This window comes from Hyperolius riggenbachi, chromosome 4 (assembly GCF_040937935.1).
Source record: "Hyperolius riggenbachi isolate aHypRig1 chromosome 4, aHypRig1.pri, whole genome shotgun sequence".
In the NCBI taxonomy this organism is placed as follows: Eukaryota; Metazoa; Chordata; class Amphibia; order Anura; family Hyperoliidae; genus Hyperolius; species Hyperolius riggenbachi.
The window spans coordinates 68,764,716-68,886,611 of NC_090649.1; the positions used below are offsets into that span (position 1 = coordinate 68,764,716).

The 121,896-nt window shown below is 45.4% G+C and overlaps 2 protein-coding genes across 3 annotated transcripts in view; both read right to left on the reverse strand.

The window, feature by feature from the left end:
• Positions 1–22,676, reverse strand: part of CLIC5 (chloride intracellular channel 5) — a 374,361-nt gene extending 351,685 nt beyond the window's left edge. The window contains exon 1 of one of the 2 annotated variants that reach the window (XM_068280168.1): positions 22,194–22,672. In XM_068280168.1, coding sequence (XP_068136269.1) covers positions 22,194–22,562 — 369 coding nt within the window. In that variant the 5' untranslated portion in view covers positions 22,563–22,672. Of the gene's footprint in view, positions 1–22,193 lie in introns of both variants that reach the window. The other variant, XM_068280167.1, reaches the window with a different exon arrangement.
• A 30,611-nt stretch (positions 22,677–53,287) lies between these two features.
• LOC137570376 (aminopeptidase NAALADL1-like) lies at positions 53,288–121,474 on the reverse strand. Its single transcript, XM_068279051.1, has 19 exons — positions 121,281–121,474; positions 117,185–117,357; positions 114,629–114,750; positions 110,141–110,260; positions 101,191–101,380; positions 98,373–98,466; positions 96,046–96,144; positions 84,724–84,809; positions 83,452–83,571; positions 81,965–82,050; positions 78,572–78,635; positions 75,281–75,348; positions 73,996–74,084; positions 70,837–70,927; positions 65,847–65,928; positions 62,749–62,919; positions 62,310–62,397; positions 56,921–57,013; positions 53,288–55,094 (listed from the first exon to the last, which is right to left on the reverse strand). Exons 1-19 carry the CDS (start codon positions 121,472–121,474, stop codon positions 54,911–54,913), a joined length of 2,214 nt encoding a protein of 737 aa, XP_068135152.1. The 3' UTR covers positions 53,288–54,910.
• Between the last annotated feature and the right edge of the window lie 422 nt (positions 121,475–121,896).

Consider the following 121,896-nt stretch of genomic DNA (forward strand, 5'->3'; position numbering starts at 1 on the left):
AAGCGTTCTGCAGACGCTTGCAGTGTTGCATAATATGCAGGCTGGCTGCCAAAACGCACATAATAAAAGTCTATGGTGCTGCATATGCATTGCATTTTTCATGCATTTTTTCACTGCGTTTTTAATTAAAAAGTAAAGATCTCTGATGTGTTTCCACTTCCTGTTGTCTTCCTAGTGATTTGCATACATTTAAAAAAACCGCATACAAAACGCATATGCGTTTTCCATTAGAGAACAGCAAATGCATTAAAACGCATGAAAAACGCATCTGCGTTAAGCAAACACGCAACGCACCAAAAACGCTGTAAAAAAGCAAAAAAGAAAATCGCAAACGCACCCTCTTAAAATGCTACTTTTTCACGCTATGTCACATGCGAACCCAGCCTCAGCGTTCTAATGGTCGGTGCGCAAAACAAAAGACAGAGAGGAAAAGAAAAGAGATTGGTCTAAACTTATCTCAATATTTTTATATCTTCACATAATCCTATCGTAAATTATAATCCCAGGTAATATATAGCCAAGATAATAACGTACTATTGGCCTAGTTCCAAGCAGGCTGTATACCCAGGATAGCATATTTTTTGTTATTGTCCGTATGAATAAAGTCTCTCTGTATGAATTATGCATCCCAGACACCTGTTTCTCTGGACGGCATATATTATAATCTAGCCTTTCAAGTTTTTGAAGGGGTAATTGGTTACCACGGGGAAAAATATGGGCTTCTGATTATAATTTTGAGACAAGGCTATCACGCTTTCCATTGCCAATCCTCACCGCCATCTCGCTCAGTCCTCAGCTCAGGTGTCGCCATGGCAATGAGGCTATCATGCCCACTTTCCTCCCAATTGAAGCTAATGGAGTGATTGCGATGTTGTTTGTCACTGTGGTGGGGCACTGAATAACTTTATTACTATAATAGAAGCTCCAAGCAAAATTCATTTATTTTCCTGTATGCATTTCAGATTGTGACGCTGCGGACACAGCTGCTCCATCTAAGATCCTTCATGCAGAGATTGAGGTTTGCAATGGTTCATTCTCTGCTAGCTTCTCAGTCTTAAGGACAACCTAAAGTGAGATTATATAAGTCTGCCATATTTATTTCCTTTTAAGCAATACCAGTTGCCTGATTATCCTGTTGATCCTCTACCTCTAATACTTTTAGCCATAGATCCTGAACAAGCATGCAGCAGATCAGGTGTTTCTGACAAGATTATCTGCATGCTTGTTTCTGGTGTGATTCAGACACAAATGCAGCCAAATAGATCAGCAGGACAGCCAGGTAACTGCTATTGTTTAAAAGAAATTAATATAACAGCCTCCATATCCCTCTCACTTTAGTTGTCCTTTAAAGATAATCTGTACTGTCCGATTTGTACAATAAAAAACATACCAATCGAGTCTCTGTGATCTCCTGGATCCATCTTTGCCTTTTCCACCGCTCGCGCCGCGATCCTGGCTTTTAATCGGCAGTTTTAGGCAGTGTTTACAAACAAAAAACATGGCCGCTAACCAGGAAGTGATGTGTATATATATAAATATATACATATATATATATATCACACACATACATACACTAATATGTGTGTATGTATATGTATATATATATATATATATATATATATATATATATATATATATATAAATATATATATATATATATATATATATATAAATATGTGTGTATATATATATAAATATGTATATATATATATATATATGTATAATATATATATATATATATATATAATCATGTTACAGTATACTAAATACTACAAGTTTTTATTACATAGTGAACTATCTGCACTCCAGTCTGGGATTCTCACAGTTTCTCAGCATGTGACAGGCAGCTCCCTCCCTCTCTCAGCCTCACAAACTGCATCACAAACAAGCTGAAACTGAGAGCAGCACACAAAGCTGAGAGGGGGCGTGCAGAGGGCATGCACAACTTGTATTCATTACAACAGAGGCAGCCCATTCCTCCCTGGGCTGACAAAGCTTTACAAAGAAGATTAGTTATATTACAGAGACAATGCAACTAGGAAAGGCTGCAGTAATCCAGACCACATTAGAACAAGTATAGGAACTTATAGGATAGAAGAAATAAGGCTGACCATTTTGTTACAGAGTCTCTTAGTTTATAGTGTACCTGAAGCAAATAAAAATTAAAAAATTAGATACCTAGCATACCTCCTAACATTTTGAGATAAGAAAGAGGGACACTTTAAGACACACCCCCACCACACCCCTCGCCAGGTATATCACAAAGAATTAAAAAGCAAAAGATGTAGTTTTATCATTCTTACCACACTGGTCCTTTCTACCATCATTAGTTTTCCTTCATTTTAGTATTTGAAAATAAGAAATATATCAATTTACATGATAAGTAACATTCAGCCTAGTAAACACATTTTTCCTAAAAGAGGGACAAATGAGGCAGTAAGAGAGACAAAGGGATTGGGTTCCTAAAGAGGGACTGTCCTGAAAAAAGAGTTGGTAGCTATGCCTAGGAAGAGAGAAGCTTCTGGCTTCTGCAGAGGCTTCCTACATCTTACTGGTCCCCACTGCTGTTGTTCATGGACCCCCAAAACATATCCAACAAGAGCTTGTCCAATATGTGAGCAGCTCCATGCTACTTGCACAGGCGCAGTACTGCCACGCTCGTGCATGAAGAGAATGCGGTCGTGATCATAAGGCTAGGTTCAGACGGACATCTGAACAAGCTGTCCGCGGCAGCCCAGCGTCTCATTAGAAATGCGAAAAGCATTTTGTTGGCTTTCTGCGGCGCTTTCTTGTGTGTAGCGTTTTTCACCTCTGCAGGGAGACACGGATGAGTGGCAGTAAACTATCCGGGAAGCAGCCTGTTACTTCCAAGATCGGCTAAGCGTCGAGCGGTAAGCAATCATGCCAATGGCTGTCCATTCAGGTGATATTTAAATGACAAGCAATGCAGCTTTCGTTTTCCTTCGCAGAGCGGTCCATGTAAACCAGCCCTGAAGAGGGTCCCGGGCAGAAGGGGTGGTCTTTAGGAGGAGCAAAAACTCTGCAAGGGCACCAGGGACCACTATCAAGTTGGGTGGAGACCTGAGGGGCCCAGCACAGTGCAGGAGGGGCATAGGGAGAGCAGGGAAGCCTACTGAGGTATCTAACTTAACCATTTCACCTCGAAGGGTTTTTAAAAATAATGAAAATGTATTTTATTTTTCTACGGGAAGGTGTATAATAGGGTATTTGGATGTGGTTTTACTTTTTGGCCACAAGATGGAGATACAGAGTTAGTGTGTTCTAAAAATAGAAACAGAACCAAGTGTTTTTATTTGTTTATATTTGTGTAAATACAGGGACCTAGATACTTGTGCTGGGGGAGGTAAAAAAAAAGGTTACAGGTACTCCTTATAGCATTAGCTTAAAGGAAACTTCAGCCACTTGAAGCTAACATGTCCCACGCAGCATCTCCACTCGCAGCCGCCGGCCCGGGGTCCCCACCGGTGCAAAGGCTGACCTCAATGTCATCCTTACTGCTCCTTCGTGAAGTGCTGCTATCAATCAAGTCCACGTTGTCCACAGCATACTGCGCAGGCGCAGAACTACTGCTCAGTACGCTGGGGACAACGTGGCCTTGATTGACCGGCGCTCACGCAGGCGCAGTAGAGGAGGTCGGCCTCTGCGCCAGCGGGGACCGCGGGACGGCGGCTGCGATCAGACGTGTTACGTGGGACATGTCGGCTGCAAGGGGCTGGAGGAAGCCCCCAGGCAGTAGCGTAGCTAAGGAGCTGTGGGCCCTGATGCAAGTTTTACAATGGGGCCCCCCAAGCACTCTATACATAACAATTGATACGGCGCACCAAAACCTGCCAATGGCAACTACAGTGTCAGAGGTGCAAGAAAGGGATGGGGAACAGCTTGTTAATGATTACCACTATTCAAAGTATCTATAGAACTGCTTATTATGAGCACAGGACCAATAGAGAGCTAATACTACACTTGGGGGAGGGCCTCTTGGGGCCCCTCTGGCCTAAGGGCCCCGATGCGGTCGCTACCTCTGCACCCCCTATTGCTGCCTACGCCCCTGCCCCCAGGAAATATGACATGGGGCAGCAACATTTGCTTGATGCTTGCTTTAAAGCATTCTTTTTCTATCCGACTCTCGAGGAGCTGTTGGAATGGCCCTGGAGGCTGGAGCAAGAGAGGAGCAGCACATCCGCAGCATTGCCGGGGAGAACATGCACAAGTTAGGACTTGTTAGAGTTACAACATCTCCACTCTCCTGTGTAGCGTTTGCCAAAGTTTTGATAATAGAAATGTATTAGTAATGGGCAGACTTGATGTAAACAAACATTGTGGCGATACTGAGAGCTGAGCAGCGCAATGACTTCCTCTTTACTGGCATAGTCTAATGAGATCATGTTTCTACAACTGGTCTCCAAGCAGGGGAGGCGAGGGACATACACATAATAAAAGACATGCCATCAATTGTTTATATCCAATGAAGACAATTTTCGACAGAGACAGCAGTATTATTTTAAAGAGAATCTGTATTGTTAAAATCGAACAAAAGTAAACATACCAGTGCGTTAGGGGACATCTCCTATTACCCTCTGACACAATATCGCCACTCCTCGCCGCATTAAAAGTGGTTAAAAACAGTTTTAAAAAGTTTGTTTATAAACAAACAAAATGGCCACCAAAACAGGAAGTAGGTTGATGTACAGTATGTCCACACATAGAAAATACATCCATACACAAGCAGGCTGTATACAGCCTTCCTTTTGAATCTCAAGAGATCATTTGTGTGTTTCTTTCCCCCTGCAGTTCTCATGCACTGAAGTTTCAGGCTGCTCTTTTCTTCCTGCAAACAGCTTTGCCCTTGTCTGAATTTCCTCAGTATGTGAAAGCCCAGCCAGCTCAGAGGACGATTTATCCAGCTTGTAAAAGATAAGAGAGAAGAGAGAAGCTGCTCTAAACCTAAATAACACACAGGCAGTGTGCATACAGGGGCCTGGAAGGGGGAGTTCATAGCAGAACCACAACACTGAAGAACTTGGCAGCCTTCCAGACACAGGCCGACAAGTCTGACAGGGGAAAGATACATTGATTTATTACAGAGACAGTGATAGTATACAGTGCTGCAGTAAGCCAGAACACATTAGAATAGCTTTTTGAACTTGTAGGATGATAAAAAAACAGGATGCAATTTTTATTACGGAGTCTCTTTAAAGTGGAACTATGGAGAAAGTTTCTCCTCTGCACAGATTAGCCACACCATAAAAACGTCTAGGGACAAAAAACAAGAATTAATAAAAGTTACTGAAAAGGTTAGTAGACTGTGTTTCACTTTGCAGGAAGGCTAATCAGTTAAATTGCCACCAGGGGTGTAACTAGGGGGGAGCAGTTTTGCTGGGGGGGGTCCATGATTTATAGTTCCGCTCCTATTACCACTGCAGGAACTTCCCAGATTATTATTCCCATTGCACCTGATAAGACCGAGCAAATACAGAACAGAGTTTTTTAGTTAAAAATAAACGCTTAACGTAAACCAGACAACTTGCTACTTAAAGATTTGATACTTACCCAGGGCTTATTCCCGCCCCATAAACACGTGTGAGTCCATTGCTGTCCTGCGGTTTGCCGTTCTGCTGCTATCAGCCCGGTTAACTGGCTTACTCAGGTCCAATCTGGGTCTTCTGCGCATGCACGGCGTGGACTTCCCACACACGCGCCGTGGGAAGTCGGTGGGCACGGCTGAACTACGTGCTGGTAGATGACTTGCTATGGCTAGACGGCACCTTGCTACCTTGTTATCAAGCACCATATTTGGCGCCCTGGTCTGCCGGTGGGCAATTCCTGCGATCTAACAAACACATTAGCCAGAACAACAAGGAATTTAGTAACCCGAGCCATGGAATGAGTGTGGTTGTTGTAAGGTCAGCGTTATTCTTACGTGGACTTTGTCCTGACATTTACAAACTATCTGGAAAACTATTTATTGCTTGGCTTCAGTAAAAGCAAAATAAGTGATTGAAGTGCATAACCGCGCCCACGCATGTGCCGCGGGTCCTGACCAACCCTGGAAGCTGAGATACAAACATCTGGATGCTGTATCTATGCGTAGAAATGGGAATGGTTCAGGGGTGTAACAAAAATGCATCAGGCCCCCCAGCAACACCCTGTGGAACGCCCTCACCCCCCAGAGTTGCCTGTATGCACATCCCTTACACACCCACACCCACATAGCAGAGTACTGGTAGCGGAGCATCATACATTTCCTAATACCAGCAACAGGGCAAGTCCTCCCTCCTTTCTGCATCATTGCCGATCATCATGCAGCCTCATTGCTTGCGGTTGATTGCTGAGTGGGTATTTGAGCTGTATAAGTGGTGCACATGAAGTGATAATAAGTCATTCAAATGCAGCCCATGTGGTGTGCGCTGGCTTTATTCTCTGCTGTCCATATTGAATGTATGGCAAGTTACACATTTTTGCTTAGCTGCTTCCAGGGTAAGGCCAAATGCTTTTAACTTAGGTCAGATAGTGTAGGACATCTGCTCCGGAGAATTACCTCAACGTTGGTGCAGATGTCCAGTAAATTGTATTTTGCATGCAAACTATAATGGAAGCTAAACTTTCTCCATAAACCAGTATTGCATTGTTTGGATGCGGGGCATGCAATTTTAGTCCAGGAGGGGCGGTGTACGCCACAGTGATTAACCATTCAACTGTAGTATTAGGTCAGGGATGAGCAGCCTTCTATTTGTTTCCATAATTTTGTAACGACCAGGTTAGCAGCTCCCATTGTGCTTTCCTGTCTTGCATCTGTTTGATTGCTGAGTGTGTATTTGAGCTATTTAAGTGGTGCACATGAGGTGAGAAGTCATTCAAATGCAGCCCATGTGGTGAGCGCTGGCTTTATTCTCTGCTGTCCCAATTGTATACACACACCCACACCCACATAGCAGAGTACTGGTAGCGGAGCATCATACATTTCCTAATACCAGCAACAGGGCAAGTCCCAGGGCCGGATTACCGACCAGGCAACAAAAGCAGTCGCTTGGGGCCCCATTCAGAGTCAAAGGGGCCCCATTAGCACATAAACCAGCCCTTGCCATCCTGTCAGCGGTGGCTGGATGGTATAATAGTTAAAGGGACTCTGAGCAGTGCAGTAACTATGGAAAGATGCATATCATTTTAAAGCTCTCTTTCTCCCCTTTCCAATGATATCCAAACGGCTGCTCTATGCCTTTTAGTTTTCGATATTTTCGCGATTGAAATCGCGGCCACAGGATGACTTTTCTCCAAAGTCAGCGGTGGCTGGATGGTATAATGGTTAAAGGGACTCTGAGCAGTGCAGTAACTATGGAAAGATTCATATCATTTTAAAGCTCTCTTTCTCCTCTTTCCAATGATATATAAACAGCTGCTCTATGCCTTTTAGTTTTCGATATTTTCGCGATCGAAATCGTGGCCACAGGACGACTTTTCTCCAAAGTTGGCAGCTCGATTCAGCACAATGCATTGAAATATAAGGAACCCAGGGGGATATAATTACAAACATCATGCTGGTAGGTGTGAGGATGTAATGAATTAGTTGTGGGTATGCTTAAAAGCATATCCACAGGCACTGCTTGGAGTCCCTTTAAGGGCTCTGCCGCTGACACAGGAGACCAGGGTTCGAATCTCAGCTCTGCCTGTTCAGTAAGCCAGCACCTATTCAGTAGGAGACCGTAGGCAAGTCTCTCTAACACTGCTACTGCCTATAGGCCTAGTAGGCCTAGTGGCTGCAGCTCTGGCGCTTTGAGTCCACCAGGAGAAGAGCGCGATATAAATGTTATTTGTCTTGTCTTGTCAAATGATGCCGTGCGCTGCTGATTGTCTTCAGAGCCAGGCTCTCCTCCTAGGTCCCCCTCCTGCTACTGTGCGCTCTGCCGCTGCCCACTCCACCCTCCCTTCCCACAGAGAACCACAGCTGCAGCAAGAATGATAGCAGCAGATGGCAAACGCTCACTCACCTATCCATGATCCAAGCAATAGAGATCCCGTCATCTGAAACCCATCTGTCTCTTCTACAGTGCAGCCGCTCGCTCTGAACTTCCTGATTCTCAGATCAGACATGAAGTAGGAAGTAGTAATAGTAGTAGTAACAGAGCGGCAGCCCTCTAGAGGAGACAGATGGGCTCCGGATGACGGGACCTCTATTGCTTGGATCGCAATAGGTGAATGTGAGTCATCTGGTGCTGTCATTCTCCCCCGCTGCAGCTGCCTTCTCTGCTGGACTATCGTATTCACTGGGATGGAGGCTGCATGGTGGCTGTTTAGTTTGGGAGGAAATTGGTTGTTCCGTGGTGGGGGTGGTTATGTAATTCTGTCTGGGGAACGGCTTCCGGTTTGGCGGTGTCCAGAGCTTTCTGCTATTGCCAGGCTGGAGATGCAGGAGGAAAGTGCTGCTGCTGTGATATCTGGTGCCCTCTTCACAGGGGTGCCCCAGCCCCTGAGTCCAAATGTCCCAGCCATTCATCTCTCACTCTGCATTTTGCCGCTGCTATTCGCTGCATTGTGCACCCACAGAGGAAAGCGGGCTGTTGCCCATAGCAACCAGTAGCTCGGCTGCCCGGTGTGTGCGACATATTGCTGTGCAGCTGCATCTTCTGATTCTATTACGACATGATGGGGGGCCCAAATCAGTTACTTTGCTTAGGGCCCCATTTAGCCTTAATCCGGCTCTGGCAAGTCCTCCCTCCTTTCTGCATCATTGCCGATCACCATGCAGCCTCATTGCTTGCGGGTCCTGTCATATGCTGTCATATGACGTATCGGGATCTGCAAGGAGGAAGGTATGAGGAGTGAGGATCTCTCCCGCCCTTTGCATTAGGTATTGTATGATGCTCCACTGCTGCTACTCTGCAAATCACAGCAGGAGCAGGCCTTCCTGTGATGTTGTGGGCTATTGTTACACCTGAATGTATCGATACCTCCCAGCTCTCTGAGATAAGAAAGAGGGACACCTTTCCGACACGCCCCTGCCACACCTCCAGACATGCCCTTTCCACGCCCCTCGCCATGCATATCACAAAGAATTCATACCCAAAAGATGTAGTTTTATAATTCAAACCACACTGGTCCTTAATATCATTAGGTTTCCTTAATACAAACATTTGGAAATAAAAATTGCATCAATTTAATGGATGGAGGTAAAGTTTAGAGTCAATTAAACACATTTTTGGGTAGAATATTTATTATTATTATTATTATATTAATATTTATATAGCCCCGACATATTACGCAGCGCTGTACAGAGTATATTGTCTTGTCACTAACTGTCCCTCTCACAATCTAGTCCCTACCATAGTGTGTGTCCTATGTGTAGTGTTTGTATTGTAGTCTAGGGACAATTTAGGGGGCAGCCAATTAACTTATCTGTATGTTTTTGGGATGTGCGAGGAAACCGGAGTGCCCAGAGGAAACCCACACAGACACAGGGAGAACATAGAAACACTTTGCAGATGTTAACCTGGCTGGGATTTGAACCAGGGACCCAGCGCTGCAAGGCGAGAGCGCTAACCACTACGGAGCTGGGAAAAAAGGGCGCATGCCGCTAGTGGACAAAAAGGGCGCCGCCATTCACTCCCATAATAAATAGCGTTTAATGGGCGCCGAGTAGGAAAAAAGGGCGCCGGAGCTAAATAAAGTTTATAAACGGCGCCAGGAGCTAAATAAAGTTTACAAACGGCGCCCGGCGATGTTTAATGATTTATAACTGAACTTGTGGTGATTTACGTTTATAAAATGCACCCGTGCCGAATAACGTTTATGAAAATAATAAACATATTTATCTTATTTAAATAATTAAAACATTATTTAAAGTTTTATCTCTTACTGTTTGTAAAACATTATTATTCACAAAATAAAGCGATCAGTACGTAACGTAAATTGCAAAATTTTTTTTGAATCCACAATTAGTAAAACATTATTATCCACATAATAAAGGGGGGTCTTAGGTTTAGGCACCAACAGGGGGGTCTTAGGTTTAGGCACCAATAGGGGGGTCTAGGGGTTAGGGGTAGGTACAGGGAGGGGTACTTAGGCAACAACAGGGGGGGGTCTTAGGTTTAGGCACTAACAGGGGGGTCTTAGGTTTAGGCACCAACAGGGGGGTTTTAGGTTTAGGCATTAACAGGGGGGTCTTAGGTTTAGGCACCAACAGGGGGGTCCTAGGTTTAGGCACCAAGAGGGGGGTCTAGGGGTTAGGGGTAGGTACAGGGAGGGTTACTTAGGCACCAACAGGGGGGGTCTTAGGTTTAGGCACCAACAGGGGGGTCTTAGGTTTAGGCACCAACAGGGGGGTCTTAGGTTTAGGCACCAACAGGGGGGTCTTAGGTTTAGGCACCAACAGGGGGGTCTTAGGTTTAGGCACCAACAGGGGGGTCTTAGGTTTAGGCACCAACAGGGGGGTCTTAGGTTTAGGCACCAACAGGGGGGTCTTAGGTTTAGGCACCAACAGGGGAGTCTAGGGGTTAGGGATAGGTACAGGTAGGGTTCTGTGTAAGAGTAGGCTTAGGTATAGTTTTAGTAAAATTTTAGTAATAATTACTAATGTATTACAACATTTATTACGAACGTAGTTATATTTATATCATCTTTATAAACAATATTTTCAAATTTTATTATAACAACAAACCATAAATGACGGTTATTCACAATAATATACAATTATAACAATTAAACATATATTATTGGTTTTTTTATAAACGTAATTATAAGTTTAACTTTTGAAACAGGGAAGATTAACGTTTTCACAATTTCCGATTTCATAAACATTATTTAATGATTTATAATTTTGTTAAACATTATTTGTAAACGAAATATAGCACACTATATTTATAAACCCTATTAATGATTAATTATTATTTAGAGTTTACACCCCGCGCCCTTTTTGTCCAGGCGCCCTTTTTGTACGTACGCAACCACTACACCACTGTGCACATGTACACAGATCTGTACATGGGTCCTCAAAGAGGGACAAATGAGGAAGAAAGAGTGATTTGGTTCTAAAAGAGGGACTGTCCCTCCAAAAGAGGGACAGTTGGGAGGAGCTATGTGTATCTCCTAAATCAGCCTGTCTCAACCTTTTTACCCTGCAGGAACCCCTGCAAATAATTTTGGGATCTCGATGAACCCCTGCATGTATTTTGCAGGAGACATGGTCTTTAAAAAGAAGTGTGACTGTTTATATAACTACCCCCTAATACAGTGTCTCCTTATTCTAGTGCTTTTTATTAATGTGCTCATTATTCTGACCCCCAGTCTAGTGCTTCTTTTTTACAGTACCCACTATTATAATGTGCTCTATTATAAGTCACCCACAATCGGGGGAAATGTCAAGGAACCCCTGGAGAGTCCTCAAGGAACCCTGGTTGAGAACGCCTGTCCTAAATACTAATCCTTTCTTCTTCATGATTTGTAGGGCAGAATACCTTATTCAGGTTGTGAGTACCAGGATCATTTGCCCAATATGATAATGAACAGGGCCGGATTTGTACTCTTTACCGCCCTAGGCCACTGTCACCAGCCCCCCACCTTCAGTAAAGGTAGCGAGATGACCCCTCCCCCCTTTCCCTCTAGTATAGGTAGCCAGATTACTCCTCCCCCCTTTCCCTCCAGTATAGGTAGCCAGATGACTCCTCCCCCTTTCCCTCCAGTATAGGTGGCCAGAGGACTCCCTTAATCCCTCCCCCTCCCCCCCCTTTCAGTATAGGTAGCCAGCTCGCCCTCACACCGCAGCAGCCATCAGTGTCACTCATTTATCTGCTCATCTCCAGTGCACAAGCTTCCTCTTCCTTTCCATCTCCAATGCTGCCGAAGGCCATAGCCGCCGGCCACAATGCAAACATGCACAGAGAGCAAGATGGCTACTGCACAGGCGGCTAGCAGCAGAGTACTGCTGTCAGGCGCTCACCTGATCTCCCTGCATTGCAGCATTTGCAATCTTGCAAATGCTGGACCAGTTTAGCCTGCTGCTTTGGTGCCTTTCCTTCTGCGGTGCCCTAGGCCCTGGCCTAAATCCGGCCCTGATAATGAAATTTCATTTCTTGTGACCAAAGGAGAAACTGATATTCTTGGCTAGATGTTTATCTATCAGGCCTTTCTATCTATCACCATATCACTAGATAATACAATCAAAGTAAGTGGGCCGTGTGCAATTAACCTTTTCACCTGAGATTTCTCCTAGGAGATAATTTTTCATCTTCGATTTAGAATACCTTTTAAGGACTTTGCAGTGGAAAAAGTACTGTACCAAAAAGTAAGTGATAAAATACTATCAAAGATATTTTGAGTATTTTTTTGTTTGCTGGGGGTTTGAAGGGCATTTTATTGACAAGTTTAAAAATATCACCTAGGAGAAAACTCAGGAGATAAAGTTAATTGCATATGGACCAAAGTGTTTTGTCACTACCTTTTCCCTGACCCATCTTCCAGGCAGGTTGTTCTCTGTCATTTACCCTTGCGGTTGGTTGGTTGGTTGGTTGGTTGGTTGGTTACGGTATGTTATTTCTACATACTGTATACTTACCTTATTTATGGAGTAAATTAAAATGCATGTATAGATCTTTACTCTTTTGCAGTACTTTACTTTGAAACATCTTTTCTAGTTACCTGTTTCATTTTTCTTTTGGGTTTTAGTCAATACAATTTTTTTCTGCTAAAAAATAAACAAAAAACAGTAAATGTGTTCTCCAAATTGGTCCTGACTCCTGTGGTCATGCTAAGTGTTGTCCATCATTGCACATCACCAGGCGGTCCTGAGAAAGACTGCTGATTTGTTAGTGGACATCACTGAAGGCCACACACGATAGAGTGTGCTCAGCCGAAACCGGTCGGTGTCCATTTCTGCCGAGAATCTAGTGTGAGTATGGCCACCCTGATGCAGAGCACCAGATCACCCATCCATGTTATTCCTTCTTATCCCTGGCGGGAGAAGCTGCTCCTTTGTTCGTTGTATTTTTGACTTCCTCCCTCCCAGGGCTGGTGCTTCCATACAGAACCGGGACAAGGTCCCCCAGCACCAAAGATAGAGACACCAAAGTGCGCCCCTCCATCCCTCCCACCCCAGCCGTCACACACTGGTTGCTATGAGTCTAAGAGGGACCCCAGGGCCCCCCAATGCCTTAATCTATAGTTATCTGGCTTGCAGTCACTGCCAGGTATCCCCTTTTCTTATTTCTCTCTGCATCAAACACAATAGGGGAATGATAGCTGAGTGAGTTGTGCGCTGCTCCTACACTGCGCCCTGAGGCTGGAGCCTCTATCGCCTCTGCCTCGGCCCGGCCCTGCTTCCATAGGGGCAACCTGGGCCCCCAAGCAGTGATAGACCTTCCCAGGTCTCCCCCCATGAGTTGGGGGGGCTGCAGATGACTTGTGTGGCCAAATTTGCCAGAAATAAAAATGCACCAACCCTAATGCTGCTTATAATCCGCCCCCCCTGCAGGTTCATTTTGCCCCGGGCTCCATTGTTACAGTAGAACTGGTCCAACTCCCCCCTCTGCAGCAACAGAATGTGTTGTAAATACCTGTATAGCACTTGGCCTGATCCCGGCATGTGTGCAGCTTACTAATCACACAGTAGCCACAGATTATCTGGCCCACTTTCTCTGTTGCTAAGATGTTTGAGCATTATCATACATTATCAGTTGGACGTTTGTACTGCAGCTCGGTAAAGTCTTAATGTTTTACAATTAGCCTGTGTGTTTCTGCAGGCCAACTACTCCATTCTGAGCAGGATCATCCACCAGGCAACCTAGGCAGCTGCCTGGGGCCTAGTGGGTGTCAAGGGGCCCTATGAGCCACCCTCTCTGATCTCGCTCCATTTTAGCTTACCATAGAGACCACAGGGGGCCCCAAATCCACTCCCTTGCCTAGGGCCCCATTACATCATAATCCATCTCTGACTTTATTAAACATAACCCACATTTGAGCCATGTCAGACATAGTGGCGTAAGCTGCATGAGCGCCATCAGCACGTTTCAATGGGTTCAGAAAACAGGCACTGACCAATCAGCAGTGGAGTTAGGCAGGGAACACACTTGCCACAACGATACCATGGCCATTGTTTAGTCTTTCGAATGGTTTGTCCCCCCCCCCCCCGCCGCGTTACAATCGATCAAAATTTGCTGTCTGGTCTTGTCTAATCATAATTTCAAATTAAGATCGATACGGCATGTTGTGCTATAGATTTCCATCAGTTAATCAGAGTTATCAAATCTCCTGGGGAAAATTGATACAGGGCCGGTTCTAGATTGTTTGCTGCTTGAGGCAGACTTGTGAGGATGCGCCTCGCCCCCCACCCTGATTTGGAATGATCGCACAGCACCCGGCAATTTACTCTGCTTCATTTATTGTTCTCACATGACATGCTGCAGCTCAACACAATAGCACTCTGGCTGGCTGTGACAAACAAACAACTCCTCCTCAGCCACTCCATTCCTCCTCAGTCAGGACAGCAGTGCCACCTCCTCCCTTCTGCTGTGCAAGTCAAATGAAACACTGCTGCTCTCCTGCCTCCCCCCTCCTCACTCACTGTCAGACTCCTCACACAGCACAACAAGCTGCTTTTCCCCAATGATAACCTCTTCTCCTCGCTCACTCTCCTCGTTTCTCCTCCTTCTCTGACTGCATGCTGTTAGTGTAAACACAGTACAAACATGCTGTCCCTGTAATCTCTGTGCCTGATGTAAATGTTTCACCTTGCTTCATGAGAGAACCAGCCTTGAATGCCTATGTGGCTGCTTTAGTCACTGAATTGGAGATGCTTTTCCTATGCTTGCCAAAACAGATTGGAATGGTGGTGAGATGTTAGTCCACTAATGGCATATGTCACAAATACTCCTTCTCCAAAGTTTTACACAAAATTTTGAATGAATGAAACTATGGTATACTCAGGACAAGATTTCCAGAAAGGCCACGAAGGCCAAGACCTTGGGCGGCAGCAGTCTAAGGGGGCACCTGGGCATGGAAAAGAGGGGTTGCTACATATGAAAGAGGAGGATGAAATGGGGGGCACATGAAAAAGGGAAACTGATGCCCAAGGGAGCTGTTCATGAAAGAGAGGGGCTGCTGTACATGGATGATACACATGGAAGAGGGGGCTGCACATGGAATGGGAGGGGCCTGCAGCACATGGATGATACACATGGAAGAGGGGGCTGCACATGGAATGGGAGGGGGCTGCTGTACATGGATGATACACATGGAAGAGGGGGCTGCACATGGAATGGGAGGGGGGCTGCTGTACATGGATGATACACATGGAAGAGGGGGCTGCACATGGAATGGGAGGGGGGCTGCAGTACATGGATGATACACATGGAAGAGGGGACTGCACATGGAATGGGAGGAGCTACAGTACATGGATGATACACATGGAAGAGGGGGCTGCACATGGATTGGGAGGGGCTGCTGTACATGGATGATACACATGGAAGAGGGGACTGCACATGGAATGGGAGGAGCTACAGTACATGGATGATACACATGGAAGAGGGGGCTGCACATGGAATGGGAGGGGGCTGCTGCACATGGATGATACACATGGAAGAGGGGGCTACACATGGAATGGGAGGGGGGCTGCATACATGGATGATACACATGGAAGAGGAGGCTGCACATGGATTGGGAGGGGGCTGCTGCACATGGATGATACACATGGAAGAGGAGGCTGCACATGGATTGGGAGGGGGCTGCTGCACATGGATGATACACATGGAAGAGGAGGCTGCACAAGGAGTGGGAGAGGGGTTGCTGTACATGGATAATACACATAATAGAGGGGGCTGCTGCACATGGAGTATACACATGGAAGAGGGGGCTGCACATGGAATGGGAGGGGTTTCTGTACATGGAAGGGGACCCACAACATATTTGGACTAGGGGCACACAAAGTATAAATCCGGCCTTGGGTCTAGGGGTAAGCCCGGATTTACCTCACAGGAGCCTATAGGCACAGATGTCCTGGAACCCTAAACTTCATCCTCCATGAACCTACAAACACCTGCCGAACTGCACTGTAAGTGTGCTGGCTGTCCCAGCTGTCACTTCTCCCTTACTTCCCTTGCCCATTATAGGTAGCTGCAGGTGCCCCTTAGTATTAGGTAGAGGTACCTTCAATATTATGTAGCTAGAGATGCCCCCAAGTATTAGGTAGCTAGAGGAACCTCAGTATTAATTATCTAGAGGTGTCCCTGAGTGAAGGGAGATCCCGCCATTGGAATGCCGAGAGCAGGGTGAGTATTGTAACCCCTCATTTACAGTCTCATCAGGACTCTGCATAGGGAAGGAGAGAGAGAGGCACTCAGGGAGAGTAGTGAGCTGCCTTTCCATCATCAGGCGCCTGTAGCCACATGCCTACACTGCCTTATGGTCAATCCAGCTCAGGGGTACCCTACAAATGGGATTTAATAGGTAATATATAAAAAAATAGTAAGGAAAATCAAGCCTAATCAAAGTCACAACCCACAACAGAGTCAAGTGTCAAAAAAAAATACAATCTATACCTTGAATTAAAAATGTGCGTATATAAAGCTAAGTTTGCAGTGGGGCGCAGAATCACACTGCAATAGTACGTCTATGCAACGTATCCCCAATATCCCAATGCAGTGCATGCAGTGCATTACCTCATAACACACATCCTTAGCATTTAATTGACTGTATGCTTCAATGTATGTAACTCCTCGCTTGCATAATGTGCGATGTGACGTTTCACTTCCATTGTGTTTCTGTTTTTACAGGGAAAGCAACACAGCTTCCACTGTGAACTCAGCGTAACCATCAACATAGTTAATTAAGCAGCATGTTTGCATCAAATGCCTCATATTACATATACTGTGAGAAAGATCCCGGTAAAGTGGGTATTCTGCACCACTGCAAGTTTCATCAGACCCCCTAGAGATGTACACATTTCACAATGAACTGTCTTCAGTTCACTCAACTCAAAGGTACATACCCAAACACAAAATGGTTGTTGCCTGAAGGGATCGGGACTCTATCCCTCAAGCGCAGGGGCGTAACAATAGACCCTGCAAAGTATGCAGCTGAGGGGGGCGCAGAAGCTGCAGGGGGCCCCATGGGGGGATCATTTTCTTTTTCCTTGTCCTGAGAGACTGACAACTAAGGGCACAATTGTTCTAAAGACTGCATCTGCTCAGTAGATTTGTAGACAGTCCCTATTCAGTTTGCAGCAGGGTCTTCTGTACAATGCCCTGCCCCCTGCCTCTCCACCCCTTCCCAATAATAAGCTGAGGCTGGGAGCACACTCATCTGTCGGTTTTCTGTATGCGTTTTCTCTTTACACCATGTGTGTCTGTATGTGTGAAAACATGCACGCTTTAACACATAAGCTAATGTAATTGATAGAGAAATGTGTGCAGTGCTTCACTGCTGTCTGTTTTTATCTGCATGGGAAAAAAAAGTGTGCACTAGCCAGTTGAATAACATTGGTTCTCAGTTTACCTGTGCAGAAAGCGAGGGGGGCCCATCCAAATTTTTGCAGGGAGGCCCAGTGATTTCTAGTGATGCCCCTGCTCAAGCGACAGTTTGGGTACTGAGTACTGTACAGACCAGAACAATGCGTCTGTTGCTATGGGGATGGGAGGAGAGATGACGATGCAGCTCATGATGAAGCAGCTTCCGGGGGAGGGGTTAGGAGGGAAACAATGCGCTCAGGAGTGGCTGTTGTGTGAAGAACCGGTGGACTATTACAAGAATAAGGGAAGGAGCAATGAGAACAAATGGGAATGAGACAGCTGAGAGAGCAAAGTGGGAATAGAGACAGCTTAAAAGTGGAGGAGGAGAGAGAGAGCAAGAGAAACAGTAAAATGATAAAGGAGGAAAGAGAGAGAGAGTGAGAGCTAACCTGTGCAGGAAAGGTAGGCTAGTAAAATAAATGATCTTCCATTAGGGCTCTTCTTTTACACTATGAGCCGATCCGAGCGTTTTGATGGATCGCTCCTAGGAGGCGGTAAGCAGGGTAACGTGAAAGTCTATTTGACTTTCATGTTACCTTCCACATTAGACAAAGTGTTCCAGAGCGTTACATTGTAACAATTCTGGGAGCTTTTAATTGTTCAGCACTGGCGTTTTCCCTTCGGGTGAATTAGAACTAGTGTTGCTGATCAGCGCTGAATTGCAACTTCTCAACATCACACCATAGGTCATAACGCATGCACAAAATTTCTGAGGCCTCTTTCAGACCGGAGGCTGAACTGCACACTTGCCAAGCAGCTCAGTCTCCCAGTTGCCGCCCGAGAGTGCAATGTAGATACAATTTAATTGTGGCGGTAGTGACACCACGCGTGTCAAGCACTGATGCACAGTGGCGTAACAAGGCAGCAGAGGACCGTGACTTGTCGAGTCTGAGCGTGGCTCGGGGGGAGGGGGGGCCAGTACTGAGCACTAACAAGTGCCCGGCCAGTGCAGGTGAGCAGCTGACAGGTGGTGACTGCACCGCCTGTCAGCTGCTCGTGTGAAAGGGGCCTGAGTGTATGTATAATCCTATTAAATGTAAACAAGCATCTGATAACTAACTCAGAAGAATTTCCTGAACTCACACCATAAGGGCAAAGTACGCATGTAGGAATGCTTGGAAGTGTGTTCATTCATGCTTATATTTAAAGCTAACTGAGCATTGGATTTAAAAAAAAAAAAAGAGAATCAATGGTGTATGCTGTTGGGGGGAAGCACCATTACTTACCTATGGGTGCTGCTCCTCTGGCCCCCGGCCCGTACAACAACATGCACCACCTTCTTCACCTGACCATCAGCTTCTGCCAGCATTTGAACTTCTTGGCGGGGTCATGCGTGCATGCTGAGAAGCATGCTGGGAGATGTAGTCCCTGGATGCGAGTACAGAGCTGGTAATTAAAAATGCAGTCAGAAGCTGTCGGTCAGGAGAAGAAGATGGACATTGTGTATGGGCCGGGGGCCAGGGGAACAGCACCCGTAGGTAGGTATTGGTGCTCCCTACACCTGTAACGGCACACGCCATTGTGAACGTAATAGAATAGACCCTTCCCAGTCCTCGGCCCATCCCAACACCATTCCCTGTTGAAGTTCTGCGACTTGCTGTGTCTTTGGTACTCCTTGGGAAGTCTTCAGAAGTACTTTATACCCCTGAATGTTACCGAAGATAGGTGCATGTGTACTATGCACGTGTAAGCTACAAGCCAGGACTCATGCGTGTGCAGTACCATAGACCCTTCCCAGTCCTTTCTGTCCCACAGGGCTGGGCCGAGGGAGAGACAAGAGAGGCTCCAGCCTCAGGGCGCAGGGTAGGAGGGGCGCACAAGTCACTCAGCTACCATTCCCCTATTGTGTTTGAAGCAGAGAGAAATAAGAAAAGGGGATACATGGCAGTGACTGCAAGCCAGATAACTAGAGGTTAAGGTGTTGGGGGCCCTGGGCCACCTCATAGTCTAATAGCAATCAGTGTGTGACGGCTGGAGTGGGAGGGATGGTGGGGCACACTTTGGTGTCTCAGCCTTGGGTGCTGGAGGACCTTGTCCTGGCTCTGCTGTCCCAACACCATTCCCCATGAAAGTTCTGGGACCTGCTGGGTCTTTGGTACTCCTTGGGTTGGGTAGTCTTCAGAAGTATTTTGCGTCCCTGAATGCTTCCAAAGGTGATGGGGGAATCTGTACTGAGCATGTGCAAGTCTTTATTGGAGCTATGCTGGTAATGATCACCTCTATATGTGCTTTGGTGGTTTTTACCATTAATAGACTTGTCCTCCTCTCCAGCATACACAACTCTGACACTGCAGCTGTCTCCTCCCCAGCCTACACCTCTCTGACACTACAGCTGTCCCTTCCCCTGCTTACACCTCTCTAACACTGCAGCTGTCCCCTCCCCTGCTTACACCTCTCTGACACTACAGCTGTCCCCTCCCCAGCCTACACCTCTCTGACACTGCAGCTGTCCCCTCCCCAGCTTACACCTCTCTGACACTGCAGCTGTTCCCTCCCCAGCTTACACCTCTCTGATACTGCAGTTGTCCCCTCCTCAGCCTACACCTCTCTGACACTGCAGCTGTCCCCTCCTCAGCCCACACCTCTCTGACACTGCAGCTGTCCCCTCCCCAGCCTACACCTCTCTGACACTGCAGCTGTCCCCTCCCCTGCTTACACCTCTCTGACACTGCAGCTGTCCCCTCCTCAGCCTACACCTATCTGACACTGCAGCTGTCCCCTCCCCATCCTACACCTCTCTGACACTGCAGCTGTCCCCTCCCCTGCTTACACCTCTCTGACACTGCAGCTGTCCCCTCCTCAGCCTACACCTATCTGACACTGCAGCTGTCCCCACCCCCAGCCCACACCTCTCTGACACTGCAGCTGTCCCCTCCCCAGCTTACACCTCTCTGACACTACAGCTGTCCCCTCCCCAGCTTACACCTCTCTGACACTGCAGCTGTCCTCTCCCCAGCCTACATCTCTCTGACATTGCAGCTGTCCCCTCCCCAGCTTACACCTCTCTGACACTGCGGCTGTCCCCTCCCCAGCTTACACCTCTCTGGCACTACAGCTGTCCCCTCCCCAGCTTACACCTCTCTGACACTGCAGCTGTCCCCTCCCCAGCCTACACCTCTCTGACATTGCAGCTGTCCCCTCCCCAGCTTACACCTCTCTGACATTGCAGCTGTCCCCTCCCCAGCTTACACCTCTCTGACACTGCAGCTGTCCCCTCCCCAGCCTACACCTCTCTGACACTGCAGCTGTCCCCTCCCCTGCTTACACCTCTCTGACACTGCAGCTGTCCCCACCTCAGCCTACACCTATCTGACACTGCAGCTGTCCCCACCCCCAGCCTACACCTCTCTGACATTGCAGCTGTCCCCACCCCAGCTTACACCTCTCTGACACTGCAGCTGTCCCCTCCCCAGCCTACACCTCTCTGACATTGCAGCTGTCCCCTCCCCAGCCTACACCTCTCTGACACTACAGCTGTCCCCTCCCCAGCCTACACCTCTCTGACACTGCAGCTGTCCCCTCCCCAGCTTACACCTCTCTGACACTGCAGCTGTCCCCTCCCCAGCCTACACCTCTCTGACACTGCAGCTGTCCCCTCCCCTGCTTACACCTCTCTGACACTGCAGCTGTCCCCACCTCAGCCTACACCTATCTGACACTGCAGCTGTCCCCACCCCCAGCCTACACCTCTCTGACATTGCAGCTGTCCCCACCCCAGCTTACACCTCTCTGACACTGCAGCTGTCCCCTCCCCCTGCTTACAGATCTCTGACACTGCAACTGTTCTTGGCAGGTTTTGGCACTCCATAACGATTGCTCTGTACAGAGCGCTTGAGGGGGCCCAATGTAAACTTCGCACTGAGGCCCAGAGCTCCTAAGCTACGCTACTGGCTCTATGGTATCCAGAGGCTTTCCTCTACATAGGTATGTATCAGACCTCTAACCTCACTTCAGGTTCCCTTAAAGTGAAATACGCCTCCAAGGAAGGTCCTTTCTATGATTAGGTGTTCCAACAGATCAGATTTTCAATCAGGTTTTTCAGATCATTACCACGTGTACTTTACAATATTTACATGTGGTATAACCACACTTAAAGGATCCAGGGTGTCTATGCCAATTAGGGGCTATATTCAGATTATAATTGGAGACAACAACTGTTAGAAGTAACAATTCCAAGAAACTCAATAGAAATCTCATTGGATCATGCAGAATGATGAGTATTATAATTCACTGCTAGGCACCTAAAGGCTTAATACACACAAGTGCTTGGTGAAGAATTCTCTTCCCTTTGGCCAGTCCTGTGAAGAGCTTCTCTTGGCACTGACCATACATCCCCTATGGTCTTAGATTCCTCCTTCATAGTGGCCAGTTGGTGACCATATACTGGAAGCACTCATCTTGCATTATAATGTTACTGTATATGCTGTTAGATCTGTAACTGCTATTTTGCTGAATGAACAGCTTTCTAATTCTAATAGTTTAGCTTGCACACAGAAGCTGTTAAAAGTAATTTAAAGTGCATTTTACTCTGGGAGAAATGTACATTTTTTTACATATGCATTTTAAATGTTACAATGTTTTCACAATAGTGGTCCTTTAAGATCAATTGCTCATTTAGATTGCTCCATATATGACCACCAAAAGTCTTGAGTAGAGTAAAGTTCATGTGAACAGAGTTTTACTCACCCTAACATAAAGGGAGATGTCAGCCTCTGGCACTCCTTGGTCCACCTCATCTCCATTGTAGTTGGTTTGCTCAGTAGGGCCCAGAACGCGGGTATGCAGACCTTGTGGTGCCACAAACTCTCTGGGAGATGTGGGCGAGAAGGGTGATCTTGCCGGATAGGGAGATGTCGGAGTGGTGGACCTGGGCGATGAGGACTCGCTGTAGTGAATTTGATTTCCTTCGATGATGAGGCTCAGATCAGGTTTATTTAGAGGGTTCTCCGAGCTCAGATCCATGCTGTCAGGGCTGCTGGGGACTGAGGGGACCTTCTGCTTTTCCACCCAGGACTGGGGCATCGAAGACTCGTAGATGTTCTCGGCTTCCTGCATGGTTGACGTAGGACAGTGTTGGAAATAACTGGGCTATAAAGCGCAGTGATGAATTTGTTCTTTCTCTACAATGACAAGTTTCAGGTGTAATTCACAAAGGGAGGGGCCCAGAAAGATGCCACGGATGGTTCAGTCTACCATGAAGCATAAGATGGGATCCTGCAATCATTGACCAGCAGCTGCCTCTCCTCATGAGCCGAACAGATCAATGTGCAGAGAGAGAGCAGAGAGAGATGACTATAGACTGTGCCCGAGGGAGGGGCGGCCTGCTGAGCTCAGGAGAAGCTGGGCACAGCCAGCGCTCTCATACACTCAGCAGCAGGACAATGCACACTATCCCATGTTGTAACTGTTGCTAGGTGCCTGTATGTCTTCATTACATTGCTCAAGATTGTTTGCCAACTTATAAAATAAAGCTGGACCTGCTGGAACCCTCAGCTTCAATAACATCCAGAGCAAGGTGAATCCATGCAGCCAGTCACTGCATGCAGTGCATCGTTATAAGTCACTGTAGGCTTGTGCTACCATTTCTGCCCATTGTGCATGGCTCCCAACTTTCTGAGATGAGAAAGAGGGACACATAAGCCACGCCCCATGCCCCATCCCTAATGATGCCCCCAACCACCCCTATGCATGCTTACCATAAAGATTTCATAGTAAAAAATGTTTTATTTTATAATTCAAACCACACTGGTTCTTTCTATCCTGGCTTATTCTTCCTTCACATTAACAATTAAAAATAAGAAATATATCAATTTAATGGATGGTAATGAAGTTTAGACTCAATTAACCACTTTGCATCGAGACCTTGTTTCACACTTATGGACCAGAGCAGTTTTGCCGTTTTAGCTATGCTCTTATATAATCAGCAATAACTTTATCCCTACTTATGACACCTAAATGAAATATGTAATGTTTTTTTCAAGACTAACTAGGCTTTCAATGTATGGCATTTTTTCCCTCAAACTATTTTGTTTTCCATGCATTTTAATGGGAAAAAGAGGGGGAAAACCCAGAAAAAAAACACATTATTTCTCAGTTTTACCAATTACAGTTTGAAATTAAAAAGCGCTATTGTAGATAAAAACACAAATTTTGTTTGGCTATTTCTAAACATAAATTATGTTCCTGTCACAATTTATGGTGAAGATATTTGATTCTGAAATAATGCTGCAGTGTGCATTTTTCACTATGAACTGAGAAAATAAAAGTAATTTTACTGGTAAAAATGAATCTTATTGGCTCAGGGAACATAAAGTTCCTTTCACCAATTAGTGCTGCAGGAGATAGTGCTGGAAGTTTGCACAGGAGCAAGCCCAATCGTGCACAGCTGTGCTTCAGGTACAAGAGGTATATCTACAGTATGTTTTCGTGGCTTAGATGAAGTCACAGAGGACGTAGATATACTGTAGTGGTGGAAAAAGTGGTTAAACAAACACATTTTCAATAGAAAAAAATATATATATTAACATGGATCTGTACATGAGTCCTGAAAGAGGGACAAATTAGGAAGAAAGAGGGTCAGAGGGACTGGGCTTCCAAAGAGGGAGGGACAGTTGGGAGCTCTGCCATTGTGACTTAAATTGGAACGTCATCCTAATCAGTAGCCGATACCTCCCTTTCCCATGAGAAATCTTTACTTTTTCTTGAATAGATCATTGGGGGTTCTTTATGGCTGATATTTTGGTGAAACCCCTCCCACAGAGTGATGTCATGACCCTGGTCCTGACAGTTTTCTGTCTGTGAACCTTGTTGCATTGTGGGAAATAACAGCTGTTTCCAACTGCCAAGCAAGCAGTATCTCCCTCTGTGCATAGAACTCTCAGGAAAGGAACATTCCGTACAGATCACCTGGAAGGATGTCACCACCAGTGTTACATTTCAGAAGGTAAATAAGGGAGAGAAAAGATTTTACAATGGGCAAACACTGACTAATTAAACTACAGGTGAATAGTGTAAAAAGATAAGCAATTTTATTTGTTATGTTATTAAGTATATTATAAGTCAACATTTTTGTAAATATGTTATATCTTTTCATGGGACAAAACTGAAGATAGGACACTTTGATACAATGTAAAGTAGTCAAAGTACAGATTGTATAACAGAGTAAATTTGCTGTCCCATCAAAATAGCTCAACACACAGCCATTAACCTCCTTGGCGGTAATTGCGAGTTACGCTAAGGCTAGTCGTTGGAGGCTCTATGCAGAGTATAGAGCGCCGCAGGCGTTTTTACTCACCTCCCAGGGGATCCAGACGTCGGAAACTGTTCTCCTTCCTGTCCTCCACGGCTCTGAATCCCTCTGGTGAGATCGCCGTCATCGATCTCACTACAGATTTACAGCGCCACCTGGAGGACGGAGGTAAAATTGCAGTGCTGGAGCCAGGGAGGTAAGGGAGAACAGGGGCTACTGCAGGCATTCTGACGGCATGATTTTTTCCTGATTTTAGGGTCTGAAACCTTTTTAAAAGACCGTAAAATCCAGAAATAATAATACCGCCAGGGGGGTTAAAGACTACCAGAGATAGTTTAATAAAAAATGTTATACTTACCCTGGGCTGCCTCCAGCCCCATGAGCAGCGATGCATCCCTTGCTGTCCTCCGTATTCCTGCTATCGGACCCTGTAACCAGGCGCAGTCGCGCCAGTCGGCTCTTCTGCACATGCGTGGCCTCTCTGTGCATGCACAGAAGAGCCGACTGGTGCGACTGAATAGCCTAAAAATTGTAGCACTGCTGTCCCCATTTTTCTTCACACAGTTTCTGGATACAGTGGAAACAGGCCCATTGAAATACATTACTATGCAAATTCGTGTCTAATACACACACATTTGCATATAATGGAAATGGGTCCTTATACAAGCTCATTTCTAAATGTGCACTTTTAGCCGCACTTGTGGACACGCAATCGCGGGGACATCAGAGAGTTCATGGACTGCACCCTCTGATGTTTCCATACATCTGCTGCGATTCACCACTGAATCATAGCGCATGTTTCCTGCATTTTGGGACGACTACGCCTGCGATCCCATTCATTATAATGAATGGAATTGCAAGCGCCGCCTCGGGGAATCACGTGATGAAACGCAAAGTCACATGGCTCCTGCGCTGCAGGTGGAAATGAGCCCTAACTACTTTACATTGTATCAATCTAAGTGTTCACTTTTGTTGCTCGTGGTTTAGACATTAATGGTTACAATGTTATACAATCTGTGCACTGACTACTTTACATTGTATCAAAATGGATGTCTTCAGTGTTGTCCCATCAAAAGATATAATACAGTATTTTAAAAATTGTGATAGTTGTACCTACTTCTACAGCACATTTTTTGTACCTAGAGAACATCTCGGTTCTCATTTCCCTCATCTGCTGATTGTAGCAGCAGCAAAAAATTAATCATTACTGCATTAAACTAAATGGCAAACCGTGATGAAGAGACAAGGCATTCTCCTGAGTCTGTACTGTAGATTCCAAATTAATACAGAGGTGACTATACGGCAATTTACAGATTATATATAATGAGTACAGCCAGGTCAACACTACACTACAGCTTCAACATGGATGGACATGGCAGTTCTGATGTACGATGTTCTGTGTCCATCCACTTCTGTTTTCATATCTGTTGGATGGCAAGGGAGACCATAGTGGGCATGAAGAAGTTGTGTAGGATGAGACTCCATGTTCCACAGCTATTATGGAGACAACGGATACGTTAAAATGGACATGTCTGTATGGATTACATAGGCCACATAGGAACCATCAACATGATCATTTATCATTATCTGTTGGTCTGCAATTGTGGAAAATGGTCAGATTTTGGGTTAGTATGAACCCAAGTGAAGGGCTCCCCTCCGTGAATCCCTCCACTGGCTTCCTATCCAGTCCAGAATCAGATTCAAGATACTGTGTCTGACCTACAAATCTGTCCACAAATCCTGTCCAACCTACATTTCTGATCTTACTCAGAGATACACACCAAGCCGCTCACTCCGCTTCTCCAATGAACTTCGCCTGACCGTCCCCCGCATCACCCAGTCCCATGCACACCTCCAGGACTTCTCAAGAGCTGTTCCAACACTACGGAACTCCGTACCTCCACCCATTAGGGCAGCCCCCTCCTTCAAAACCTTCAAGAAGGCCCTCAAAACTCATCTTTTCACTCTGGCCTACCACCTCACACAATTGCTCTAAACCCACAGCTGAACTCTGGTTCCCTACCTCTCGTGTCCGTACCTCTCCCTCTAGATTGTAAGCCTTTGGGCAGGGTCCTTCTCCTTTTGTGTCCTACCTGATCTTGCGCCTCCATTTCTGAGCACCCATGCTATGCATCTGAGTGAACCTAACTTGCCTAATCTCCATGCTCCATCCAGTGACTGACTAAGCATTACCGTGTACTCATACTGTGCTGTGTGATCTGGTTTTTCTTGTATTCAGGTATTGTCATATTGCTGTATGTCACCCCTAAATATTGTCTGTAACCTAAACTAATGTCCAGCGCTGCGTAGTATGTTGGCGCTTTATAAATACAATAAATAATAATAATAATAATAATAATAATTTGTTACAATATATTCATGTATTTATAATACATTAATTATTTTTAAATAGTTGTCCTGATTTTTCACTTCTTGTAACAATGTATTGAGAAATCTCGCTATTGAACTTCGGGTTGGGCATATGATATAGTAAGACTCCTCCCCTTTATTTTTCGTAGGAGGTCTTAGCTTTTGATTTTTATACTTCCTGTTACAGTTTATGTGACTGTAATCGTAAAATTAGCCTGACAAACGTATGATGACAATATTTTATTTGGGAAATAAAGGTGCATTTTTTTTAATTTTGCGTCCGTTGCTAATTACCTTTCATGTCTACTCCCTACCTCTCCCTCTCGATTTGAAGCCTTTGGGCAGGGTCCTCCTCCTTTTGTGTCCTACCTGATCATGCACCTCCATTACTGTGAACCCATGCTATGCATATGAGTGAACCTAACTTGCCTAATCTCCATGCTACCCTCCAGTGACTGACTAAGCATTACCTTGTACTCATACTGTGCTGCATGATCTGGTTTTCTTGTATTCAGGTATTGTCATATTGCTGTATGTCACCCCTAAATATTGTCTGTAACCTAAACTAATGTCCAGCGCTGCGTAATATGTTGGCGCTTTATAAATACAATAAATAATAATAATAATAATAAAGGGCTGATTCAGGTGGCTGAGGAGCACCACTTATCCGTCCAGCAACTGGTGGTCTACCACAATATTTCTCAACACCATTAGAGCATGTAACCCCTTATGCATGACAGGCATTCCTGTTGCAGGCATCTCATGTTCCTCTTGACACCTATATATGTGTTGGTAGGACTCCATAATAGTGTAAGAATGATGTTCAAATAATCGGTAAGGCACTTCATTAACTGAAATACTTATTTATGATTTATCAGTCTTTTAAGCCAAATGCTTGACTGTGACAAGTTCAAAACCTCCATGAGCACAGCTTAAAGAGAAACCGTGACCACGAATTGAACTTCATCCCAATCAGTAGCTGATACCCCCTTTCCCATGACAAATCTATTCCTTTTCACAAAAGGATCATCAGGGGCTCTGTATGGCTGATATTGTGGTGAAAACCCTCCCACAGTGCGATGTCAGCACCATGGTCCTGACAGTTTCCAGTCTGTGAACCTCATTGCACTGTGGGAAATAACAGCTGTTTACAGCTGGGTCCAACTGCCAAAAAAAACATGCAGCATCTCCTTCCAGTGACGTCACCTGCCAGCAGTAAAAATGTCACCACGTGGTAAATGTCAGACTGCAAATCGGGGAGAGGAAATATTTTATAATGGGCAAACACTGAGTAAAACATTTATACATAATTATTGTAAAAATGAAGCCCTTTTTTAATTACATTATTTTCACTGGAGTTCCTCTTTAACCTCCCTGGCGATCAATTAAATTCGCCAGGGAGGCTGCGCAGCACTGGTTTTTTTTTTTTTTTTTTTAAATCATGTAGCTAGCCTAGCGCTAGCTACATGATAGCCGCAGAGCAGCGACATCCCCCCACCCTCTCCGATCGCCTCCGGCGACAAAGCCCATCAGGAAATCCCGTTCTGAACGGGATTTCCATGAGGGCTTTCCCCGTCGCCATGGCGATGGGCCCAAGGACGTCACCGACAGAGGGAGGGTGTCCCGAATCACCCTCAGCGCTGCCTGGCACTGGTTGGCCAGGCAGCGCACAGGGTCTCGGGGGGGGGGCACCCTCTAACGCGGCGGGTAGCGGCGAATCAGCGTGGATCGGTGGCGATCGTAAGTAACACGAGCAAAGTGGCAAAGTGCTAGCTGCGTGTATAAAAAAAAATATGCAAATCGGCCCAGCGGGGCCTGAGCAATCCTCCGCAGCGGCTTACCCCGTGTCCAGCACGGGGTTACTGCTAAGGAGGTTAAAGGACATCATAGCTGAAAGACAAAAGTGAAGCATCACTTACCTGGGGCTTCATCCAGCCACTAGCAGTTTACCTGATACCTCCCTTCAGTTTCTACTTTCCTCCAGTGCGCAGCAAGCCCTTCAAAAAGTTCACTGACCACAGCTGTGAGCATGGGCTTCTGTGCATGCGCGGGCAGCTTGTGCTCCTCTCTCAACAATATACAATACAAAAAATTCAAAGCACTGCAGCTCCCGGTCTCTTGGAATACCACTGGAGTGCGCTATGACTTGGCTTGGAAAACACCTTAAATTAATATACTATAAATCCAGCGCCCATCCACAAGGAAATGAGTTCCTATATTGCATAAGTCCAATATAAGAGATATATCCAGCTCATGAAGCCAATATATGTCCACTTCTGCAGACCACCAATAAATTGCTCTATACCCTTTAAGATACCACCGCCATGGTCACCTTTCAGGAAAAAAACTCACTGAGTTGTATTGAACACTGTTAGACACTACCTCAGGGGTCCTGGTGCCTTTAATGTTTCCAGTAGCGTCAGTTTGAATCCCAATTGAACAATTTTTACGCACTCACCCTGGGAGAAATTTAGCCTAGAAAATACCCTGGCAGTCTCTTATGGGCGTCAATGAATACATCGATTATCTAAGGCAAAATCCCCTGAATTTATCCTCAGACAGCTCATCGCCATAAAGATTAGGTGGGAAACTCCAATAGTAATGAGAGCCTCTTGGCAGCACATCATTTAATTCTATTATTACAGAGCAGTGGTCCGATAATACCATGGGCTTGATTCACAAAGCGGTGCTAACCTACTTAGCCCGTCTAAAGTCTTTAGACGTGCTAACCAGGGTGCTAAGTAGGTTAGCACCAGATTTCTCAATCAGATCGCGCACAAAGTTTTGTGCGCAAAGCTTTGCACGCACAAAGTCCTATGTGCGCGCTAAGTCCCATAGGCTTTAATGGGCACTTCGCCTGGAGCGCGAAAAGCTTGTTTAGACGTGCTAAGGGGGTTTTCACAGGCGTGCTAACAGTTAGCACCGCTTTGTGAATCAAGCCCCATATCTGCTATCTTAGCCAATTTCAAGCTGCCAATATAAATCTCATTCACCAAATCGATTCTCAAGAAATATCCATGTGCGTGTGAATAGAATGCAAATTAATGATCAAACCAGTTCAAATAACACCACCAGGGCAGTTTCTACTCTAAATTGCACCCAGGGCAAGGGTGTAAAAATCTCAATGGCATAGTTGGCCAAATCGCTTGCATTCGGGATTCGGCCGGCATTTCCATCCGAATCTATGCGAATCCGCTGAGATTCGGCAGCGTATCCGCAGACACGTGCGGTTCAAGTGGAAACGGGCCCTAAGAGACACCCAAAGGAGTATAAAATTAAGCTAAAAAACAACTAAAATAAAATAAGAAGGGCAGCCAATTGTGTTGGGGGGACATCCTCCGGAACCCCCACAATGGTAAAATTTTGGTGCTCTGCATTCTCTTTAACGTGTACCCAAGCCGAAGCTTGGGCCAAAAAGTAAATACTTACCTAGAAGAGGGAAGCCTCTGGATCCTGTAGAGAAGGCATGTCCCAAGTCCGGCCTAGGGGCCAAATGCAGCCCACTGAGCCTTTTCTGGTGGCCCACAGACCGTAGATGACCTTGTGGTGCCACTCTGCCTTCCCCTTTGCTCGCCTGTAGGTTATCAGCCACCACTGTATCAATAGCTGCCACTGTGCCAGCAGCAGTAACAGCCACAGATTAGCAGCTGCCCCTGTGCTTACTGCACATAGTATATGGGCTATTTCCCGTGGAAATGTTTTGTTTTTTTTGACAAAAGGCACAAAGTGCCTAAGCTAACGTCAATAAACAAAAATTGTGTTTTACCTTGCTAGTTCAGCCCCCTAGCACTCTCAAGAAAGGCAATATGGCCCCTGGCTTAAAAGTTTGGACACCCCTGTTGTAGAGGATCAGTATATTCCTGCAGCCACTGAGGCTTTGTTTACATCTGACGCCAGCGATTTTCCCAGCGCTTACCTGTGTGCTTCGATTCTCTGTAATGCGATTTTCTAAGCGCTTTGTTTTTTCACTTCCTGACGCAAGTCAGGAAATTAACTCTTTAACCCGGAAAAGAATAAATACAATTTATTCTTAAAAGCGCAAATGCAATCGCCGCACAAAGCGATTTTGTGAGCGTTTTGTGTTTTTCCTATACCTTCCATTGTAGCAAAATCACCCTAAAAATGGCGGAGGCTTTGCTGAGCGGATCGGAAACAAACCGCTCAGATGTAAACACTCTCATAAGGAATCGTTACACAAGCACTTTTAGGGTGATTTTGAAAATTTCCGGCGCTTAAAAAAAAAACCAACACAAAACGCCCTAGGTAAAGCCCTCAGGGCCCACTGACACTTAAAAACGATAGCGCAAAAAGGTTTTGCGCAGGTGATTTTACCACAACTAGCGTGGTAAAATCACTGCATTCTCCCGCAATGCAGGGCGATCGCAGTCAGTGCTTGTTTAAGCACTGTACCCCGATCACTCGAGAATTGCGGCAAAATGCTGCAGGCAACACGTTTCATGCTTGCCGTTAATCACGGAACGCCCGCGATCAGTGGCAGTCGCAGCAGTGAGATCACTGCCATGGGGTAACAATTGCGCTAACGCTTTAAAAAGCGCTGGCGCTTCGGTATTTAGCGGGAATGCCCCCCTAAGTGCTCAACCATACAACAGGGTGACCATCACTGCATGAAGCAAAGGGCCTAATCTGTATTTAGTTTGGATTGCAGGAAAAAGTATATTACAATAAAATGAAGAATCATTCCTCCTCCAGATACCCCTGAGGGTGGCGCAAGGTCGAAACCAATAGGGACCCATAGAGTCGGCATTATTACAAACAGAAACATTTGCATTAGCACTTAATGTGCATTTTATGCATGTCTGAACTGTTGTGTCCCTGTTGCGTAGGACCTATGAGTATCAATTGTTCAGAATTTATTTTTTATTTTATAGTATAAAAAACTTTTTCCTGAAATCCAAACGAAATACTGATTAAACTCTTTGTATTATGTGGTGATAGTTACCCTGTTGCATTGTTGAGCATTTGTAACCATGGTTACAGGAATATACTGATCTAGGTACTCTACACCCATATTGAAGTTTCGTTGTTATTTTTTGGGGAGTTTTCATACAAGCTGTACACTGACTCCTTAAGGCGCGTACACACGCCGTATTTTTACAAACGACGGGCCCATCAGACCCGCCCGCGGGGCTGCCGTTCTGCCGACAGTAGCACATGAGTACAGGCTGTCGGCGGACTGATAAGACTGTTTTTGAATGATCCGCTCGGCTCGTCTTATCAGTCTGCGGACAGCTTGTACTCACGTGCAACTGTCGGCAGAACCACCGCCCTGCAGGAGGGTCTGACGGACCCGTCGTTTGTAAAAATAGGGCATGTGTACGCGCCTTTAAAGAGAAACTTCAGCCTAAACAAACACACTGTCATTAAGTTACATTAGTTATGTTAATTAAAATAGGATATATAAAGTTACCCACCCTGTTTTAAAAGAACAGGCAAATGTTTGTGATTTCATGGGGACAGCCATCTTTTTCATGGGACAGCCACCTTTTTGGTTAATAGGAGGTGAAAGGGAGCATGAGACACAATTCCAACTGTCCTGTGTCCTGATCACCCCTCCCAGCTGCACGCGCTAGGCTTCAAATCTCAAATTAGAAAAAAAAAATTGTGGCAAAACAGCAAATGAGAACAACATCAGAAATCCCATCATGCTTTGCACAGCATCAGGGGAAAAATGCTGGGGTGGAGCTTAGCTTCTGTGCAGCTAAAAAAAAGGCTTGGGTAAGAAAAACAAAGTCCTGATGCTGTGAAACTGTTGTTTGTGTTCCAGCCCGCGATAGTGTCCTGCGCTAATAGCACAAGACGCTATAGCTGGCGGGTACACGAACAAAGCTACGCGTAGCCCAGGGCGCACAGGCACAGTTGCCAAGTCGACGGTAACAAAACTGCACCGAGGCGGGAGAACAGAGGATCGTGCGCGACCGTCGTGGGACAGGCTGGCTGCTGGGTGCTTGGGGAAGTCCCAGGTAAGTGAAAGTGCTGTTTTTTTTTTTTTCCGAATATACAGCTCCGCTTTAAAGAAACACCAAGCCTTTTCAGTGCTGCTGAGTAGATTTTTAGTCTGGAGGTTCACTTAAACATTGTATAAAAGTGTCATATCTTCAGCATTGTCCCATGAAAAGATACAAAATATTTACGAAAATGTCAGAGGTGTACTCACAATACTTTGAATACATAATAATAATATTAATAATAATAATAATAATAATAATAATATGATATTAAAGGGTATGTATGCTGGTAAACTATTTGGGAAGTAGGACAAAATGGCAGCGCACATCCAAGTCCAAAAATGTATTCCAACGTCTTAAAAAAATTATATAAATCATCTCACGGCATCAGCTTGGGTAGCAAGGCGGTCCAAAATGTCACAGAGGACGAGAGCCGTTTCGCACCTGTATCAGTTGTGCTTCGTCGGGACGATACAGGTGTGAAATGACTGTCGACCTCTGTCTGCTTCCTGTGCCCCTCACTCTATCTTAGGGGGGTCAAACTCAAATACATATTGCAAAAAGGGTGTGTGCATCAAACACCAAGTGAACCCTTATAAACCTTGTTTTGCAGATGAGGCCTAATTAGCTTATTCATGAGACACTTCTCAAGCAAATCTGCATTCGCTTTCGCATGCCAGGATATGCAGGGTTTTGCCAACTAACTCACCGCAAAATTTTTGCCCTGCGGGGGAGTAGTTTGCGCAGCAATTAGCACTTATCCAGGATCGCCACGTGGAGGCCCCCCCAGGTGCATTATTATGCCAGGCCAAAAGTGCGCAACTTGGGAGCACTACAACAGGGGGGAAGTGAAGCATAGGTCACCCCAAGCCTGGTAAAGCTCAGGGGTGACTCTACAGCTCCACACCCCAATGGGGAAACAGGCTGCAGACAGCCCATGTAAAGAGAGTCGTCCACAACCTGCCTCCAGAGCAAAGGAACTGAAAACATATTGGAAAAAGGGTGTGTGCATCAAACACCAAGTGAACCCTTATATACCTGGTTTTGCAGATAAGGCCTAATTAGCTTATTCTTTTCTCACTGCTCAGAGACCCTTCAGCTGCCTCCCTGGGGGGGAGGTTAAGAAGTGCGGGGTGCCCCCCCCAAGCGCTGCCACTGCCAGGGAGGGCCGCCCACACCCACCTCCCAAAGGATAGGACCTACCTTATTTCGTATTGCGGCCAAGTGCAATTCAAGTGTATTCAAACTCAAATACAAATTGGGCCAAAATTTTACACTGGGACCAAGTCGCGGGCCAACTTCAATGTAAATTGGCCACCCTCCTCCCTTATAAAGTTCCCAGGTCTAATGGTCCCCCTTCAACCCCTATAAAGTTTCCTGGTTTCTAGAAACCCCCACCTATACAGTTCTCTGATGTCTAGACTAGAGCCCCCTCCCCCCCCCCCCCCCCGCCCTATACAGTTCCCTAGTGTTTAGTGCTTTACCCCACCTCCCCATATGGTTTCCCTGGTGTTCTAGGGCTTCATCTCCAATACAGCTTCCCTGGTGGTCTAGAGTGGGTCAAAAATAATGCAAAGTGGGGAGACCACTTGGGGGCCAAAGTTAATGGCTCTGAGAGCCAGATTTGGCCCGCGGGCCGGAGTTTGACATGTATGGTCTATCTATTACTATGCTTTACCTACTACTGTGTTGGTTTAATATATTTGCCCATTCATTAGAGCCTCAAGTGTTCTGTAGTATATAAGGATTGTGTGCCTTTCATTCCTGTACTCCCAGTAGTTGGTTCAGTAATATATCTTTTGTGTCCTGAAGTAAAAATAAAACCTTGGCTGATGATTATCTGGCTCATAACCTCTGTTGGACTTTGAAACGATATTTAACATGTTTAATTATTATTATTATTGTCACAGTGCAACTACAAGGTAGGCATTAACAGCTCCACTCCTCACCCCGGCCTCCTGACTTTGTCCTGTGTCAGTGAGCCAAGCTATAAATACAGAGCAGAGAATTTATACCACCTCTCTGGCTTTTATCACCAATAAACATGGTGTCATAACCAATTAAAGGCATTAATATGTTTTACAGCCCTTTAATGTGTGTAACCTTTTACAGTTAACCCATTGAGCCTGTGGAAGGCTACTTCTCTGAGGAATTTATCTGGCTTCCAGTAATAATTTGATCTCCAAACACTAGAGGGCACTGAAGTGTAATGCCAGCAGCCAGAATGCTTGTTTTGATGTACAGTGGAAAGAACCCCTGAAGGTAGCAGCCTCTATGCCATCTTTTTAGCATTAGGCTCTGATTTACTAAGGCAGGGGTCCCCAACCCCCGGGTCTGCATCCCTGGAGCTGCAGTTTACCAGGGAGCGCGCATGTGTGATCGTTCCCTGCCGGTTTGCGATCGCGGATAGCAGACTCTTTTCTGCCGAAAGGGGAAAGGAATCCCCTTTGTTTACCATTTTACAGTGCTGCAATCTCCTGCAGCGCTGTACGGGGGACACTCGGCTGTCCCTCTACAAGGTTTCTAATGCGTGGCCTCTCATAGGCTGATGCCTATGAGAGGCGGGGATGAATCCCGATCGCCGTCCTATGGTAATTTCGTTGTGTTACACAATGACAATAAAGTGAATTCAATTGAATTGGAGATTTAGGACGGCACAGGGGGGAGGGAGAGGGAGGGAGGGAAAAGCCTCCCTTTATTTTAATAAAAAACAAACAAAAACAAAGATCGCAGCAGCAATCAGAGAGTCCCCACAGAGTGTCCTATTACGGACAATAAACGGAAGGTATGAACGCTGCAGGGGCATGTTGGTATTTGAATAATTATTATATAACCCCAAAATCTTTCTCTTGGACTCCCCTACGCAAATCCCTTCATTGGCTTCCAATTCGCTTCAGAATCGGCTTCAAGATCCTATGTTTGGCATACAAATCCCTACACAAGTCCTGCCCAACCTACATCTCTGACCTGGTCAGCAGATATACACCTGGCCACCCACTTCGCTCCTCCAACAACCTCCTCTTAACCACCCCACGAATTCGCACTCCCATGCACGACTGCAGGACTTCACTAGAGCTGCCCCCATCCTGTGGAACTCTCTCCCACTGCCCATCAGGCTCGCTCCCACCTGCAAAAAAGCACTCAAAACTCACTTCTTCAAGGAGGCCTACATCAACTCAACGCAGCCCTAATCCTTTCTGCCAATAACTTCTTGTTGCACCCCCCCCCCCTTTTCGTGTCACCAACCCCTCCCTGTAGATTGTAAGACTTTGGCAGGGCCCTCTCCCCTTGTGTATCATACTTGACTGTGTGCACTTTACCCAGAATTTGGAACTTGTTACCACTACCACTCCAGTGTATGATCTGGCATTGTACTACTATCTGCATTGTGTTGTGTATCTTATTGCTATTACCTGTATTGTTGTATCTATTGTCTATTACCTGTATTGTTCTGTCACCCCTGTTATCATTGTCTGTAATCCCATCTATTGTACAGCGCTGCGTAATAAGTTGGCGCTATATAAATCCAATAAATAATAATAATAGCGCTGTACATGTGCAGAATTCTTGTACAAGGGCAAAAGCTGTAACTCTAACTCTATATGTTCTCAGGAAGGAGGACCAGCACCGCTCAAATGTATTAATGCTCTTTATTGAAAAATAAAAGGCAGCAGGACAGACTGCTGTTTCGGGATAAACCCTTCTTCAACTGCTCAATGCCATATGTACATGTGATCCCATACACCCTTAAATACCCCAGAGGCGGACCTGATGGAGACCTAGTAGTCTAATATGCAAAACAAGCACAAAGGAAAATGCGCAGACTCACCGGGTTAATGCGGAGCGCCATGCTCCAAGTGTATCAAGCAATCCACGTCTCACCACCCGGAAGCAACCCCATCCTGACCCGCGGCCAATCCCCAAGTGTCAGGAAGCTGCGTCACTGATTGCGTGACCGCGTCACATCCTCCGCATCAACCACTGTCACGCGGCGATGTGATGCGTAAACAACGCCGCAATGCGAGCGTGTAGGTGTAATAAGACGCCACCAAACCGCCGCAACAAGCTCATGCTGACGCCTCCGAACCGCCGCAACAAACGCGTACTAACGCTTAAAAAACGTCAAAAAGTGAAAAGGAAGGCCGCTGCATGATGTGCGCCAAAAGAACGTCACGAAATGACGTTTAAACATCCTGGCGTGTAAGATATCAATCACCAAAAGCGGTAATACTACCGCTACCTGGCGCCTATTAGACGCTACAGTAACGTGTGAAAAAAATGTAAACATTAGATAAAACTGCTAGCATGTCTATAAATCTAAAGCGAGACTGCATGATCTACATTTCTCGGAAAGGTGGGTTGTGCAACATGAAAGCATGTCTGTGCCAACTCACCTGCCCAAGTCAAAAATTGGAGAATGACACTTATACGGGATCAGCCACGGGGCGATGGCGAAGCCTCCCCCGGCGAGAATCAAAGTCTGTTCCGTGGATTAAGGTGAACTCTGCAAAAAATATAATAAATAAAATTTAAAAAAAAGGCAAAGAAAATGTATCCATCAGATCCCTCCCCAGGTAAACATTAAAAGTATACTCGAAAAAGAGACATATAAATATACAGAATAACAATATATTACACTCCAGGTCCCTAGCCAACACTCTAAATACAACTCTAAATGCAAAAGCTAAGGTCATAATCTCTGTTCAACCCCCCACCGCCCAAAGTCCCCAACCTCCTAATCCAAAAAGCCTCTTTCTTGGAGAGGGCCTGTTCTCTACTACCTCCCCTCCACGTCACTGGTACCCCATCTATGGCAGTCACCCTTAACTGGGACACAGAATGCCTACATTAGTGGAAATGGTCAGCCACTGTCAACTCACAATTGGGGTTGCGTATATTAGATTTATGGGATGAAAATCTATCCTTCAATTTTTGTGTGGTCTTGCCAATGTATGCAAGGCCACAGGGGCATTTAAGCATATAGACAACAAACCTGGAGTCGCAGCTGAACCTACCTCTAATTTTAAACGGTGTCCCTAATGACGGATGGAAAAAAGTACTGCCCTTAATCACATGGCCACACATGTGGCAGGAGAGGCAAGGATACATGCCACTGCCCCTGTCATCATGTTGGACTCTCCTCCCCTTATTAATTTTATCTCTGATGGTAGGTGCCCTCTTAAAGGACATGAGAGGAGGATAACGGAACTCAGGAACCGATGGGAGACCATTTTTTAATATATGCCAATGTCTACGAATGGATCGTGTAATAGAATCACTGTATATGCTATATGTGGAAACGAAAGGAATACGGGTTGACTGGAACCTGGGTTTATTGCTAGTATGTGGCACAAATGTACTATCGGGATATCCACGGGCCCTAAACTTAGCTATCATCTCGTTTTTGCGTGTTTCCCTCATTGTAGCATCGCTAACTATAGTAGAGACTCTAGAAAATTGACTGCGAGGTATACTGTCCCTAGTACTTCTGGGGTGGAAACTCCTATAGTGTAAGACCGAATTACGGTCAGTACTTTTGACATATAGGTCTGTGGAGATACAACCATCCACCAAAGAAACCAGAGTGTCAAGAAAAGGGATACTTCTCACATCACTGTGCACAGTCAATTTAATGTACGGGCACAAAAGATGCAAATCAGCTACAAACTCCATAAGGGCCGAACGTGGCCCCCTCCAGATGCAAAAAATATCGTCAATGAATCTCCACCAGCACAAGGCGTGCCGGTGGAACAGGGAATGATTGTAAACAAAGGCCTCTTCGTAGAGAGCCATATATAGATTAGCATAGGAGGGGGCCACATTCGACCCCATCGCCGTCCCACGTCTCTGCATATAGAATTTACCTGCAAAAGAGAAATAGTTGTATCTCAATACCACCTCCAACAACTGGATCATGAAGTGCCTCTGGTCATTGGTAACATCTAACCTAGTCATGATGAACCAGTCTATAGCCTCCACACCTCCATCATGTGGGATGGAGGTGTAGAGGCTCTCAACATCCATGGTAACAAGCAATAGGTCCTCACCGATGAAATCTATAGCATGAAGTTTCTCAAGAAACATAGAGGTGTCACGGATGTACGAAGGTACCGATTGAACAAGAGGCTGCAACAGGCCATCCAGGAAACGGGCAATGGGTACAAAAATAGAACCCACGCCAGACACAATGGGTCTACCTGGAGGCCTGTGCAGCCTCTTGTGAATCTTAGGTAAGATGTACATGGTGGGAGTGCTGGGAGACTCCTCCCGCAAGAATTTAAACAAAGCAGCATCAATTATGCCTTTCTGTAATGCAGAATTTAATATTGCATCAATCTTATCGCGAATCATTAACACCGGATCGCAATCAATGCATTCATAGACATTTCCATCAGATAACTGCCGATAAATCTCCTCCTCATACATTATGGTGTCCATAACAACTACCGCTCCCCCTTTATCCGCTGGGCGGACCACTATGGACATGTTGTCATGCAGGGATCTTAAGGCTTCACGCTCACTGGAGGTGAGGTTGCAATGGACGCCCACCCTGCCACGAGTGAACCCATCCTCTAAAGTCCTAATATCCTCTTGGACACTGGAAATGAAGGAGTCAATCACTGGGTGGCTTGGGGGAATAAACTGGCTCTTATTACGTAAGGTACTATCACGTAGCCTGAAACAACCCTCCAGCGAGGTGGCCGTGGTCGGAAACTGTGGTAAGGTGGCAAAAAACTGTTTAAGCTTAATGAGGCGAAAAAAACGGTAAAGTTCCTGATCAACTTGAAAAAAATCAGGTGAGTTTGTAGGGCAAAAAGACAATCCCAATTGAAGAACCTTTTCTTCCTCTCGTGTTAACACATGGGAGCTGATGTTAACCACCAATGACTCTAATTGTGTCTTGGGCGTAGAATCCTCGGGCTCACTGTGCGGCCTTTCCTGGCCTCTGGGCCTGTACCTGCGCCCCCCTCTCCGGTGTCGTCCCCACGACCTACGCCGACGTTTGGGGACCCCTCTCTTGAGGTAATCACTGAAGCATCTGACACAGGATCGGAATCAGAATTGTTGATAGGTTTACGTGGTTTCTTGCCACGAGGTGGTTTGCCCCCTGGATTGGGTCTCCGTGGGCCTGATTGTCTCTGCCAGGAGTAAACATAGCCCGTAGCATAATCTGTGCAATCACGCAAGTATTTACTTTTTTTCTCAGTTTCCACAACTTTCGTAAAAGCGTCCATCTTGGTATTCAGAGAATCTAGGTAGGTGGCGAGTTGATCAGTAGTGAGCACTTCGCTAAGTCGTCTAATCAAAGATTCAATGGTAGTGTCCAAAGTAGCCAACTCACGATGAATCCTGACTATCGTGTGTAGCATCGCATCGAAAGATGCCTTGTTCCAAATCCGTTCCCAGACACTTGTATACTCAACATCCCGTGGAAACATGAGGGGAGCCACTTGAGATCTCATCGCTCTCGGAATCTTGCGTGCTCTGCAGTATTCACCCAAAGTGTGGGCATGCAGATCCAAATTGATCCTCCTCTTCTTGGTGGTCTCCAACTCACGCTGTATTGTTTTAACATCAGGTGTCTGAAGAAACGTTACATCCTTCCTTAGTAATGCTAAAATGTCACTTGCTTGTTGCTCGTTATAGCCAAAGACATCTGGAGTAGCCATATTGATTTCAAGTTCACAAACTTGAACGGGCCCGTGCTTGCTTCCTGAGGCACCAATATTCCAAGTTCCACAGAAGGGAAGCAGCACCGATATGCCAACAGTTGGAGCGTGCCTGGTCCAAATCACCCCAGTGCCTCCTGGGGAGTGCTCGGTATGTTCTCAGGAAGGAGGACCAGCACCGCTCAAATGTATTAATGCTCTTTATTGAAAAATAAAAGGCAGCAGGACAGACTGCTGTTTCGGGATAAACCCTTCTTCAACTGCTCAATGCCATATGTACATGTGATCCCATACACCCTTAAATACCCCAGAGGCGGACCTGATGGAGACCTAGTAGTCTAATATGCAAAACAAGCACAAAGGAAAATGCGCAGACTCACCGGGTTAAATGCCCCTGTGGCCTTGCATACATTGGCAAGACCACACAAAAATTGAAGGATAGATTTTCATCCCATAAATCTAATATACGCAACCCCAATTGTGAGTTGACAGTGGCTGACCATTTCCACTAATGTAGGCATTCTGTGTCCCAGTTAAGGGTGACTGCCATAGATGGGGTACCAGTGACGTGGAGGGGAGGTAGTAGAGAACAGGCCCTCTCCAAGAAAGAGGCTTTTTGGATTAGGAGGTTGGGGACTTTGGGCGGTGGGGGGTTGAACAGAGATTATGACCTTAGCTTTTGCATTTAGAGTTGTATTTAGAGTGTTGGCTAGGGACCTGGAGTGTAATATATTGTTATTCTGTATATTTATATGTCTCTTTTTCGAGTATACTTTTAATGTTTACCTGGGGAGGGATCTGATGGATACATTTTCTTTGCCTTTTTTTTAAATTTTATTTATTATATTTTTTGCAGAGTTCACCTTAATCCACGGAACAGACTTTGATTCTCGCCGGGGGAGGCTTCGCCATCGCCCCGTGGCTGATCCCGTATAAGTGTCATTCTCCAATTTTTGACTTGGGCAGGTGAGTTGGCACAGACATGCTTTCATGTTGCACAACCCACCTTTCCGAGAAATGTAGATCATGCAGTCTCGCTTTAGATTTATAGACATGCTAGCAGTTTTATCTAATGTTTACATTTTTTTCACACGTTACTGTAGCGTCTAATAGGCGCCAGGTAGCGGTAGTATTACCGCTTTTGGTGATTGATATCTTACACGCCAGGATGTTTAAACGTCATTTCGTGACGTTCTTTTGGCGCACATCATGCAGCGGCCTTCCTTTTCACTTTTTGACGTTTTTTAAGCGTTAGTACGCGTTTGTTGCGGCGGTTCGGAGGCGTCAGCATGAGCTTGTTGCGGCGGTTTGGTGGCGTCTTATTACACCTACACGCTCGCATTGCGGCGTTGTTTACGCGTCACATCGCCGCGTGACAGTGGTTGATGCGGAGGATGTGACGCGGTCACGCAATCAGTGACGCAGCTTCCTGACACTTGGGGATTGGCCGCGGGTCAGGATGGGGTTGCTTCCGGGTGGTGAGACGTGGATTGCTTGATACACTTGGAGCATGGCGCTCCGCATTAACCCGGTGAGTCTGCGCATTTTCCTTTGTGCTTGTTTTGCATATTAGACTACTAGGTCTCCATCAGGTCCGCCTCTGGGGTATTTAAGGGTGTATGGGATCACATGTACATATGGCATTGAGCAGTTGAAGAAGGGTTTATCCCGAAACAGCAGTCTGTCCTGCTGCCTTTTATTTTTCAATAAAGAGCATTAATACATTTGAGCGGTGCTGGTCCTCCTTCCTGAGAACATACCGAGCACTCCCCAGGAGGCACTGGGGTGATTTGGACCAGGCACGCTCCAACTGTTGGCATATCGGTGCTGCTTCCCTTCTGTGGAACTTGGAATATTGGTGCCTCAGGAAGCAAGCACGGGCCCGTTCAAGTTTGTGAACTTGAAATCAATATGGCTACTCCAGATGTCTTTGGCTATAACGAGCAACAAGCAAGTGACATTTTAGCATTACTAAGGAAGGATGTAACGTTTCTTCAGACACCTGATGTTAAAACAATACAGCGTGAGTTGGAGACCACCAAGAAGAGGAGGATCAATTTGGATCTGCATGCCCACACTTTGGGTGAATACTGCAGAGCACGCAAGATTCCGAGAGCGATGAGATCTCAAGTGGCTCCCCTCATGTTTCCACGGGATGTTGAGTATACAAGTGTCTGGGAACGGATTTGGAACAAGGCATCTTTCGATGCGATGCTACACACGATAGTCAGGATTCATCGTGAGTTGGCTACTTTGGACACTACCATTGAATCTTTGATTAGACGACTTAGCGAAGTGCTCACTACTGATCAACTCGCCACCTACCTAGATTCTCTGAATACCAAGATGGACGCTTTTACGAAAGTTGTGGAAACTGAGAAAAAAAGTAAATACTTGCGTGATTGCACAGATTATGCTACGGGCTATGTTTACTCCTGGCAGAGACAATCAGGCCCACGGAGACCCAATCCAGGGGGCAAACCACCTCGTGGCAAGAAACCACGTAAACCTATCAACAATTCTGATTCCGATCCTGTGTCAGATGCTTCAGTGATTACCTCAAGAGAGGGGTCCCCAAACGTCGGCGTAGGTCGTGGGGACGACACCGGAGAGGGGGGCGCAGGTACAGGCCCAGAGGCCAGGAAAGGCCGCACAGTGAGCCCGAGGATTCTACGCCCAAGACACAATTAGAGTCATTGGTGGTTAACATCAGCTCCCATGTGTTAACACGAGAGGAAGAAAAGGTTCTTCAATTGGGATTGTCTTTTTGCCCTACAAACTCACCTGATTTTTTTCAAGTTGATCAGGAACTTTACCGTTTTTTTCGCCTCATTAAGCTTAAACAGTTTTTTGCCACCTTACCACAGTTTCCGACCACGGCCACCTCGCTGGAGGGTTGTTTCAGGCTACGTGATAGTACCTTACGTAATAAGAGCCAGTTTATTCCCCCAAGCCACCCAGTGATTGACTCCTTCATTTCCAGTGTCCAAGAGGATATTAGGACTTTAGAGGATGGGTTCACTCGTGGCAGGGTGGGCGTCCATTGCAACCTCACCTCCAGTGAGCGTGAAGCCTTAAGATCCCTGCATGACAACATGTCCATAGTGGTCCGCCCAGCGGATAAAGGGGGAGCGGTAGTTGTTATGGACACCATAATGTATGAGGAGGAGATTTATCGGCAGTTATCTGATGGAAATGTCTATGAATGCATTGATTGCGATCCGGTGTTAATGATTCGCGATAAGATTGATGCAATATTAAATTCTGCATTACAGAAAGGCATAATTGATGCTGCTTTGTTTAAATTCTTGCGGGAGGAGTCTCCCAGCACTCCCACCATGTACATCTTACCTAAGATTCACAAGAGGCTGCACAGGCCTCCAGGTAGACCCATTGTGTCTGGCGTGGGTTCTATTTTTGTACCCATTGCCCGTTTCCTGGATGGCCTGTTGCAGCCTCTTGTTCAATCGGTACCTTCGTACATCCGTGACACCTCTATGTTTCTTGAGAAACTTCATGCTATAGATTTCATCGGTGAGGACCTATTGCTTGTTACCATGGATGTTGAGAGCCTCTACACCTCCATCCCACATGATGGAGGTGTGGAGGCTATAGACTGGTTCATCATGACTAGGTTAGATGTTACCAATGACCAGAGGCACTTCATGATCCAGTTGTTGGAGGTGGTATTGAGATACAACTATTTCTCTTTTGCAGGTAAATTCTATATGCAGAGACGTGGGACGGCGATGGGGTCGAATGTGGCCCCCTCCTATGCTAATCTATATATGGCTCTCTACGAAGAGGCCTTTGTTTACAATCATTCCCTGTTCCACCGGCACGCCTTGTGCTGGTGGAGATTCATTGACGATATTTTTTGCATCTGGAGGGGGCCACGTTCGGCCCTTATGGAGTTTGTAGCTGATTTGCATCTTTTGTGCCCGTACATTAAATTGACTGTGCACAGTGATGTGAGAAGTATCCCTTTTCTTGACACTCTGGTTTCTTTGGTGGATGGTTGTATCTCCACAGACCTATATGTCAAAAGTACTGACCGTAATTCGGTCTTACACTATAGGAGTTTCCACCCCAGAAGTACTAGGGACAGTATACCTCGCAGTCAATTTTCTAGAGTCTCTACTATAGTTAGCGATGCTACAATGAGGGAAACACGCAAAAACGAGATGATAGCTAAGTTTAGGGCCCGTGGATATCCCGATAGTACATTTGTGCCACATACTAGCAATAAACCCAGGTTCCAGTCAACCCGTATTCCTTTCGTTTCCACATATAGCATATACAGTGATTCTATTACACGATCCATTCGTAGACATTGGCATATATTAAAAAATGGTCTCCCATCGGTTCCTGAGTTCCGTTATCCTCCCCTCATGTCCTTTAAGAGGGCACCTACCATCAGAGATAAAATTAATAAGGGGAGGAGAGTCCAACATGATGACAGGGGCAGTGGCATGTATCCTTGCCTCTCCTGCCACATGTGTGGCCATGTGATTAAGGGCAGTACTTTTTTCCATCCGTCATTAGGGACACCGTTTAAAATTAGAGGTAGGTTCAGCTGCGACTCCAGGTTTGTTGTCTATATGCTTAAATGCCCCTGTGGCCTTGCATACATTGGCAAGACCACACAAAAATTGAAGGATAGATTTTCATCCCATAAATCTAATATACGCAACCCCAATTGTGAGTTGACAGTGGCTGACCATTTCCACAAATGTAGGCATTCTGTGTCCCAGTTAAGGGTGACTGCCATAGATGGGGTACCAGTGACGTGGAGGGGAGGTAGTAGAGAACAGGCCCTCTCCAAGAAAGAGGCTTTTTGGATTAGGAGGTTGGGGACTTTGGGCGGTGGGGGGTTGAACAGAGATTATGACCTTAGCTTTTGCATTTAGAGTTGTATTTAGAGTGTTGGCTAGGGACCTGGAGTGTAATATATTGTTATTCTGTATATTTATATGTCTCTTTTTCGAGTATACTTTTAATGTTTACCTGGGGAGGGATCTGATGGATACATTTTCTTTGCCTTTTTTTTTAAATTTTATTTATTATATTTTTTGCAGAGTTCACCTTAATCCACGGAACAGACTTTGATTCTCGCCGGGGGAGGCTTCGCCATCGCCCCGTGGCTGATCCCGTATAAGTGTCATTCTCCAATTTTTGACTTGGGCAGGTGACTTGGCACAGACATGCTTTCATGTTGCACAACCCACCTTTCCGAGAAATGTAGATCATGCAGTCTCGCTTTAGATTTATAGACATGCTAGCAGTTTTATCTAATGTTTACATTTTTTTCACACGTTACTGTAGCGTCTAATAGGCGCCAGGTAGCGGTAGTATTACCGCTTTTGGTGATTGATATCTTACACGCCAGGATGTTTAAACGTCATTTCGTGACGTTCTTTTGGCGCACATCATGCAGCGGCCTTCCTTTTCACTTTTTGACGTTTTTTAAGCGTTAGTACGCGTTTGTTGCGGCGGTTCGGAGGCGTCAGCATGAGCTTGTTGCGGCGGTTTGGTGGCGTCTTATTACACCTACACGCTCGCATTGCGGCGTTGTTTACGCGTCACATCGCCGCGTGACAGTGGTTGATGCGGAGGATGTGACGCGGTCACGCAATCAGTGACGCAGCTTCCTGACACTTGGGGATTGGCCGCGGGTCAGGATGGGGTTGCTTCCGGGTGGTGAGACGTGGATTGCTTGATACACTTGGAGCATGGCGCTCCGCATTAACCCGGTGAGTCTGCGCATTTTCCTTTGTGCTTGTTTTGCATATTAGACTACTAGGTCTCCATCAGGTCCGCCTCTGGGGTATTTAAGGGTGTATGGGATCACATGTACATATGGCATTGAGCAGTTGAAGAAGGGTTTATCCCGAAACAGCAGTCTGTCCTACTGCCTTTTATTTTTCAATAAAGAGCATTAATACATTTGAGCGGTGCTGGTCCTCCTTCCTGAGAACATACCGAGCACTCCCCAGGAGGCACTGGGGTGATTTGGACCAGGCACGCTCCAACTGTTGGCATATCGGTGCTGCTTCCCTTCTGTGGAACTTGTAACTCTAACTCTAAACGGACAGCAAATACAAACCAGCAGCCAGCTGAACGCCTTGCGTTCTCTACCCGTCTCTAATATACACGCAGTAATGGCAATTTGTGGATGTCTTGTAGAATAACATTATACAGTACAGCACTGGCTGAATTTGCTAAAATGCTCTCAGCTAGACATCTAGTGGTCTAAAAGGGGTGTTGCACTCTGCTATACAGACATTATTATCATTATTATTAATGTCCCTCAGTGGGGCTCACAAGCATAATCTAAGGACAGCTTAAAGGAGAACTGTAGTGAGAGGTATATGGAGGCGGCCATATTTGTTTCCATTTAAGCAATACCAGTTGCCTGGCTATCCTGAAAATCCTCTGCCTCTAATACTTTCAGCCATAGGCCCTGAACAAGCATGCAGCAGATCAGGTGTTTCTGACAATTTTGACAGATCTGACAAGATTAGCTGCATGCTTGTTTCTGGTGTGATTCAGACACTTCTTCAGCCAAATAGACCAGCAGAGCTGCCAGGCAACTGGTATTGCTTAAAAGAAAAGAAATATGGCTGCCTCCATATACCTCTCACTACAGTTCTCCTTTAAAGAAAAGCCAATGAACCTACCAGTATGTTTTTGGTGTGTAAGAGGAACACAGAATGCCTTAAATTATCCCTAAAGTGAGAGGTATATGGAGGCTGTCCTATTGATTTCCTTTTAAACAATACCAGTTGCCTGGCAGTCCTGCTGATCTCTTTGGCAGGAGTAGTGGCTGAATCTCACACTTGAAAGGTCCCATCCACACTTAAGCAGGAGTTGCGTGATTCCCGTTAATCGCAAAACGATAGCGTTTTTTAAAAATGCTTGTGCTATTGTAGCCTATGGCAGTTCTCACTGCCGCGATTGCGAGCGTTTTTAGTGATTATTGCTAATCACAAACACGTTACCTGCAGCGTTTTGCTGGTGATTCTGGAGTGATCACAATTAGCATGTATAGAACCGCTAATCGCGATCGCTCCAGAAAAGTGAATTTGTCCAGTGATTTTTCCGCATTAAATCGTGGAAAACGGTAACGCAAATTGCTAGCTTTTAGCGATTTTAGGTGTGAATGGGCAGAAACAGGCATGTGGCTAATCCAGCCAGCCTTCAGTCAGAAACATCTGATCTGCATGCTTGTTTAGGGTCTATGGTAAAAGTATTGGAGGCAGAGCAGGACAGCCAGGCAATGTGCATTGTTTAGCCTCCTCAGCAATAATCACGAGTTCAGCTCGGGGTGGAAAAAACATGTCAGGAGCGGTATCCCCGAGCTGAACTCATGGTAGCGCATCAGGCGTTTTAACTCACCTCCTGGGGGGATCCCGACGTCAGCCGCCATTCTTCTTCCGCTCCTCCGGGGCTCTGCTTCCCCTGGTGAGATTGCCGTCTGTCATCATGACAACAGCCGGCAATCTCACTATAGGGTTATAGTGCCACCCGGAGGATGAAGGCTTAACTGCAGCGCTGGATCCCAGGGACGTGAGTTAGTGCTGGGCTGCTGCAGATCTCCCTAGCAGCATGATTTTTTTCCAGGTTTTAGGATCTAAAAGCATGCAAAAAAAAATGCACAACTTTTAGACCCTAAAATCCAAAAAGAATCGTAACCCAAGGGTTAAAAGGAAATAAATATGGCAACCTCCATATCCCTCTCAGTTCAGGTGTACCTTGGAGTAAAAAAACAAAACAAAAAAAACCCCCCAAAAAACCTTATACTCACCTAAGATGAGAGGAGGCCTTTGGCTCCTGCAGAGGTTTCTTGTGTCCTCCTGGAGACCACTGCTGCTGCCTGGGCGCTCCTGTAAATCATGACCCCGATCCTCTTCATGCACAAGCGCAGCCATGCTTTACCCGTGCAGGTGTATGGCTGTGCCTGCGCAGTGGCACGGAGCTGCTTGTGGATAAGCCTGTGCAGGCACAGCGATACGCAGGCGCAGTACAGTTGCACTCGTGCATGAGGAGGAGAGTGGCTATATATCATATCTGACGAGCTTTTGTTGATTATGTCCCAGGGGTCTGTGTGCAACAGCGGTGGGGGCCAGGAGGACATGGGAAGGGAGGCCTCTTTTTAGGTGAGTAGATGTTGTTTTATTTTTCCTAAGTGCAGAGTGGCGCTTGGCGGCGGGCGGGACTTACCTTCCGTCTCGCTCCTGCGTCGGAAGTTCTGCTGCTCTGGTCTGGACCAGACCAGAGTAGCGGCAGATCATCCCGCGCCGGCTGCCACTGCGCTACATCTACTGGGGACATATACCTCTGGCTACATCTACTGGGCACATATACATCTGGCTACATCTACTGGGCACATATACATCTGGCTACATCTACTGGGCACATATACATCTGGCTACATCTACTGGGCACATATACCTCTGGCTACATCTACTGGGCACATATACATCTGGCTACATCTACTGGGCACATATACCTCTGGCTACATCTACTGGGGACATATACATCTGGCTACATCTACTGGGCACATATACATCTGGCTACATCTACTGGGCACATATACCTCTGGCTACATCTACTGGGCACATATACATCTGGCTACATCTACTGGGCACATATACATCTGGCTACATCTACTGGGCACATATACATCTGGCTACATCTACTGGGCACATATACCCCCTGGCTACATCTACTGGGCACATATACCTCTGGCTACATCTACTGGGCACATATACATCTGGCTACATCTACTGGGCACATATACATCTGGCTACATCTACTGGGCACATATACATCTGGCTACATCTACTGGGCACATATACATCTGGCTACATCTACTGGGCACATATACCCCCTGGCTACATCTACTGGGCACATATACATCTGGCTACATCTACTGGGCACATATACCCCCTGGCTACATCTACTGGGCACATATACCTCTGGCTACATCTACTGGGGATATATACCTCTGGCTACATCTACTGGGCACATATAACCCTGGCTACATCTACTGGGCACATATAACCCTGGCTACATCTACTGGGCACATATACCTCTGGCTACATCTACTGGGGACATATACCTCTGGCTACATCTACTGGGCACATATACATCTGGCTACATCTACTGGGCACATATACCCCCTGGCTACATCTACTGGGCACATATACCTCTGGCTACATCTACTGGGCACATATACCTCTGGCTACATCTACTGGGGACATATACCTCTGGCTACATCTACTGGGCACATATAACCCTGGCTACATCTACTGGGCACATATACATCTGGCTACATCTACTGGGCACATATACATCTGGCTACATCTGCTGGGCACATATAACCCTGGCTACATCTCCTGGGCACATATAACCCTGGCTACATCTACTGGGCACATATAACCCTGGCTACATCTACTGGGCACATATAACCCTGGCTACATCTACTGGGCACATATACCTCTGGCTACATCTACTGGGTACATATAACCCTGGCTACATCTACTGGGCACATATAACCCTGGCTACATCTACTGGGCACATATAACCCTGGCTACATCTACTGGGCACATATAACCCTGGCTACATCTACTGGGCACATATACCTCTGGCTACATCTACTGGGCACATATACCTCTGGCTACATCTACTGGGCACATATACCTCTGGCTACATCTACTGGGCACATATAACCCTGGCTACATCTACTGGGCACATATACCTCTGGCTACATCTACTGGGTACATATAACCCTGGCTACATCTACTGGGCACATATAACCCTGGCTACATCTACTGGGCACATATAACCCTGGCTACATCTACTGGGCACATATACCTCTGGCTACATCTACTGGGCACATATACCTCTGGCTACATCTACTGGGCACATATACCTCTGGCTACATCTACTGGGCACATATACCCCTGCCTACATATACTGGGCACATATACCCCTGCCTACATATACTGGGCACATATACCTCTGGCTACATCTACTGGGCACATATAACCCTGGCTACATCTACTGGGCACATATAACCCTGGCTACATCTACTGGGCACATATACCTCTGGCTACATCTACTGGGCACATATACCTCTGGCTACATCTACTGGGCACATATACCCCTGCCTACATCTACTGGGCACATATACCTCTGGCTACATCTACTGGGCACATATACATCTGGCTACATCTACTGGGCACATATACATCTGGCTACATCTGCTGGGCACATATAACCCTGGCTACATCTCCTGGGCACATATAACCCTGGCTACATCTACTGGGCACATATAACCCTGGCTACATCTACTGGGCACATATAACCCTGGCTACATCTACTGGGCACATATACCTCTGGCTACATCTACTGGGTACATATAACCCTGGCTACATCTACTGGGCACATATAACCCTGGCTACATCTACTGGGCACATATAACCCTGGCTACATCTACTGGGCACATATAACCCTGGCTACATCTACTGGGCACATATACCTCTGGCTACATCTACTGGGCACATATACCTCTGGCTACATCTACTGGGCACATATACCTCTGGCTACATCTACTGGGCACATATAACCCTGGCTACATCTACTGGGCACATATACCTCTGGCTACATCTACTGGGTACATATAACCCTGGCTACATCTACTGGGCACATATAACCCTGGCTACATCTACTGGGCACATATAACCCTGGCTACATCTACTGGGCACATATACCTCTGGCTACATCTACTGGGCACATATACCTCTGGCTACATCTACTGGGCACATATACCTCTGGCTACATCTACTGGGCACATATACCCCTGCCTACATATACTGGGCACATATACCCCTGCCTACATATACTGGGCACATATACCTCTGGCTACATCTACTGGGCACATATAACCCTGGCTACATCTACTGGGCACATATAACCCTGGCTACATCTACTGGGCACATATACCTCTGGCTACATCTACTGGGCACATATACCTCTGGCTACATCTACTGGGCACATATACCCCTGCCTACATATACTGGGCACATATACCCCTGCCTACATATACTGGGCACATATACCTCTGGCTACATCTACTGGGCACATATAACCCTGGCTACATCTACTGGGCACATATAACCCTGGCTACATCTACTGGGCACATATACCTCTGGCTACATCTACTGGGCACATATACCTCTGGCTACATCTACTGGGCACATATAACCCTGGATACATCTACTGGGCACATATACCTCTGGCTACATCTACTGGGCACATATAACCCTGGCTACATCTACTGGGCACATATACCTCTGGCTACATCTACTGGGCACATATAACCCTGGCTACATCTACTGGGCACATATAACCCTGGCTACATCTACTGGGCACATATAACCCGGGCTACATCTACTGGGCACATATAACCCTGGCTACATATACTGAGCACATATACCCCTGCCTACATATACTGGGGACATATACCTCTGGCTACATATACTGGGCACATATATCTGCTGGCTACATATACTGAGGACACTGGCTGTTTGCCATTATGTGCATTTACTGGTGAAAAGCTGTCTCTTATGTGCATTTACTGGTGAAATGCTGTCTATTATTATGTGCATTTACTGGTGAAAAGCTGTCTCTTATGTTCATTTACTGGTGAAAAGCTGTCTGTTATTACGTGCATTTACTGGTGAAAGGCGGTCTCTCATTATGTGTATTTACTTGCCATGCCCACTTTAGTCGCCGCAAATTTCCTCAAACATGTTGCCCCCTACCCATTTGACTGCCCCCTCATATGTGCCAGTCTAGAACCGGCCCTGTACCCCTGCCTACATATACTGGGCACATATACCCCTGGCTACCTGTTCTGGGGACATCTCTCCCCCTGGCTACCTGTTCTAGGGACATCTATACCCCTGGCCACCTATTCTGGGGACACCTATAGACCTGGGGCTACCTATTTTTGGGGAACCACTGCTGTCAGATTAAATGTATTTTGGGGAACTGCTGCCAGATTATGAGTATGTTGGGGGAATCGCTGCTGCCAGATTACATCTATTTTTTGGGAACCACTGCCATATTATCTGTATTTTGATAGAACCTCTGCCAGATTACGTGGATTTTTGGTGAAATGCTGTAAGATTACATGTATTTTGGGGGAAGGGGGGGGGGGGTTAACACTATGGCAGAGCTCAAACTTCCCTGGCAGACCTTTCACAGCAATATTAAAATCATGTATATTTGGCTCCGGCGCGCAGGGGGTTTTGTCAGTAAAAAAAATCTTTTGTCAGTAAATTTTTAGGTATTTGTCAGTAAAAAATAACGTGAAAGGTTGGCAACACTGGGCGTCATGTCATTGCGGCGTCATGTCTTTAAGAGGCCAGGCACTGCTGGTATGGAAGGTGTTAATAATAATAAAAAGATAAAACAAATTACCAATGTTGTGTAGTGATACTTCTTTTTTATTCATAAACAGATAAAACTAAAATAGCAATGGTGGCATTTGAAAATGTTTGGAAGCTGAAGTAAATCAGTATTTTCCACATACAGTCCTAAAAATGATTTCAGAGAGGTTGAAGTTTTCAGAAATTTACATGCGGAGAGTGCAGCTATAGTGAGGCAGTGAATGATTCAAAAGTTGGAGTAGATCTTAAACTAGGACCTATCAGGAAGCAGAAGGTAGAGAGTAAACACGTGGACAGAGGACTAGACTGAATAGACAGACAATGGGAGTCTTGGATATTAGGAGATGGAAAAGGGGGCCGGGCTACCATAAAAAGGGTGGTTACCCCTTTTATGTGTTCCATCATTAAAGGTTAGATACCTTTGTAAAGGGAAGTGGTGTCCCCAGTATAGGTAGAAAGATGCCCCCCAGTATAGGTAGAAAGGTGCCCCCAGAATAAGTAGAATGGTGTTCCTTTTATAGGTAGAAATGTGCCCCCAGTACAGGTAGAATGGTGTTACTTTTATAGGTAGAAAGGTGCCCACAGTATAGGTAGAAAAGTGCCCAGTAAGGTAGAATGGTGTCCCCAGTATGGGTAATAAGATGCCCCCAGAATAGGTAGAAAGGTGCTCATAGATAGGTAGAATGGTGTCCTCTTTATAGGTAGAAAGGTGGCCCCAGTATAGGTAGAAAGGTGCTTCCAGTATAGGTAGAATGTGCTTCCAGTATAGGTAGGAAGGTGGCCCAAGAATAGGTAGAAAGGTGGCCCCAGTTTAGGTAGAAAGGTTGCCGCAGTATAGGAAGAAAGGTGCCACTGGTATAGGTAGAAAGGTGCCCCAAGTATAGGTAGAAAGGTGCCCCCAGTATATTTAGAAAGATGCCCCCAGCAAATGTAGCCCACTTGTCCCCCCTTTCCCTGTCCCTCAGACCTCCAGACCAGCGAAAGTCAGGCCTTCAGATCTGTGCAGGACCTAAGTGCAGAACAATGCACAGCAACCACACGATTCACTTCAAATACAAAAAGTGACAAGTGATGTCACTTCAGCATCTGAAGTTCTCGGTTGGTGATTGAGCACCACTTTGAATTCATGTCGCTGCGCTGATCTGGAGGTCTGAAGCCAGCAGGGGGGACTGAGGCAGGCCTGGGTGGATAGAGTGGTGCTGCCATAACAACGCCACAATAACGGAAAGTAAATGTATTCAACTGCTTTGGGAGCAGGCATGGCGCCCATGGTCTTGTTGCACCTATGGCATGAGCCATGCATGAACCCTTGAAGATACACCACCGTAAATGTTTTTTTGAAATGAGGAAATGTATGGAAAGCAGCGCTGTAGCTAAGAAACTATGGGCTCCATTTTAAGTTTTACATTGGGCTCCCTCAAGCACCCTATAATTGCCAATTTATGTGGAGCACCAAAAACTGCCAAGGACAGCTTCAGACAGAGGCGTGAGCTGTGAGAGGGTAAAGTCCACTTTCCAAGCATGGAAAAATGAGGATTACCAGCATAGGATGAATTAAGGGCTAATGCAGCAGCTGAAGGAAGACCCCTCTGACACAACTGAGGTGGCAGCTGATTTTGGTAGAAGGCTGTGCATCAGTAAGTGAAGCACCCACAGACATCATCAGATGTTGGTAAGGAGTCCAGGTTCATATTTTAGTGACTGTCTCCAGGGTTGATGCTGCATTCTCCACTGCCTGGATGGCGATGGTTAGATGGTGGTGGACAAGATTCCAGTGCTCTGGCAGGTTGCTGTTCGCGGCTGTGTCATAGGCATCGGCAAGGCCCGGGAAAGTGTTCCAACTAGAGCTCCGTGAGGCCCAAAGAACGTGACTGCAGAAGGAGCACAAGAAAATAGAGTGAGGCACATGTTATCATTGCAATGCCTTCCAAGGGCCAACACTGAATGATTGGTCCTTGTATGTGAAGACCAGCTGTCCTCATAATCAAATCACTATAAAAACCGTGCTTTTATTTATTGTTGGACCTGACTCTGTGTCCTAGAGTTGGCCATTCCATGTGATTCTAGAATACTGATAGACAACAGGAAAAATGTTATTCTGCATTGATATCAAGAGAAAACTTGAACGATACCTTATATTGAACCCCCCAAATGTCTATGTATTCCCATCATAGTCTGGCCTCAAAGGAATTACACAGCAGATCTAACCGCTATCAACCACATGACAAGCATCTCAGAACCTGGTGAGCTCATTGCCCCTCCCCCCTGCTGAAAATAACTTCCAGTGTAAAAGACAGGATAATGGGGTCTAATGGCGGCCACACAACAAACCATTTTTATGTTTGATTTTACCTCAATTCGATTAAAATGATCGATTGTATGAAGAAAAATAAAAAGAAGGGTTTTTCAATTGATAAATTTGATCAAAATTTCAGTTTTTTTTCTATTAAAATCGATTGGAAAAGTTTAAAAAAATCCGATTTTTTCCGGAGAAGAAATTGAAAGGTGTATGTTGGGTTGAATGAAAATCATTCGACCTAATAAATTAGATGTTTAAATTCAAGAAGCTGAAACTTTATTTGTTGTATGTTGCATAGAATTGAATAATCAAGTATTGCTGAATAAAAAGAAAAGTAGAATATTTATTGTATTATTTTTTTTTTCTTATCAGCATTGGCACGATGTGTTCTATTTGGTTTTATTGTGTATCTCATATACATCATTGAGGGCACAGACAACCTCCTAAAAATGTGTATAGCATACATTGCCCCATAGATTGATGTGACAGTGTGGATTATTTGATGGCGGATGTATTTTAAAACATAACTTTCACAAGTATACAAAATAATCGGAAAGTTAAAAAAAAATTGTAAACAATTACACTGTTCATATAATTGTAAAAAATTACAGAATTTTTTTTTGATTGCTTTTGTTGAAAAATATGAAAAAAAATCGAACGTACGTGTGTGGTACATTTAAAAAAAAAATCTGCCTTTTCATTTGAGTGAAAAAAATTTATCAAAATAGAATGGAATAAAAAAAAAAAATAAAAAAAAAATCGGACGGTGTGTTTACACCATTAGGGTAATAAAATGGCTCAGACAGTGGACCAATGGGGAGCCCCAGCTTCAGATTTAAAGATGCTTTGCCTGGGCTCCTATGTGCATAGTAATTACAGTGACAGATACACTGTAATTACACAATGGAACTTGCAGCGAGAGGCGTTCAGTCCGGAGACTGTTAGACTATAACTGTTGTAATAACCATGACAAATAGATAAATAAAATGTGTGGGTTTATCCACAGTACAACGTTTTATTTTAAAAATGGCTAAAAACTGAGAAATAATGATTTTTTTTAATTATTTCTGTTAAAGTGCATTTAGAATAAAACAATTCTTAGTAAAAAGTACCATCCAAAGGAAGCCTAATTGGTGGCAGAAAAAAAACTAGCTATAGATTATTTTGGTGTGATAAGTAGTGATAACGTTTTTGACGAATGAATGGGAGGAGTGCTAAAAGGTGAAAATTGTTCTAGTCCATAAGAGGAACGCCACCTGTAGTGGTCAAGTCAAGTGTTTAAAGAGAAGTTGTGACAAAACAGAAACTGTTCATTTGCTGCATATTACCATCTCTATTGCCAAGTTTGTCATTAAAAGGCTGTAAATATACATAAGCGGTTAAAAAAAACAAACCTACCTGAAATACAGTTTGTCTGGAAAGGCTTTGTGATTGATAAACGCTTTCTCCAGGTGCATCAACTGGTCGTTAATCTGCCGAATCTGTAGAGGCCTAAAAATAATAGCAATATGCAGATTATGAATACGGTTATCATTGTTATTATTATTATTTGTTCTTCATTTCATGCGTTTGGTATTAAAGGGACTCCGAGCACCTCTCATGGGTATGCCTTTAAGACTTCGACCAGTACTGCAAAATACTTAAAGAGGAGCTGTTAGGTATAAGGTCTCAGAGAAAAAAAACACATATCAGTAGCTAAATATTGGCTGTTCTTACATTACATATGCATTTCACTGTCCATGTTTGGATTTCACAGAATTTTTATATAATATTTGCAGAGAATGATGCTCCTGACAGCTCATGGCAGGTTCCATGTTTGTCTGTCTCCTATGAAGCCAAATGTGTCGTCATGTCCTCCCTGCTTACTGATAATTCGACTCAGAAAAAAGACAATACTACTGTGCAGTGGATATTAATTAGCCATGTGGCTAGGAACAATAGCGCTCATGCAGTATACTCTGCCCTGTGATTTTTCAGTGCTGTGAGCTGGGCTGCATTACAAGCTGTTGGAACATGAGCCTGTAACTTCTCACTAGCAGCAGAGGGGAGGACCCAAGGTGGGAAGAAGCAGCCCCAGAATGCTTTGCAGTATGGTATGCGGCCTCTCGGCCTCTTAGGAGGTTGGGTCTAACAGCCTTGCTGTTCAGCACACATCAAAAGTAAGAGAGATTTTTAACTTCAGTATTGCCTTTTTGGCTTCCTTCTAAACTGTTTAACACAGGAGAATAGAGGTTTAAATTATCTCTTGCAGCCTGACAGTTACTCTTTAAAGAAGCATACCTTTCTGAAGCGTGTGCTCTCCTCCCTTAATTTGATGCCTGAATTGCCGTACTACACCAAAAATAGTTTTCGTTAGATTTCAATTTAAAAATCACAGCTGCCATCTTGGCTATGTTATAACTTCCGGGTCACCCCTGTCTTCTCTGTTAGAGAAGTGCATCACTGAATGAAGCAGGAAGAGGAAGTGACACACATGGCCATTGCAAGAGGCTCCTCCAGAGGGGTCATAGCACGACTTTGTTTGAAGTCATCTGTCTTAAAGGCATGCCCATGAGAGGGGCTCGGAGTCCCTTTAAGTATTATTTTTGTAAAAGTTAGTTATTCTTACATTTTTTATATACAAAATATGAAGAATTTATTCTTTACATTTCCAGCTGGTGATTTTACTGGAGTGTTTTGTATGTAACAGAGCGTCTTCTGATGTGGAGTAGAGGAGCTTTCTTGAAAACCAATAATATCTTGCTCCTTAGATACCTCAGATCATCTGCTCTGTTTAGGGCCTACATCAGAGTGTCCTAGTTTGTCCCTTAACCACTTGAAGACCATAAGCTTACACCCCCCTAGTGACCAGGCTATTTTTTACAATTCAACTGCAGCTTTAAGGCCTCCCTGCAGAGCCCTACAACTCAGCACACATGTGATCGCCCCCCTTTTCTGCCCACCAATAGAGATTTCTGTTGGTGGGCTCTGATTGCTGCTGGGGTGTTTGTTTGTTTTATTTTTTTAAATCAATTTGGGCATTTTTATTATTTTATTTCCCTCCCTCCCCCTGGCAGCCAATCCCAGCAATCGGCTCTCATAGACATCAGCCTATGAGAGCCGATCGCTTTCTGTGCCTCCCAGGGGGACCGCCGTGTCACACTGCTATCCCCAGTACAGCGTTGCTGTAGATTGCAGAGCTGTACATTGTAAATAGGCGGCGGTTTGGCCGTTTAACAGTCTCCTATCGGCGATCGCTGCTGGGAGACTGATGTTGGGAATACACCATACGTTTTCACCCCCGATAGATAGTTCCATAGATAATTTCCGACATGTCCGATATTCCTTCCGATTGTTTTTGGCTCGATTTCTGATAGAAGTGAATGGAAAAAGATAAGAACAACGAGCGGAAGATAAGAGAATCGAGCACAGACTCAAGTGGAAAAAACGATCGGGTGGAAAATCAAGTGGAAAAACGTATCATGTGTACCTAGCATGACAGAGCGAAGAATTTCTGTTAGATTTACCTGCCAGGTACATTGGAAAAAATCTATCTGGCAGGTAAAGCTAACAGAAAAGCTAACAGAGTATTGTATGGTGTGTCCCTAGCATCACAGAAACAGACATCTTCAAACTAAGTATTTTTTTTCCTTCAATCCTTTTATTTTACTGCTGGCTATATTGTGTCTGTTTTCTTAGTCATAATATTTTTCTATAATAATCTTGTAATGCACTCTTTTACATTTGTAAATAAATTATTTAAAATCAATTTAAAGCTAATATACCTGCAGGGCCGGTTTAAGCAACAATGGGGCCCCAGGGCAAAATAAACCTGGGGGGCCCCCCAACAGATACCCCTGAACAAAAATCGGCATTAAGGGACCTTTTTTGCAGCTGGTATAGTCAGGGTGTGAAGTCCCAATTGGTCGGAGCTCCACATTCTGGCTATCCCAGCCTGCATGGGGGACAAGGGGTTAAAACGTTTCAGGAGGGGGGACCCCACATAATTTAAAAAAAAAAAAAAATTCCCACACTCTAAACATAAAAAAAAATTGGGAAAATAGGAAAAAATGCCAGGGATCTTCATACAGCCATATTGCGGCTGTATAGCGATCCCTGGCCAAAGCGCTGCGGCTGCGTATGGACCCCCTGGAAACCCTGTCAGGAAATGTATTGCGCTTTCGTTTGATGCATGTAAAATTACACTACCGTTAGGTTTGCTACTAAAAGTGACATTTACAGCATTTAAAAGTATACTTTTTTCCTTCAAAACTTTAAAATCGATTTTCTCAAAAACTATAAGGTCTTTTTGAAAAAATGTTTTTTCCTCTTATTCCTAATGATCTCCTTAACATATCCTGCAAATTTAGGGTTTCTAGCATTTAAGGTGGATTTGCTATTAACCATTAAAGTCGGCAGGTTTTTAAATGTGTATTTTTTTTCCTCTGAAATTTTAAAATCGATTTTCTCAAAAACTATAAGGCCGATTTGAAAAAAAATCTTTTCCTCTTGTAGCCACTGGGGCCCCCTACAAGCTCTGGGGCCCTGGGGCAGCTGCCTCCTTTTCCTCTATGGTAGCGCCGGCCCTGTATACCTGTCCTTGAAGTATACACAGATACCAAACTTACTTTCTGAAGAGACATTACCGTTTAGAGAGATTAGAATGTTACGTAGAGCTAGGTTGTTCTGAAATAACTTTTCCCTACAGGATCTAGTTCCACATTAGCAGTCTTGTGATCTGGTGGCAGATTACCGTTTAAAGTTCATGGTGATTATATAACAATTGTATGTGTACCCTCCCAATCCTTCTGTTTAACCATACCTCAGCTGGCTGGTATATGGATTGTGGTACGGATGTCGGGTCGTGTATGTGCAGTCGGAGTGAGACAGTCAGTCTGGGGGCAGTGCGACACCACCCTATGACGTCTCCCAATTTTTGGCCAACACTACAAAGTATCACAGTACTGTGATCCTTTTTAGTAATGTGTGCATAGACTGTCGTCTGTGCAATATAAGCAACCTTTTGCAAACCATATAGACTGGAGTCTATGCATCCATTCGCCGACAATATAGACTGGGGTCTGTGCAGTATAAGCAACCATACACAGACCAGGCCAAGACACTGGGACAGTGAAAGGGAATACCTATTATTAGTGGTGAGTCGAAATTTCGCATATGCAAAATTTCGCATCGAAATTCATAATTACACATCGTAGTCGTAATGCGAAATTTCAGAGAAAATCATAATTAATTTTGTATGTAATAGTAATATTATATTAAATTTCGTGTAAATTTTTGCAAAATTTTGCATCGTTTCGTGCCGACTTTAGTGGTTAATAGCAAAGCCCCCCATACATGATATTTCTACCAAAATTGCTACATATGTTAAGCAGAATAGTGGGTACAAGTCAAAAAAAAATTTTTTACAAAAAGACTTTGTAGTTTTTGAGAAAATCGATTTTAAAAATGTAAAGAAAAATGGTTTTTAAACTGTCATTTTTCTGAGTTTAAAAACCATTTTTCTTTGCATTTTTAAAATCGATTTTCTCAAAAACTACATAGTCTTTTTGGAAAATTCTCCTTGACATATGTAGCAATTTTGGTGTAAATGGCATGTATGGGGGCACTACTATTCACTGCCAAAGTCGGCACAAAATTATGTGAAAATTACGCGAAATTTTAAGCGAAATTACAATAGACTAAACAAAATCAAATGAATTTAAAAATCGTAATTACGTATAGGCGTAATTGCGAAAATGTACGTGCAACTTGGCATAATCGTAATTAGCTGATTACTATCGTCGCTGTCTATTACATCTAAGTTGAGACAAATGTTTACGACACGTTACATTTATGATGTTTTTGGTTCATACATGATGGCTGCATTCACAAAATAGCTGGCATGATTTAAAGTACTTGTGTACTTAATGTTTATAGACCTGCAAAAAATAAATAAATAAAATCACCACCTCACAACTAACCTACTCCTTGATACCTTCGCTGGTTTTCCCGCCTTGTCAGCTCTCCCGTTCTACCGGCGTGTCTCCTGTATCTGCTGGAATTCTCATCGCTATGGTGCTGACCCGAAAGTAGCGGGAAAGTTCTTCTGGGTCAGCACCATAGCCAGGGCCGGGCCGAGGCGAGAGAGGCTCCATCCACAGGGTGCAGTGTAGGAGGGGGCGCACAACTCACTAAGCCATCATTCCCGGTGTTTGAAGCAGAGAGAAATAAGAAAAGGGGATACATGGCAGTGACTGCAAGCCAGATAACTAGAGATTAAGGTGTTGGGGGAAGGGGGGGGGGGGGGGTTGGGGGCCCTGGGGCGCCTCTTAGTCTAACAGCAATCAGTGTGTGACGGCTGGGGTGAGAGGGATGGTTGGGTGGATTTTGGTGTCTCAGCATTGGGTGCTGGAGGACCTTGTCCCGGCTCTGGGCATAGCAGTGGAGATGCTGGCTGATATGAGAAGACACAACGGCAGAACGGGAGAGCTGACAAGATGGAAAAGACAGCGAAGGGATCCAGGAGCAGGTGAGTTGTGCGGTGGTGCTTTTTTTTTTTTTTTGCAGGTTTAAAATGTTGGTGGTGAAAGGGGGCGTGATCATGAAGGATAACTGCCATTTCTTCCCTGCCCGTACTCAATGTTCTAGTCTGGAACAAGGACCCCTGGGGGCACTGGACTGAGACAATGGTGCTGTGACAATTGTCACAACACCATTCAAACAAGGGCACCTATATTAAACAAACCCCCTTTCAGTTCAGGGGTACTTTAAGGCTGTGGAACTGATTGCAAAATTACGCCATACTTACGTCTTATCTTTCTTCTTTAAATTTTTTATCTTCTCTTCCAAACTGGAAGCTGCATTCTTGTATCTCTCAATAGCGGTTTTCAGCGGTTCTAGAACACAGAGGTGTCTGTTTAATACAGTCAGTATAGGAATAGAGAGACTTTCACATAAACCATTCCAATATGCATCTGTGATAACATGAGCCTCCACCATAACATTTTGCCAGCCTAATATTAGTTTTCATCCTGTTTTCATTATTTTGAGTCTGCACCATTTGGTATGGAAGGACCCCAGTAGGGTTGCCTAAACTACCTAAACTTTTAAATGTGAAAAGAAGAGGTAAAATGTAAGGGTTTTATTTTAAATAACGAGTCACATTGTTGCCATGCATGTTTAAGAGCATAGAGTTATTTAGCTGTATTCCTGTTTGTGCTTTAGCACAGTTACTTAAGCTCACTTACCCAGAGAGATGTTGTGATGAGTGAGGTCGCTCTGAAATCTCTCTGCCTGGGTATAATAACTGTCCAGGGTTTCTCCATAGTCTCTCACTCCCAGCGGCACGATCAGGCTATCCGAGAGCCTCAGCAGCACATTTCCAGCCGTCTGGGCCACTGTCTGATGGCTCTTGAATCCTGCCAAAGAAGACATGTTGGTACCGCATAGTAGTTTGTATTTTCTGCCTAAATATATCAGCAGTAAAGTTATCCTGAACTGAGTAATGTTATTTAAAATAAGCACATGATGTACCGATACCTGCAAAATAATATTACATTCTTACCTTCACCATCAGTTCCTCCCAGAAGCCCACCATTTTCTTCTTACAATGATTCCTTCCAGTTCTGACTACATTTTGTCAGAACTTAAATATACAGTATTGGTTGCTGTCAGTTATATATCAGTTGTTGTCAGTTATATCTGAAAGGACAACTGATGTGCAAGGTAATGTCCATGTTTCCGTATAGCTCAAGTGGGTAACATTATAGTTTAACAGTGTGCTGACAAGTGTGTTATGGGGTAAAGGCCATTTCCAGAATGGAGGACGGAGAATTCCATCGATCACAGTGGGAAAACAGGACGCAGGAGAGGAGAAAGAGAATGCCGTTGTGCACTGAGACGTGACGAGGAGGCGCTTGGCCAGCCAGCTTTCAGGGGGTCGCTACTGCTGGCTGGAGGGTCTTGGAAGGACGGCACAGGATGACTATGTGATGACTTCCTCTAATCAATAAAATGTGATAGTCACAACCGTAGATCACGAGGTAGATAAAGTTTTTGTTTACCTGAATCAGACAATTTATTTAATCGATTGGGAGGTAATGTCACCACTGGCTCCTATTTTAAACTGATTTTTGTGTATTTTATTCTTCTTGGAACCTCCTCCTCAATTATCTGCAATGTATACAGGTAGTCCCTTGTTAATGTACGAGATAGAGACTGTAAGTTTGTTCTTAACCTGAATCTGTTCTTAAGTCGGAACACTGTGCCACCTCTGTCACCTGAACCTCCTTTTTGCCCCCCCCCCCCCCCGACCCTCCAGTGTACACCTGTGTATCATCTCTACCCCTCCGCAGTGGCTGGATGGTGTAATGGTTAAGGGCTCTGCCTCTGACACCGGAGACCAGGGTTTGAATCTCGGCTCTGCCTGTTCAGTAAGCCAGCACCTATTTAGCAGGAGACCTTAGGCAAGTCTCCCTAAACACTGCTACTGCCTATAGAGCGCGTCCTAGTGGCTGCAGCTCTGGCGCTTTGAGTCCGCCAGGAGAAAAGCGCAATATAAGTGTTTGTCTTTGTCTTTTTTTTGTCTCTATACCTGCTTATACAAGTTTAAAAGCCATTTATTCTTTAATTTTTTTTTAAATTGCTTTTCTCAAAAACTACAAGTCCAATTTGAATTTTTTTTTACTTGTTCCCACAGGATAAAAGTTGGGGGTGATACAAAATGTCACCCTACAAGAGGAAACAACACAGAGACAACAGGAGCCCAAATGGTGCAGTATGTCACAGTAGTGGGAAAATGTTGTAAGAGTGAAGGTAGATTACACTCACAAAGGTGGGTTGCAGAAGGGCAACCAACCACTGTCAGCAGGTGGAGATGTACAAACCCCGACTCCACTCGGGTACCAGGCAGAGCTGGTGGTGGCCGCACTCTTGATGAAAATATAACCTCAAGTGACCTGAAAATGGTCCAAGAGGGATGTTTCCCCTACAAAAGGAGGGTGACGGCACAAGATATAAGGGAAAAGAGGTGCCCAGGAGTAATAAAATACTTAATAATAATAAAATAATAATATGAAAGAAGGTGAGGTGGTTTACGTCAAGGAAGACAAACTCACTTAATAGAAGAGTTTTTATTGCACTGGCAACGCGTTTCCTGGGCACTTGCCCACTTCCTCAGGCCAAATTGCAGTACCAAGCAATACTAGTAGCCACAAGTAAGGTGCCTTATCTGTGGCTACTAGTACTGCTTGGCACTGCTATTTGGCCTGAGGAAGTGGGCACGTGGTCACAAAAAGCATTGCCCGTGCAATAAAAACTCTTCTATTAAGTAAGTTTGTCTTCCTTGCCTTCCACCTCACCTTTTTTCATTTTATTTGTTTTTAAAGTATTTTATTACTTCTGGGTGCCTCTTTCCCCTATATCTTGTTCCCACAGAATCCCTGAATCCATGCCGCTTGTATCAGTGGATTGTTCGTAAGTCGGCGTTCTTAAAGAGAACCTGTACTGAGCAAAATTATGTAAAATAAACACATGAGGTAACTTCAAATGAACATTACATAGTTACCTTGCCATCAGTTCCTCTCAGAAGCTCACCATTTTCTTCTTACAGTGATCCCTTCCAGTTCGGACAATATTTTGTCAGAACTGAATATATCAGTTCCTGTCAGTTATATATCAGTTGCTGTCAGTTACAGCTAAGAGGATAACTGATGTGTCCATGTTTCCCTATGGCTCAAGTGGGTGATGTTACAGTTTAACAGTGTGCTGACCAGAAAGCTGTTATGGGTAATGGCCATTTTCAAAATGGAGGACAGAGAATTCCATTGATCACAGTGGCCAAACAGGGTGCAGGAGAGGAAAAATAGATTGAGGAGTAGACTACGCAGGAGGTAAGTATGACTTGTGTATGTTTATTTTGTCTTTTAATTTTCAGTTCAGGTTTTCTTTAAGTATGGGACTACCTGTATTGTCCACCCTTGGTGGAGGGGTGTTACCCTTTACTTCCACATCTATAGAGAGTGGCCTCTTAATCTGAGTGGGGTCGAGTTTATTCTCCCCATCTGTTTTTACATCGGTTGCCTGTGCGGTAAACCACACTTGTGAGTATTATTTCATTAAACGGCAAGCTTCTCAGAGGAACTGACAGCGAGGCAAGTATGTAATTTTCATTTGCAGGTACATCATGTGTTTATTTTAAATAATTTTACTCGGTTAAGGACAAGTTCACTTTAAGTTTCCCTTTAAATTAGCGGGAACTTTATGCACAGCTCAAAGAGATTGCGTGGAGTCACAGTTTGAGAATGTGTGAATGCTGCTGCGATGGACACAGAAGTCTCTCTCTTACCCGGATCGATGTGTCTGGCTGTATAGTCAAAAGTGTCATACGCTGTGTGGTAGGCCGGGTATATGCGAGCCGACGTCACTCTCTGCGGGGAGAAACAAAAACAAAAAAAATAAAAACAAGTTTGAAGTAAAAAACCTGCTGCAGATAGCGTTGACTTCATCATATTCTTAGTGAACACCGCAAGATGCACTACAGTATCATAGCTCCCAACTGTCCCTCTTTTGGAGCCCAGTCCCTCTGTCACTTTTTCCTCCCCGTTTGTCCCTCTTTCAGGACTTTTTCCCTCTTTCTATGTAAATATATATATTTCTTTACTGAAAAATGTGTTTAATTGCCTCTAAACTTTATTCCCATCATTTAAATTGATATATTTCTTTTTTCAAATGTTGATATGAAGGAAAATGAGTCAGGAGAGAAAGGTCCAGTGTGGTTTGAATTATAAAACAGCATATTTTTCTTATGAAATCTTTAAGGTATGTGTGACTATGGGGTGTTCTGGGGCGTGATCAGGGGTGTGGCAGGGGAGTGGCTTAAGTGTCCCTCTTTCTCATCTGAAAATGTTGGGAGGTATGCAGTATGGTTTATAGATCTGTTGCGTAGGCATTGATAAGTGGCAAAACAAAAGTGGATGGCACACCCTACAAAGCGTCCTCGGTGCGATGGTCCTGTCTGTTACACACCAGCCAATTCACTATCGCATCTAGTATGCAACAGGCTTACACCAGAGCTAAGCCGGAAGACGTTGCTCTTTATTCACAAACAGAGCATCAGTGAACAAAGAAAAGGCAGAACCCTTAAGTGCCTGTATAGTGTAGTATTTAAAACAAATGGAAGTTAGAGATAGTAGATTCCTACTCACAAAACTGGGTTGCTAAGAGGCAACCACAGTAACAAGCAGGTGGAGAATTCTGTCTCCACGCAGATCTGTTGAAGATTATGGATGTTGTCAGTCGCTGTCCAATAAAAAAGGACCACTGGACTAATGTCACAGGTGAGAGCCCCGTCTGGGATGGGTGGGAGGAGGCACCCCAACAAAAAGTTATGCCAAAGATATATCCTATAATAATCAATCTTACCTCAAATGAGGGATAGGGTATTGGAAAAAATTTTATTGGACACTTGAAATGGTTGACTCGTTTCGTAGGTCTTTCCCACTTCGTCAGGTCAGGGGCACAGGGCCCCATCCAATTCACTTTTCCTCCCAGGTTTTCGCCTACATATTTTCACACCTTAGCAATAAAATGTCTTTTAAGGCACGAGCAAGCAAGAAGAATAATTTTGACAGGACTTTTTCACCCACCATATTTTCCACATATAAGACACACTTTTTCTCCCCCCGAAAAAATGGGGAGAAAAAGTCCCTGCATCTAAGGCTTCTTGCACACTGCAAGCGATTCAGATTCAGATTCCGCTTTTTAATCAGTTTTTACCTCCGATTCAGATTCCGATTTGCAGTGTGCAAGGGGCAAACATGGAGGACACATGGGGAGACATGGGGACATAGGAGGACCCATGGAAGACACATGGGGCAGATATGGGGGATACAGGAGGACACATGGGGAGACATGGGGACATAGGAGGACCCATGGAAGACACATGGGGCAGATATGGGGAATACAGGAGGAAACATGGGGCAGATATGGGGGATACAGGAGGACACATGGGGGACACAGGAGGAAACATGGAGCCGACATCTGGGATAAAGGACACATGGGGGAGACATGGGGACACAGGAGGCCACATGGAGGAGGAGAACATGTACAAGATGCTCCTGGAACATGGACGCACCAGGTTTAGTATATATTTTTCCCTGGTTTTTGCCCTCTAAACCTAGGTGCATCTTATATTCCGGAGCATTTTATACGGCAGAAAATACGTTGCTTTTTGGTACTTTTTCAATTGCAAAGTGCTGAAAAGTTATTTTAAACAGACGATAAAAATGATCTCCTAGGTTCAAACTTAGGAGAAAAAGTGAATTGGATCGGGCCCACGGTGTCTAAAATGAAATGACACAAGAGGATCACAGTCCAGTGCTCAAAATTATATCTACAAAACAGCGCAAATGGTAAGAGCAAAGTGCATCACTGTCACAGCATTTACTTACTGCCCCCTGAGTTCAGTGGGGACTTATTAGCAATCTCGGGAAGCCAGCCCAGCAGACTTCGGGGATCAGCGGCTTTGGGCAGCAGGGCTGCACCTCGCTAGGCACACGATCTCTCTACATTCATCCTAGCAGTGGGCGTGGCCACAGCACTGGTGCGAAGGTCAGGGTATTTAAACTCTGACCTCTCATCATTCAGTGCTGTTGCTTTGCGCCACACAGCAGTGGTGTAGGTCCACGCCATCCCTAACCTGTTCCCTGGCCTCTAGCCTGTCGGACCGGTCACTTGCCAGCCTGCCCTGTCAGTCAGTGGGGCTGCTCTGTCACATCTGCCTGCCTGTCCAGTCAGCCCTCAGCACTCCTCAGTCTTTCCTGTCACTACCTGTCTGCCCACTCTCCTGTTACCCCAATCTGATCCCTCCAGACAGCCCTGTCTATCCCTTCCAGGATGTGCATTCTACTACTCCGGTACTTATCTAGCATCCCATGCCCAGTACTCCGATACCCATTCAGCTAGTCCCTGTTCACAGGGCCGGATTTCTGGAAAGGCCACAAAGGTGAAGGCCTAGGGCGATACAATTCAGCAGGGCGCAGGACTTGGAGAGATAAGAGGTCACATGTCAAAGTAAATCACTTCTGCTTTGCTCTATTCTGCCTGAATTCCAGCGATCCCTGCATCTCTCACACTGCAGAGTGTGTGTGATGACAGCATCTATTGTCATCTGAGGAACTTGTCCAGTATAATGAGTTGGGACATACAAGCTGCTGTGAGAAGAACAATATATAAGCTCAAGTAGTAGAACTTTTGAGTTCAGATTAGTTTCTTTATGCAGCACGCATTCACGGACAGGAATTATCAGCTCTCCTCTCCCCCTGACTGATGTTTATTACTTGGTCAGAGCTGTTAAAGACCTGAGACCTGTTAGATTTATGGTTTGTTGTTACAGCAACATTCTCTCTGTGCTACAGTTTAACTCTTTCCGGACATGTTTTAGAAGCAGCAAAGCATTGTTCTGTGTTAGCCATCAGTGAAAGCAGGATGTTTTGAAACAGAATGACAACTGTATTACATTTATTTATATTTACAAAACATTGTATGCATCTCCTGCTGACTGTATATATAACTGTATGTGCTAACATCATGTATACAGGAACAAAGTCTGAAGATGGCTCATTAGCCAAAAGGCTCACGGTTTTCTTTTGGTTAGCCAATAAATATTATCATTCTATTACAAAACGTAAAAACTTCCTGCTGACTGATTAAGATCTGTCTTAACTTGCCCCAAGTGCTAAATTGTCACTGTGTAAAGTACACCTGAGCTTATGCTAGATACACATGATGCAATTTTCTGACAGATTTACTGTCAGATCGACTATTTCCAACATGTCCGTTCTGCTATCCGATAGATTTTCTGAATGATTTTTTTCATAGAAATGACCGGAAAATCGATTGAAAAATTGATCGGAAATCAGATCAGACATTGGAAATAATCAATCTGGCAGTAAATCTGTCAGAATTGCATCGTGTGTTCCTAGCATTACACGACATCTATGCCAGCGTGTGTAGTGTCGGATCCTTCTACTTACCTCTTACCTGTTCTGGTTTGGATGGGTTTCTCTCCTTTGCGCTGCACCATCACCTGTTTGTGACTCTGACTGAAGCAAGTCGCACAAAGGACAAAGAAGCAGTGCATGCTCTGTCCTCTCGGGCTTCTTGTTATTATGCACTCCTGTACTGAGGTGCACAGCAACCGAGGCTGGGAGTGTTATGGGTATGTGTACTTGACAAGTGCTGCTCATATATGAGCATCATTTCTGAATTATGCAAGCCCTGAACACTACCGCCTGCTGTGCATCCAGGCTGGAGTGCAAAATTACATGGAGTGGCCAGAGCATGCACTGCTTCTTTGAACAGGGGGGGCAAAGCAGCAAAACAGACAGGAGCCCATGTAACCCAGTGATCACTAGTCAGAGTTGGACAGAATGTGTGTGTGTGTGTGTGTGGGGGGGGGGGGGGGCTGGTTGGTGACAGCCGGCCTAGGGCGCTGGAAAGTACAAATCCGGCCCTGCCTGTTCAGCCTATTCTGTCCAGCCTGTCCCTCCTAGTCGGTCCTGTCCGTTCCGCCCAGTCCGTTTCCGTTCAGCCGTCTCGTCCAGTCCATTCTGTCCTGTCCATATAGGTTGTCCTGTTCTATATAAGTTTTCGTCAGTCAGTTTTGTTTAGTTCCCTTTCCCTATTGGCAAGGAAGCCCCTTCTGTTATTCTTCTCATCTCTGGTGGGGTAGTCCTAGGGGTTATGACCTGATGGGCACCAAGCAAGAAAGTAGTCTGCCATCCATTAGGGGTGACGGCCCATCATCCCTTGCGGGTGTGCTGGTGATGAAGACCTGTGATCGCTTAGACGTCATGCACTGAGACTGCCTGTATCTATCCTTAGTGCAAAGATCAACAGAACCCTGACAGTTATACTTTTACGTTATGTTTTTTGATACTACCCATCATTCAGGTAAGATAGATTATTATAATTATGATACTGTATATTATACATTTTTGTTACGGTGGCTCCTACCAACCATCCTATGTTCGATGGGTGTCATGTTCAGTGAACACTACCTGCAGTGTCTTTTGCCATCTCACCTGTGTCGAATGGTAGTTTCCCTGTGGGAAATAATGTACTTATCACACAGATCTAGATGTGTGAAAGCACACACTACCTGCTTATATCACACAGCTCCACCCGTATGGTCCTTTGGATTTAATCGGCGGGAACCGCATGCTTACTATTTACATGGTACTTGCCAGTTTCCATACCCTGCTGATTTTATTGCGTATCTGAAAGAGCCAGTCAAGAACAATGGAAAGTGCGATAGTATGAAGAAGAGGGTTTACCCTGTCATATGTGTACGCTATGTCCATGCAGGTGATGCCCAGGTAGTGAAGGAACGCAGCATAGTCACTGCCAATGCCCAAAGTACCAATCCTACAAGAAACAAATTAGGGACATGTTAAAATGACAGCAAGCAGTTTGTAAACTGCTATAATAATAAAGCTACAGCAAAAGCTATTCTGAGGTCAGTTTGAGCCCCCGGGTAATTGTCCAGAGCAGAGACGGATTAAGGTGAAATGGGGCCTAGGCAAGTAACAATTTTGGGCCCACCCTTCATGGCCAGCTAGCTTTTTTGGTAAGATTTGGTGGGAGCCTGTATCAACCATGCCCTCAGTCTCTCCGGGCCCTAGGCAACTGCCTAAGTTGCCTTGTGGATGATCGGGCTTCGGCCTAGAGTGACCCTGGACAAGGGTGTCTTTTGAGCATAGGAAGGCTTCTGAAAAACACAGGAGGAACAGAACAAAAAGGTGATGTAGAGGAGTTAAAAAACAAAAAACAAATGTGACCCTGACAATATAAATATAGTACAAGATATACATGAATGGTAAGCTGGAAATTGGTTGTGTTTGAAGGAAAATGTTCAAGATAATTGCCGGTGCAGGTTAGCAGCTCCATTGCTGCACAGTGCACACATTTATTTGGGATCCGGTATTGGCATGTAATGGGAGAAGGTTGAGCCTTACATGCCAGTCCAGCAAATCCATGCCAGGACTTGGGACCAGCAGGAGTAGTCAGCTCACTTGGAGCAATTGCAAAGAAGATTGTGGCCCATATGCATGTAATTTTTTCACCTGAGTTCTCTTCTAGGAGATAATTTTCATCTTCTCTGTAAACCAAATTTTCAGCATTTTACAATGGAAAACGTACCCAAAAGTTGGTGGAAAAGTCCTATCAAATTTATTTTGAGTAATTTCTTGCTTGCTGGTCACTTAAAAGCATTTTATGAGAAGTTGGGAAAATATCACTGAGGAGAAAACTCAGGAGAAAAAGTAAACTGCATATGGGCCTCTATCTGTCAGAAGGCAGGAGGCTGTGCAGCACAGAGACTGCTGAGTGTGATACAGCAGAGAAGCTGCTGAGGTGGTTGGACTCCAGTACTGAGGATCCAGCCCGACTCTTCCCGCCCCCTACTTGGGCCCCCTTCATTGCAAAGATTTATGAAAGATTTATGTGAGTGGGGGGAAGCAGTACAAAACGTAGTACAAACTCACCTTTCGGGCTCCATGCGAGGATGACGTGCCGGCGGGCTGCTCGGTCTCCAGTGCCATTCACTACTTTTTGATTAGTGGAAATAGTGAGCGGCGCCGAAGACAGAGCAACCCAGTGACATGGAAGGTGAGTTTGTACTATGACTGCTTCCCACCACAGACATAAATCTTTGCACTGAAGGAGGGAGCGTGGAGGAGGGCCTGAGGAGAGGGAGGGAGGAGTCAGGCCCTCTTCCCCACAGCTGAGTCCCTTTGTGCCTGCTGCTCCCCCATTCATCACCGCACCACCCTCCCTCACAGCGCGTCATGCGTACACCTGCCTCGCCTGCCCCTAGAAACAGGGCTGACCAAGACCTTAGCTATCTGCATTAAAGCGGACCCAAACCAAACATTTTTTAATTCAAAATATTTAGTTGCACCACTCTGACACATACAAAGATAAATAAACACTCCTTCAAGTCTATGAGCATTTCAGTGATTGCTTTTCACCCTTCTCTTTTCATAGCTAGGGTTATACTGGGGGCAGCCATTTGTAATTCCTCCATTGCCAGACACCATCTACTCCACCAGTTTGCTGGAAAAAATCCCGGCAATTTGAAAGGAAGGGAGGGGTTCCTCCAATAAATGTAAAATATTTTATATTTGTCATCGTGCAGCTGAAAAAAGGCTGCTATTTATTATTATAATTTAGAAAATAGATTTTATTTCTTGTATTTTTAATTTGGGTCCACTTTAACTCAAACACACGCATCCTCGTTCATCCCTGGTCTGCCCATTTCCAGGACGTTTTCTCCTATTTAACTTTTTTTCTCTATTTGTCTAGGACTTGTTTACATCCATGTCTGATCTTCAGTAGGTCTTTGGCCGGTGGGATCATGCTATAAATTATAACTTACTTCTAGTTGGAGAAGCCAATCAGCATAAAACACCATCTGGCCAGTAGTATTTTTTAAGCCGTTAGAGTCTGCATGAAAACTATACTATTCGGTTTCCTGATATCACCTGGGTCCTGACCTAACCACTTTTTTTTAGGATTGATGGTATCTTCCAAACTAAAAAAATGTTTCCTGCCATTTTTGACCCTTCTATGCTTTTTGTCCCTAGGGTTATACAATGATCTGCATATAGAGGAAAAACGGTTTTGCCATCTATTTAGAAAGGGGTCCTTCACAGTGAGAGTGGTTAAAATCTGGAATATCTTACCTCAGTTACCTACTTACCATAAGTAGTTATGGTAAACTCTATGGGCTCGATTCACAAAGCGGTGATAACCCAGTTAAAGACTTTAGGCGTGATAACCATTTTTATCATGCCTAAACTCAGTTTAGGCATGATACGTTTAGGCATGATAAGTTTAGGCAAGTTTAGATAAGTTTAGATCGCGTGCAAAGTCCTGCACGCAAAGCAGCGCCATTAAACTCTATGCAAAGTGCACCAGACTTTGCTAGCGCAAAACTTTTGATCAGCTGTGCACTGCGGTGCTAACCCAGTTGGTGCTTAAACTTATCACGCCTAAAAACTTATCACACCTAAACTTATCATGCCTAAACTTATCACACCTAAACTTATCATGCCTAAACAGAGTTTAGGCGTGATAAAGGGCTTTTTCACCAGGGTGCTAACTGTTAGCACCGCTTTGTGAATCAGGCCCTATATCTGCATTTAAAGAGGGTTTGGATGCTTCCCTGGCATGGAAGGTCACCCACAGCTATAAATATTAGGTAATTCCCGGGAGAGTTGATCCAGAGTCGGGAAGGAATTTTTCCCTTGTAAGGATAATTGGTACAGGCCTTGTAAGGTTTTCCGCCTTCCCCTGGATCAACAGGGATAAGTGCAAGTTTCAGGAAGGTGTTCTTTTTTTCTGGTTGATCTTGATGGATGGATGTCTTTTTCAATCAAACTATGTACCAACTTTTGACCTTCTAACGCCATTGTGCCATATGAAGGACTTACGAGGGGATGAGGCCGTACTGTGAGCTGGTGCGATTGGAGTGGCTCCTCCAGTTGTCATACACTGTGAGAGAGTTTGATGGTGTTTTCACCTGTGTTGAAAATATTATGAAACATGCATTAACAGCGTTGTCTCTTTAATGCAATTCCGTAAAACAAAGAAATAATCAAAAAGTAATAATGGGGTAGGCTGAGTGAGCATTCTGATAAGGAGCCATTTTCTTGAAGTTAAAGGAAACCAGAGACTGCTCAAATCAAAAATTTGATACATACCAGGGGCTTCCTCCAGCTCAATAAGCACCACTGAGTCCCTCGCCAGCCTCCCGTGTGTCTCCGGTCGGCTGCAATCAGCCCCGGTAACTGGCTCAGCCATGCCAGTCGGGCGCTTCTGCGCATGACCTGATCTGCCTACCCTGCTCTTTATATATGCAAGCAGTAAATATTTTGGACTGAGGGGGAAGGGGAGGTGTAGAGATGGGGTTCTAGGCAAGTGAGGATGAGAAGGAGGTTGGGTACAGCACACTATTCTTTTTATAGGTTGTAGCTTCTGGTAGGAACAGCTTTCAATAGTAGCCCCCTGCATTGCAGCAAATGGAATCCTTGCATGGCCACCCACGATACACATTTTTATATTACTTTTACATTTGAGAATTACAACCATTTCTGATGGATTGTAACATTTGAGAAATCTGGCCAATGTATCACACACGTTTCTTTATTTTTTTTTCCCCAATTATGAAAAAAAAAATTGTTAAAACTCTACAAAAATAGCTTGGGTCTATAAATCAAAAAACTTCCAATCTATCCAACACCATTCAATTAACCTAAAATTAATCAGAAAAACATCATCCACTCCCGATCGACTTAAATCAATAAAAACAGAAAATGTGTTGTTTAAAGGAAAACTAAAGTGAGAAAAATATGGAGGCTGACATTTTTATTTCCTGTTAAACAATGCCAGTTGCCTGGCAGTCCGCTGATCTATTTGGCTGCAGTATTGTCTGAGTCAGACCAGGAACAAGCATGCAGCTAATCTTGTCAGATCTGACAATAATGTCAGAAACGCCTGATCTGCTGCATGCTTGTTCAGGGGCGATGGCTAGAAATATAAGAGCCAGAGATCAGCAGGATAGCCAGGCAACTGGTATTGCTTCAAAGGAAATAAATATGGCAGCCTCCATGTCTCTCTCATTACAGTTAAATGGAAAAGAAAAACCTTTTGATTTGTGCCATCTTTTAGCATATTGACATTTTATCTTAATGAACTAAAGTTAGGTCAATAGGTTACCTGCTTGGATGCAGCGAAGACGACATTTTGTGCTGGTGGAGTTCCTAGGACTCTTAAAGTGGCATTAGCTAAACAAAAGAAACATGCATGTTGGAAATCCGCTGCTACTAACCACTGAGGTAAACCAAAAGATAGCTGAATATCTACAGTACAACCGGCCAAAGTATACACACTGTCAATTATAATTGGCCAACCGCTGACCAATTTTTCCACCTCCATGTAGTATGAGGATCAACAAATATTGAATACTATGAGCAGATTGTGTAGGTAAAAGCTCATATTACATGGAGGTCATTTAATTGGTCTGTGATTGGCCAATCATAATAGAAAGTGTGTACCAGACGTAAAGCCTGGTACATATATCCAAATATGATTTGCCAGTGATTGACCAATTGTATTGCTTCTATGCAGGGCCGGATTTGTACTCTTTACCGCCCAAGGCCATTGTCACCAGCCGCCTCCCTTCAGTATAGGTAGCGAGGTGACCTCTCCCCCTTCCCTCTAGTATAGGTAGCCAGATGACTCCTCCCTCCTTTCCCTCCAGTATAGGTAGCCAGATGACCCCCCCCCCCCCCCCATTCCCTCTAGTATAAGGAGCCAGATGACTCCTCTCTCCTTTCCTCCGTCCCTCTCCTTTTCAGTATAGGTAGCCAGCTCGCCTTCACACTGCAGCAGCCATCTGTGTCACTCATTGCTAAGCTCGTCTCCAGTGCAGACGCTTCCTCTTCCCTTCCATCTCCAATGCTGCCCAAGTCCATAGCCGCCGGCCACAATGCAAACGTGCACAGAGAGCAAGATGGCTGCTGCACAGGCAGCTAGCAGCAGAGTACCGAGGTCAGGTGCTCACCTGATCTCCCTGCATTGCAGCGATTGCAAGCTTGCAAATGCTGCACCAGTTTAGCCTGCTGCTTTGGTGCCCTTCCTCCTGTGGTGCCCTAGGCCATGGCCTAGGTGGCCTTGGCCTAAATCCGGCCCTGCTTCTATGTAGTATGGGAACTTACCTACACAATGGGCTTGATTCACAAAAGAGTGCTAACTGTTAGCACGGCCGTTTTCGCGCGAATTGTCGCATTGCGCGCGAACGCGAATTTTCACGCGCAACGATAACGTCTGATGGGGAGTTCAGCTCCATAGAATAGACTGTGTAGGTATGGCTCTCATACTACATGGAAGGGGGTAAAATTGGTCTGACAGCTTTCATTTTCCAAAGACTATGGTCTGATGTGTGTATGTGGCCTTAGTCTAGAAATTTAGGTCTGATTCACTTCATACTCCTATTCACTTATACACGAGTCACGGGCAACACTGAGCACACTGAGTAATGTGTGTACTATTGGTGACATTTCCATTTGCAGCAATTTACCCAGTGCTAAGTGATACTTCTGAAAGTCCTGGCCACAATTAACTAGGAAAGGGGCAGGGGGGAAATACTGGGCTGCGAGAGGAGGAGTGAATAATTGCAGCACTTGGGGGCTTAGAGAAGGTATTGGCTGCAATACTGTATGCAGTGCGGTTATTAACCCTTCCTGAGCCCCAAGTGCAACTATTAACTTTGTTGGGTAGACTTATACTTGAGTCAATAAAAAATTCCAGCTTAAGAGGGTTAAATATTGGAGTCGACTTATACACCAGGTTGACTTGTATTCAAGTATATATGGTAATCACTCAAAGTAAGTTGTTCCTGATTAACTGCAGTTCAATATTAATTTTCTTACCTTATTTATATTATATTTTTGCTCTTTGGGAGCCTAAAAAATGTAACATAAATAAGATGAAAACAGAGGAAAACAGGTGAAAAATCTTTGTAAATCATGCCCTATAGGCTCATAGTATTCAATATCTGTATGGTACAATTGGCCAATCAAAAATGGATGTGTGTATGCAGCCTAAAGCCTGGTATACATTTTCAATTTTGATTGGCCAATGGTTGCCCAATTTTGCAACCTCCATGTAGTATGAGAGCTTACCTACACAATCTGTTCATAGCATTCAAAATCTGTTCACCCTCATACTACGTGGAGGTGGTAATATTGGCCAGTCATTTAGATTAATCAAATTAATTTAGATGCCCGTCTTTGTACCTGTTCTAGTATGTTCATGTCCTTCCTATAGTGTGGTGCCCAAAACTGTATCTCAGGTGTGGCCTCACAAGTGATTTCTACAGATAGAGACGTATACTAGCATCTTGTGATTTTATTTCCCGTTTTATGCATGCTAGAATTGTATTTGCATTAGCTACCACTGCTTGGCATTCAATATCGGTGTTTAAATTGTTATCAACCAGTATTGCCAAGTCCTTCTCCAAGTCTCATGTTATCATTAACATTAGCCAAACTCTTGTGCTAACTTCCTAACCTATTGGCTTGGCATTGCCAGGTCCTAATTAGGAATGAGATTTACAAGCAACCCAATGCCATACCTCCATTACATAAAGCCGGTATGACCTCTAACCTCAAGTCAGCTGGCCATTGGTGTTCACAAATCAGCATGTTTGACTTGAGCACGGAGTTTTGGAACTCTGGCCCTATTGGACATCAGGTCATACTGGGCATTATAGGTAGAGCAGAGGCTTTCAGCGCAGATAGATTTGGGCGCAGCCGGCGCCACCACAGACTGTAATAGGAATTACATCTATAGCGGCGCTCAGTGAGTAACGTCGGCGCTGTCAGAAGACAGAGCTGAAGTTTATTTAAAAACACAATATTTCGTCCGCCAGCAATAGCTGGAAGCCGAATTATTTAATTCCCCACCATCAATGTCGGCCTGGCGGGGGAATAGTAAGCAACATGGCCCGGACTTGTGCAGCAGCAGAATCAGCCATATACCGGCTGCATCCTGCGCCCGAGTCTACCGGCGCCTATTTCAAATGTATGCCATTATGGGATGGGGGTTTACCGCTGATGAACTCATGCCACAGTGAATTCTCTCCCTGGTTCTAGAAAAGACACAGAACATTTTCTCCTTGCGGACACAAAGATGCAGTCACTAGGGTGCACTCAGAAGGAGGAGGAGCCGAGATTCAAACCCTGGTGTCCTGTGTCAGATGCAGAGCCCTTAACCAGTACACTATCCAGCCACTTCTAATAAAACAGTACCTTTAAACCATACTGGGTGCCAAGAAAAAGAGAGAAAGAGCAAGGAAAGGTGGAAAAACAGTGTTGAACAAAGAGAGGCTTGGAAATAGGCCAATCAAATTCACTTTGGGCCATTTTTGGATTGGCCTATTTTCAAGCTACGTACAATCTGCATTACATTTACATACAAGCCATCTCATTGGCCAGTTCTACTTACCGTATACAGAGATGTCCACATTAATGTAGGCTACAGTCCTCTCCCTTAACTTGCTGAAGTAGTCCTAAAATGGAAAATATGAACATTAATGAAAATAGTATAAACAAAACATGCATTTTTCTGTTTACAGGACCACTAGAGCGAAAAGGTAAGCAGTAAAAATCTGACAGAATTGACAGGTTTTAGACTAGTCCATCTCCTCATGGGGGGATTCTCAGGGTTGTCTTTGTTTTCAAAAGCATTTCCAGCACAGCAGTTGCTATTTTGGCAGTCAGACTTAGCAACTGCCATTCAGGAAATGCTTTTTAAAACAAAGAAAACCCTGAGAATCCCCCAGGAGATGGACTAGTCCAAAACCTGTCATATTATCAGAGTGATCAAATCTATGGTACATAGAATCGAGTGGGAAAATCAATGTGTGTATTGGCCTCCTTAAAGCACACCTGAAGTGAGAGGCATATGGAGGCTGCCATATTTATTTCCATTTACACAATGCAGATTGCCAGGCTGTCCTGCTGAGCCTCTGTCTCTCAGAAAACAATCTCTCAGGCAACAATTTTGGGACAAATGCTGTACAGACACATCCCTAGCCTTAAGGTTAGCGATGTGTTCTGTTGCTAGGGAGGGGGGTAGAGTGATGGCGATCGGCTGACCACCGAGCGGGGGATGAAAACGGCATTGCGATCCGTAATGCTCGGGCATCTGGGGTCGTTAACCCATTCGCGTTCCGTCGTTTTCACGTGAGAAATGTTCACCTCCCATTCATTAGCCTATAACTTTATCACTACTTATCACAGTGAACTGATCTATATCTTGTTTTTTCCGCCACCAATTAGGCTTTCTTTGGGGGGTACATTTTGCTAAGAGCCACTTTACTGTAAATGCATTTTAACAGGAAGAATAAGAAAAAAATTGAAAAATTCATTATTTCTCAGTTTTCAGCCATTATAGTTTTAAAATAATACATGCCCCCATAATTAAAATTAACGTATTGTATTTGCCCATATGTCCCGGTTATTACACCGTTAAAATTATGTCCCTATCACAATGTATGGCGACAATATTTTATTTGGAAATAAAGGTGCATTTTTTCCATTTTGCATCTATCACTATTTACAAGTTTAAAATAAAAAAAATATAGAAATATTTCATCTTTACATTGATATTTAAAAAGTTTAGACCCTTAGGTAAATATTTACATGTTTTTTTTTTTTTATTGTAATTTTTTTTTTATTTTTTATATTAAACATTTTATTTGGGTAGTTTTGGGAGGGTGGGAGGTAAACAATAGATTTATAATGTAAATGTGTGTTAATTTTTTTTTTTTTTTACTTTCACTTGTAGTATTACTTTTTGGCCACAAGATGGCGGCCATGAGTTTCTTTACATGACGTCACTCTAAGCGTAACACACGCTTAGAGCGACGCATGGGGGAAGTGACAGCCAGAAAAAGCGAAGCTTCCGAGAGAAGCTGTCGCTTTTTCTGCGGGTGAGAGGAATCAATGATCGGGCACCATAGCCCAATACATTGATTCCCTGGCTACCGAATCCGCGGCCGGGAGTGCGCGTGCACGCGTGCGATCGGCCGCGGGAGCGCGCGGTAGCTCGCATGGTTCCTGGACGTAGATTCTACGTCCAGGAACCAAAATAGGTTAAGGATCCTACAGGACGGATACTTAACGACCCTCAATGTCCAAGCAATATTGTTAGGCGGCCGCTGTACACGCAATGATTGTCAGCTGAAATGGTTGCTATCGGTTATTTCAGTCAACGGTTATCACAAGTGTACGTAGCCTTAGCCATAGACCCTGAACAAGCATCCAGGTCAGTTGTGTCTGACTGAAGTCTGACTGCATTAGCTGCATGCTGGTATCAGGTGTGGGATTCAGACACTACTGATGCCAAATAGATCAGCAGGGCTGATAATAATTGCTGTATAATTGCTGAAAATCCCTTTACATCGAGGCCCATACACACAAACTCGGCTGAGGGGACTGATAATAACCGCCTCTGCCAATAATCCATTGTGTGTATATAGCAGCCCCTGACTGCCGCCTGGCCGGCAATTTGGATCAATTTGGCCGAACCATAGTCAATAGCTTTGTTCTCCCCGCCCGCCGTGTGACATCACATTTGCACTGCTCTGTCGATTAGTGATGATCGATCGTCATCTGTTAATTACGATTACACAAATCTTTGCAATTATGGCCATACGTAATTTTGATTTGGACATTCAACTGATTTTTGTGTAATCCATTCGTAATTTCACGTAATTATGTTGCCGACTTTAGAGGTTAAAGCGGATCCGTGATGAAAAACTAACTATAACAAGTAACTTGTCTATATATCTTATCTAAAGTTTAGATAGTTTACACAGCAAATCTAGCTGCAAACAGCTTTCATAGAAAATGATTATTTCTTCCTGTGATACAATGGCAGCAGCCATGTTGTTTGTAAACATTACACAGAGGCAGGCTTATCTGTATCTTGAGCACTCACCCCCCTTCTCCCTCCTCTCCTCTGCAACTGAAATCAATGGCTAGTAACACCTCCTCCTCCTCCTGCCCAGACTGAGGTCCCATGAGCCCTTGCTACTGTCTGAAAGTGCCTTGGCTCTCTGAAAACATGTGGGCGTGGTTTTAGTTTAAAGGGAATTAGTGTATTAAAACAACAACAAAAAAGTATTTGGCTTGAGGAATGCCCTATAAACAGTAGGAAAGGAACACAATTATGCAATGAGTAAAAGTTCACCTCGGATCCACTTTAATAGCAAGGCCCCCTTACGTGCTATCATCACCAAAATTGCTGCACGTGTTAAGAAGGAACAAGGCAAAACATATATACATTTTTCAAAAAGACCTTGTAGTTGTTGAGAAAATCGATTTTAAAAATGCAAAAGAAAAATGTTTTTTAAATTCAGAAAATTGACAGATCAAAAACTATTTTTTTCCTTAGCATTTCTAAAATTGATTTTCTCAAAAACGACAAGGTCTTTTTGAAAAAAAAAAATTATATATATATATATATATATATATATATATATATATATATATATATATATATATTGCCTAGTTCTCACTATTCCCCTAAACATACATAGCAATGCTGGTGATGGCAGCATGTATAGGGGCTTTGCTGTTCACCGCTAAAACTGGCACAGAATTACGCAAAATTGCAGTTCCTGATTACGTTTGAAAATGAAATCCATTACGATTTTACCCAAAGTTTCATATTAGGATTTTGACGCAGAATTATGGTTATGCTAAATTTGTGCTCATCGCTATCGCTGATGATCTATTCGAGAACAGGTAAACATTTCTCATGGGAAAGGGGGTATCAGCTACTGATTGGGATGAAGTTCAATCCTTGGTTAGAGTTCCTCCTTAACATTACCTCTGCAAATTCAGTTGAGCCAATTAGTCCAAACTCTTCCGCACCCCAGCTGCCAAAAATGATGGATCTGCGAGGACGCCACTTCCCTGCAATAGTAGCATTTATAAGGAAAACAATTACATTTTATTCAGTATGAAATCTGAGAGTTTGCTAAAGTGGAGACCCTGGCAAAGCAGAAATTAGAACCTTTCACTGCTGTTTAAGCTCCAGCCACATGACAATGGGATAGGGGAGGAGATTGCATGCAGCATGACGATTGGATGGGGGAGGAGACTGGGCAGCATGAAGATGGGATGGACAGGAGATTGGACAGCATGACGATGGGATGTGGAGGAGATTGGACAGCATGATGATGAGCTGGGGAGGAGATTGGACAGCAAGACGGTGGGATGGGGAGGAGATTGGACAGCATGATGATGAGATGGGGAGGAGATTGGACTGCAAGACGGTGGGATGGGGAGGAGATTGGACAGCATGATGATGAGATGGGGAGGAGATTGGACTGTACGACGATGGGATGGGGAGGAGATTGGACAGCATGACGATAGAATGGGGAGGAGATTGGACAGCATGATGATGGAATGAGGGGAGGGGGGTTTGGACAGCATGACTATGGAATTGGGGGGGGGTGAGATTGGACAGCATGACGATGGAATGGGGGGGGGGGGAATGGACAGCATGACGATGGAATGGTGGTGGGGGGAATGGACAGCATGATGATGGAATGGGGGGGGGGGGGGAATTGGACAGCATGACGATGGAATGGGGGGGGGGAATTGGACAGCATGACGATGGAATGGGGGGGGGGAGATTGGACAGCATGACAATGGGATTGGGGAAGAGATCGTCATGATGGGATGGAGGAGGAGATGGGACAGCATGATGATGGGATGGGAGAGGGGTTTGGACATATTGAATATATTTACTGCAAAACGTACCAACGTGCAATAGACAAAACCTTACGTTTTGCTAATTAATGCAAAAAAATGTTTCCCGCGCAACAAAAATGGGAACCTGAAACAGTATTTTAAAGCAAACCTGTGAGTTTTGTAAAAGAACAAGTTAGGTACTTACCTCCTGGGGTCCTTCAGAGGCTCCGCACATCCTTCTCCAGACCCCTCGTGGACCCCCTGGAACTGATCTCATACATGAACAACAGGGATATGTGAGGGAGCAGGCTGGCGTTGTACTTTGTTCTCTGGTTGAACTCGATGGACGTATGTCTTTTTCTAACCCAAATGTAACTATGTGAATAAGAGCAGCCGCACTGCGTCTGCACAACTGCACGGACCCGCTCGGGCTTCGGTGGAAAAATCCGAGGCCAATGGGGTCCATGCCACTGCACAGGCACGAGCCGTAGACAAGGGCTTGATGATGGCTTTCAGGGGGTCCCAGCACTGGAACGGCCCAGTAGAAGAGGATGTTGGAAGCTTCTGGACTATCCAGAGGCTGCCATGTTTTGAGGTGATTGAATGGATTGCGATTACCTTCTTTTACTTTAGTTCCCAGAATTCTTGTGATTTCCAGCATAACAGCGGTGCCACTGCTGGGGTCGATCGCTCCATGGACCCAGCTGTCCCTGTGGTTGCCATACATGACGTACCTGTCTGGAGATACAGAGCACAGGAGCTATCCATACAGGGTTCATGCACGATACACTCAGAACATCCAGCAACACAAGTACATCATACATAGTTTAGGAGTGGCATAGAAACATCCAGCAACACCCAATAAGGTGACAGATAATGATAAGATCCTGCAGAGACTTTGTCTATGTCTAATGATACACGGGTCGATTCTGAGCCATTTAGATGGCTCGATAGATAATTTCCGACATATCCGATCTCCGGCCCGATCGTTTCCACGTTGGATTCTGCATGGAGGACAATGGGAAAAGATAAGAAAAATGAATGGAAGATAAGAGAATCGCCTGCAGAATCGAGCGTGGAAAACGATCGGGAGCGGAATCGAGTGGCAAAATCCACGCGTGTATTCCCAGCATAAGTCTTTGTCCTTCCTTTGTCTATACAATACTGAATCCTACCTGGACTAGCCATACGTCTAGCAATTCTGATTCAATTGACAAAACGATCGACTTTATTAAAGAATCGACTTCAGTATGGTTCATCGAAATTTGATCGACTAGTGACCCACACACTACAAATGATGTCCTATGCGATTTAGCCTCACATTCGATCTGATCGATGTTATGTCTCCATGCTCTGAATGCAAAAATCGATTCAGAGCTGAGCCAGGACAAGGTCCTCCAGCACCCAAGGCTGAGACACCAAAGTGCGCCCCCTAAATCCGTTCCACCCAGCTGTCACACACTGATTGCTAGTAGACTAAGAGGCTCCCCAGGGTCCCCAACACCTTAATCTCTAGTTATCTGGCTTGCAGTCACTGCCATGTATCCCCTTTTCTTATTTCTCTCTGCTGCAAACACAATAGGGGAATGATAGCTGAGTGAGTTGTGCGCCCCTACCTACACTGCGCCCTGAGGCTGGAGCCTCAAATTGAATAGAATTGAATAGTCGATCGTACAGCCAAATTGCTACATGTATGGCTATCCTAACAATTATACATGAATATGGTAGAGGAGATGACTGGCACATGTTCTACCTTAACTACCTCAATGAATAATATTATCACTAAGTAACAGATGAACTCTACAGCTGCATATACTGGTGTACAAATATGCTGTTCAGTGATAGCCGGATTCCTTATCTTGCTGTAATGGCTACATATTTATGACTCACCAGGCTCTACAGATCCTCTGATAATGCCCATCACATTGGCGGATTGCTTTATTGTTCGCCAATTGTAAACATTAACCTGGACGTCGCTGAGGAAAAAGATGAAAGCAGTTATGAGGACACTGTTGTTAGAAACATACACACATACGTACATGAATACACACATAGAGACATCATGCACACATCATACCCATGTCCATACACACACATTTATACTTCATAGGACCACGTCCCGTGCACCTCCCGTGTTTGACTAACACCCCCAGGGGAGCTTTATTAAGAAGGGAGGGGGAAGAACTAGTACAACACAAGGGGAACTTTATTGGGGAGGGAGGGGGGGAACCACTAGACACAAGGGAAGCTGTATTGAGGAGGTACAGAGAGGGAAAGCCACTAGACAACGGAGAAGCTTTATTGGGGGAAGGGGGTAGGAAGTGGGGAAACCACTAGACCAGGGAAACTTTATTGGGGAAGAAGGGAAGGGGAAACCACTAGATACCAGAAAAGCTTTATGAGGCAGGGAGGGGGAAACCAGTAGACACTAGGGAAACTTTATTGGGGAAGAAGGGAAGGGGAAACCACTAGATACCAGAAGAGCTTTATGAGGCGGGGGGGGGGGGGGGAACCAGTAGACACTAGGGAAACTTTATTGCGGAGGAAAGTGGGAGGGCACATCATATTGCATGTTTGTCACACTTAAATGTTTCAAATGTTATTATCAACTATAACAAAAAGAAAATATAAAAAAAAATGCAGTTTTATGTGACAATTGTATTTCTTGAGGGAAAAACTGTGTGCAGCATGTATCTGAGCATACCCGTATTTATAATAGATCCTCATTTAATTTGATGTCTATATTAAATCAAATGTATTGTACACACACACACACTTATACCACACCCCCACCACCACACAGACACACACACACACACTTATACAATACACCACTCCACACACACCCCCACCACACACACACCACCACCAATATGCACAACTAGCCAACCCGCGTCGTAGCATACTCCGCATCTATCTATCTAATAGAGTACGTGCCTCAACCTTGAAGCAAGAAGAAGTAGGCTTTCCATGAGAAAATGTATGCGTGCTCAAACACCAAGTTTAACCCTAGCAAGTCTGGCTTTGCAAATCCGGCCTAATTGGCTATTCATGAGGCAATGCTCATGCAAATATGCATTTGCTTTCGCATGCCAAACTATGCAGGGTCAAAAAACCAATACTGCAAAGTGCTCTCTCGCTGCCTGGGAACCACAGCGGTACCCCGGAGTGGGAGGCTAAGTGGTGCAGCCGCCCCCCCCCCAAGTGTGGCCAGCGCTGGGGAGAGCCGTCCGCACCCACCTCCTAATATTAAAAACAGCCACTTACCTTAACGTCCATTGGGTTCAGCTACATGCGCATTAATTTTCTCATGGAAAGCATTTTGTGCAGTTTGTATCCTTTGGAGGCAGGTGGTGGATGGCTTGCTCCGGTGGTGTGAACCCTGGAGTGAGTGCGCCTGTCCTCCCCCCCCCCCCCCCCCCCCTCTGGAGTGCTGTATGTGAGCCAGCCCTGAGCTCTAAAGCTCGGGGTGACCCATGCTTCTCTCCTTTCTCATGTGGTGCCCCAAAATTAATGCGCATGTAGCAGAACGCAATGGACGTTAAGGTAAGTGCCTGTTTTTAATATTGGGAGGTGGGTGCAGACGGCTCTCCCCGGCGCTGGCCACACTTGGGGGGGGGGGGGTCGTCCACGCCACCCAGCCTCCCCCTCCGGGGTGCCGCTGTGGTTTCCAGGCAGTGAGAGAGCCTGGGACCCTGCGGTCCCCCCAGTTGTATAAAAAGGGGGCATTGGGAATCCTCCCCGTGGCACTCCTGGAGGCCTGGAGCACACCAAAAACTGCTAGCAGATCCGCAAAATGCTAGCAGATTTTGAAACGCTTTTTCTTATTTTTCTGTAGCATTTCACCTAGCATTTTGCGGTTTTGTAAAGCGTTTTTGGTGTAGTAGATTTCATATATTGTTACAGTAAAGCTGTTACTGAACAGCTTCTGTAACAAAAACGCCTGCAAAACCGCTCTGAACTGCCGTTTTTCAGAGCGGTTTGCGTTTTTCCTATACTTTACATTGGAGGCAGAAACGCCTCCGCAATCCAAAAAATGCCTCACCTCGGGAGTATGCGTTTCAGCAAAACGCCTCCCGCTCTGGTGTGCAGTGCACCAGCCCACTGAAATACATTACCCAAGCGTATCCGCAGCCGCAAGTGGATCGCAAAACGCTGCCGAACCGCTCTGGTGTGCACTAAGCCGGATAGTGCTAATGTAGCATGTAGCAGGGTGACTGCTTTGTGGTATTGGTTTGTGCATGCATTTGCATGAGCATTGCCTCATGAATAGCCAATTAGGCCAGATTTGCAATGTCAGACTTGCTAGGGTAAGGCCTCTTTTCCATGGACTGTGAATAGGCAGTGAAATGGCTCTCAAACTCTCACAACTGCTCACTGCTGCCTGGTAACTGCTCACTGCTGCCTGGTAACTGCTTGCTGCTGCCTGGTAACTGCTTGCTGCTGCCTGGTAACTGCTCACTGCTACCTGGTAACTGCTTGTTGCTGCCTGGTATCTGCTCACTGCTGCCTGGTAACTGCTTGCTGCTGCCTGGTAACTGCTTGCTGCTGCCTGGTATCTGCTCACTGCTGCCTGGTAACTGCTTGCTGCTGCCTGGTAACTGCTTGTTGCTGCCTGGTATCTGCTCACTGCTGCCTGGTAACTGCTTGCTGAGCACACAGCTCAACAGTCCGTGGAAAAGAGGCCTTAAACTTGGTGTTTGAGCACGCATACATTTTCTCATGCAAAGTACTTCTTCTTCTTGTTTGAAGGTTGAGGCACTTAGTCTATTATATATATAGATTACACCATACCCACCACTACCACACACATACACTTATACCACACCCACCACCACCACCACCACACACACACACACACACACACACACACACACACACACTTACACCATACCCACCACTACCACACACACACACACACACACACACACACACACACACACACACACACACACACACACACACACACACACACTTATGGCACACCCATGGCACACCCATGCACACACACACGTCTGGCACACCCATGCACACACACACTTATACAATACACCACCATCCTCTTGTGAGCGTTGTGATAGTTGTGATGCATCATAGTCGTCACCTTCTTCCTGGTCTGCTTCTGCTGACCATTCGCGCTGAATTGTGGAAGTCCAACGTGCACCGCTCTGGCCCTCGTCAGTGGTGGCATGAAATTCCTGCTCCAACTCCAGCTGTTCCTCCTCCACTTCTTCGTCATAGCTGCTGGGGCCAGCATTTCCTAAAGCAGATGGCCTGATGTTGGTATCATCACGCTGATCGTTTTCTCCTTCAGATTCCCCCAGTTGCATCATGACTAGAGTTGGGCCGAACGGTTCGCCTGCGAACGGTTCCATGCGAACTTCCGTGGTTCGCGTTCGCGTCCCGCAGGCGAATCTTTGCGGAAGTTCGGTTCGCCCCATAATGCACATGGAGGGTCAACTTTGACCCTCTACATCACAGTCAGCAGGCCCAGTGTAGCCAATTAGGCTACACTAGCCCCTGGAGCCCCACCCCCCTTATATAAGGCAGGCAGCGGCGGCCATTACGGTCACTCGCGTGCCTGCATTAGTAAGAGTAGGGCGAGCTGCTGCAGACTGTCTCTCATAGGGAAAGATTAGTTAGGCTTAGCTTGTTCCTGGCTGCATACCTGTTCTGTGAACCCACCACTGCATACCTGTACTGTGAACCCACCACTGCATACCTGTTCAGTGAACCCACCACTGCATACCTGTTCTGTGAACCCACCACTGCATACCTGTACTGTGAACCCACCACTGCATACCTGTTCAGTGAACCCACCACTGCATACCTGTTCAGTGAACCCACCACTGCATACCTGTTCAGTGAACCTGCCACTGCATACCTGTTCTGTGAACCCACCACTGCATACCTGTTCTGTGAAACCACCACTGCATACCTGTTCTGTGAACCCACCACTGCATACCTGTTGTGTTCAGTGAACCTGCCACTGCATACCTGTTCTGTTCAGTGGACCCGCCACTGTATACCTGTTCAGTGAACCCGCCACTGCATACCTGTTGTGTTCAGTGAACCTGCCACTGCATACCTGTTCTGTGAACCCGCCACTGCATACCTGTTCTGTTCAGTGGACCCGCCACTGTATACCTGTTCTGTTCAGTGAACACGCCACTGTATACCTGTTCAGTGAGCCTGCCACTGCATACCTGTTCTGTTCAGTGAACCTGCCACTGCATACCTGTTCTGTGAACCCGCCACTGTATACCTGTACTGTTCAGTGAACCCGCCACTGCATACCTGTTCTGTTCAGTGGACCCGCTACTGTATACCTGTTCTGTTCTGTGAACCCGCCACTGTATACCTGTACTGTTCAGTGAACCCGCCACTGTATACCTGTTCAGTGAACCTGCCACTGCATACCTGTTGTGTTCAGTGAACCTGCCACTGTATACCTGTTCTGTTCAGTGAACCCGCCACTGTATACCTGTTCAGTGAACCCGCCACTGCATACCTGTTGTGTTCAGTGAACCCGCCACTGTATACCTGTTCTGTTCAGTGAACCCGCCACTGTATACCGGTTCTGTTCAGTGGAGCCGCTACTGTATACCGGTTCTGTTCAGTGAACCCGCCACTGCATACCTGTTGTGTTCAGTGAACCCGCCACTGCATACCTGTACTGTTCAGTGAACCCGCCACTGCATACCTGTACTGTTCAGTGAACCCGCCACTGCATTCCTGTTGTGTTCAGTGAACCTGCCACTGTATACCTGTTCTGTTCAGTGGACCCGCTACTGTATACCTGTTCTGTTCTGTGAACCCGCCACTGTATACCTGTACTGTTCAGTGAACCCGCCACTGCATACCTGTTGTGTTCAGTGAACCCGCCACTGTATACCTGTTGTGTTCAGTGAACCTGCCACTGTATACCTGTTCTGTTCAGTGAACCCGCCACTGTATACCTGTTCAGTGAACCCACCACTGCATACCTGTTCTGTTCAGTGAACCCGCCACTGTATACCGGTTCTGTTCAGTGGAGCCGCTACTGTATACCGGTTCTGTTCAGTGAACCCGCCACTGTATACCTGTTCTGTTCAGTGGACCCGCTACTGTATACCTGTTCTGTTCAGTGAACCCGCCACTGCATACCTGTTTTGTTCAGTGAACCTGCCACTGTATACCTGTTCTGTTCAGTGGACCCGCTACTGTATACCTGTTCTGTTCTGTGAACCCGCCACTGTATACCTGTACTGTTCAGTGAACCCGCCACTGCATACCTGTTGTGTTCAGTTAACCTGCCACTGTATACCTGTTCTGTTCAGTGAACCCGCCACTGTATACCTGTTCAGTGAACCCGCCACTGCATACCTGTTCTGTTCAGTGAACCCGCCACTGTATACCTGTTCAGTGAACCCGCCACTGTATACCGGTTCTGTTCAGTGGAGCCGCTACTGTATACCGGTTCTGTTCAGTGAACCCGCCACTGTATACCTGTTCTGTTCAGTGGACCCGCTACTGTATACCTGTTCTGTTCAGTGAACCCGCCACTGCATACCTGTTGTGTTCAGTGAACCTGCCATTGTATACCTGTTCTGTTCAGTGGACCCGCTACTGTATACCTGTTCTGTTCTGTGAACCCGCCACTGTATACCTGTACTGTTCAGTGAACCCGCCACTGCATACCTGTTGTGTTCAGTGAACCTGCCACTGTATACCTGTTCTGTTCAGTGAACCCGCCACTGTATACCTGTTCAGTGAACCCGCCACTGCATACCTGTTCTGTTCAGTGAACCCGCCACTGTATACCTGTTCTGTTCAGTGAACCCACCGCATCAGTGCGCATACCTGTGCAGTTAAGTGAACCCACCTACCTACGTGAGTGCACGCAGTGTGATATACCACTCCGTGCATACCCGATATGGACAAAACAGGTAGAGGAAGAGGTAGTGCCAGAGCCAGAGGAAGGCCACCCGGCAGGTCTGCGCGAGGTCGTGTAAATGAAATTTCGTGTGGACCTGGCCCACAGTACAGTGCTCGGAAGAAGGCACGTCCCATCACCTCCCAAGATTGTCAGGACGTGGTTGAGTATTTAGCGACACAGAACACCTCATCTTGCTCAGCCACCAGCGCTACTACTAGCACCACTTCCGCTGCATTTGACACTTCGCAAGAATTATTTAGTGTTGAAATCACTGATGCACAGCCATTGTTGTTACAGCCAGATGAATTTTCACCAGCTCATATGTCTGAGTTACGCGGCAACACTATGGATGTAACGTGTAAGGAGGATGAAGGACCTACTGATGGTGCATGTTTGGATTTGTCTGAGGCAAGCGAAGCTGGGCAGGATGATTACGATGATGACGATGATAGGGATCCTCTGTATGTTCCCAATAGAGGAGATGAAGAGGGGGACAGTTCAGAGGGGGAGTCAGAGAGTAGGAGGAGGAGAGAAGTTGCTGGAAGAAGCTGGGGCAGCTCTTCGTCAGAAACAGCTGGTGGCAGTGTCCGGCACCATGTATCGCCACCTATGTACAGCCAGCCAACTTGCCCTTCAGCATCAGCTGCTGAGGTCCCCATAGTGCCCACATCCCAGGGTGGCTCAGCGGTGTGGAAATTTTTTAATGTGTGTGCCTCAGATCGGACCAAAGCCATCTGTTCGCTCTGCCAACAAAAATTGAGCCGTGGAAAGGCCAACACTCACGTAGGGACAAGTGCCTTACGAAGGCACCTGGAGAAAAGGCACAAACAGCAATGGGATGGCCACCTGAGCAAAAGCAGCAGCAGCACACAAAAGAAAAGTCACCCTCCTTCTCCTCTTCCTCCTTCAGGTGCATCATCTGCTTCTGCCGCTTTCTCCCTTCCACCTTCACAGGCACCCTCCTCCACTCCGCCTCTGCCCTTGAGCGCTTCCTGCTCCTCTGCCCACAGCAGCAGTCAGGTGTCCGTGAAGGAAATGTTTGAGCGGAAGAAGCCAATTTCGGCCAGTCACCCCCTTGCCCGGCGTCTGACAGCTGGCGTGGCGGAACTGTTAGCTCGCCAGCTGTTACCATACCGGCTGGTGGACTCTGAGGCCTTCCGTAAATTTGTGGCCATCGGAACACCGCAGTGGAAGATGCCAGGCCGCACTTATTTTTCGAGAAAGGCCATACCCCAACTGCACCGTGAAGTTGAGAGGCAAGTGGTGTCATCTCTTGCGAAGAGCGTTAGGTCAAGGGTCCACCTGACCACGGATGCCTGGTCTGCCAAGCACGGGCAGGGCCGCTACATTACGTACACAGCCCATTGGGTCAACCTGGTGGTGAACGATGGCAAGCAGGGCGCAGCGGACCAAATTGTGACACCTCCACGGCTTGCAGGCAGGCCTCCTGCCACCTCCTCTCCTCCTGCTACATGCTCTTCGCTGTCCTCCTCCTCCTTGGCTGAGTGGCAGTTCTCCTCTCCAGCTACACAGCCCCAGCTCCGCAGGGCCTATGCTGCATGCCAGGTACGATGGTGTCACGCCATCTTAGACACGTCTTGTCTCAAAGCGGAGAGTCACACTGGAGCAGCTCTCCTGGCTGCTCTTAAGAAACAGGTGGATGAGTGGCTGACTCCGCACCACCTGGAGATAGGCAACGTGGTGTGCGACAACGGCAGCAATCTGCTTGCCGCTTTGCATATGGGGAAGCTGACACACATACCCTGCATGGCACATGTCATGAATCTAGTTGTTCAAAGATTTGTGGCAAAGTACCCTGGCTTAGCGGATGTCCTGAAGCAGGCCAGGAAGTTCTGTGGGCATTTGAGGCGGTCTTACACAGCCATGGCACGCTTTGCGGAAATTCAGCGGAAAAACAGCATGCCGGTGAGACGCGTCATTTGCGATAGCCCGACTCGCTGGAATTCGACCCTGCTCATGTTCTCCCGCCTGCTAGAACAGAAGAAAGCCGTCACCCACTACCTCTACAACTACAGTAGAATGAAACAGTCTGGGAAGATGGGGATGTTCTGGCCCGACAACTGGACACTGATGAAAAATGCATGCAGGCTCATGCAGCCGTTTGAGGAGGTGACCAACCTGGTGAGCCGCAGTGAGGGCACCATCAGCGACTTAATTCCCTACGCTTACTTCTTGGAGCGTGCTGTGCGTAGAGTGGCGGATGAAGCTGCGAATGAGCGTGACCAGGAACCGTTACGGCAGGAACAGGCATGGGACCAATTTTCATCAGACCCAGCTGTTTCCTCAACACCTGCGGCAGCACAGAGGGGGGAGGAGGAGGAAGAAGAGAAGTCGTGTGCAGAAGATGAGTCAGACTCAGAGGATGATGAGCAAGGTGTTTCTTTGGGGGAGGAGGAGGGGACGGCGGCAGGAGAACACCCGCAGCAGGCGTCGCCGGGGGCTTGTGCTGCTCAACCTTCCCGTGGTATTGTTCGCGGCTGGGGGGAGGAGGTTGACTTACGTGACGTCACTGAGGAAGAGCAAGAGGAGATGGAGGGTACTGGATCCGACTTTGTGCAGATGTCGTCTTTTATGCTGTCCTGCCTGTTGAGGGACCCCCGTATAAAAAACCTCAAGGGGAATGAGCTGTACTGGGTGGCCACACTACTAGACCCTCGGTACAGGCACAAAGTGGCGGACCTGTTACCAACTCACCTGAAGGTGGAAAGGATGCAGCACATGCAGAACCAGCTGTCAACTATGCTTTACAATGCCTTTAAGGGTGACGTGACAGCACAACGCCAGCAAGGTACCACTGCCACTAATCCTCCTCCCGTGTCCACGCAGTCAAAGACAGGACGCTCCAGCGATCTCATGGTGATGTCGGACATGCGGACGTTCTTTAGTCCAACGCCTCGCCGTAGCCCTTCCGGATCCACCCTCCACCAACGCCTGGAACGGCAGGTAGCCGACTACCTGGCCTTAAGTGTGGATGTAGACACTGTTGTGAACAGCGATGAGGAACCCTTGAACTACTGGGTGCGCAGGCTTGACCTGTGGCCAGAGCTGTCCCAATTTGCCATCCAACTTCTCTCCTGCCCTGCCGCAAGCGTCCTGTCAGAAAGGACCTTCAGCGCAGCTGGAGGCATTGTCACTGAGAAGAGAAGTCACCTAGGTCACGACAGTGTTCAGTACCTGACCTTTATCAAAATGAATGAGGCATGGATCCCGGAGGGCTGCTGCTCGCCCCAAGACTAAGTCAGTCCCCGCAGACACAGCATCTCTGCCTGCACGCCGTGTGACTGGCTGCCTGGCCTGCCCCAAGAAGACTAAGTCGCTCCCAGTCCCTCCACACAGCATGTCTGCCTGCAGGCCGCTTGACTACCTTCTCCGCCACCACCAACAGGGTCCGGGACTCCAGGTGGATTGCTGAATTATTTAGGCCGCTGCTAGCAGCGGCCGCTGTAATAATTTTTCTGGTGCGTGTACATGACTGCCTAATTTTTCTGGCTGCACTGCGGGCAGCTGCAACAACAAAAGAAAAGGCATGTACATGCGCCCATTCCCCTTCGTGATCATTACCTTGCCGTGGTGAAGGGGCTTGCGTATCACAATGAAGCAATGACCGGCGCCTAGATGAGTGTCTCGGGGGGCACACAAAAGATAATAAGGTCGTTGCTTCATTGTGGTCAGACCAAATTTGATCAGCTGGACAGTCACTGTTCTGTCATTCAGCTACATCAGCCAGGCGACCATATGGTCTGTAAAGCCACCAAAACCTGCCCTCTCGCCATGGTGCGCACCAGTCCAGCACGGCCGTCACTACACAAACAGCTGTTTGCGGTGCGTTACACGGTGAGTTTGGTGTGTCAGTATGAAGCAGTACCTTAATTACACTACCTGATTGATGTATACACATGCAAGATGTTTTAAAGCACTTTAGGCCTGTCATTTAGCATTCAATGTGATTTCTGCCCTTAAAACGCTGCTTTGCGTCAAATCCAGATTTTTCCCGGGGACTTTTCGCGTGTATCCCACTCCGCCATGCCCCCCTCTAGGTGTTAGACCCCTTGAAACATCTTTTCCATCACTTTTGTGGCCAGCATAATTTTTTTTTTTCAAAGTTCGCATCCCCATTGAAGTCTATTGCGGTTCACGAACTTTAACGCGAACCGAACGTTCCGCGAAAGTTCGCGAACCCGGTTCGCGAACCTAAAATTGGAGGTTCGGCCCAACTCTATACACCACTCCACCCCCACCACACTCACACCACCACCAATATGCACACTTACACCATACCCACCACTAACACACACACACACACACACACACACACACACACACACACACACACACACACACACACACACACACACACACACATACACTTATACCACACCCACCACCACCACCACACACACACACTTATACCACACACACACACATACACACACACACACACACACACACACACTTATACAATACACCACTCCACACACACGCTTATACAATAAACCACTCCACACACACGCTTATACAATAAACCACTCCACACACACACTTATACAATAAACCACTCCACACACACTTATACAATACACCACTTCACACACACACACACACACACACACACACACACACACACACACACACACACACACACACACACACACACACACACACACACACACACACACACCACTCACACACACACTTATACAATACACCACTCCACACACACTTATACAATACACCACTCCACACACACACACACTTATACCACACCCACCTCACATACACTACCACCACTCGACCCCCACCACACTCACACCACCACCAATATGCACACTTACACCATACCCACCACTAACACACACACACACACACACACACACACACATACACTTATACCACACCCACCACCACCACCACACACACACACTTATACCACACACACACACATACACACACACACACACACACACGCACACACACACACACACACACACATATACCACGCGCACACACACACACACACACACACACACACACACACACACACACACATACATACATACATACATACATATGCACGCACGCACACGCACACACACACCACACATACACTACCACCACACACACATATACCACGCGCACGCACGCACGCACGCACGCACGCACGCACGCACACACACACACACACACACACACACACGTTATAAAACACTAGGTACCATTCTCCAGTGAGACTAACATCTCTTACAGCAGGTGACCTATTACCTAACGTATTTTACCTATTACTGTATTTCCCTGCTTGGAATCCAGGTCCTAGTCTGTAAGAGCAGCCCAGAGATCCTTGCCAGTTGCTCGGTGCTTCGTTTCCACCCAGTTCACTGTGAATAAACAGCAGCACATTTTTGTAGTCACTGCAACTTACATTCCATTATCTTCAAATGTCCTGAAAAGTGTGTCCAGTAAAAAAAAAAAAAAGTACAGCAGAGGCCCAGTTATCCAGAACTCAACTAAGAAGAAGTCTCTACCAACCAGAACAAATCTTCAGCGGTACTCACAGTAATGAAGGCCAACTTCTTAGGCTTTTGTGGGCTCTGCTGTGCTTAAAGAGACACTGAAGCGAAAAAAAAAACTATGCTATTATGATTTATATGTGTAGTACATCTAAGAAATAAAACATTAAGATCAGATACATCAGTCTAATTGTTTCCAGTACAGGAAGAAACTCCAGTTGTTATCTCTATACAAAAAAGCCATTATCTCTACGACTTTCAAAAGTCGTGGAGAGGGCTGTTTTCTGACTTTTATTATCTCAACTGTTAGTTAACTATTTACTTTTCCTCTGCTAGAGGAGAGGTCATTAGTTCACAGACTGCTCTGAAAGACTCATTTTGAATGCTGAGTGTTGTGTAATCTGCACATATTAGAGAATGATGCAAAGTTAGAAAAAACACTATATACTTGAAAATAAAAATATGAGAATATTTTCTTTGCTGCTAATCTTCTAGTAATTATTCATAGTACACAACCAATTCATCATATATTTTTTTCGCTTCAGTGTCTCTTTAACTACCTTAGCTTTTCGGACGTAGCTGCTACATCCAAAATGCCACCCTTGCTGCCGTTCGCTTCCACGAGCGCTTCCGCCACCCGCTGCACGTTAGCCTCGAGATCAATGAATGGGAATACAGTTCCCATTCATTGATCTAAGTCCCTGTATGAATTACTGACGCTGTCTATGAGACGGCTCCGTCATTTACAAAGTCCATACTTACACGTCCACGTTTTGCTTCCGTTTTGCATAGTAATACTACGCATACAGAAGATAGGTGCAAGGACATCTTGTGGCCAAATAGTAAAATTACATCTGGAAAATAAAATTTCCAGTAAATTACATTTTTTTTTTACTTTTAAAATTAACACCTTACCTCCTACACTCCCCAATAGTCACACAAAATGTTTTTTGTGAAAGAATAAAAAATCTACAATGAAAAAAACCTAAATAGTTACCTTAGGGCCTGAACTTTTTTTTAATATGCATGTCAAAAAGGTATATTATTGTTATTTTTTAAATTATGGGCTTGTAATAAGTAATGGATGCAAAACTGAAAAAAATGCACCTTTATTTCCAAATAAAATATTGGTGCCATACATTTTGATAGGGACATAATTTAAATCGTGGAATAACCGGAACAAATGGACAAATAAAATATGTGGGTTTTACTTATGGTAGCACGTGTTATTTTAGAACTATGATGTCTGAAACTGAGAAATAATGCATTTTTTCAATTTTTATCTTAATATTCCTGTTAAAATGGATTCATATTAAAATAATTCTTAGCAAAATGTATCACCCAAAGAAAGCTAAAATGGTGGCGGAAACAGCAAGATATAGATCATTTCATTGTGATAAGTAGTGATAAAGTTATTGGCGAATGAATGGGAGGTGAAAGTTGCATAAGGTGAAACAACACTGAAGTGGTTAAAGACTGGATTCCATGGCCCTCACAAGGTTAATATACTTTCAATTACTGTATTTTAATATTTATTGCAGAGTTCATGGTATGTTTACAGGGTCAGGGATTGTACTGTATTAAGTGGGCCTATTCATAACACTCAGTCTTAAGCAACCAGAAAGCAAACTTATCCGGCATCAGCCCATCACCGTGTGCCGGATAACAGGGATGTTGCTGTAGTTGTGGCGATGCCTGGATGACTTGCTTTCAAAGCAATAAACTTCCATAAGTCCTACTGGAAATACCTGTGATGTTATTATACCCAACCCCCCGCCCGCCCTTGCAGTGCCTTCATTGCAACAAATGTTTTTTTCCCCACTGGTTCACTGTACCAATCTCTTGAGCCATTATACCGGAGCTTTCATACTATTAAGGGGTTTCTGCAAATATTTAGGCCACTCCCACACCTTTAACCACCTCCCAATAATAGCAATAATAATAATAAAAAAGAATTGACTCCAGTAACAGTTGGAATAGCATGCCAAAAAAAGTACCTTATTTCTGCTTAAAACTGACATGGAGCATTTTCCCCATCTCTAGTTAGTGCATCAATTGGTACTAAGTATATCTATATAGAGCCATAATAGAATTACCATATTAACGACTTGGCATCTTCAAAACCTATAGGTTGTGCAGGTATGTGGGAAATGCCCTGGATCTCAGACTCCGGGATCCTGTAGGTGTGCTCTGCAAAACACAGGAAGGAAGTCAAGAACTTAGCAGGAGAGAGGAAATCCATCTGTAAGGCCCAGTGCACACCAAAAACCTCTAGCAGATCCGCAAAACGCTAGAGGTGTTTGAAGCAGATTTTCAGAGCGATTCTAGGCACGTTTAGAGAGGTTTTCTAAACATGCCTAGGGTTTTTTAGAGTGTTTTTGTGTAGCAGATTTCATATATTGTTACAGTAAAGCAGAAAACGCCTCAGAAATCTATAAAAATGCTGCAGCCCCCCGAGTTTGCATTTGTGGAAAAAACGAACTGCTCTGGTGAGCACCATCCCATTGAAATAAATTACCCAAGCAGTTTTTAAAAACGCTCCAGAACTGCTCTGGTGTGCACCAGCCCTGTCAGTGTGAAGAGCTTGGGAATACGAACACGGTTAAACAAAGCATGGGAAATAATAAGTGCAAAAAACATGGATGAGGTAGCAGGAAATTTGGGTTCCCGCCAGTGGCGGAAGTTTGGATGCTGCCATAGATGCCCATTGAAATAACGGTATTGAGGGGAAATTTGGGCACCCACTATTAATATTACCCCTCAATGCCTCTATTTCAATGGATGCCTTTTGCTGTGATTGTCAGCAGTGGGTGGTTAATGTTACACGTGGGGGGTGGTTAAGATTAGGCGTCAGGTACTGGTGCGGAAGTAGAAATGGGAAATAATGAGAGAGAGTAGGTCATAATCACTCCTTACAAATGAAATTACAACACCATGAAGAAATGCACACAGCCATATGCAAATCACAGGGAAGAGAGAGTCCTATGCAAATGGTTATGTTTTCATATGGATCGGGTCACGTGACGCCTACTTTTGGTTGAAACCGTATCCTGGAACCGAGTGACCCATATTTCTCGATCAGTGTAATTGCCACGTATGTTGGGCACAATGTGAGCACCATCCAGCAATATGTGACGCAATGGATGTGGGAACATCAGAGAACTCGCCAAAGAGGAAGTGGATCAAGCAGGTGCATGACAGAGCACACAGGCCGGCATATTCACCAAATGGACCATCGAGACAGGTCTGCAATTGCAGGTGACTTACGAAACTTCATGTAGTTGCAATTTCACTTGTGAGAAGTGTCGAAAAATTAGAAAAGAGCAAGTCACAGAGAAAAATAAGCATGATTAAAGAGGAAACTTTAACTGAGGATTGAACGTCATCCCAATCAGTAGCTGATACCCCCTTCCTTTCCCATGAGAAATCCTTTCCTTTTGTCGAACGGATCATCAGGGGGCTCTGTATGGCTGATATTGTGGTGAAACCCCTCCCACAGTGTGATGTCAGCACCTGGGTACTGACATCACACTGTGGGAGCCTTGTTGCATTGTGGGAAATAACAGGTGTTTCCAACTACCAAAAAAGCAGCATCTCCTTTCACAGAAATCAGACAGAGGAAAAAAAATTACAATGGGAAAACACTGACTAAATCATGTACAAATAATTATTGTAAAAATTAAGCTCTTTTTTTTTTCATTATGTAATTTTTCACTGCAGTTCCTCTTTAGAGCAATCCTGAAGCTAAAATAAACGTATGATATAATGAATTGTATGAGTAGTGCCGCTAAGAAATAGAACATTGCTAGCAAAGAAAAGAGTCACGTATTGTTTTCCAGTGCAGGAAGAGTTAAAATGATTATCTGTGCAAAAGAGGTTCTCTGAGCTATTGAACCCAACTTGGGTTGAATACAGTGATGTTTTCTGAAGCACTTAAAGAGACTCTGAGCTCTCTTAAAATTCTGCTTTCTATTTCAAAAATGTGTTTAACATGATCATTCCCCTAACTAAAACGCAGCATCCCCGAAACTGGACACTAACTAAATCCCCCCAAACTCCCCTTGCAAAATCCACGACTTTCTTGGTGGTGGATTTTGCTGCCCTGTGCACTCCGTGTGAGGCAGAGCTATGAGCTGCAGCTCTGCCTCTCAGCACGTCTGTCAGCCCGGATCGCCGCCTCTCCCCCGCCCCTCTCAGTCTTCCTTCACTGAGAGGGGCGGGGGAGAGGCGGAGATCCGCCACTGACAGACGCGTGGAGAAGCCAGCACCTATTCAGTAGGAGACCTTGGGCCAGTCTCCCTAACACTGCTACTGCCTATAGAGCGCGTCCTAGTGGCTGCAGCTCTGGCGCTTTGAGTCAAAAGGAGAAAAGCACGATATAAGTGTTCTGTGTTTGTTTGTTGTTGTTAGTTAGTGTCCAGTTGCGGGGATGCTGCGTTTTAGTTAGGGGAATGATGCTAAACACATTTTTGAAATAAAAAGCGGAATTTTAAGAGACTTCAGTGTCTCTTTAAAGACAAGAAACAGTGAGGGACAGTTTGAGATAAGGTTTTACTTCTGCTTTGTTTTATAGTTTAAAATCCAGAATGAGGTTTCTAAACTGCAACTGTGACAGAATGATGCAGTGTTATAAAAAAAAAAAAAATAAAAAAAAAAAAAACCTATATAACTGAAAATAAAAATATAAGGCTCTTTTCTTTGCTACAAATGTTCTATTCTTTATCGGTACTACACATAAAATTAATAATATAAAGTTTTTTTTAGCGAGTAGATAAAACTATTGGGCAATGGTTCAAAAGAGCAGCAAATGAGGAGTTTGAACACAGCATTATACAGATAGTATTAGAAGAGAATGTAGCATTAAAGAATGGATGAGGAGAAGGTATTTTCCCCCACCACTTCTCTGGTTATTACCTTTAGCTGGATAGTATGGGGTGAGCTGATCGCCAAAATTCTCCTTGAACGACCCTCGTTCAACACCAGAGGGCGGCATGTACCAGGAATTGGGGTATAAGAGCTCAGGGTCCGTCTTCCCATCATTGATGTCTTTAGGGTCCGTGTAGATGATTACACCGATCACTCCAAACTTGGCAGCATTGATTGCCTAAAGGCACAGAAGATGCTATCAGCAGGTGCTGTATACTGGAGCCATGCTGGAGATGCACGATCGGGAATTAGTGTCAGGAGAACGCAGCCGATAAAGTTCTCTAGTCTAGTCAGTACAGCAAACAGAAAGCCTAAACAAACATACTGTCATTACGTTACATAAGTTATATTAATTAAAATAGATAGGTAATATAATCTCTTACCCACCCTGTTTTGAAAGAACAGGCAAATGTTTGTGATTTCATGGGGGCAGCCATCTTTTTGGTTGAAAGGAGGTGACAGGGAGCACTTGACACAGTTCCAACTGTCCTGTGTCCTGATCACCCTTCCCAGCTGCGCGTGCTGGGCTTCAAATCTCAAATTCAAAATTTAAAAAGACAAATTGGCGCCAAACAGCAGAAGGAGAACAACTTCAGAAATCCCATCATGCATTGCACAGCACCAGGGGAAGATGCCCGGGCAGTTTTGTTTCTGAGCAGCTAAAAATGAGGCTTGGGTAAGAAAAACGTTCTGATGCTGTGAAACTGTTAAAGAAAAACACCAAACCTTTTTAGTGCTGCTGAGTAGATTTTTAGTCTGGAGGTTCACTTTAAAGGACCACTATCGTGAAAAAAGTAGGCAGTTAAAATAGAACTGACAGGTTTTGGGCCAGTCCATCTCTCATGGGAGATTCTCAGGATTTTCTTTGTTTTCAACAGCATTTCCTGAACAGCAGTTGCAAAGTCTAATTGACAAAATACAGTGGTGTGAAAAACTATTTGCCCCCTTCCTGATTTCTTATTCTTTTGCATGTTTGTCAAACTTAAATGTTTCTGCTCATCAAAAACCGTTAACTATTAGTCAAAGATAACATAATTGAACACAAAATGCAGTTTTAAATGATGGTCTTTATTATTTAGTGAGAAAAAAACCTCAAAACCTACATGGCCCTGTGTGAAAAAGAAATTGCCCCCTGAAACTAATAACTGGTTGGGCCACCCTTAGCAGCAATAACTGCAATCAAGCATTTGCGATAACTTGCAACGATTCTTTTACAGCGCTCTGAAGGAAGTTTGGCCTACTCATCTTTGCAGAATTGTTGTAATTCAGCTTTATTTGAGGGTTTTCTAGCATGAACTGCCTTTTTAAGGTCATGCCACAACATCTCAATAGGATTCAGGTCAGGACTTTGACTAGGCCTCTCCAAAGTCTTCATTTTGTTTTTCTTCAGCCATTCAGAGGTGAATTTGCTGGTGTGTTTTGGGTCATTGTCCTGCTGCAGCACCCAAGATCGCTTCAGCTTGAGTTGACGAACAGATGGCCGGACATTCTCCTTCAGGATTTTTTGGCAGATAGTAGAATTCATGGTTCCATCTATCACAGCATGCCTTCCAGGTCCTGAAGCAGCAAAACAACCCCAGACCATCTCACTGCCACCACCATATTTTACTGTTGGTATGATGTTCTTCTGCTGAAATGCTGTGTTCCTTCTACGCCAGATGTAACGGGACACGCACCTTCCAAAAAGTTCAACTTTTGTCTCATCGGTCCACAAGGTATTTTCCCAAAAGTCTTGGCAATCATTGAGATTTTTTTTAGCAAAATTGAGATGAGCCTTAATGTTCTTTTTGCTTAAAAGTGGTTTGCGCCTTGGATATCTTCCATGCAGGCCGTTTTTGCCCAGTCTCTTTCTTATGGTGGAGTCGTGAACACTGACCTTAATTGAGGCAAGTGAGGCCTGCAATTCTTTAGTAGAGATGGGCCGAACGGTTCGCCGGCGAACGGTTTCCGGCGAACTTCGGTGGTTCGCGTTCGCCTCCCGCAGGCGAACGTTTCCGGAAGTTCGGTTCGCCCCACAATGCACTATGAGGGTCAACTTTGACCCTCTACATCACAGTCAGCAGGCCCAGTGTAGCCAATTAGGCTACACTAGCCCCTGGAGCCCCACCCCCCTTATATAAGGCAGGCAGCGGCGGTCATTACGGCCACTCGTGTGCCTGCATTAGAGAGAGTAGGGCGAGCTGCTGTCTGTCTCTCATAGGGAAAGATTAGTTAGGCTTAGCTTTTCCTGGCTGCATACCTGTTCAGTGATCCTGCCACTGCATACCTGTTCTGTGAACCTACCCACCACTGCATACCTGTTCAGTGATCCTGCCACTGCATACCTGTTCTGTGAACCCACCCACCACTGCATACCTGTTCAGTGATCCTGCCACTGCATACCTGTTCTGTGAACCCACCCACCACTGCATACCTGTTCAGTGATCCTGCCACTGCATACCTGTTCTGTGAACCCACCCACCACTGCATACCTGTTCAGTGATCCTGCCACTGCATACCTGTTCTGTGAACCCACCCACCACTGCATACCTGTTCAGTGATCCTGCCACTGCATACCTGTTCTGTGAACCCACCCACCACTGCATACCTGTTCAGTGACCCTGCCACTGCATACCTGTTCTGTGAACCCACCCACCACTGCATACCTGTTCAGTGATCCTGCCACTGCATACCTGTTCTGTGAACCCACCACTGCATACCTGTTCTGTGAACCCACCACTGCATACCTGTTCTGTTCAGTGGACCCGCCACTGCATACCTGTTCTGTTCAGTGGACCCGCCACTGTATACCTGTTTAGTGAACCCGCCACTGCATACCTGTTCTGTTCAGTGAACCCGCCACTGTATACCTGTTCTGTTCAGTGAACCCGCCACTGCATACCTGTTCTGTTCAGTGTACCCGCCACTGTATACCTGTTCTGTTCAGTGAACTCGCCACTGCATACCTGTTCTGTTCAGTGAACAGTTTGGTGTGTCAGTGTGAAGCAGTACCTTAATTACACTACCTGATTGATGTATACACATGCAAGATGTTTTAAAGCACTTTAGGCCTGTCATTTAGCATTCAATATGATTTCTGCCCTTAAAACGCTGCTTTGCGTCAAATCCAGATTTTTCCTGGGGACTTTTGGCGTGTATCCCACTCCGCCATGCCCCCCTCCAGGTGTTAGACCCCTTGAAACATCTTTTCCATCACTTTTGTGGCCAGCATAATAATTTTTTTTTTCAAAGTTCGCATCCCCATTGAAGTCTATTGCGGTTCGCGAACTTTAACGCGAACCGAACCTTCCGCGGAAGTTCGCGAACCCGGTTCGCGAACCTAAAATCGGAGGTTCGGCCCATCTCTATTCTTTGGATGTTGTCCTGGGGTCTTTTGTGGCCTCTCGGATGAGTTTTCTCTGCGCTCTTGGGGTAATTTTGGTCGGCCAGCCACTCCTGGGAAGGTTCATCACTGTTCCATGTGTTTGCCATTTGTGGATAATGGCTCTCACTGTGGTTCGCTGGAGTCCCAAAGCTTTAGAAATGGCTTTATAACCTTTACCAGAATGATAGATTTCAATTACAGTACTTTTGTTCTCATTTGTTCCTGAATTTCTTTGGATCTTGGCATGATGTCTAGCTTTTGAGGTGCTTTTGGTCTACTTCTCTGTGTCAGATAGCTCCTATTTAAGTGATTTCTTGATTGAAACAGGTGTGGCAGTAATCAGGCCTGGGGGTGACTGCAGAAATTGAACTCAGGTGTGATAAACCACCTTTAAGTTATTTTTTAACAAGGGGGGCAATCACTTTTTCACACAGGGCCATGTAGATTTGGAGTCTCTCACTAAATAATAAAGGTGAGAGGATTTTCTCACTAAATAATAAAAACCATCATTTAAAACTGCATTTTGTGTTCAATTAGGTTATCTTTGACTAATAGACTAAGAAATCAGGAAGGGGGCAAATAGTTTTTCACACCACTGTAGTGTGCAAGTGAGTCGGGAGGTCAGCTGGTATCTCACTATTTTGGCAATTAAACTGCAGGTCATGAAATGCTGCTGAAAACAAAGAAAACCCTGAGAATCCCCCATGAGGAGATGGACTGGCCCAAAACCTGTCGGTTCTGTCAGATTTTAACTGCCTACTTTTTTCGCGATAGTGGTCTTTTAAAGGACAACTGAAGGGAGAGTTATACGGAGGCTGCCATATTTATTTCATTTTAAAGTGAACCTGTCCTGAGGTGAAAATAAACTGATGAGATAAACAATTGTATTTATCCTCCTACTCCTAAAAATGGCTTTTTTAGACATCCCAGGATTTTATTTTATAGTTAATTATTTAGAAAGTAGATTGAATGTTTTGTTGTCTCTGCTCAGTTGCAGTCTATTAAGTGTCCCTAACTGAAATACATGAACTATATTGACCCTCTCTCTCTTTCCCTCTGCCCTCAGAAATATGTAGAAACATTTATTCTGCTAGAAAAAAAACTTTTATGGCTGTAATTTGCTTATCAGTGATGATTACTATATTCCTGACAAGCTACTGACAAGACAAAAGCTGTCACTTCCATCCTTAAAGATGAACTCTTTCAGGCAGCAAAATAAAACAAGTAAAAACAACCTGGTTATTAATATGTTTGGTACTGTACATACACATGTTTATCTCCTCATGTCACATGTCACCTCAGGTACACTTTAAACAATACCAGTTGCCTGGCAGCCCTGCTGGTCTATTTGGCTGCAGTAGTGTCTGGATAACACCAGAAACAAGCATGCAGCTAATCCAGTTAGATTTGACAATAATCTTGTCATCTTTGACAATGTCAGAAACACTTCATCTGCTGCATGCTTGTTCAGGGTCTATGTATAAAAGTATTACAGGCAGTGGATCAGCAGGACTGCCAAGCAACTGGTATTGCTTAAAAGGAAACAAATATGGCAGCCTCCACATAGCTCTCACTACCGTTGGGTTAATATCTCACAGAGAAGGCTACGGAAGTTTCTAGTTTTGTAAGGTGTCTGCTTATAAAGGGGTAAACAGGTTGTTTGCCAGTGGCGTAGCTAAGGAGCTGTGTGCCCCGATGCAAGTTTTACATTGGGGGCCCCCCAAACACTCTATACATAACAATTGATTACTTCTGCAATAAAGGCGTGTTTTTTTTTCTATGCACGACATCTAAAAATGTTAAAAAAAAGGTTAGATTAACAGCATTTTTCATAGTGATTGGTGCTTTAGAAAGTCTTGTTATTTAGTGGCACATAAGTGGTAAATTTACACTTTACATGGAGACAAGACAGCTAATTTAGGCGCAGCCATAGGCCAGGATTTTGGTGCCGCCATCAGGCATGGGCTCACGAGTTGTTATGAGTCCCTGAGGACTTGAATTTGTGATTTAACCCTCCTGGCGGTATAAAAAAATACGCCAGGAGGCAGCGCGGCAGGTTTTTTTTAATTTTTTTTTTCTATATCATGTAGCGAGCCCAGGGCTCGCTACATGATAGCCGCTGCTCAGCGGCATCCCCCCGCCCTCTTCGATCGCCTTCGGCGATCTCCGATCAGGAAATCCCGTTCAAAGAACGGGATTTCCTGGAGGGCTTCCCCCGTCGCCATGGCGACGGGCGGGATGACGTCACCGACGTCACTGACGTCGGGACGTCATTGGGAGTCCCGGGCCACCCCTCGGCGCTGCCTGGCACTGATTGGCCAGGCAGCGCATGGGGTCTGGGGGGGGGGGCGCGCGCCGCACCGGATAGCGGCGATCGGGCGCGCGGCGGCGGCGATCGGGGTGCTGGTGCAGCTAGCAAAGTGCTAGCTGCGTCCAGCAAAAAAAAAATTAAACAAATCGGCCCAGCAGGGCCTGAGCGGCACCCTCCGGCGGCTTACCCCGAACTACGTTCGGGGTTACCGCCAAGAAGGTTAAATGAGGCTTAATTGCCTCAGGTATGTGGCTGTATCTGAAGAGGTTAGTTACCCATAAATCCATGGTCCATGGAAGTGCGCATAGTGAGGCTTGCAACATGTCCAATAGAATGCGTGCAAGCTGTTTGGAGTGCAGGAAGGACCACGTACTTATGGGTAACTAACCCCTTCTCATCCAGCCGCACACCTGAGGCAATTAAGCCTCATTTTAGAGTCAGTCCTTAGGGACTCGTAACAACTTGTGAGCCCATGCCTGGCTGCCATAGGCCAGAATGTGATTTACGGCTATTGCGGTGACAGTGCAAAACGGCACAGGGAAATTTGGACGCACCACGAGCCGCTATAGGCTGTAATATGTATTACGGCTATGGCAGCGCTCAGACAGCAACTTGGGAGCCGTCAAACAACAGAGCCCGAATTACTTTAAAAACAGTCAGAGTCAGAGTCATTCGGACGCAAGCAATAGCTGGCAGCTGAATTACTTCTTTGTCCGAGGCCATGGTGGCCTGGAGAGTTAATAGTAATTGACAACGCCAGGACTTTTACAGGAGCAGGGTGAGACTTTTTCGGCTTTGCCCTGTGCCCATATTTGCTGTTTTTGCATGTATGCTATACTGCTCACTGCCTAATTTGGGCACCGGCAATAACCAAAGCCCAAATTACGATAGAAACTGGGTAATTTGAGTGTGGACAATAGCCGAAGCCTGAATAACACAGATCAGAGCCGGATTAAGGCTAAATGGGGCTCTAAGCAAAGTAACTGATTTGGGCCCCCCACCCCCCCATATTAGAATGGGAAGATGCAGCTGCTGTGTGCACAGTAACATGCCGGACACATCGGGGCAGCTGCTCTACTGGTTGCTATGGGCAACAACCCGCTTTCCTCTGTGGGTGCACAATGCACGGAATAGCAGCGCCAACATGCAGAAGGAGAGATGAATGGCCAGGACGTTGTCACTCGGGGCACCCCTGTAAAGAGGGTACCAGATATCACAGCAGCAGCACTTTCCCCCTGCATCTCCAGCCTGGCAATAGCAGAAAGCTCTGGACACCGCCAACCTGGAATCTCCCCCCCCCCCCCAGACAGAATTACATAACCCCACCACCACCACCACCACCGAACAACCAATTTCCTCCCAAACTAGACAGCCACATCCACCATGCAGCCTCCACCCCCGGGATTCTGGTAGTCCTGCAGAGAAGGGCAGCCACAGTGGGGGAAAATGACAGCACCAGATGACTCACATTCACCTATTGCGATCCAAGCAATAGAGGTCCCGTCATCCGAAGCCCATCTGTCTTCACTAGAGTGCTGCTGCTCTGTTACTACTACTATTACTACTTCCTACTTTCTGTCTGATCTGAGAATCAGGAAGTTCAGAGCAAGCGACGGCACCGTAGAAGAGACAGATGGGTTTCAGATGACGGGATCTCTATCGCTTGGATCATGGATAGGTGAGTGAGCGTTTGCCATCTGTGGCTATCATTCTTGCTGCAGCTGTGGTTCTCTGTGGGAAGGGAGAGAGGAGTGGGCAGTGGCAGAGCGCACAGTAGCAGGAGAGGGACCCAGGAGGAGAGCCCGGCTCTGAAGACAGTCAGCAGCGGGCGGCGTCCTTTGACAGGATAGCGAGGGCTGAATTATGTGCTGATGGGGCCCCTTTGACTCTGAATGGGGGGCCCCAAGCAACTGCTTCTGTTGCCTGGTCGGTAATCTGGCCCTGACACAGATAGATAAAACATTAGGTAGTCTGTAGGGGAATAGATAATAACAAGGGCAAGAGTATAGTTAGATCAGGTTGAGCCGTCTTTTGGCTTCACCTTCGAGTCCAGCTTTACCTGTTTTTGAATGTGCGTGTTGAAAAAGATCTCGCACAAACGTTTTACATGCCTGAGCTGTCAGTGTGCACAGACCTTCAGGACTCTCATACCTGTGGGTTCCATTAGGTTGCAGTCCATACTAGGGGTATATATTACATAATGGATAGTAGGGAAGAGATCAAATTTTTTAATAGTCATTTTTGGATTTAAATCAGGGGCGTAACAATAGGGGATGCAACCCCCTCTAAGGCCGGCTCAGGGCCGTTTTTTGGGGGATGGAGGGGTCGCAGCATGAGGGAAGAGCATTGGATTTCTGCGGGGAGGGGGACAGCCCCCCTCCATCACCTTGGGCTCTCCCTTCTGCGCTCTCCTCCAGCATCTATCACTGGCAGCAGGCAGCAACACATACCTTCCTGCGTTCCACCGCCAGAGGTTCCTCTAAGTGTCTGACGCTACTTCCTGTTTAAACAGAAAGTAGCGTAAAGCACTTAGAGATTGGAGACCTGCGCGGTGGATGAAGGTATGTGTCCTGCCTGCCCGCCTGCTGCCAGTGATAGATGCTGGAGGGGAGTGCAGAAGGAAAGAGCCCGAGGTGAGGGAGGGGGAACTGTCCCCCCTCCCCGCCGATGTCCAATGCTCTCCCCTCATGCTGCGACCCCTCCGGTCCTCAAAAATGGCCTTGAGCCATAAGAGTAGATGAAAAAAAATTAGGGTCTATGTACTGTTATATACTGGATACCACATACAGTACAGCATCAGTATCTGTTCACACATGATAGCACCAGTATATGATTTATATGATTTTTTTTAAATTTTTACTTGGTGTGCGTTGGAAGAGGGGTAGTCTTATATGGCGAGTATATCCTAAACTCTATATTTTAACTGGAAAAGTTGGGGGGTCGTCTTATACGCCCAGTTGCCTTATACGCCGGAATATAAGGTATATGTATGTTTCTACTGAAAAATGTGTTTGACTCTATTCCCGTCATTTATATTGATACATTTTTTGTTTCATATGTTAATATGAAGGAAATGATCTGGGATAGAAAGGACCAGTGTGGTTTGAATGATAAAGCAAGATATTTTTCTTATGAAATCTTTATGGTATATGTGACAAGGGGTGTGATTAGGGGTGTGGCTTAAGTGTCCCTCTGTCTTATCTCAAAAAGTTGGGAGGTATGCTATACTTTTTTAAATAACTTGAAAACAAAAGCAATCTCACCTTATTTACTCTGCCTACTCCTCCATAGCGTACTATGGCAATGGTGCCAGTCAGGTTTATGCTTTGAGCCAAATGCTGGAAATCACTGACTCTTCCTTCATTGGCATAGACAAGCTTTCCCTGTAGAGTAGAAACATAAGAGAACACATAGAATAAGTGCAGTATAACATCACAGGCCACACAGCTAGCGGCACTGCTGGGAATGCATACACATGTTGTATTCTCTAAGTTGTAATGTCTGGGATATCACTGGTGAAACATATACTTTTAGAGGACAACTGTAACAAGAGGGATATGGAGGCTGCAATAGTTATTTCCTTTTAACCAATTCTAGTTACCTGGCAGTCCTGCTGATCCTCTGCCTCTAATACTTTTAGCCATAGACCCTGAACAAGCATGCAGCAGATCATGTGTTTCTGACATTATTGTCAGATCTGACAAGATTAGCTGCATGCTTGTTTCTGGTGTTATTCAGACACTACTGCAGCCAAATAGATCAGCAGGGCTGCCAGGCAGCTGGTATTGTTTAAAAGGAAATAAATAATAAATATAGCAGCTGCCATCTACCTCTTGTTACAGTTGTCCTTTAACTACTTTAGTACCGAGTTAATTGAAAGCTACACCCTATTTTGGTGGGCTCCTGGCTGGCAGGGCGTAGATGTCAATTAGCCGCTGCTGCGAGCATCCGTCGTTTCCGTCGATCTCGCCGCTGAATCCCAACATCTCTCGCCGCATCTCACTGGCTCTGCCTGTCTCTATGACGACAGAGCCCTGTGAGCGAGTCAGGAGCCGATTTCATTGGCTCCTGGCCCTGTCTATCAACGAAAGCAGCTCCCATTGGCTCACATTGGTAGGCAGGGTCAGGAGCCAATGAAAGCGGCTCCTGATCGGCTCACAGGAACTCTGCCATCAAAGAGACGGCAGAGTGGGTGGCCCAGGTTCCCGATGTGCAGCGGTGACAGAGGTTGCGGTGTGTAAGTGCGGAGATTCATCGTTTTCCGTCGGGATTCTGCCCCGTTTCTGTACCAGCGGTCTCTAGTCCTTAAATTGGACCCAAATTAAAAATAATAGATTTCAGAAATAAAATCTATTTTCTAACTTATAATAATAAATAGCAGCCTTTTTTCAGCTGCATGATGACAAATATAAAATATGTTACAATTATTGGAGGAACCCCTCCCTTCCTTTCATATTGCCGGGACAGAATCTGGCAGACTAGTGGAGGAGATAAAAAAACAAAACACAGGCTGCTACTGATGATGTCACAGGGGAGGTGATCTCAGTTTGTGTGAGATTTCACATAGACGACGCCCCTGTGAGGGAGGGTAGCTGATGACAAACGCACCCATGATCTAAAACCTCCTACTAAGCTCAGAAGTAATGGCTGCCACCTGTATAACCCTAGTTATTAAAAGAGAAGGGTGAAAAGCATGCACTGAAATGCTCATAGGCTTGAAGGGGTGTTTATCTTTGTATTTGTCAGAGTGGTGAAACTAAATATTTAGAATTTAAAAAATGTTTGGTTTGGGTCCGCTTTAACCTTTTGGGGACCAAGTACGTTGAATCTACGTCCAGCAGGTGGTGCTACCGTTTTGACTGGACGTTGAATCAACGTCCGCGCTAACGAACCGTCCCGACGCGATCGTGCGCACTGGAAAGGGGAGATTAAGCTGTCATATGACAGCTGACATCTCCCCTCAGTGATCAGCAGCCATCGCGTATGGCTGCTGATCACGTGATCACTACGATCGCCGTCGGATCATAGTGATCAATTTGACAGCTGCAGCGGTAGGGGGGAAAGAAAAGGATCCACTCACCTCCCTGCCGTTCCCGCGACGATCAGCGCTCCCCACCGCTCTTGCCGGCATTTCTGCTCCTCCTGACATCAGCACCGGGTCCCGGAACTGAACGGAAGTAGGAGCGGAGATGCCAGCTGGAGCGGAGGGATCTGCTGCGGCTCGTCGCTGAAGCCTGGAAGGTGAGTGATTGCTGCTGACCAAAGGGGGGGGGGCCTGGCCACACAGGGGGGGAAACAGCCCAGCCAGACCCTGCAGGGATCCGGCTGCCTGACCCCCCAAACGCGCCCCCTCCCCTTCTGCAAAAATGCCTGGTCCTGAAGGGGGGTTAGGCGGTTGGTCCCGAAAGGGTTAAGGGGGCAGAGACTGCTGGTACTTAAGTGGTTAATTTCTCTGACACTGTGACTGTGAGATGGAATCTCTTATAGCTACTTACATTACATTAATAAATATTATGGGCCCTTTCACACAAAACCACACGGTTATCTGAAAATCCTCACACTGATTGCAAGGGCACCATGCACTACAAATCATGGCTCCCCCAATGTTCCCACCTTTACCCCTTACTACCCCCAGTGACCCTCACGACCTTGGGGCCCACCTCACAGAGGTCATAAAACAAGTGTGGCCATCAGGATCTTTACACCCATAACAAGTGTAGCTACAGAGACACCTGATCAGTAGTATACAGTAATCCGCTGTATTGGAGGAAGGGAAGTAATAGTTGGGGACCCCATATAGCTCTGGGCCCCTCAGCAGTTACAAGGGCTGCTACCCCTCTATTTACACCCCTGACAGCATGATTACCATGGTAATCGCGGCACCCCTATTCCACTGATGCTATTGATGTTTTTACCCCAAACATAAATCTATTGCACCGCTGCAATTTTCCCAAGTTTGTGTTTGTGTGGAACTGAAAAGGAGCGCGTGAAAAGCATACCCCCCTATGTGATATACTTGTGATGTCCCTTCATTTGTTTTTGGTTTTTTTCCTAACCGAATCATCCGAAACACACAAATGCAATAGCAGCATGAAATAAAAGACTGCACAAAAATAACCGCACAGGAATGCCTGAGAATCCGCTTGGTGAAAACTTAGATAACTAGAGTTTAAGGTTAAAGAGGACCTCCAGAGTAAATACAAAAATCCAGCAGCCTGCAAGAAAAAGAAAGTTATATTTACCTGAGAAGCCTTGTCCTGCGATGTCCACCCAAAGTCCCTGCATCACCCAACTTCCGGGAACCTGGCCCTGATTCCTCTCTCTCCCCGGAGAAAAACGCCAAGCTATTTACTGTAGTAGTGATGCAGGGACTTCGGGACGGCATCGCGGGACAAGGCTTCTCAGGTAAATATAACTTTATTTTTTTTGCAGGCTGCTGAATTTTTGTATTTAGCATGGAGGTCCTTTTTAACCACTTAAAGACCGGGCTGTTTTACGCTGATCTGTGCTGCGTGGGCTCTCCAGCCCACAGCACAGATCAGCAGGCACGCAGGGCAATCAGACTTCCCCCCCCCTTTTTTCCCCACTAGGGGGATGTCATGCTGCGGGGGTCTGATTGCCGCCGCTCTGTGTGGCTCCTCAAAGCCCCCCTCCGCAGCGATTCCCAGCCTCCCTGTCTTTCCCCCCCTCCCCTCCTTCCTACGAGCGGCACAGGACGGTGATCCATTCTGCGCCGCCTCTGATAGGCTTCAACCTATCAGATGCCGGCGATCCCCGGCCAATCAGAGGTCGGGGATCGCCGATCTCCTTTATGGCGCTGCTGCGCAGCAGTGCCGTATGATGTAAGCACAGGAGATGATGTAAACACAGGGGAGGCTCGCAGGCTGTTCACGGAGACACCCTCCGTGAACTGACATGGAACAGCCGCTCGAACGAGCGGCCGTTTCCATGTAAAACCACAAACGACCAGCCGCTGCCTATCGGCGTTAGGCGGTCGTTATGTGGTTAAGCACCAATGGAATATAATGGCATGCAAGATCTGTCTCCTGGAGCTGAAAGGGAGATCAGTTGAAATTATTCACCAAAGGATCTGCAGTGCACCATCCAACTTTACAAAACTTTATTCAATCTTCATAAAATCATTTAAAAACATGAGATGTGCCGGGTCTCTGACGACGACGCACGGCATTCGAATCTGATGATTCTTCTTCAATTCATCGGACACAATATGTCAGAGACTCGGCACATCCCAGGTTTTTAAATGATTTTATGAAGATTGAATAAAGTTTTGTAAACTTGGATGGTGCGGATCCTTTGGTGAAAATTTAGAAAAAATGCAGTCGCATTGTAGTGCGTTTTTGATTGCGATTTTCAGTGGAAAAGGTCACTAAGGCTCGGTTCCCCCTTGTGCCGGCTCACGTGCGGCCAGCAGGAGCGGTCAGTGTAGTGGCAATGCTGATGGCCTGCTGTGGTCCCGCTGGACGCTCTGCCCATTTATGTTGTTTGGGGGGATATGCCTCTTGGGAGGAGCCGCTGATTTCTAGTTACACACCTGCTAGAATCACAATGGTTATTTGGCCACACCCACCAACTGAAAGATCTTGCTCAAAAAATTCTGCCTTCCTTGGTGCTCAGAGGTGACCCAGATACTCCCTGCATGAGTTTTTGTCTACTTCACACTCCTCATTGGCTTGTCTACAGTATATACAGACTTTCTTTTAAGAACTCTTACTGGCAATTCTTCAGTGTACCTTAACAGTTCCATTGGGAGCAAAGGCTAGAAAGGGTTGCAGAATGGTTGGATCCTTCTGATCATCTGTGAGATCGAGCTCAGATGGACGAGATGTAAACAGGGAGTTTCCGTCTGCGGACACTGTGGATAAAATAGCAGGCCGTCATTGGACATGGTGGAACACTGACCCCAGCCAGGATAAAAATACTCAAAAAGAAATTAAAGGGTGACGCTACCAAGATATTTCTGTTTCAGGTAGGCTGAATGTTCAAGCACCCACTGGCTTCTTGTAAAGCTATTTATCTAGCAATATTGCGACCTGATTGACCATCCAATTCAATACTTTTATCAAATTGGATGAAAATTGGTGATGCAACAGTCAAGCCCGATTGACGATTTGACCGATACTGACCCGAAATCGGCTGAATATATTGATCAAGCAAGCTGGAAAATTTCGGCCGTTGATTACCGTATTTTTTGGACTATAAGACACTTCCGACTATAAGACACTCCTGACCATAAGACGCACCTAAGTTTAAAGGACAAAAACCAGGGGGAAAAATTAAACTAAACCTGGTGCATCCATGGTGAAGGGGCATCTTGTGGATTATTCCCCCTTTGTACCTTATGCCCAGTTGTACCTCTTGTGTCTCCCTGTGTCCTCCTCTGTCCCCCTTGTGTTCACCTCTGTCCTCCTTGTGTCCCCTGTGTCCTCCTCTATGTCCTCAGTTTGTCCCCGTGTCCTCCCCTGCATAGGCACAGTACTGACTGTCTCATACAGTGCGGTGGGTTGGAGGTTCGTATTCGCAGGCATTCACAAGTCAGGAACTCCCTGCATTTGGACTATAAGACGCAGTGACTTTTTTTCCCACTTTTGGGGAGAAAAAGTTAGTATTATAGTCCAAAAAATACAGGTGCACAGCTGCATGCGATATCGTGACGACTGTCAGACGCGACGTACCACCAGTCGCTGTCCCCGCAAATGTAAATGCGCCCTTCTACCATTGATCGTGCATTGCAAATCTCATCTGCTCCAGCTGCGGTAACTCCAGCCCTTTTCCACCTGTCTCCCCACAGCTTTGCCAGGTGCGTGTTACAGTTAGGCTGTATTTAGTGCGTTACCCCTTGTGATGCTGGCCATGAAAAAGTTCTCTTTAGAACCCACAATTCTGGTTAGTGATAGTGTGAGCACTGGGGATCCTCAGTTGGATGCAAATAATGAGTTGATGCAGCATTTTGCTAATTTTGTATGCAAATCTATGCAGCTTGAACATGAATCAATCAATTCCTGCTGAGGTAAAATCTGATTGGTCCATTTTCAAATTGCATACATTTGCATAAAAAAATTGCATAATTCTGCATCAGCTCGAAATTATTTGCATCTCATTGACCATCCCTACCCTAGAAAGCCCATTTAGATGTCCTCCATTGCCCCTTTACAATAGTGGCTTCTGTTTCTCCCGGTAATGCCCACCAATGACCCCTGTTATAGAAATGCCTTAGTATCATTGTTCAGTGTTGTAATGCCTTTACCATATTGAGTGCACAGCGCTGTGTAACTTTATAAATGAAGTTTATAGTTTAAAGTTAGTGCTTTATAAATGAAGTTTACAAATAACAATGAAACGTACGTAGCTGCAGAATCTAACTGTATTGATGGCTCAGGAGAAAGCCAATATGTTCGGGTCATGTGGTTCTATGTACAACAGCAAATAAAATTCTGGGATGTATTAAAAGGGAAATAAAAACTCGAGATGCTAGCATAATATTGCCCCTGTTCAATGCTCTAGTAAGGTCACATCTGGAATATGGAATTCAGTTCTGGGCACATTACAGGAAGGATATTGCAGTATTAGAGCAGGTGCAGAGACGAGCAACAAAATTGGTACGTGGGATGGAAGGTCTCACTTGCCAAGAAAGGTTAGATAAACTGGGTTTATTTAGTCTAGAGAAAAGACGCCTTAGAGGGGATCTAATTAACATGTATAAATACATCAGAGGACAATATAATAGCTTGGCGGATGAGCTTTTTGTCCCTAGGCCTTCTCAAAGGACTAGAGGACATGATCTGCGCATGGAGGAAAAACGTTTAAGCCATTTTTTTAGGAAAGGGTTCTTTACAGTAAGAGTGATTAAGATGTGGAATGCATTGCCACAGGAAGTCGTTATGGCAAACTCTATACCTGCATTTAAAGGGGGCTTAGATGCTTTCCTTGCGTTGAAAGACATTCATGGCTATAATTACTAGGTAATGCCCAGTGGTGTTGATCCAGGGATTTTATCTGATTGCCATCTGGAACCGGGAAGGATTTTTTTCCTTTGGGGATAATTGGACCATGCCTTGTAAGGGTTTGTCACTTCCGCTGGATCAACAGGGATATGTGAGGGAGCAGGCTGGTGTTGTACTTTATTTTCTGGTTGAACTCGATGGACGTATGTCTTTTTTCAGCGCATATAACTATGTAACTATGTACTGGAGTGTAGTCTGTACAGTGCAGGAACGTTTGTCAGGTACTCCGAGGCTTGACCATGCTTAGACTTTGAGGGGCAGGACCGCATATGTCAATTTACTTACACACTTTGACGCTGTTTGCTCTTTCAGGATCTGGAAAGGAGAGGAACACTTTATACCGCTCTTCCTTAGCCTCATCAAGGCCGGATTTCGAGTCACTCCAGCGAGTCAGCATCAGTCGCACCAATTCCTCGTCTGCAGCGCTTGTTGCCACATGGGGGCGCTGAGTAAGGATTCTGCGGAGAGAAACGTACACAGTGTCCAGGGCCTGCCTTGCTTTATGAAACTCTGGGAATGTATTTGCTGAGAAGGAAGTTGAGCAGTTTGCTACACTAAATTGCGCGGTGTAATATGCCTCCTTTGCCCAGTATTGTTAGAGGCTAGGTGCACACTTATCGGACACGCTAGCGTTGTGGAAAACACTGCGTTTTTGCTGCTAATGGAAGTCTATGGGTCGCAAGAAAAAAACGCATATGCTTTTTCTATGCGTGAGTCTTAAAAAACACTGGTTTTGTTGCATAGTATGCAAAAACGCATCAAAAACGCACAGAATGAAAGTCAATGGAAACGCAATGGTATGAGTTTTTATGGTTTTCTTGTAAAAAAAAAAAAATTGTTTTGTGATGTATTTCTGCTTCCTGTTGTCTTCTTAGTTATTTGGCTAAAAAGCAATTGTAAAACGCATGAAAAACACATACAAAACACATATATGCATTGTATATGTGAACCGCGAACGCATTAAACCGCATCTGCGGTAAAAAAAAAAAAAAACCGCTAACGCAAACCCAGCAAAAATAGCACACAACAAAAAAACTCCACATGACTTAAAAAGCAGCCTTTCATGTTATGTGTGCACCTACCCACCTACCCACTTGCCCACCACCAGTGCGTATATCTACGCTCCTTTTTACACCCTTATCCCACCAGGAGCGTAGATATACGCACCTTCCGCCGCTGTCCACGCTCCCGCTCGCCCAGAGATCAATGAACAGGAAAAACTGTTCCTGCTCGTTGATCTCAGCCCCCCAGCAATGATCGGCTGCTTCTATGAGAAGCAGCACGATCATTGTGAAAAAAAAGTTTCCCAGCTTCATTGTCCTTCCTGTAAGCGTACTTCCGTACTTTTTTTTTTGTAATAAAAAGAAAAAAGCAAAACAAAATAAACATAAATAGTTACCTTAGGGACTGAACTCTTTAAATATTGATGTCAAGAGGGTACAACACTGTCACTTTATAAACGATGGGCTTGTAATTAGGGATGGACGCAAAACTGAAAAAATGCACCTTTATTTCCCCAAAAAATATTGGCGCCAAACATTGTGATAGGGACATGATTTAAACGGTGTAATAACCGGGACAAATGGGCAAGTAAATTTCCTGGATTTTAATTACAGTAGCATGCATTATTTAAAAACTATAATGGCCGAAAACTGAAAAAATAATGATTTTTTTCCCACATTTTTTCCTATTTTCACATTAAAACACATTTAGAATAAAATAATTCTTGGCATAATGTCCCACCTAAAGAAAGCCTAATTGGTGGCGAAAAAAACAAGATATAGTTCATTTTATTGCGATTAGTAATAATAAAGTTATAGACGAATGAATGGAAGGAGCGCTGAAAGGTGAAAATTGCTCTGGTGCTCAAGGGGTAAAACCCCTCAGTGGTGAAGTGGTTAAACATGTTCTTGAAGTACCCCTGATCTGCGAAAGGGTTTGATTGCTGTTAGTTCTGTTTTGTGGATGGTGCTGTGACATACAGTCGGGTCCATGAATATATGAAACAGCAACACAATTCTAACATTTTTGGCTTTATACACAACCACAATGGATTTGAAATAAAACGAGCCTGATGTGCTATAACTGCAGACTGTCAACTTTAATTTGATGGTATTTACATCCAAATCAGGTGAACGGTGTAGGCATTACAACAGTTTGCATATGTCCCTCCCACTGTTTAAGGGGTGGTGGTGTTGCGGCGTGCATGCGCATATTTTTACAATACGCTTCCGTGCACTTCTGTATTTCCAAAACAGGAAGTGAGTGCAAGCGTGCATCACTTCCTGTTTGGCTGTGAGCCAGAAGGTGATCACCGCGTATTAATGTGGTAATGCCCCAAGGCATGTTTTTGATGGTGCGGTGCAGTGCGGTCCCCGGACCGCACCTCACCGCCAACGCCATCCGATAGTCTGAAACCAGCCTCAGGCTGTGCATTCGTTATGTACAAACCTATTTCCTAAAAATATTGTGATGTAAAATGGAAAAAAAAACAGATGATGATTTGTACAACATTTAAACCTATGTTTGACTGAAAAGGCACAAAGACAACATATAAAATGTTGACATTTATCATTCATTGTTTTTAGAAAAATACTTTGATTTTTCATTTCAGCAGCATTTGGGACAAGGGCAATTATAGACTAAAAATGCTTTGTAATGCTAAAACAGAGCACACTTGGTAAAAACAACTCACAGCTAATTAGTTCAATTGGCAATAGGTCAGTAGCATGATTTGGCACAGTAAGAACATCCCAGAGATATTCTATTTTCTTTTTTTCAAAAGTTTCCTCCTAAGAGATAATTTTTCATCTTCTGTTTGATCTCTTCCCGCCATGCATTGAAGGGTTAAAATGGTTGGGTTGCACATGCACTCCTGCATTTCGTCAAGGTGCCTGGTAATAAGAGGCAAGAGTTTATGGTTCTAACTGATCACCCCCATAGTGGAGCACTCAGATGAGTGTCCACACCATATCTGAAGAGTAGAGATAAGGTCCCGATTCTTATTAGCTTGGGTGGGGTTGCTTATCAGAGCAATTGGATAGCACCATCAACCCCAGCCCTTATTACTGGGCAACCAAACCAAGCCAGGGGTTATCCAAAGAGCTCACGAGCTTGTCTGCAGTGGGTAGAGCGTTCCCCCTCCTCCCCGAAAAACACTCCACTACTGTTGACAGCCATGGAGTGCTGGTATGATGTAGTATGGATACAGAGGTGCCAGAAGGATAAAAAGATCTAGAACATTTAAAAATGAGGAGGTAATGAACATACGAGACTCTTTATACTTTATATCATTTATAGTCTATCCTGTAAGTACATGCCTACCTTGGAGCAGGCTGGGTGGGCGCACGCCCCACCTCCCTAGGACCTGTCTCTTCCCCTCCTCTCCCCTTCTCCCCCTGTCCCACTTCTCCCCCCTCATACCACTGGGTGCCCCATCGGCATGCTGTGGAATCCCCACTCATGGTCCACCCTTTCATCCCTCACCCTCCCCTCCCTTCTGCCCCTGCCTTTTCCTATTCCCTCCCCTCCCCATGCCCCTTCGCAAGTAGGATCAAGATGGTTTGGCTGTTCTTTTGATTCATAAGCATATAATTTTCCATGCTTTTTAATGCCAAACATCCGTTCTATATAACTCTGTTTATTTGTTCCATGAGATACTCCCCACACGTGGGGAATTCTTGATATTTTGGCTCGTTTGTTAACGGAATTACACTTTAATAAACACCCTTGGAACGAAAAATGAGGAGGTAGAGGTGGACTTACCTCCTCCGGGGAGACACAAGAAAATGCCGATCACTTTTCAGCAAAATAATTAATTTACATACTCCTATAAAATACAACGTGTTTCGCGGGAGTGACCCGCTTCCTCAGGCAATAAAATGGAGCATATACAAAACAGGTCTGGTTCTATGCCAAGCGCCTCTGTGAAGAGAGTGCTGGTAACTAGAGTTGAAGGGACACCCATGCTTACAGGGTTTCCTTCTTATTACTAGCTGCTATGGCTGGGAAGCAGAGTTTGTACATATCAACAAGAAACCCGCCCCACATTTTATTTTTCCATTCCTTGGAGTTGAACATTATCATCACCGTGAAAAGCCTTTGCCTTGCCTGAAATGATCCAGAAGGCTTAGGCGGTCACATAGTGCTGAGTGCTATTGCAACAGCTCACACATGAGATTAATTTCATACAATAAGGTGAATGTGCAGGTTACTACATTTCACAGGAATTCTAACCCGTCAACCCAGACCTTCCCTGTCCTCCTGTGAGCGCCTTATCAAGCCCCTTGTGAACAAGGGCCAACCACAGTTTTTCTATATTAGATCCCATCCTACATTGCTTATCCTCAAAAGTAAAGTAGCGCAAATTTCCAAGTCTTACCTCAAATTTTCTTCAATTCTCTTACTGTCCACCTCATTCATAAACTGCTTGATAAAAGCTTCATCAAGATCTTGAGCAAGTTCCTTCACCCATTTTGGGTCATCACCTGGAATACCAAAATGGCCAATCAGGAGACCAATGGCTAATATGACCCCTGCTCCCAGAACAATGCCCACGATCTTCAGCCAGTTCATGGTTCCTCACAGATTGGAACCCGGTGAAGTCTTATGAAGAGAGGACTCTTTATACTCGCCCTCTGACCAGGAACCCTCAGCACAGATAGTGACTAAGATAAGGATCTTCATGTTTCCTAACCTGGAAATTGTTGCAGTTGGGTTAAAGATTACCAAAATAAATTACAGGATGGCACAGCTAGCCTGATGTCCTTTGCACATTGCCTGTGGAATCAATAAGGAAAACATAGACCATATAGTGATTTGGTAATTAATTTTTATTTTTTTATTATACGCGAGTCCACAAAGAGGCCGGCTTCTTAAGTGGTTTGTTCAAATGTTCTCTTTAATAAACATTTTATTAAAGGACACCCGAGGTGAAAATAAACTAATGAACTAAACGATTGTACCTATCTTCCTTCTCCGAAAAATGACTTTTTAAG

What these genes read in the sequence shown, in the direction of transcription:
- LOC137570376 (XM_068279051.1), bottom strand. Translation starts at nt 121,474, where the DNA reads ATGAACTGGCTGAAGATCGTGGGCATTGTTCTGGGAGCAGGGGTCATA. An exon ending in CCCATACTATCCAGCTAAAG is followed by an intron (nt 98,467 to 101,190) that starts GTAATAACCAGA and finishes TGTGTTTTGCAG; the next exon opens with AGCACACCTACAGGATCCCG. An exon ending in GGGAACTAAAGTAAAAGAAG is followed by an intron (nt 82,051 to 83,451) that starts GTAATCGCAATC and finishes CTACTATTGCAG; the next exon opens with GGAAGTGGCGTCCTCGCAGA.